This window comes from Xiphophorus maculatus, chromosome 10 (genome assembly GCF_002775205.1).
Source record: "Xiphophorus maculatus strain JP 163 A chromosome 10, X_maculatus-5.0-male, whole genome shotgun sequence".
Taxonomy (NCBI): domain Eukaryota; kingdom Metazoa; phylum Chordata; class Actinopteri; order Cyprinodontiformes; family Poeciliidae; genus Xiphophorus; species Xiphophorus maculatus.
In genome coordinates this window covers 19,377,346-19,485,828 of record NC_036452.1, presented here as the reverse complement: position 1 = coordinate 19,485,828, position 108,483 = coordinate 19,377,346, and the positions used below count along the sequence as shown (strand labels likewise).

The 108,483-nt window shown below is 40.7% G+C and overlaps 4 protein-coding genes and 1 long non-coding RNA gene across 10 annotated transcripts; 2 read left to right on the top strand and 3 right to left on the bottom strand.

The window, feature by feature from the left end:
* Nucleotides 1–1,982: 1,982 nt before the first annotated feature.
* Nucleotides 1,983–21,450, top strand: LOC102226854 (serine/threonine-protein kinase SBK1-like). The gene is made up of 5 exons (XM_005811173.2): nucleotides 1,983–2,287; nucleotides 14,855–15,109; nucleotides 15,187–15,389; nucleotides 15,981–16,172; nucleotides 16,253–21,450. Exons 2-5 carry the CDS (start codon nucleotides 14,938–14,940, stop codon nucleotides 17,006–17,008), a joined length of 1,323 nt encoding a protein of 440 aa, XP_005811230.1. The 5' UTR covers nucleotides 1,983–2,287; nucleotides 14,855–14,937; the 3' UTR covers nucleotides 17,009–21,450.
* Nucleotides 21,451–21,704: 254 nt separating this feature from the next.
* Nucleotides 21,705–33,333, bottom strand: LOC111609884 (transcription factor 20-like). 3 transcript variants are annotated; one of them, XR_002753396.1, is made up of 7 exons: nucleotides 32,506–32,904; nucleotides 28,644–31,183; nucleotides 27,000–27,093; nucleotides 25,833–25,882; nucleotides 25,663–25,737; nucleotides 24,553–24,718; nucleotides 21,705–22,703 (listed from the first exon to the last, which is right to left on the bottom strand). XR_002753396.1 is itself a non-coding variant. In XM_023340901.1 (7 exons), exons 3-6 carry the CDS (start codon nucleotides 31,176–31,178, stop codon nucleotides 25,690–25,692), a joined length of 2,727 nt encoding a protein of 908 aa, XP_023196669.1. In that variant the 5' UTR covers nucleotides 31,179–31,183; nucleotides 32,506–32,608; nucleotides 32,927–33,333; the 3' UTR covers nucleotides 21,709–24,718; nucleotides 25,663–25,689. The 3 variants fall into 3 exon arrangements, 2 of the variants coding, with proteins under 2 accessions (XP_023196670.1, XP_023196669.1); XM_023340901.1 differs by adding an exon at nucleotides 32,927–33,333 and having other exon boundaries at nucleotides 21,709–24,718; nucleotides 32,506–32,608; XM_023340902.1 differs by having other exon boundaries at nucleotides 21,705–24,718; nucleotides 25,667–25,737.
* A 1,190-nt stretch (nucleotides 33,334–34,523) lies between these two features.
* On the bottom strand, nucleotides 34,524–86,254 carry LOC102226592 (myosin phosphatase Rho-interacting protein-like). 4 transcript variants are annotated; one of them, XM_023340898.1, is made up of 25 exons: nucleotides 85,248–86,254; nucleotides 75,303–75,380; nucleotides 75,069–75,134; nucleotides 66,781–66,932; nucleotides 66,612–66,696; nucleotides 66,352–66,523; nucleotides 64,605–65,037; nucleotides 59,344–59,470; nucleotides 58,208–58,312; nucleotides 54,613–54,669; nucleotides 54,144–54,212; nucleotides 53,961–54,050; nucleotides 53,665–53,774; nucleotides 51,628–52,180; nucleotides 50,155–50,292; nucleotides 45,141–47,705; nucleotides 41,754–41,901; nucleotides 41,532–41,637; nucleotides 39,439–39,598; nucleotides 39,224–39,337; nucleotides 37,895–37,981; nucleotides 37,629–37,791; nucleotides 37,464–37,549; nucleotides 35,754–35,825; nucleotides 35,368–35,460 (listed from the first exon to the last, which is right to left on the bottom strand). In XM_023340898.1, exons 1-24 carry the CDS (start codon nucleotides 85,368–85,370, stop codon nucleotides 35,793–35,795), a joined length of 5,820 nt encoding a protein of 1,939 aa, XP_023196666.1. In that variant the 5' UTR covers nucleotides 85,371–86,254; the 3' UTR covers nucleotides 35,368–35,460; nucleotides 35,754–35,792. The 4 variants fall into 4 exon arrangements, with proteins under 4 accessions (XP_023196665.1, XP_023196667.1, XP_023196668.1 ...); XM_023340897.1 differs by lacking the exon at nucleotides 35,754–35,825 and having other exon boundaries at nucleotides 34,524–35,460; XM_023340899.1 differs by lacking the exon at nucleotides 35,754–35,825 and having other exon boundaries at nucleotides 34,524–35,460; nucleotides 47,646–47,705; nucleotides 85,248–86,245.
* Nucleotides 86,255–87,228: 974 nt separating this feature from the next.
* On the top strand, nucleotides 87,229–95,277 carry LOC102226336 (dehydrogenase/reductase SDR family member 7C-A-like). The gene is made up of 7 exons (XM_014473364.2): nucleotides 87,229–87,370; nucleotides 89,532–89,688; nucleotides 91,043–91,155; nucleotides 92,258–92,468; nucleotides 92,568–92,660; nucleotides 94,217–94,378; nucleotides 94,474–95,277. Exons 2-7 carry the CDS (start codon nucleotides 89,535–89,537, stop codon nucleotides 94,680–94,682), a joined length of 942 nt encoding a protein of 313 aa, XP_014328850.1. The 5' UTR covers nucleotides 87,229–87,370; nucleotides 89,532–89,534; the 3' UTR covers nucleotides 94,683–95,277.
* Nucleotides 95,278–104,621: 9,344 nt separating this feature from the next.
* On the bottom strand, nucleotides 104,622–105,783 carry LOC111609959. The gene is made up of 5 exons (XR_002753424.1): nucleotides 105,652–105,783; nucleotides 105,419–105,488; nucleotides 105,240–105,316; nucleotides 104,905–104,973; nucleotides 104,622–104,801 (listed from the first exon to the last, which is right to left on the bottom strand). It is a non-coding gene; the product is annotated as an uncharacterized LOC111609959 (long non-coding RNA).
* Nucleotides 105,784–108,483: the final 2,700 nt, after the last annotated feature.

The following is a 108,483-nucleotide window of genomic DNA, read 5'->3' as shown; positions in this document are numbered from 1 at the left end:
CCCTTGCTAACTGGCTAGCTCTGCGTCTATCACAGGTAAGTGCGGACGTTCGTCTTTGCCATTGGTTCATTTTTGTTGCCAACCCATACAGTGTTACGTGCAAAAGGTTAGGCACTACTACTATACCATATATGCAGTTTTACTTTGAACATTTCTGCCGTGGTACAGGTCTTAAATTTCATTCATAAGGGTCTTAAAAGACTTCACATTTGACTTGGTGAAACTTGTAAAACTGCTTCACGCCTTAAACACATTACATAATCTTAAAATGGAAAGAGTGTGGTACAACTGCAAACCTACCAAAACATTGCCATCCATCTGACTGGCATGCACAACATCCTGAACATGTCATCCATTTTGTCCTTTTCAAAAGGAAAAAGACAAGAAGAAAAAAGATGACATCTCCTATGGTGAAACATGTCGGTGGAAGCACTATGATGTGGAGATGTTTGTATAAAATATTGAAAATCACGTTTTCCTATAACAGACATAGAGATTTGTGAACACGAAGTACAGTGAATCCCTTCTGTTTATCCACCTGTCTACTGTAGGTGATTTTTGGTTTTCTGAACAGCATGGAGTAGCTGATACTGTAATGCAGGGGAGATCTTAGAAAACATCCTATGGGGAGAGACGCTTTCCACTAATAATCACCTCGCCATGCTATATGGAGCTGGTTCCTCCGATGGGTCGGTCGCTGGAGCCTGTACTAACTGAATCAATGGTAGGACATTTTGCATCAGTGCATGTCTGGACCTGCAGGAGCAGATCCTAACAGTCCAGGACAGTATCTCACATTCACTCGGCGCCACTGGATCACTAAAAAACGACTACTGCATTGTTTTCATTAAAGCTACGTTTAGATTAGAAGTGCATTTATTGCACTGCACAGCTGCCCTTTTGTTCTGGACCAGTGCTGCGTTTAAGTGAGGCTTGTACATTTGGCTTTCTGGTAGAAATAGCTTCCTAATCTCAAGCTTTTGGCCATTTTCGATTTCCCGTATTAGTTTTTATTCATGAATATTTTAACTACTAAGCAGCCTCACTGTCAGTGTGAATCTTTATCTTTTGACTTCTGAGGACATCTAGGATCTCAAAATATTCTGTTGTTATTTCTGATAATGTAGCTATCAGAAAATTTGTATGAATCATTATGAATAATTATTTATGTATTTTTATGATGTGAACATTGTTTAATAGTTATTTCGCCCCCCTTTCTATCTCTACTGCCACACATCCTCATTTTTTCTCTTCCTACTTCCATTTTGAATGTGTATCCTTTGCACGTATACTTAACGGTTATTCCTATTGCTCAACTTATCATGAATATTTTCGGATACAGCTTCTATAGAAATTTCTCATTTAGTTTATCTTTGTTGAAGAGGATGTTTATGACAGCTGGACAGCTGTTCTCATGGCCATGACATAACATTTATGTTCTAAAATACAGTTTTTAGTGGTCTTATGTCCTATATTTATTTTACGAGACAAAATTTAGAGTTTCGATTAGCTTTTGGTCATAATTATTAGAAACAATCGTGAAACTCTTGCATTGGCTTATATTATTAGTAATTAATTAATTGTTTTTTTTAACACTTTGATATTTTGTGGGGGCTTTTTTGTTTTTGTTTCTTGCCAAAAGTGATTTATTTATTTTTATTTTATTTATTTATCTATTTCTATTGTATTCTAACTCAACTGGTGTGGAACAAATCTATAAAATCTATACAAATTTACTTTTTTTAATTAATATTTTAACTGACAAGGACGCACCTGTAAGTGTACTTCTACTATTCATTTATTTGTTTATTTATTTATTTTTATTTAATTCGATTTTATTTTGTTGTATTTAGCGCGTTTGCGTGCACTGTTGATATTTCCGATGACCCACGAAGGCAGCATAGTCTGTACGGAGACAGCGAGCAGCGGCGGCTCCCGGCGGAGCAGCGCTGTGATTGGCCGGAGCCTCGAGGAGGGGGAGGGCTCTCCCCCTCCCCATTCCTTCCTCGCGCCGTCTTCATCTCGTCTCCTCTCCTCCCAACCTGGAGATCAGAGCGATGCGGAGACAATAGGACGCAGAGCCGCAGGGAGGGGGAGCAGGATGCTCGGATCCACATCCAGCAGCGACACACGGCTCTGCGGAGGCTTCCGGCTGGACGCGTCGGTCAGGCTCACCTCACTGTAGTATGCGCTCTCATCGATCTGCCTGTTTATTATTATTATTATTATTATGAGTCTGCGTGGACAGGGTGGACACTGCAGCCTCCAAATGGGAACCCACTGAAGGGTGAGTACTGGGAGAAATCTCCAGTGCCTCCTCACCTGCACCCCGACCTCCTCAGTGCAGACAGCAGCATCATGTCCTACTGTGCTTTTAACTCACCCATCACCTCTGAGCACACCAGCACTGATCCACGTTATAAACAATGCGCTCACCGCTGCTGAATGCTGATGAATTTGAGTCTTTAATATTTTTGAATGTTTTTATTGCTGCTTTCCGTTCTTGTGGTTTGTTCTGTGTCATTTTGGATAACGCATAGAGGGGGTTGGGGGGTTATCGTGTCTCTGCAGCGCCTTCTGCATGTGCGTTTGTTTCCTATTCTTTCAAGCGCCGTAAAGTGCTTCTGATTTTCCTCTAACTCTGAGCAGACTACGATGCAACACAACACTGGCTCCCAGAATACTGATGATGGCTGTGAAACGCCACCTGAACACCGTGTTTACATCTTGTGTGGCTGCAGCACAGCCCTCTGCTTCCAAGAGACGATGCAGATAATGGTCGATTTTGTAACAGAAAGAAAAGAAAATGATAACATTAAATATGTGTCTTTGTTTTAGAAATGCACCAATCAGGCTGTTAATCGGCTAATACCGATTTTAGTTTGTCTTTCAGGACTGAGCTTCTGCCTGTTTGAATATTGGCAGGTTTTATTTTTTCTCTAAAGGATGAGGAGTGTAGTGATAAACCTAATTCTGATACCAGGTACAAGAGAACAACTGGAGATTTTTGCAGAATTTGGGGGAAAACTAAGATTTAAGAATCTGTAGTCAGGGGTAAAATAAAACCCTTTAGTTTTTACTAGTCGCTCTATTGTGGGTTTTATGCTTTCACATTAATGCAAAAAAAAAAAAGATTTAAAATGCTGCTTCTTTTGTTTTAATGAAGAAATAAATTTATAAATCTTAAAACGTTGTTTTAAAAAAAATCTCTTTTCAGTGTAGAATAGTTCAGGTCTGACCAGTATTTTAGATTTTATTTAGTATTTTAGTGCCAGGGAGTCGACCTAAATTGTGGTGAATTATTCCAATATTTTCTCTTCTGTAGCCAAAATTCTGAAGCCACAAACAATTTAACAGTGATGTGGCATTTTTTGTGCTTTTGTTACCCAGTGTGCCTGAAGATGTTCTTACTACCCGACCCGAGGAACTGCTTCTTATCTTGCTACAAAACAAGAGCCTCAAATGCAATTTAAGGATAAAAACACTCGCCTCTTATTTCACCCGTTGACAGTAATTCCTAACAGCTGTGTTTTTATAATTACAATGAATATTAATTTTTAACTATCTATAAATCTCTTTTCATTGTAGACTTATTGAGTTTAGTCATTTGAGTTTAGAATTATAGTGAACGGTGAAAATATCCAGTCGGAGAAAAAAAACACGGATATAGCTCTACAGGTCCTTCTCAAAATATTAGCATATTGTGATAAAGTTCATTATTTTCCATAATGTAATGATAAAAATTGAACATTCATATATTTTAGATTCATTGCACACTACCTGAAATATTTCAGGTCTTTTATTGTCTTAATACGGATGATTTTGGCATACAGCTCATGAAAACCCAAAATTCCTATCTCACAAAATTAGCATATTTCATCCGACCAATCAAAGAAAAGTGTTTTTAATACAAATAAAAGTCAACCTTCAAATAATTATGTACAGTTATGCACTCAATACTTGGTCGGGAATCCTTTTGCAGAAATGACTGCTTGAATGCGGCGTCGCATGGAGGCAATCAGCCTGTGGCACTGCTGAGGTGTTATGGAGGCCCAGGATGCTTCGATAGCGGCCTTTAGCTCATCCAGAGTGTTGGGTCTTGCGTCTCTCAACTTTCTCTTCACAATATCCCACCGATTCTCTGTGGGGTTCAGGTCAGGAGAGTTGGCAGGCCAATTGAGCACAGTGATACCATGGTCAGTAAACCATTTACCAGTGGTTTTGGCACTGTGAGCAGGTGCCAGGTCATGCTGAAAAATGAAATCTTCATCTCCATAAAGCTAAAGGATGAAGTGCTCCAAAATTTCCTGATAGCTAGCTGCATTGACCCTGCCCTTGATAAAACACAGTGGACCAACACCAGCAGCTGACATGGCACCCCAGACCATCACTGACTGTGGGTACTTGACACTGGACTTCTGGCATTTCCTTCTCCCCAGTCTTCCTCCAGACTCTGGCACCTTGATTTCCGAATTACATGCAAAATTTGCTTTCATCCAAAAAAAGTACTTTGGACCACTGAGCAACAGTTCAGTGCTGCTTCTCTGTAGCCCAGGTCAGGCGCCTCTGCTGCTGTTTCTGGTTCAAAAGTGGCTTGACCTGGGGAATGCGGTACCTGTAGCCCATTTCCTGCACACACCTGTGCACGGTGGCTCTGGATGTTTCTACTCCAGACTCAGTCCACTGCTTCTGCAGGTCCCCCAAGGTCTGGAATCAGTCCTTCTCCACAATCTTCCTCAGTGTCCGGTCACTTCTTCTCGTTGTGCAGCGTTTTCTGCCACACTTTTTCCTTCCGACAGACTTCCCACTGAGGTGCCTTGATACAGCACTCTGGGAACAGCCTATTCGTTCAGAAATATCTTTCTGTGTCATACCCTCTTGCTTGAGGGTGTCAATGATGGCCTTCTGGACAGCAGTCAGGTTGACAGTCTTACCCAGGATTGGGGTTTTGAGTGATGAACCAGGCTGGGAGTTTTAAAGGCCTCAGGAATCTTTTGCAGGTGTTTAGAGTTAATTCGTTGTTTCAGATGATTAGGTTCATAGCTCGTTTAGAGACCCTTTTCATGATATGCTAATTTTGTGAGATAGGAATTTTGGGTTTTCATGAGCTGTATGCCAAAATCATCCGTATTAAGACAATAAAAGACCTGAAATATTTCAGGTAGTGTGCAATGAATCTAAAATATACGAATGTTCAATTTTTATCATTACATTATGGAAAATAATGAACTTTATCACAATATGCTAATATTTTGAGAAGGACCTGTATATAAAGCACTTCGTGGTTAACTTATTGTTTGGTAGTTCAAGTATGAAAAAAGTCAAATTTAATGAATTTTGGATCTATGCATGATTGGTAAATCTGAAAAAATAAATTTTTTCATAAATATCCAGGTAAATATCCTGCTGCAAACCAATTGGAGTAAGGTGCCTGGTTGTTTGCGTGCGTCTGCTGATCAGAGAAGGCCTGGTCCTTTATATCACGCTGAAGTCGACCCACTGCACATCTACAGACACTCCAGCATGATGAGTCATAGCTTCCAATGTGGGTTACATGAACAGTCTGGGGCTAAACATCGACTTTGCCAGTGAGAGTCCAGTTGTGGTGGGAGCTTTGCCTGTCATTTGTCCTCATCGGACCGATAACGTGGTAAATGTCTTCACAACCAGCTGACGAATCAGAACATGTCACAATCCAGGATTTAGAAGGAACACTATTAAACCTTTCGGGGCTTACTCAACACTACGACTCAGGTATTTATTGGGTAAACGTGTGTATGTATGTTTGCCTTTATGTAACCGTGGGGTCCAAAACCGTAAAGAAGCACCAACGTTTGAGGACTGCCTACATTTAAAAGATTAGATTTTGCTTTTGAGTTGAGGTAGAATTACATTGTTGCATGGTTTATGGTTGGGCATCCATTGATTAAGGCTTGCGGTGAGAGCAAGGACTCTGGGGAATTCAGTTGCAAATTTAATTCGGGTCCAATAGGTCGATAAATAGGCTCACTGAGAAGAGAGAAAAGTGGGTCTTCAGGAGATGTTTGCTGATTATGGATGTCCCTGTCCAATCTCAAGTATCACATTGTGCTTCTGATCAAGAAATGATCAAAATGATTGAAGACGTTGGCCAGTGTTCAATCTTGAGGTGGCGAAATATCAGAAAAACATTGTTCTGACAAAGGTGATCAAGTTAAACCCTCCATTTACCCCATTTTTTTGCTTATCACAATGGTCCATTACACAACTGGTAAACATATATATCAAGTGTCTGCACTGAGTTAAGTAAAAATATTATCCAACAAGCCAAAATATTATTAAAATGCAAATGTGAAGTTTCACACTTTGACATATAGTACATTTAAAATTCAACTATTGATACTTATTTTTACACTGTATAATATGATAAAGTCTGGAATATTTTAAATTAAAAAAAACAGACAAACCTTTACAAACAGCACTTTTAGAAAATGAAAATGTCGATATGTTCACAAGATGTAAAATTCCTCACTTATGTGCTTAAACTTGGCCAATAAAGCTGAATTTGACTGTAGATTTACTACGCAGTGACATCTTGTGACACAAACAGTAATTTACAATCAACTTAGTCGTGTGGCTGAGCTGAGGTGCAGAAGTTACGTTTCTTTTCAAAAACACTTTGTAAAAGTCCATGTTGCATCATTCCTTATTCCTCTTTACAGTAAATGCTGGACAACTTATTGCTATATGGAAATGCACTCTTTATTTCTTTGTTATTATTTTTGGCCACTTTTGAATTCCGTAGTCTTCTGTGACTAATGACTGGAATTGCTGGTATTATAATATACTATTGTGTGGAAAGTGTCCCATCGTTTGAAGGGGACTTTAGGCCTTGGAGGATTCCTAAATGTCTTCTCAACCCCCGACCAGTTGAGGCAGATGGCCACTCATGCTGAGTCTGCTTCTGCCACCGGGATTTCTCATCTCTACTGTGGCAGGCTGCAATGTTCACTGGATTTAAATTACATGCATATTTTTATATAGTTATGGCTTGTAATCTGCCTGGATTTGGTGATATATATCTGTAAATAAGATTCAGTTGAATTTATTTTTATTCTTTATTTTTCATTGAAAGACACCAGCAGCTGGAATCCAATAACTTGTGTTGGTTACGCACACACACACACACACACACACACGCACCCACACACACACACACACACACACCCACGCACATACACACACACACACACACACACACACATAATAACCCTTATTTCAATTAATAAAGGTTTCACAATTGACTTTAATTTCACATAAGAAGACTAACCCCAGCCCAGGTTTCTTTTCCATATGTCACATTCTTATGCTCCTCTAACTGGTGGCTATATTGTCAAGAAAACATAACACACTGAAAAAGCTCTTTTTTTGTGTTTTCATTCATCTCGAACTCCATTCAGTGTAGAACAATTGTTTTCAGGTATAATCAAAGTGTAGATTTGATTTTGAACTAGAGATAATAAAATCTAGCGGACTAATTTATAAGCTGTGAAATTAATCCTTAGGGTTATCTATACCAACGTGAACCTCCATTCCCCCAGTGGTCATATATCCCAGCACTTAAATTGAAAAAAATAAATAAAATCCACTGAGGAATGGAACGACTTCAAGGGACACGATCATCCATCCATCTTGTGTTTATGTGAGATCGGGTCCAGGGGGGAAACCCAGACACCTCTCAGTCCACTGGGACTTTCCAGCTCATTCTGGTGGATTCCAATGCAATCCCAGGCCAGAAGAGATAAATAGTCTCCTCTCAGTGGAATGTGGCCCAGAAAACCTCCAAAGAAAAAAGCACCAATGAATCCAGCTGCACCCAGGATCTCGTTTTTTGGTCGTAATCCGTATCTCATGACCATAGGTGAGGATGGGAGCATCGATGGACCGGTAAATCGAGTGCTTTGCTTTCTGCTTAAGCTCTTTCTTCATTGTGACAGACCGGAGCAGCACCTGCAACTGCATTTTTAATATGACCGCTGTGAGCAGGCACAACTGGGCCATTTAACTTGATTTGTGAGCTCTGGCAGAGTTGGGTGTTCTTTGCAGAAGACGTTATTGCAGCTTTTTTAATGCAAAAACCAACTGAGGCATAAAAAACAGGTAAAAAATATACAATAATATTAATAATATGGACTTGATGAATGTCTTTATTGCCATAAGGTTTTTTTTCAGTATAAAGGTGCAGAGCAAAATCTAAGTGGCTCTACCTTCAAAACTGAGGAGGTAGTTGGTCCAGTTGCACTGCCGATTAGTTGTTTGCTCTGAGTAAATGAATGAATTCCCATATTAAAAACATGTCTGCCCTGCATAGGATTTTCTGTGTAGAGAAAATGTTTTGGTCTTATCTGACCAGAGAATTGCATTCTACTTACTGGTTATGGGAATGTATTTATTTATTTTTTTAGTTTTTATGGATTGAATGGAGCGCTGAGATGTTAAAAGCTTGAGATTTCACTTTATAAGCTAACCCTGAATATACCCTCTCCACAACTTCATCCCTGAGCCATTTGTTGTGTCCCTTGAGCTTTATTGCTACTATTTGTTCACATAACCCTTCCTAAGAAATTTGAATGTGCTAAATACAAATTGCACACCACACTTAAACAGATTTTTATTTGTAGGCTCACAAGAACCAAACTGAAACTTGATACTCTTAGCTTTGAATGTTGCCATAAATCCCCTAGATCTGCTGTTGTGGTATCGTTGGCTGAAGGTGTTCTCGTTATCTCTTCTTCGCTGCTCAGTGGTCCTTGTCATAACGTCCCGCTGTCCCTGCCTCTCCTTTCTCATTATTTTCCCCTCATACTGTCTGGTGCCTGTCAGTGCCGAATTTCTTACTCTTACACCGAAAAGGAGTTTGATTCTCTGTGCGTGCGTGGTCAACAACTTCTTCTGACCATGCCAGCATTTTCATTCGGGAGACAAATGACTAAATCTCTGTCACTGTATAGGGAAGAGATGCGGACTTTATGCTCCACATGCATTAAAAGAGGATGAAGACGGCATTGCTGTAATTGTTGGACAGTGCGGCTGCATGAGCGGAGGCGGACGTGGCGGCAATCATCGCCTTGGCCAGCAGAATATGCTTGGCCAGTCAGCAGTGCCCGCTGGTTGCATAAGCAGTCTGGGATTTAGTCAGCTGTGGCCTGCAGTTCCTGCACTGTTTTCACACAGCCTTAAACCTGGTGGCACAGAGTGTCAGCGTGGAGCTCAGAGGACGGAGGAGGAGGAGGAGGAAGAGGAGGGAGGATTTGTGATCAGCTGAAAGGAACATGATGTATTTTGTTTCTGTTCCCAGGACATTGAATTTTGAGCCTTATAGGAGTAAACAATTCTGATGGTTTTAAAGTCACAAGTAAATATTTATTATAACCAGAGTTTGGAGGAAAAAAAACATGATTAATTTTTTTGGTCACTGTCAACAGTTGTCCTACTTTTAGTTCTGTTTTCATTCAATGGCCCTGGCTGGTAAGATTTGGTACATTAAAGCTCAGATGGATGATATTATGAGACTGGTAGTCTTGCACGTTTCGATTATTTATTTCAATAAAAAACTAAGCCACAATCTTTGTGAAAGGCTAAAAGAGTCCAAAAGAATGATAAATCGCATGTACTCCCACACAGTTTTAGTTTCATTCCTAAAGACTCTTATTTTTCACATCATGCTTCAACAGCGAGGCTGGAGACTCAAAATAAGATTTCATTAGCATCAGTGATGAATTCAGTGACTAAATCAGAGTGAGAACAGAGATATATCAATGTAAGCATGTTTTCTACACTATGCCAACACATGAATGAGGTTTATTCAGGTTTTGGAAGGCTGAACAGATGACACTGGAGTTCCTCTGACTTTCCCTTTGAGCATTCAGCTTGTATATGTTATTGGATATTCTGGATCTTGAAATATTTTTTAGACTTTTTGTAATTTCACAGTTACCTTTAGGGCCAAGATTCCTTAGAGAATTGCAACAGAAACTGTTGTTTCAGCAAACCTTGTTAGCATTACCATGCAAACATGTTACTGAACAAAATGGATTGAAACTGCTTCTGTTCCTAACATAAATGATCAGTGACCACAGGCGGACGCCTAAAAAACATTTTAAATGTTGTCCTTGTATCTAATTATGTTGTAGATATTCTAAAAGAGAAATTGTTATTGTATTTGTATTGGTCTCAAAATTCTGCGCAGAGCATTTCTGTCTGCAACTCAAGTGGTTATGCATTTAAGATAAATGAAGGACTGAGTAGGAGTAGAAAAACATGCTTAGACATAAGCAAACATAATTTTAAAAGAAATTATTAAATGAAATAGTCAACAATGGGGCTGTTATAGCCATTGTCCATTTTACTAGTATGGATTCAATCAACATTGTCATGAAAGAATGCTTTAGTCGTACCCAGTTTGCTGAATATCAGTGCAGCTTGCTCCTTAACAGTTGGTTCAGTCTTATTATGAAGGTAATTAGAAGGATTAAGGAACGTCTGATAAACTTTTGAGATCTAACATTATTGTCCCCATAAACCTGTTGGGCCCTGCGGACTTTAAGGCACTCTGATGCCATTTGCACAGAAAACAGAGACAAATTTATACACAGATGTGGGACTGCAGCCTCTCACACACATGATGATTAAATCCATTGTGAGTCAGATGGAAGTATACACACACACACACACACACACACACACACACACACACACACACACACACACACACCCAAACACATATTTGAATATCTATTGAGTCCAGTATCAGAAACCGGAAAACCTTATTTCACAGGGGTAGCAAAAACGTATGATTTGATTTAATGACTTCTTTTTAAAAATGGCTCACTTTATAGTTCCATAAAAGTGAACAATAAAACTTGTTCCCAAAAAAGTAAAAAAAAAAAAAAAATTTATGAAATGTTAATGAGACCAATAAATCATTAGGCAGTACTTTCCAGATGGCAATTAAAATTTAATTTGAATTCATTTGAAGTACGAAAGAATGAGGCGAAGATAAGATCTATCATTGCCGTCTCAGCTCCTTGGAGACAGAAATAACTTATACTAGTTAAAGTTTGTATTTGAGACCCTTACACTGAGCAGGTTTTTGTACATCCACGGAGGAGATGTGGAAAACTCTTTCTGCGCTGCAGCAGCAGCAGCAGATGGTGGTGGGATTTGTGGCTACCCTTTGTGTCTAAATTTTTACGAGGCAGTTGAGTTTGTCTCTGCTTTGTCTGCCGAGCAATGTGTAGAGAAATTTCCTAACCTTGAAATCCTAGGCAGGCACAGGAATTCGCCATCTTCATTGCTTCTGCCCAACAGCCAAGCTGAAGGAAAACCCAAAAGTTTTGAAAAAACTCACTGTGATATGACATTTCTAGTGAGTGAGAAAGTGAGTGAACTCAAGCTAGCTCATAGTTTCCCCCAGTGTATTATAAGCCTGGCGGGCCATGAGCCCCCGCCAGGCTACGCATTGCTTATTTATAAAATTTGTTTTTAAATGTTTGCATTTTTTTAGACTTTATAGTTGATGTTCAATATATTAATCTTCCAATAACGTAATTATCAAGTGATATTTTCCAATTTCCTGTCAACTCAAAAACACAACCACTGGATGAATGACTGCCCTGGTGCCCAACCACTGGACTTAGCAAGCTTACTGGGGGAAACCTTGTTTAATGGTTTAACCATTTTAATGCAAAGAAAGAAATTAAAGAGTTAACATTTTGAGCATCTTCTCTGTTTTATTAGCACAGTTTACATTACTAAAAGAACAAGCTTTTTCTGGAGAATATAGATTATTTTACTGAGTTTTTCAAAAGGCTCCTGATATTTCCAAATCAAACAAGTCCCACAAGGACATTACAGAGGGAGATTTTCCTCCCCTAAGCAACAAGGTTAATGTGACTTCATTGTTTTAATTTTGTGTACTTCTCTTTATGCTCCATGTACATGTTGATAACATTTATTGGGATTTAAGAGAAGCTACTCAAGATAATCTTAAGTTTCAGTACATGCACATATACACAAGCAGGACACACACATAAACTATATAGATAAAGTAAGCAGTTCTGATCCATGACAGAAACAAATAGCCTGGTGTGCCCACAACTCCCTGGCCTCGCTTTTAAATGTGTTTGTGTGTGTTTATCACATGTGTCAGGGACAAAGAGAGAGTGCAGGCCCTCTGTGCTGCCATGCATCACCCAAACTGACTCATCCCTCCTCACCTGCTGCCATCAGCCTCTCTCTCTCTGTCCGTATCACTCAAGGAGATCACACCCCCACTGAGAAACATCAAGGCCTGTGGTGGGAATGACGAGAGCCGGCTTCACATGACATGAGTTACGAAGGCTTGCAAGCTCTTTTTTTTTGGGGGGGGGGGGGACATCAGAAACTGGAAAGCATAAGAAAGTGTGATGTAAAATGGACTTCTGAGGAGATTGGCAAAGGACTGTGTCGAAGATAATGAAATGCTGTAAATACCAGAGCTATCCAACTCCTCTGAGCAGCTTATGTAATGGTTCTGTGTTTGGCTGCATGTGTGTTCCTGCGTTTCCTCCACATGTGCCTGGATCTATAGGCTGTAAGGTCAGGACTTGGCAGATCAGCCTCCTCAGAAAAGAGAGAGAGAAAAGAAAGAAAGCAATCGGTACGAATAATCACACTGCAGTAAGAAATGGATCTGCTGGAGCTGACTGTTGTTGGCTTGCTGTTTGGTGTGTATGTGTGACTCAGCTCCCAGCAGCCACCCATGGGGAGTAGCTTTTAGAATTACTTAGGCCTTCACTGCAGATAATTAGCATTTTCAGTGACGACCACACTGCAGATCTGACTGACAGACTGGGGGGGTTTAAACATCCGTCCTGCAGCACTCGCCCTGAAAACCACGTCACATATAACAGAAACAGCAGACTTTGCTTCTTAGGACACACAGTACCTTGCAAAATAGTTATTTTCTGATGTTGCATCCACAACCTTATGGGCATTTTATTAGACTTTATGTGATAGGCTGAGGGTCTGCAACCTTTACAGTTCTAAGAGCAATATTTGCCTTTAGGCTACCAAAATAAGACTTGTTTAGAGCCAAAACTGTAAAAAAATAAATAAATAAAAATACAACTTAAAAATTTTGATAAATAGATACTTCAGGAAATTTTTGTCATCTTTAAAGAACTTAATTATATTTCTGTTTTAAAGTTTCAGAATAAAGAATAACAGAAAATTGCAGAAAAGGAGACAAGTTTCCTGCTGTGAGATGTTTAAATTTGTGGAATTATTGAAGTTTCTCTCATAAATGGAGCAAATAAAGCAAATCTCCTGTAATATCTGGTTATTTTATCAGCATTTCTGCAAAACAAAAGTATATCACAGCCACAGTTGGGATGTTCTGATGGAATCCTGTCTTTAGATTCAGCAGTCCTTTACTAGATAGATAGCATTTATTGTCATTGAACAGAATTCAACGAAATTTCCATTGCAGCTCCCGTGCAAAAGGTCAAATATATACAGTATAAATAAGCAAACACACAATAATAATAATAACAATATATACTATACTATTACTATACAAAGCATCAAAATAAACCCAATCTTCCTTAACTCCACAGAAGCAAATGGTTTCGCACACTGTCCTCAAAATGTTTTGCATTTATACAAACCAGGCCCATCTCTACTCCATGGTAGCCGTGTCCAAATGTGTTTCTTCAGATTTTTTGAGCAGATTTTCAGTGGCAAAACTCTTTCTGCAGCAGCACAGAAAGAGTTTTCCACATCTCCTCTGTGAATGTTCCCCAAGGTACAAAACTCTGCTCTGTGTAGGGGTCTGAAATACAAACCTAATGACTTTGGAGTGCCAGCTGCTTTAATTGTGGTCCTGTATTTTTGGCATAAATCCGTAATGTGTTGGAACAACAAATCAACATGATTCCTTTAAGAAAAAAATCAGTAGCGTTCAGTGAGAAACCATGCTACAGTTAAAAGGGTGAAGCCTGGAACATGAGGAAAATTCACTGCGATGCTGCAGGTGATCCACTGAACAGAAGGACGGAACTGAAAAGACGTGATCATTTCAGCTATGACTACTTGCCAACAGGACGTTTCACAGATTTCTCAGCCATCTTCGGTGGAAATAAAGGTGTAAAAAGGAACTGCACAGGTTGCTGATGGTGGTGAGCCTCCAATATGTTGCTGTTGATTGTTTTCACAGCACAGATGTGTTGCAAGCTAACAGGCTTGGATAAAATTGTAGCACTAAAGACGTCTAAACTATGTTTGGGTTTGGTCGGTTCTTTTTGGATAAAGGAGTTTAGGTTCTGTTGGCTTCATGCTTAATATTATGGTATTAGAAACTGATTCACTACTAAATACAATTTGTCAAATCACCTGTTGTCTCATATTATTAAACTTAGTCCAATTTGTTTCATAGTTTAAGTTGAATTCATAACTGTAATTAAAATTTTACCTTACTTATATACATAAAAAAATTTTAACTCTTATTTCTATTTTTTTTTTTAATTAGTAAAAATGGAATCATAAACTGGAAATATGACTTATTTGCTGGTACAGAGTTGGATACCTTGTTTAATATATACATTTATATATTGTCTTTTTTATGTTTTCAGACCTGTCTTTATGACATTTAACTGTTTTTGTATTTACTTTTCGTTTTGATTTGTAAAATTAAATGCCAGAATCAGCAGACATTTTGTACGAAACGTTTCTCTAAGAAAGTTTTTAGTTTAGTTTTTGAAATTCTGAAAAAAAGCTGTGCTTCCCATCAATACATGAAACTAAAAATTGACGTTCCTGTCTGGTTTTTGTGCAGTGACCTCAGCTGCCAGCTGCTTCGCCTCTCCTCACTGACCAACACTTCTTCACCCCAGTCCATCGTTGGAAACAGCTGCCACCATGAGCTCCTCTCCGCTGGTTTCTCAAGCTAACGTGGACATCCTGGACGAGTTGCAGCTGATCGCTGCTCAGAACCTGGAGAGGCTGGAGGTCAACAAGTACTATGAAGTGATCAGGGAGCTGGGGAAGGGTACCTACGGCAAGGTGGACCTGGTGATCCACAAGATCAGAGGTGAGGGACTTGGTGTGTGCACACATTTTACGCTGCTTTTTTTGACAAGGGATTTACAATCTTTCTTTTCTCAATAGGTACAAAAATGGCGCTGAAGTTTCTGAAGAAGAAGACGACGAAGCTGAAATCATTCCTTCGGGAGTACAGCATCTCACTATACCTCTCCCCCTGCCCGTTCATCATCAACATGTACGGCATTGCCTTTGAGACGGACGAGTACTACGTCTTTGCCCAGGAGTATGCTTTGGCAGGAGACCTCTTCGACATCATTCCCCCACAGGTGCCGACTTATAGCCGCCATTGTGATTGTTTCTTAATTTACGACATTCACCAAAACGATCATTTAACCATGGAATACCATGTAAAATAGTATAACAGCAGAGCAGTTTCCCTTCAAAAACAATCCAGGTTCAATCATTCTCAGCTGACGCAATCGAGGGTCTTATGGTGTTATAGTCTTTGTTTCTACATAAACTGCTATCATTTTGACTCATCAGAAAAGACACTACATGACAAATGGACTGACTCTGTACATTCATATTGCAAGTGGTACCATCAGCATTAGTTTTCTCTTCAACACTGACTCTGTCATTCTCCATTATTTGTTGGTTTTGAAGCAATTGTCAGAACCAACTGGATAAAAATGCAAACTGTTGCTGCAGTTTCAAAAAGCGGTAAAGCCTTACAGGCATTTTGTCAACCCAAGAGTGTTGATGTCGCAACTCTTAATATTTCTGAATGGCATTGTCTGATGCTATATTTGACTGAGAACTTGAAGGGATCCTAACTCTTTTGTCTGCCCTCCTAAATGGCTGTAATTTGGAAAGTCCTAACTGTACGGCACATGTTCTTCTTCCATCTGGTCTTTCAGGTTGGTCTACCTGAGTCAGTGGCAAAGCGTTGTGTGCATCAAGTGGCCATCGCTCTGGATTATCTACATTGTAAGAAGCTCGTCCACAGGGACATCAAGCCTGAAAACATTCTCATTTTTGACAGAGAGTGTCGCAAAGTCAAGCTTTCAGACTTTGGCATGACCCGTCGGGCTGGCTCCCCTGTAAAAAGAGTAAGTCACCGTTGAATTTTCTTGGTCGCTATGGGCTCTTTTCCCTGACTTGGTCCTGACCTGTTGGCTTTTCTCCCCAGGTGAGTGGCACCATTCCCTACACGGCCCCAGAGCTTTGCGATGCCTCCCGCCAGGAGGGTTTCTGTGTGGACTACAGCACCGATGTCTGGGCCTTTGGTGTACTGCTCTTCTGCATGCTGACTGGCAATTTCCCTTGGGAGAAGGCGCTTCCAACCGATACGTTCTATCAAGAGTTCATCCACTGGCAGAGGAGGAGGACAAACACGGTGCCATCGCAGTGGAGGCGTTTCACCGAGCAGGCACTGCGAATGTTCCGCCGCCTGCTCTCGGTGGAGCAGGACCGCCGCTGCTCCGTTAAGGAGGTATTCGGGTATTTCAGCCACTCCTGGATGCTGGATGCAGAGCATGACAACAACGGCAATGCAGGGGGAAGTGGTAGCGCGGAGATGGTCGGCGGGAGCAACATAGTAGGAGGAGGAGGGAATGTGCGAGGAGATATAGAAGGCACCATCTCTACTTCCTCATCAGGGGAAGAAGATGAGGAGCTCCTGGTGGAAAGGATGAAGCAGCAGACTTTGTCGCCTCGTTCACCGCTCTCGCCCCTCTCTCCAATGTCTCCCATGGTGGTGGAAAGGGGCAGCGGTGGTGGCGGGGCCAAGGGAGCCATGATGGACCCGGGTGAAGGACATCATTTCGTGTCTGTCTCCACTAACAGCTCGGTGTCGTCCACTAACAGTTACGACCGAATGCCACGGGAAAACGGTTCCCCTGGCGGCCGCTTGCTAGTGGCTACACCCATTGAGATCTGCGTGTGAGCATGACGAACTCTGCGACTGACTCGACCCACACTTCCATACCTCTCAAACTGCAATAGTTGTGCATGCATCGAAACAAGACCAGACTAAAAGTACTAACGTGTATCCTGTTTTTTACATCTCGGGAAGAAAGACAACACGTTGAAGACTTAGGAGATCTTAATTGAAGGCACATACAAAAAGAGTTTTGATTGGATGTCATCAAGAGAGCCTTTGTTTACAATCCAGTGACATTTTGAGATGCATTTCATGAGAATATAAAGAAAAAGTGAGAAGCTCTGTGACTAAAACCATCAGAAAAAGAAAACCAAAATGTATTTTATAGAGCAATACTTGCAGCAAAAATAATTCAAGGGAAGACTTCACAAGCTGTGATGAAGCGACGAAGGACTTGTTTCTATGATGAGGACTAAAACAGAACTCGAAGAAACACCCTGGTTGACGGAGTGAGACGAGGTGTAACAAAAATGTGAACGTGTGTGTGGTTTGTGTGTATGAATCTAAAAAAGTGTATTTTGCTTTGAGATACAATTTATTTATTTAATCGTACAAGACTAAAATTGTTTTTTCTATTTTGTTTCTTTTTGTTGTTGTTTTTTTTATAATGTAGCTTTCCTTTTTTCCACTTTACTGAATACTGTAAAGTGACTTCCGACTCCTCTTCCCTGTGCAACACTTGCGGTCGGCTAATAAGTCGGGGTGTAACGATTTGTTCAGCTCATGAGACACCGTGATACATGACACTGAGGTCACCACAGAGATTGGATTCACAAAATAGTGCAAAGGATTCAAAAATCACAAACTGTGTTTTGAAAAAATGTCCATTTAGGGTGAGAGTTATTAATTTCGGATTTGTTAGGGTTTATGCTTCCCTTAATTCATGGTAGCCAAATTTCAAATTTCACAAGTTAAATCTAAACTAAAATTTTAGATTTCATCCAGTCTTTTGCAGATTTATAGCTAGAAATGATCAAATGTGCTTCTTTAAAATAATACTAAAAACATTTTTAGTTTAATGCCTATAGAAAATTTTGAGTCAGATGCCAGCTTCAGCATTGTTAGCTTCTGTTCTGTTTTTCCCTCATATGTGGTTTGTTTCCTTATAGCGTATCAAAATTACAGACCATCAAATGATTTAAGTCATGGTGTCAACTTCCAAAATGCTAATTTATCAGACTGTTATCATCCAGCCCAATTTGCAATCCTTGTGGTCGACTCAGTAAACGCAACACTACTATTTTTTTTTTCTTACTTTGGATAAAAAAAACTAGCAAAAAATGTCCAGATGTAGCTTAAACCACTTATTTTCATAGCAGGGACTCAAATCTGCTTCACCAGGTGATCCTGCCCCACATATTAGCTAGACAGGAATGTGTGTGTGACAGAAATGTCAACACATTTCAGTACTGCGAGATTTTGTACAACAAAATGTTGTTACACCCTAACTAATGAGCATACCGGTGTTAATGCTTGTACCAGAAAAATCTAACACTATTCGCCTAACTTTAGGTGAGAGAAAATGACTATGATGTCTCTGTCTATTTTTATATTTACTCCTGAAGTTCTTTTATCTTTGAAGCTTCACAGGAAAATCTGTCAGCGACGCTTTTTGTTTTCATTGTGTTTTATTTTTTACCGAACATGTGCGTTTCCTTAGATAGACGCTGCTATCTAAATACTGTGCGCAGACTAAAAAGAAACAACCTTAGCTCAATTTGGAAGAAAAAGAAACAGAAAAGAAAACAACACCAACTTTATAACTGCATGACTAGCTCACACTTACAGTAAAAAAAAAATACACTTGTTAAAGAAAAAGGTTTTGAAGAAATATGTGATTATTTTTGCAGTAGCACACCTTCTTGCATTGTATTCAAGACTGAATAGCAGTGTTATGATCTCTTGAGACATCCTGGTACTAAAAAAAAAGAAAATGGTAATTAGTTTTTACTCTGTGTGAAATATTTGTGTTATTGTGTGATCATCTCACCACTTTAAAGAACAGCTAAAAAAAAAAAAAAAAGATAAGCATGAGGGCACTGGAGCAAGAGGCTGTAATTAGAAACTTCTGTTTTATCTGAAGAGCTTTCTTCTAAATGGCCTTTGAGGAGGTAGTGAAGCTTTTCACTTTTTGTATTTTTTATCCGATTTAGAATGATGGCAACAAAAAAAAAGAAGCAAACCATTCCTTTTTTTTGAGAAAATAATTCAAGAAAAATGATATTTTCCAAGGCTTAAAATCATGTGTAGGAATGGCTACTGCTTTCCACACATTAACCTGCATGAACATGTATGTGCTAAAGAAGCTCTCTTGTGAAAACCTGCTCAGTGTTTCTCGAACCCCAAACCGTAGTAACCCGTAGATGTAGTGTAGCCGCTGCCGACGATATGTTTCTTTATCTTGTGAGTGTCAGTAGCCTCAGCATGGATACTCCCCGACTGAGGAACAGCTAGACCCAGCTAAAGCCCATCCATTGTGCATTTTCATCATCAGTGGGTATGTATGCTAAGTACAACATCTTGTGACATCCCTGACCTCATCAGCAGCCTTCTGATTCAGAACAAAGGACCGTCCTGATGCAGACACTGTAGCCCCGCTGTTTTCTCCAGCTGGCTGTGAGCTACACACTAAATTCACATGACCGCGTGAAACCTGTACATGAGCTCATCGAGCAATTAAAGCACCCGGTAGATATGGTTAATGGTGTCTTTGAGTTGTTGGGGTTTATTTTTGCAGAGTTTGAAAAGTCAGGGAATTCCTATTCCTATTCAGATACATGTGTGTTGTAATTATTGTATCTCTGTCTCATAGTAGGTTTTCCAATAAGAGGCATTTTAACTTTTTATTTTATTTTTTTTTAAGTAGACATGGGTCCATGACAAGTAGCCAGGTAGATAAAGCGGCTGCTCAAGTAAAACGGCGTGGAAAACGAAGGCGCGCCACCTACCGCTTGCTTTCAGGTAATGCAGTTTTAAAACAACCGTTAGAAAGCGACGAGCTGTATGCTAACACCAGCTAACATAACCTGAGCTAACAGGAGCTTTGCTATAAGAGTCGAATGATGAAAAACGTCGAATGTTCCGTTCAATAGGCAATTAAAAGCTTTAGCTATGCTAGATTTTCATCTAAAGTTCGACTCCAAATTGTTCTAATTGTAAATTGTAAAGTTATTTTGGCAGCAGACATTTCTGTATCCTGTGATAATATTCCAGAAATTCTGACCTGGAGGTTTTTGCTAAGTTTGAAATGTCCCAGCAACGATACAGTCAGTGCCTGCATTTGGACCACGAGAGAAAAAAATCGATTTTTCTGGACTAATTATCGACCTTAAATATGATATTAACTTGACAACCTCATAGTTTAGAATGGCCGCCTCCCTTTCTTCCGATGCTGGGTTCTGCTGAGATGTTAGCTTTGCGGTTGTCATGATTTGCCCGTTGTGTCAGCACAAAGTGTCCAAACATGTTTAGCACAGATAACTCCAGTGGTTCAGTGTTAAGCTAAAGAATGCAGCAATAAACAGAGAGAAACAGGAAGTTATTTCAAAAGTTCTGCTAGAAAATTGTTGCTGGTATTTTACTTATTTTTAAAATGATTAAAGCAGCTTCATGGACGTTTATCCCCTTTTTAAAATTGCTTCTAAAGTGCAAAATAATAGAATTTGGATTCTAAATTAAGACTTACCATTAACTAATGTGGCAATTGAGTATTATTAATTATTACCTTAGTTTGTATATTCATGAATGTGTTAAACTGAAGAAGACATTACTCGTAATTATTCAGTTTTAATATCCATTAATCATCCAAATCCCACCAGCAATACTGTGTATGTTAAATGTAGCGGGAAGTTTTACTCCGTATGTTTTTAACTGGATGCCCAAACTGGGCGTTTTTTTGTTCAAATGTGATTCACTGATGTCAAACTTTTCTGTTTGTTGATGTTTCATTTGAGAACGAACAGCTTTGTAATCTTGTTGGTGGTTTGGTAAGAAATTTAGTTAATTACAGGCATCTGACAATATATGAGCAAAACCAGAGTACGTAATTGGGTACTTATTTACTTTCACCCTCACTCGATTTCTTTGCTTCAAAAAACGTTTGTGCTTGAGCTGAAAGTGGCGATATATATTTTTATTGATTTTTTTTTTTGCGGTGAGCAAAAGTAGATTTCCGAGTTCCTGGAAGCCACTTGGCCCTTTTTGTTTCCTAGTGTCCGAGTCAGTGATTGCTGCTCCGTCCTCCCATCCATAATGTGATATGTGTGTGTAATAAACTCCCATTGTCTGTTTGGTGGCATATTTCCCATCATCATGATTTTAGCAGAGTTTAAATGAATAGATGACCACAGCACTAGAACTCCTACCCACTTTTGTCTTTGCAAAACATCCGTCTTCCTGTAAGCTGAGATTTAGTCAATAAAATGAGAATATGTGTTGGAGTGAAATTGGTCCTTTCTTTCTTTTTTTTAACTCCCATGACGTTTGTTGCTGAATTTTAAGGGGTTTGCTTTAGCAGTAGACCTGATTTCAACACTGCTTTCTCAATTTTTCTTTTTTTACCAAATGACTTATTTTAGATATAAGCTCACAACTGAAATCTGTGAAATCCCAGAGGACTAAATGGTTGAAGCGTCTTCATCAGCATGTCAAACAATTACACTTCAGATTACCTAACAAAATGAACTTGAGTAAACAAAAAGAGGTTTTGAAATGAGAATTTTATTCATTAAGGAGAAAAATAAATGTTGTCCAAACCAATCTGGTTCATGTGAATGAAGCAAACCTCTTGATTTCCTAAATTAGAACAACTTATCCTGAAGTAGGCGAGTAGTGGAGGAAAAACAAAATTGGAAATCACCATGAATGGCAGCAGCATCAGGAGTGCCATTTTCAGATATTGTTTTTTTTTTTTTTTATGGTATTACTACACATCACACAGAAAATCCAGAAGATCGAACAAAATATTTATTCTGACAATGACGAGACCTCCGATACTCCAGAGAGGTGAACGAGACGGTACAAAAAAAATCTTGCCATAAAAAAAAAAGAATCAGATGATGGCAACATTAAAACAACAAGTTGGCAGTCTTTTTTTGATGTTAAACTCAAAATCACCACAGCATTGAGGCAGACGGAGGAAAAGAAAAGGAGGTGGAATGTAACGTTTAGTGTGTACCGGGACAGGAAAGGCAGAAAACCTCCTCCTGCTCCATGTGTTACTGCGGTAACAGCATGACAAAAAATAAAATAAAATAAAAACAGGTAGAAAAAAGCAAACAAACCCAAAATCTTTACAATATCTGAGATTCAGCCCTGAGAGCAACATATCTATATATGTATATTTTTTTTATTTTTAAATGCAAACTTTTTTTTTTTAAACATATTCAGAAATGTATATTTGGTACAAATCACCGAAGCTTCCAGACAAACCTGCGGGAAGCTCACTGCTTTACTGCAATAAAACCACAAACTGGAAAAAATACTACAAACACAGAGATGGCACAAAACGATCAGCCAGGAAGTTTTTCTTTCTTTTTTTTTTTTTTTTTTTTTTTTAAAGGTGAGACTTGGATTCCTCTGAGATGCTTCATGCTGCTGGTGACCGAAAGCTGAGAGGAGAATCTGACAGTTACAATCAGGCAACTCCATGCTGCCCCCGGTGGTACGGAGAGGCGCCAGCACTGATCACACGGACTTCCTAAAAATAAAGTCATCAGAAAACAAAAATAAACAACAACAACAAAAAACAGAAAAAGTGCAAGCCAGGTGCCTTTACTCAGGAACTAATTTTCCACTGCACCCCAGATAAACTTTTGTCCCCCTCCGTAGATCAGAAAAGGCTTTTTAAGAAGGGTTGAGGTGCAGATTTTGCGTTTTAGGAGATAAAATGCCGTCACTACGACGTGCTTTAAGAGAAACCTGTCAGTGATTGACGGCGGAGCTGGAGTGAAGCTGAAACAAAAAGGACAAACACACACCACACTGGATTCTCGCTCCACTATTATGGGACTCGCAAGGAAGTCCGACTAATTTAAAAGGCAGCGCAGGCGAAAACCACACGGGCACGTTTTTGTTTTTTTTCCCCCCAACGATGCCAAAGTGGGGAGGCCAAAGTGCTTTGGAGTTGCACAAAAAAAAAATAAATAAATCAAACAAACAAAATCATCAGAAACAGTTTGATGATGAGGAGAAGGTGGCAAAAGAGCAATCAAAGAGCAATCACGAGAAAAGAGCTGAACAGTGCTGCGGGGCCCGGACTGGAGTGCTTCTTGTTAGCATACATTCAAACACACACTCACTCACACACACACACACTCACACACAATGATGGACTGCGTTGATAAAATCATCTGAGGTTACAACCGGTGCTGCATCATATAAAGCAAAGCCTGTAATACTATTACTGATGGTCCAATGTCCTGCTGCAGGCATGGGCAGATGCTGATCTAGCATCAAAAGTCCCTGCCCCTCCCCCATCTGTTGCTACAAGAGCATTTGACTAAATAACCAATCAAATAGAGATTTTGTCAGAACATTAGCCATAATGATTGAAAAAAATACAGCAAACAGATAATGCTACACGTTTCTAGAAAGTTTGAGAAATCTCTCAAAGCAGTGGAAGTTTAACAGTTTGAAATTTGGACACTTTATCATGCTGGTTGATATTTTAAAACCTACAACCTCACAGGAGTCACCATTAAACTTGTCACCATTTTCCCAGCCGTTTCTAACACATAGCTGCGCTCAAATTACGTTAGCGGATGTTTGCAGGCGTTTAGCGCCCGCTAACGTAGCGCCCTACGACATGGAGTCGTCTTGCTAGCTGTTAGCCTTCCATTGCTCTGAGGATTTCTTTATGTAAACACTGTAACGCAAGAAAGGGAATTACTACTGCAAACCGGAAGTGTCCCTTTAAAAGCAGCATGTTAGCTTAAAGCATAAGATGCTAGCAAGCAGTTAAGTGGCTATTTGTTGAGTTTGCTCAATTTTATGCATTTAAATTAAGATACCAGTCAATATGTGACATTTTGCAACCAGTTGGAACAATTGTTGCTTTTCTGCATTAAATTAGAGCATTTGATTCTATTTGTATTTAGTGTAAATACCAGGAAACAGTGATATTGTGGTTGTAATGCCCAGGCCTACTCAGATAGTTTGTTGTGTGAGCGCAGCAGCTTAACTCAGTCGCATTTATTTTTGTCCCATATTGGAATAAAACTAATCAGAAACTCCTTGACTTGTTGAAGAATATTAAAAACGCTAAACTGATAGCTTCCAAAAGGAAAGTAAAAATAAACACACACACCCCCACTCTCACCGACACACAAACATATTACAATTAAGCCTCTTTGACAAACAGCTGAAGAAGCCCGTAAGAGTTCAGGAATAAATAAACCAAAATATAATCAAATACTTAGAAAATCTTTTTAAAAAATTAAATATCTTTGATTATTATTATTCATATCAATCTGAGCAACAAAAAAAGCAAAAGAAACAGAACAATCCCATATAAATAACCAGACAAAACGAGAAATTCAGCATGTTACTCTGTAATTTCCTGCAGTCCACAGGTAGTTTGGGGGCTACAACAGTCACTCTGAAGAGCAGAGGGAGTCGGTAAGGTTTGTGGGTGCTAGCTGTCAGTCGTTGAGGGGTGGGGGGGTGAGGCCTGGTCCGCCGTTGTCATGGTTACCGGCGGATTCCTGCAGGATTCTGTAAAAATAAAGGAGTGACGGTGAAGATGCATTTCTGCATGTTTTAAAACTGAGCCTCCGAGGGGCCGACTGGGAGGAGAACGGTGTTACTGCCGCTATCAGCCGAACACACACACACACACGCACGCACACACACAGTGGTGATAAGCAGCCAACTAATGTGGGGTGGATTACTTTAGAAAACACTTTTTTTTTTAAAGACAAAAAATCTCTTTGCTATGCAAGAAAACTTGCTAAGCCTGGTGGTTGGGTTCTAGGTTCTCGTCTTTCGTCCAGCGGTTCGTTGTGTTTTTGAGTTAAAAAATGTTTAAAGTTGACAGGAAATTTGAAAACGTCTCTTGATAATTATGCGTTATTAAAAGACTGGAAGATTAATACCTGAACACCAACTAGAAAGTCTTAAAAAATGCAAACATTTTAAAGAGACTTAAAAAAATAAGCAATGCTAAAACTGGTGGGGTACAAGTAAAGCCTGGTGGCCCGCCAGGCTTACAATATACTGGGGGAAAACACTGAACAACTATCTTTAACAGTCCGTGAGTGGCTTTAAAAACGCTTTTGACATCTTTGACCTTTTACCTAGTTTTGGTCACAAACTAAACTGTATGTGATTGGGACTTTTATGCCATAGACCAACAAAAACAAGTGCATAATTGTGAATTTGAAGAAAAAGCATGCATGGCTTTAATTAATTTTATTACTATTATTATTGTTTCTCACCAATGTGTGAATGTGGTTTGATCGGAATTGTGTTCCTTGTATTTGACTTCTATTTGCCACAAACAGACAGAAGCTTTTGTCTGCTTGATGATGTAAATCATGGCAGCTGATGCTAACGCTTCTGAAACATCAGATCTCAACACTGTCCACCTTAGAATCGATCCCTTTCGGTTTCATTAATAAAGCATGCCAATAGTTTGATGTGTGTGCTACGACACTCACCTACCTCAGGAGGTTCCATCTCATCTGTCACCTGTCGTCCCATCGGCTCCCCGGAGGTGCTTTCAACGTTTTGTTCTGGTGAAAAAACCTCGACGTTAAACACTGAGTGTTTTATTTCAGTTTATTTTTTTCTTCTCGTGCTTGTAGCTTGCGGTTTCTTGGAAGCTCACCTTGTGCTTCTTACACTTCATGGAGAAATTGTCTTCGATGAGCACACAGTCTGCGGGAACAAGAGGAGAAGGTTTTTATAGAGATTTTATCCTGCCGATTCATCTGAACGGTTCAACCACCCACACGTGCCACTTCGGGCTTCGGCGGAAGTCATTGCAGCCAACACCGCCTCACAAAGCTGCTACTTCCACACACACTGCTTCACACACACACACACGCACGCACGCACACACACACACACACACACACACGCACACACACACACACACACACAGCTACAGTTTCTGGTGTTTGTGTGTCCAGATTTTCTCCAACTGGGTAGCAACTCGGAAAGCAAAACACACACACACACAGTGCTTTGCAAAATGGATTAATATTAGCTAAGCCTGTGGCAATAAGTAATTAGTAGCATGATAAATTAAAATGAGCTCAATTTCCTTCCTGATGATTCAATTTTTTTAAATTTTGTTTAAAGAGACTTGATACATTTTTATTCATGGTTTCAGTTCTGTGTGTTTGTTTCATTTTTATCTACTGCTTTTGGATGTTTTGTTTTATTTTGCATATTTAAAATGTCTTCCAGTTCCAGTGTTGAGTGTTCTGTACAAAATTAAAGTTTAGTAGTCTTTAAGAGGGCAAACTTGCATGTTATGCTACTATCATTATTATTATAATTATTATATTAGTTGAAAATGGTCTCAAAATGACAATTTTAGCATTATCGCGACAAATTTTGGGACAATTTATAGTCCAACAAAATTTGTTATCAAAACAAGCCTTATATTATCTGATGTCATGACCACAAACTTCAATGCGTTTCATTGTACGCATGTATTTTCTGTGATAGACCAACACAAAATAACTGAAATTAAAGGAATATGATGCAGGGTTAAATATAGAAACAGGACAAAAAAAAAATCAAAAATCTGAAAAGCTTTACATGAGGCTGTGAATGGCAAACACATTGTCTCAAAATTTGCAAAAAATAAAAAATAAAAGAACAAACTTCATTTCCTCCATCTTCAAAATTACGCACTATTTTGTGCAAGCCTATCGTACAAGACGCGAGTGAGGTTTGTGGTTTTAATGCGACTTAAGGTGAGAATATTTTTGCTAGGTGCTATGCAGTGGAGCTGCAACACAAAATGCAAACGACGAGCCCTCACCTGACTCCAGAGCACACCTGTAGTGGTATTTGTTAGGACAGCCTTTGAAGAAACAGCCCAGAGTTGCTCCTGGATTGTGGCACGCCGTACACACCTGGAAAGACACAGGTCCAAAGACAAGCAGGTGAGGCAGATAGGCTGGAGGTCCAGAAAGTAGGACAAAACTTTATTTGTTCTGATTTCTAAAGCCTCTGATTCGTCACTTTCATGAGGTTTACGACCCCCGACACTACAAATCTGACTAAATCTGCTATAGACTCACCAGCATCATTACTTTGATGATTACTCTTGCAGTAAGTTCATCACGTATTTGGTTGGTAAAAGCTAAAAAGCTGCGCAAAGCTAAAAACATTGCACTATGTTCACACAGCAGGCAAACGCGACACATATCTGACTCGTGTTTTTTAACCACGTAAACTGTTCACAAAGATGTCGGGTTTAATAATTAGGATGAATGAACATGGAAAAAAAAAATCTGATTTCAGATTTTTTTTTTCCCCTGCTTAATCTGGATTAAGCATCAAGACCTGCTGTGTGAACGCAGCCTAAGTGATGACAACCTCAAAGCATCCAGAAATATTTCTTAAGAGGTTTGGTTGCTCTGTTGGGGCAACAAAAGAAAAATAGAAATTTTGCAGATATATGGAATATAATAGTTGAATATTCTGACTGCACCACTAAAAAAAATAAGATTACTGTTACTAGTGGCACATTTTTTTCATATCAAGTAGAAGAAATAAAACAAAATCACTCAAAGTGGAGAAAGAACCGTGCATTAGAAAAAAAGAGTGTGGAGACGATAATGAGGTTGGCTAATAAACAAGAAACCCTTGCAACAAGTGAAAGGGTCTGAAAACTATTTCAAGAAGCTACATCAACAAAGAGTTTGGTTGTTCCCAGATAGCTGGGTCTGAAACATGGAGCAAAATGTCCTGGTTGTAACAGAGAAACTTCCAGGTGGACGTGAGGGAAGGCATGAATGAATCGGGACAGAAAACAAAGCAATCTTGGCTTGAAAACAGGAAGTGCACAAACAAAAACAACGAAGTAGAAAGCAGGCAGAAACAGGAGTAAAAGTTTGTGTGCAAACTGAAAGAGATCAGCTGAAAAGAGTGGGATTAACGTCAAGAGAGCCAAACTAGAACCACAGGAAAACAAAGTCGGCCAAACAGAAGCATTCACAGACTGAAGGGAGGGGGTATTGCTGATGATAAAGCCATTTCTTAGGACCATAATTCATCTCTTTGAACATCAAAGAGAGTTCAAACTTTCCTTCAGGAAGCTCCTAGATGAAAAAAAATGAATCTGACAAAACTGCTTTTACATCAGTGAAGAGTTGGAGCAAACTTTGATACTTTTCAATTCATTAAACCCTAATTTCTCCTCTACTAGCCCATTATCTACACCCTGTACAGGTCAAATTCAAAGGAGCTCTGTTTCCAACCCTCAGCGAGCCAAGTGTTACAAAAACAAGCAGTGACAACTGAACTGATGTTTTTATCAGCACCAATGTTTCTCCAGTGGTTTTTTTTTAAACTTGAAAGACCTGAATTATTCATGTTTCCTGTGGCTTACAACACATCTGAGGTATCAACCACAACTATGCCTACTGTATTGCCATTCCATTCAAAAGAGCAGCTTTACCGTCTCCTGGGCCACCTTGACGGCCTCCTCCAGCCCGTAAACTTTGCCCCTGACAAGGAACACGCCTGCAGACCAGATGCCGCAGTCCTCGTGGAGCCAATATTCGCATGGCTCCACAGGGAGAACGGGCGGGCTGTACCAGTCCTCCGCATCCGCAAGACCGCCTTCCGATCTTGCCTGCTTGGCTTCAGGGCTGCTGATCCTACCGCTGGACCACTTGCGGCTCCCCAGAAGGCCCTTCTGCTTTAGCGGAGCTGCCCAGCGTCTGGCTCTCGTAGTGCTGGAGGAAGAGTCGGAGTAGCTGGAGTCCTCCTCATCTTCTTTGAGACCCGACACGTTGGCCGGTGCTTTGATGTTCGGCCGGTACCCCTCGGGGTAATAGGGTCCGTGGAGATCCCCCAAGTCGATGGAGTTGGCCGAGCGGCCGCACAAGCAGCAGACGAGAGCACGCTGATGTTGGCCGTGCGTGGACAGTCGTCCCAGATACAGACAGGAAGTGGTGGGTACAATGGCTGAGACAAAGCGACTGGAGTGAGCTTGCTGCTGCTGTTTGGGTTCCGTCTTCACCTCCTCGGGGTAGTTCACTATTGTGCACAGAGCAGGGGATGACTGCTGTCGCTTGACACGAACAAACGGAGAGAAACTGTCCAACCTGACATCCTTCTTTTCTTCCTTGTAGGTGATGTACTTGAGCTTGATCTCAGGCTCCTTTGGGGAGAACATGGAGGAAGGTTGGCTGCACCTGGGTTTCTTTCGCCTCCGTTTTGGGGGTGCCTTTGTCTTCTTGGTGGGAGATGATGGCTTGTTTTTAGGGTCAACCTGGTTGTTCTTTGGAGACTTTGGTGGCGGACGAATGGGCAACACCTTTGATGCAGTAACTTCCACTGAGGGTTCGGGGACAGTGACCAACTCTGGCTTCTTCTTCGAGTTATTATGTGTGAGGAACTGGGCACTTGACTGAGAAGGGGGTTTCATCTTGGACTTCACAGGCCTACTCCGAGATGGCCGTGCTGGTTTTCTGCTTGGTCTCGCAAATCGAGGTCTTTTAGCAGGTGTGCCTGATGTTTCGGTCTTGTTGAGGGGTTCAGAAACAGAGGTAGAGTCATTGTAACTTTGAGCGTCGACGCTACTGGGTTTACTTTTTTTCACATTTACAGCTTTTCTTTTGACGGTCCTCAGCAAGAATGCAGTCTTTGCCTTGCCTTTCACTTTCCTCTTGGATCTGGGCAAGGCAGAAGTGTGTGTAACTGGCTGAGAGGCACTGGGTTTCTTATTGGCGAGTATGCTACTGGACACTTTATAGCGACCTGAATTTATATTCATGACTATTGCTTCCAGTCGAGTCCCTCTACCAGAACGCATGGGCAGTTTCCTTTCTTTTATCGTCCTCTCCAGCATATTTGCACTCCCATTAACGTGACGAATGGCACAACTGGTTTTGTTCTCCGGATTCAGACAAGAATCATCAGCCAAGTCAATCAAAGGCTCCAAAACAGCCTTCCGTTTATGGGATTTACTCTCATAACGTGACTCCAACCTCGTTGGGCCATCGTTGACCGCAGAGCTTGCCCGAGTGGTTTTGTCTGAACACAAGGTATCATACACAGCATCATCGGCAGCCTCTAAATAAAAGTAATCTGCGCTGGGTGAGCTGGAGGCCTGAGGAAGGAGGAACACATCCTCCACATCCTCTACTGAGGTAGAGGGTGGGGAGACTGGATCTTCCAAAGGGCTCTTGTATTCCCTACTCACTGAACACACATCTGTGGAACCGCTGCTTTTGGAGACCTCTTGGTCCTGTTTCTTAGCCCCAATGAAAAGCACATCGGATGTTCCTCTGTCCTCATCCTCATCCCAGAGAATTTCTGACCAACCATCATACCGACCGTTCTCTACACAATTTCTACTTTCAGAAAGAATGCTGTGTTTCTCTTCTGCCAATAGCTTTTTATCATATCCACTGCTGGAAATGACTTCTCCATTAGTCTTTGGAGGCTCTTTCACGTTGTATTCTCTAGCATTATCCTGTGGTCCTACTTGAGGTTGAGAAAGCGAGGGGAACAGTTCTGCATGTGTGACAAGGTTAACAGGCTCCTTGTCCTGCTCTAGGAAATGCTGGTTCAGTGCATAGCTGGTCTCCTCAAACCCAATGTCAGTGTTGCATTGAGGGTGGAAGGAAGACTTGCTGACAGGCGACACACTGTACAGAGGAGAGCTGTGAGTGGAGAAGACATGAGACCTGCTCACGTAGGACAGGGTGACTGTAGTGTGGGATAAGGCATTGTCTGGCTGAATTTGATCCCCCGGTTGAACTGTGACATCTGAGGAGCCAGTCTCTGACAACTGTAACCCGGGGATGGAAGATCCAGAGTTCGGGCCCCAGCCAGAGCCCTTGACCCTCCGCAAGGCATCCAGAGATGGTGATGTGAGGAGGTGTTCATCGTCTTTCCTGGTCAAGTCAATTACGCTGGAGCGAGCGGGGGAAGAGGCACCTTGATGCTGTAGCTCATCCAAGGTCCTGGGTGGTTGCTCCATAACAACTGTAATAGATGGAAAGTTCATTATATTTACTTAAATGAAGCATACAATTGTATCTGCATGGATGTCGTAGTAATGTTAGACTTTTCACTAGAGAGATTATATGACACAATTGACAGCTACTTCATTTTCCAAAACAAATAAAACTTTCACTGTCATATTTCAAATTTTCAGATGATGAATAAAAAGCAAACTGGTGCCTGCAACCCAACTAAAATAGTAGTTTAACTATAGCTGATATTTTAGATGTATATAAAAACGGGGAAACCATTCTCATTATGGGGAAAGACTACGACGAAAATTGAAAAACCCCTGAGTCAAATGACAATGAAACTCTTGAGTACATTTAAATTTCTAACCGCAACTGTGAGCAACACCTCTGACCTGCGCAGGAAATGTAGAATAAAAACAAAGTTATCTCTTTTAAGTCATCATTTCGTTAGGGTGCAACTACATATTTATCTTCACAACTATTTTAGGACAAAGGAAACGGTTTAACCGCTACCCATGAAGTCACACCGCTGTCATAAGCTGTAGGTAACTGACGTGTACGTGGCTTTAACTCCTGTAGTAAAAAACACACAAAAAAGGAACGACCGACAGTTTACCTTCTAGCTTCATTTTAGATTAGGTTAACATGTCAATGATTTTAAGAAGTTATTTTATGAGAAAAACGGGTCTAAAGGCAATCAGCGAACTTTTCCCCGACGACACTGACAGGTCGGGATGGCTAGTTAGCTTAGCAAGAGCTAGCGAGCTAGCCTGGCCCGGTGTAGCTGCGGTAATCTCCCCTCGTGTCAATTTCCATGGAATATTTAATAGCTTCTACGAAACACTGTAAAAAACCGCAATCTTAAACTTTAATACTTGCAATATACCCGTACATTTAACGACTACCCTCTGTCGTCATTTCGGCTATGTTTATTACCCCCATAATATAAATATTTCAATAAAATGTTAACTTATAGTTGAAAATATTGCTTCTTCCTCAAAGCTTCTATGACGACCACCAACTTCTTAACGAGGAAAAAAACGTCCAACGCAAATATAAAATCAAATTTCTTAGCACAAATAGCACCCCTTATAATGTTTAATTAATGCCGAATAGAAGAATACATGATTTTTATGCCAAGCTTATTAAACGTTTCTTCACAGGTGTCCGAGAATAAGCGACATTACACATTTTATTAAACTACCAAATACTTGCAATGGAGTTTGGCATGCCGTTTACTTTGAACGGTCCGGATAGGGGCAAGGCCCGGCTGGGTGAAACAAAGACAGGACGGAGGGTACGGGCTCTGCTGCGCTTCTGAACACAACTTACCCGCACGGGGAAAATCTCTGCGTTTTCAAACATTCAGTTAGGATTTCATCCCAGCCTGCGTCTCCATCAACAGCGCCTCCCTTTCACATGAACTCTGGCGGAGCTGGGAAAGTAAAAAAAAAAGCCCTTTATTAAATAAATACCCACTCACTTTCCAGGAACACACTACTCTGATAGCAGCGCTGTCATGTTGGAACCTAATCTCTGACTTCCGGATATGGCCTTCAAAATAAATCACGTTTCTACAACCGATCACAACAACTCGCAATTAATCGTTAAATTAGAATACGCAGCTTATTAAATCGTCCAGGTGTTAACTGCAGTCTGTCTACGTAGTAGAAATACCTTAAACGTCATGTATAACTGTTGGCCGATAAAGATTAAACTTTCTCCATGGTTTTCCATTCGACAAAAATCCTACCTTTGCATCCACTTGAGTGTCGGCCTGACCGAAAATAAACAAAGCAGCAAGTGAAACGGCCAACGCTCACCTGTGGAACCGAGATGCGTCGTGATCAGTTTCACGCCACTTACTGTCACTTTCAGTTAGACTTTATTTAATGCGTCAGCAGATTATTTTTGATCAATTCAAAGATGCTACGCTAGTTTAAAAATACTTCCTTCAAAACGGAAACATTTTCATGGTAGTTTTACACAAATTACTAAACCATCTTCATTTATTTAACTTCATTCTGTATGACCCGAAAAATTGGTTAAGCTGTTCAGGAGCTATTAAAGCACAACCCATTAACTGGAAACCACTAAAACACCAGTGTCCACAGTAAAAGCCCGTTTACATCAGCAAAGACTGCGAGGCTACTGGTCAAGGAAAACGCGTCTACTTCCAAGTTAATACCTTGAAACTTGACGGAAATGAGAAGCCAAAAGCCACCTAGAGAGAAAGTGTTATGGTCAAACAAAACACACTGAGCTGTTTGGCCACAAAGATAAGGAGCTATGAGTGGAAAGGTCAAAGGTTAGCTTGTACAAGCCATGAAGCATAATTGCAATAGTCATGTCTCTTTTGCTACCAACCAATTTAAATGAACTCATATTCTGTCAAGAAGATGACAAATATAGAGACAGAGGTTTTGTTGTGGGTGGCTGGTGTGTAATGTGCTTAGGGACATTATACCAGAGACAAATGTATAACTTTGACCTCGTATGGATTGAGCAAAGTCTACAAATTTAAGTTTTACTGTTTTGTATGCAACAAAGGTACAGTATAGAACTTTCCCATTCACCAACATGGATTACGTGTTTATTTTTGGCTTCCTGTATTATTATGGTTTGTTTCTTTGGGGTGACAAAGGGCGGTGGGTTAGGTTCAACATAGGATAACCTTTTGAAGATGCATGGAAGGTAATGGCTGCCTAATGAGCTGCATTACTGACATTTGGGTGTCCGAGGATTGGCAGTAGAGGCATTACCAGCATGTGACTGTGAGCTGATGTGCTGATGATAGTCCACTGGATTACAGCAAAATACCTTTTTATTTTTTTACCATCCTCCATAACCTCTTTGAACCCAAAAGTAAACAGAAGAACCCCAACCATTCATTGGGCAACAAGGTCACCACAAAGACTGTATACCTTTGAAGGTTAAATTGAATTTTCTACGTCCTTCAGACAAGGGGAATCTATTTTAGTTTCAATCACCATTTGTGTTGTGTTTTATTTTGTCATTTTTATTGCTGTGTATGCAGTTTTTATTAACTGTATTCTTTCAGTTTCCAACAAAGAGGAAGTGTACAAAACCTATAAGTAAAACTAAGTGGAAGAAAATGTACACAGGAAACTGATTGGAGACTATGCTTAGCAAGCTATGTGGCATAAAATATTAGGGGCTATTTTTCTTATTATTGATATTACTAATTTACATTCAAGTCTTATTTAGCAAAACTTTGCACTTTCAGATTTTCTTGTCAATCTTTTGCGAGATGCAACGTGAAAGATGGCCATACATCTCAATGCAAGACCTTGAGGAGGACTGCGCAAACGGCAAACGTCATAACCAGAAATGGTGCAAAATATTTATTGCTAATAAACCTGTAGTCAGTCGGTGTATATTTGCTTTATATTTACAATAATAGAGTACAGAGGAATGGGAATGTAAAAGAAAAATCCCAGCCATTTAAATAAATACAAAGACACTGCCACGGAACAAGACTACAAACATAAACCAACTGGAGAATCTCCTATACAGCTGGACCAAGGACTGCTGTGAGGGAAAACAAAAACAAAAAAACTATACCTTTTCATGTACGTACTTAAATTATAGTCAGTGAATCTGCCCATCAGAACACCGTTAGCTTTCCAGGAACATCAAGTTTGTGTGATGTGAATTTGGAAGACGGGCAACACGGATGAGCGCTCCCACTCCAAAGCTCGTTTACGACACGTTTGTGTGTGGAGAAGGTGCAGAGGAGTCACAACAGGCTGAACACTGGACTCATTCCTATTGCTTGTGTTATACAGGTGTTGCTTCTCAATATGCGCTTTTGTTTTAAGCCAGTCAACATTACAGCTAAACGTCTTTGGCTAGCAACAGTCTATAGCGTTAAAACAGTAGCTTACACAGTCATAGTTTAGTGTATGCACGGCAGATGCTCTTTTTAAAAAAACATTATTTACAATAAAGACATAGGAGGAAGGGGCTGGAGGGAGGAGAGAAATAACACAAAAACGTCACAGTTAACTGAAGTGCATGGAATGCAAACTCTAGACATGAAATTCAAACTTCATAGCGTGTCTTCTTTAATAACATATATGATCTGTGTTCAGTGACCAGTGTGTAGTGTTTCTAAATAAGTCATAGCAGAGCTAAAAAATATAGTGGGCTCCTAAACATGCGGCATGGCAGGCAGACGTGACGCGTTGCTTGTCAGAACTCCTTCGTGTCTTTGTTTTCGAACAGGTGGAGTCTCTGCTCGGCCGTCAGCCCTTCCTTCAGACTCTGGAGGGAAACAAACAAAAGAGATATTCGAGGTTAGGACACGTCTCACAGGGGAAAACCCCCCCCAAAAAACCTCACAGTTAGGCAAGGGATTTTCCTCTATTATTCAGTTGTGACCCAGTTATGATTAAATCTATCCAGGTATGATTCTTAGCTACTTAAGTGTTTTCTGGCTTTAAAAAAAAAACCAAAATGTGAGGAATTTAGCATAAACTAAAGATCGTTGTCAGATCTTGAGTGGGAGACAGCAGGGTGTGTTACACCGACCCGTGGGTGTGTCTGCTTTGGTTTACCTAAAGGAGAGGAAGAAGTAGGCCTACACACGTCTTCTGCTAACTGTCCCAGGGCATGTCTCGATTCACAGACTGAGGACAGAAGGGGAGGAAGAAACAAAACACACACACACCAGCAAAAAGTGTGTGTTAGACCGCTGTGGTGTTTGATTTGCAACAAAATCCCAAGATTGCAGTTCAGATGGAGTCACAACACAGAAGAAGTAGTCACACCCCTTCAACTTTTATTTATTTTTGTTCCCACAATGCAGCCACAAATGTGTATTTATAACAGGACAAGACCAACACAAATTAGAGCTTAACTGAATAAGAAACAAGAAAATATGTTTGTTTTGTTTTTTTTTCCATTTTATTTATTTTTTAACAAACAGAGAAACATCATGGCTTCAGTTATAGCTGAAAGTCTCTACCAGTTTTGTAGAGAATTCTTGAATTTCAGCTTTGATTTAGGTCTGGTCTTTGACTAAGCCATTTTGAACACATGAATATCTTTCAGCCTGCTGGAAGTTGAACGTCGGCGCTTTGATACGTTTTATCACCATATATTTACTTCCTTCCATCTTCCCATCAACTGATATAAATGTCCTGTTTCTGCTAGAGAAAAGCGACCCCCAGCATGTTGTTGCCATTAAAGTGTCTCACAGTGAGGGTCATGTGTTCAGGGTGGTGTGTGTTAAAGCTTCACCACACATGGCCTTGTGTATGTATGGATTCTATTACTTAGGTACTTTTGAGAGCTGGGCAAGACGGCTTAAAAATTAAATCTCAGATGTTTTCAAACCAGATCTGATTTTAACCGATTTTTTTCCCCTCGCTTTCTTTTCTAAAAAAAGAAATTACAAATGGCAGAAAATATAAAAAAAATCGGCTTTTGTTTCAATCATCTCTTTCGCGAGTTGTATGACAGAGCATTAGGGGGACAGGCTGTGTGAGGTTTGGTTTAATTATGAGAATATGGTCTTTATAGTAGAATAAAGATGGAAATTTACCTGGAAAACGTCTCGAAGTTGAGGAAAAAAGTTGACAAGAGAAAAGCTTTGATAAGTTATTGCGATCTGGTGTTAGCTGCTCAGTCTGAGGTTCTTCAAAATGGTTTGCATGATCATTTCAAAGTCCTACTGAATAATTTGATGCTGATGTGTTAAAAGATTTAATATTTCATTGTCTGTAAAACTTGTTAAAATTACACAGAATTTTTTTTCTTTTTTCTGTAGGGGTTATCATAAGATTATAACTTCATTCTTCTAATAAGATGACTTTTGACTCTTATCGTACGACTTTATTATACAGTATTGCTGTCGTATTTTGTTATAGAAATGGTATCCAGATTCAAAGTCCAAATAAATAGAAGCTTTGCCAAACAAGACGGCAAAGCTTCTAAAACAAGATTTAAAAATATTAAAAACCATAATTTTTCTTCCACTTCAATTATGCACTACTTTGTGTTGGTCTATCAAACAATATCCATTCAGTAAAGGCACTGTATATTGATAAAACACAGCTGAGGGCTTGCACTGTTGCATGCAACATTTCAGGTGACCTGCAGAGGGCAGCAAATAACTGTAATGTGCACCTCAGGCCTTAACGGATGGAAAACTGAACTGCTCTGTCTCTTGTCAAAGTGTTGCTGCCTCACATCACAGCCATGTGGTTTTGCAGCGGGAACTCTGCACAAGTGCTGCAAATACAAATCGTTTCTTTCTGACCCACCTTTGACCTCAGGGTTCGCTCCGAGCGCTTGGCTGCCGCCGCTGCCATCTTCAGGATGTCGGGATTGCTTTTGGACTTCATGATATCTGTCACGAGAACGGTCAGAAGCCGAATTAGATCGGCGGTCGGATGGCGGGCCGTTTCGAGGCGGCGTCGCCGGCGTACCGTATCCCCCTCGCTCCAAATCCTCGAGCGACGGCTCTCCGAGCGCCTCGTGCGCCAGCTGCAGCTGCTCCCGGAGCCTTCCGAGGTCCCGCTCTGCCTTGGCCTTCACGATGCTCAGCTCCGTGTAAATGTCCTTGTACTTATCCGTCGCGTATTTCTTGTCCTGCAAGCACAACATTTCGCTTAGACACACAGAGCGCTTTCGGCGGCGTCACCAGGAATCGTTGGCGGTCGCCGAGGCGAAGCCGCGAAGGACTCGGCGTTACTCTTTGAGCGGCCTGGAGTTCGTCTTTGAGGGAGTTGATTTCCTGCTTCAGGTACTGGACCTCGGACTCCTTCACCCGCAGCATCACCTGAGGAAACCATGGAGAAAGAACATGGACTGGATTCACAGGAAAATGTATAAATCTGTTAATAAAAGAGGGTTAGTAGTCATGCACTGCAGAATGTCTGATTACAATATTACAGACTCATATCTAGCTCATGGTCATATAACTTTGAATGAAATTTTGGGTCTTTGAATATGCTTTGTTAGAACTCCATCATTATCATCGTGTTTCGGGTTCTCTCTTTATCAGACACCGATCTGATATTAATATCTGTATCAGTTCTGGATTGGGTATCTAAACCCTGAATAATCATATATTCAAGTGCAATACACATTTTTATCAAACTGCTATAAGACGACATTTGTTTTGAATTGGTGCTACATAAATAAACTGCATTGAATTGATTGCTGAAATAATCATCAACTAATTTAGTGATCGATTAATCGTTAACTGTACAGACTCGAGAAAAAGCTATTTGCTGAATAAATAATTCAGAACAATAACTAGGCAAAAGCTGTACAATAAAAACACTTTTGTCTGTAAATATGGTTGACACAAAATTCCTTAAGTGGTCTAGTTTTAGCTTCACCCAGTTTAAATTCACAAAATAAATGCTATGTTGCTGGCAATAAAATGTTCATTTTCTTATTTAAAAAAAATGTACTGAACTGTTGGTGTATTTGACTCTTTTAATGCATTTCTTATATTGTATTAATAAAGGTTCAAGGGGTTAAATGAAAAATCTGTAGAAGGTACCCGTTTGTTTCATCTGATTAATCAACAGAATATTCAATAGAGTAACCATTTACAAAAATAATCATTATTATAGATAATTAATATTTTCTAAAGAGACATTTTCTTTACAGAGACTTCATAATCCAATTTTTTTCTGTTGTTGGTTGCGTTTCTTTGGGGGGGGTTATTCTTGTTTTATTATGTAGCGTTCTTTACTAAATTAAAGTGTATTGGTCTTAACAGGGTGAGCTTGCATTTTTGCACCATTATCAATAACACTACTTGAAAACAGATTCAGAACATCCATATCATCACAATAATAATAATAATTACTGGGACAATTTATCCACCAGCCAAACTCTGCTATCGTGACAGGGCCTACCTGTATTTTAACTGTGCGATATAAACTAAACTAGTCGCTCTCACGACTGCAATGGTTCCTGAGGGGAAACTGCTGCCGCCGCCAAACGTCACTGCTGCAAACTGGTTTTAGGATCCTATCTGTGTGATTTTATGTGCTGCAGTGATTACCTCCAACTCATACAGCTCCTTCCCCTGGATCGTGGTGTTTGGATCTCCGGCTCCGTCCTCAGACGTCATGGAGCGCATCTTGGTGATCTCTGCAGCCAGACGGTTGTTCAGCTCCTAACCGTGATCCGGAGAAGGAGATCAAGGAAGAGTCCAGCAGAAATCGTGAGGCTGTAGACTGAGTGTGTGTGTGTGTGTGTGTGTGTGTGTGTGTGCACCTGGTTGTGTGCATTGAGCTCCTGGTTCTCCCTCTGACACTGCCTGAGGGCCTGCCTCTCAGCCTCCAGAGCCTGGGCCAGGTGGGCGTTCTCCAGGCACTTCTGGGAATACTGCTCCGACAACACCTCGATCTCCCGCTGGAAGGAACACAGCTCCTCCCTGGAACACAACGCCAAACCTGATAACGTGTTCGCCGTCCGCGTCGCACGTTCACAAATGGCTTGAAACGCGATACCGGAGCCTGCGAGAAGTATTCGTACTCATTTAATGTTTTTAACAGTGTTGTCACCAGCTTCAGTGGATTTTACTGGGGTCTCGTGTGTTGGAGCAAATGGATTTTCATGTACTTCTTGTTAATAGTTGCAGTAATCCAGGAGTGTGTGATGGGAATCCATTGTTTCTAATTTTGCCGTTTTTAAAAACAAAAATTTTCTTCTAAAAACCTTCTGCGTGTTTACAGAAGTATGGAAGATGAATGTGGCTAAGAGGGTAAAAAGTGTCGCTGGATGACTTACTGTGAAATAAAAAAAGGCAAATTAAATAAACATTCCTTGTGTTTTGCTTGATATATCCCGTTTATAAAGACAGAAACTTGCCATGGAAAGCTCATGCTAAAACAATTACAAAAATGTCCATCTGCACCGGCTCCATGTGCTGGACGGCAAAATTTGTACCGTTTTAAAAGAATTCCAGGACCACAAATGGCCACCGAGTCACACTTTGGAGCAAAGCAAAACAAGAAAAATGAAAATCTGACATGTTTTCATTTATATTCATCCCATTTCAGTCTGACTCTCCAACACAAAAAAAATCTAGTGAAAACAACTGCCTTCAGTAAATAGAGTAAATAATTTAATCTCAGGTCAAAGCAAAAATACCGAGGTAAAATTCCAATAAAATCCATCGAGATTTGTGGCTGCAACATTAAAACGTTGAGGTGTGTGAACCCTTCTGGTTTCGATCCTCTGACCTTTTTATTCTGATAGCCTGTAAACTGTTCACAGTGGTGAAGGCAGGCAGGTGAAGCGAACACACAGAGCCTCCATGCATGTTCACACAAGTCATGAGTGAATAAATCAGCAGGTCTTAAAACCTGGAGAAGCATCAGAGATGACATCTGACTGGCGGTGTGTGTCAGCAGGGCTAAGCCTGACAGATCCTAGATCGCTTTATACACACAGCTGTGCTTTAAAATGGGCCGGTTTTTAATCACTTGATGTGTTGAAAGTGAATCCATTGTAGGAGAAATGAGGTAAAGATGCCTCAGGCCAAAAAGACTGAAGTATCAGCAGAATAAAAACAGTAAATTGAGGAAATTTGCATATATTTAGACAGTTGTAGCTTTGTAAAACGAACCCGTCCTATTTATATAGTTTATTTCTAGAGGCGCACTGATTGCAGTTCTCTGGTTGATAACTGATTTTTACGAGACCTGACCTGGAGATTCAGATTTTGTCTGAAAAGTTGCTCAATATACTGCCTCGAATCTGCGTAGAAAGATTCGAGGAAGAAAGAAAGAAGAAAACTACATTGAATATTTGGGTTATTTTAGTAATTGGTTATTCTGACCACTAAAATATTCAAAACACAGGAGATGCAAATAAACAATTTAATTTCTTTTTAAAAACAGAAAATAAACACTTAATTGCCTAAAATGCAACAGGATAGCATTCATTTAGTGAATTTGAACCAGGAGAAGCTAAAACTGACTCTTTAGTTTTGGGTAAAACATTTTTGTCTCGTGTAGTTTTTCTTAATTACTGCTCTGAATCTGTTGGGGGTTTGTTTAGCAAATGAGCTTTTTCTGAGTCTGTATACTTCAGTTGCCAATTAATCGATTACTGAATCGACGGTTATTTCATTAGTCGATTAATCATGATTAATCGTTTCAGCCCAATAGAATATACAAGATTAAATAATCCTGCCACAACAAAATTTAAGACCTGTGATTAATGAATTTAAGGCCAACTTTAAGGAATTTAAAACATTTCAAGGACTCAGAGAGATGAATATCAGACTTTTTAAGGATGCACGGACTCCCTGGTTTATCTTTCTGATGAATGTAATCCCAGCTCCGGAGCAGAGGACTCACTCGTGCTGTCTGCGGATCTCCTCCATGTCGGCATTCTCGGCGCTGCTGCTGGCCTTGCGTGCCTTCTCCAGCTCCTTCCGGTGAGCGTTTTTCATTGCTTCGATAGCTTAGATAACCGGCAGAAGCAAGAAGAAAAAACCTTCAGTGGCATTTCGTGGAAATTTCTCTGTGGAACTCCCATCAGACCTCATGAAAGGTAGTTTTTTATTTTTTTTCTTTTACCAGCGATTGTTGCGGCCGTTTCCTCATCCAACAGCCTCTCCTTCTCCTCCTTCAGGTTTTCCAGCTCTCTCTGGTGTTTCCTCTGGAGCTCTTCGATCACCTTCTGATGGGACTCTTCCATGGCGGCAAAACCTCTCTCACAGGTGGCCTGTAAGAAAACAAGGCTCGCAGTGAGCAACAGGTCATCTGCAGAGGAGCAGCAGATCGCTTTCGGCTGAGGAGGAGGGGGGTTTAAACCAGTAAACAATAATAACTTTAATCAATACGTTAGAGCCTTGCAACAGTGTGCAAGTGGAGTGTGTTTGAGGACAGAGCGGGTTAGGAGGAACGGCAGGAAGCACAATACGTAAAAGAAAGCCACAGACGGTCAGAGAGGAGGGCGAATGGATGAAGAGCTGCCACTTCCTGTTCCGTCAAATGTGAAAAAAAAATCCTAACTCCAGTCATCAAAGTCCTAAACTTTCTGACTGATTGGATCTTTGGCAGAATGTGGGGCTATAACTGTGTGGCCGACAAGATATCAGCAAGGCCAAAATTATACCGCTTGCGTGTAATTTTGAAAAATACAAACGGGAAGCAAACGTGAGCAATGGAGGTCTGCTGGATTTTCACAGGAGTAGCCTTCTCCCTGGGGGGACTAACACAGGGGCTGAGGGAGAAGTGAAAAAGTTCCCCACCAACACGGAGATAATGTAAACTTCCTGCTCCGACATCCGACCGAGCAGCAGCTTCAGAAGCCTGTGAGCTCATTCGTTTGGTGTTTAGAGAAGATCCAAATGTATTTTAATTACATTGTCCAGTGTTATTGAAATGAATGGGGCAAAGTCATACAAACGGTCCCTCCCCCACATGTTGCTACACACTGCAAGTGTACAACTACAATAAATTTATGTTTGTATACCATTTTAAAAATAAAAATGTAAAATGTGTGCTTGAAAATTTTTATAGCACGATAACATTTTAAAATTATAGAAATGAAGCATCAGCTGTGTTTGTCTAAAGCTGACTACCTGAGCAGATGGCCTGATTAACGCCCTAATAGTAGCTCTTCATACTTGTGTTACTTCATAAGGAACAGAAAGAACAAAAAGATACAGTATTATGTTTAAAACCGGACCAAATTCAGCTGTTTTCTATTGTAGATTCTTGTTTATCAAACTGGAAATAATGACACAGATAACACAATCGTAACTGTCATCCAAATGCCATATTATTTTAGCAGCAGATGGAATAAATGGTGCTCTTCTGTTGTTTATATATATATAACTAAGTATAAAAGCAGTTGGATCATCATTAGATCAACATTTGCAATTTAAATTTATGTGCAAATACTTTGGTAGATTGATCCAAGGCTACCGTTCCACGAGTATCTTAGCAGTACAAGGCTAGTTCTCCTGTTCATCTGCACATCATTTCCTAGCTTAAACGGGCTTGAAACTTATGTTTTTTATTAAATCAAGTACCATATTTTGGTATGAGCAAAGTTATTACTATTTCAAGTGAAACTCTAAAATTCTTTCCAAATTATCTGCTTTGCGAGTTTTCTTTTAAAGAAAAAAAGGCTAAGCTAATGTAGGAAAGGAGATGGATTTACTAGTTTTTTCAGTGTATAAATGTACAAGCATTCAGCTTTGAACTACCAAAGAAATTGTCTGCGGGTTTTTTTTTTCAGGGTATCGTTAACAGAACTTTACAATTCAGTAAATTATTAGCACTTCAGAATTCATCAATTGTAGTATGAGCTAAATTAATTTTAACATTTTAAAAGTTAGCAAAAGTGCTAAATCGCTAAGCAAAAAGTGAGCTCCACTATGTAGCCACCACTGGCTAGTTAAAATAACGTTTCACCAAGTTCAGCACATCCTCAATAGGGACTTGAAGGGTGTTTTTGTTATGAAATGCAAACTATGACCATAGGTGAGAACAGCTATTACTGTGAACCACCCAGTCCTCTGCTTCAATTTTTGTGAAAAAAGAATAAAACTGGGAAACTTATGTACCTGAGTGAGGCTATTGAAATAAATCGGTAACCCTCTGACGTTCTAATTAGACAGAGAGGTCTAGACTTTCTGTTGTGAAATAGATCGTTGGAGCGAGGGACATGTTGGGAGATGCCATCTTTGGGGTAAAAAGTGTCTTAAGTAAATTTTTTGCTCCATGTGCAAACCTTATTAAAAACAACATATCAGTTTTTTATAATAATTGAAAAGTAATTTCAAAAAAATAATTAATGGGATACAGTGACCCTCTAATGTAACATAAAAAGTACTGGCACCTTCCATTTGTACGCAGAAGTCGGAACTTCCAAGTTGATAAAAATGAAATTGAGCGCTCCCAAAAGTCCAACTTAGAAAGTCAAGCATTCCCTAATTAATCCTGACCTTAACATCTGTTTGGCAATAACCTCAATAAACAGTTGTCAGACAGTGCACTATTTGCACTTTTGAGAGATCATATCTCTTTAAATCAGTAGTATACATAGAAATGTACTTCTGAATGAGCCATTCTTAGTGGCTGGTGCTGCTAACAGTAACTCAAGCTTATCAATAAGCAGAAGAACTGAGCTTGTTGTTGATTTGCAATCTCAACACAACAGATTGGGTGTGACCAAGTTCCGACTTTAGAGTCAAATGAAATTCTCAAGTTGATTGGCAAAATAATCAGTCAACTTTCTAGCTGTCTCCATAGCTCCAATGGCAAATGGTCCCTAATATTTAGACCAATTATTTTTTTAACAAGGGAGAAAACAGTCCTACAAGAACATTGTACATTGTCCATAAATTGGACAATAATTATGAGAAATGAGCTGAATACCATCTAAAGACAGCTCTGAATGCACCAGAGTTCCAGAAAGAGCTAGCAAATAGACCGAGTTAAGATTACTTTGTCAAATACTTGAAACAGCATCTTTGTCACTGAGCAAAAGCGGCATATCAAGTTAAATTGTTAGTATGGAAAAGCAGAGGTATTCAACAACTGAACACAAATATTTCATTACAGCCAATATTCATCTATGAAAAAGCATTTTTTAAAACTGTTTGCAACTTTGTAAGTTTAAAAGAGTAACTTTGGATTGTGGAAACATAAATAATAAAACTCATGCAAAAAGATAAATGTGGGCTCATTTTTGTTGTTGTTTTTGGTTGCTAGACTACCAACTACTGGTAGCTCTACAGCTAAAGGTGAAGGAATAGTCACATGAACTCTACGGGAGGTTAGTTTTCATGCAACACAGAGGAAACGTGGTTTACGGCACAAAGAGCCAAAGAACAGTGATCGGGGTTAGGGAAGGGAGTTAGGATGGGGAAGGAATGGGATCTGGGAATGCCACAAAGGAGAACAAGGCATCACAGACAGGAGGACGGCAAGGACAAGGAGCGCTTCCACCTTAAGATTTTCCAGGTCTCTCTCGTATTTCAGCCGCAGGGTGCTTGTGTCACCCTGCTCATCCCGTCGCCTCATCTCTTCGGCCATGACTGAAACTTGGCTCATCAGCTCCTGGATGCGTTCCCGCAGGGTTGATGTTTGGGCAGAGGCTTCCTGCGATGGTGCGTGCTCGTCAGTTTCATTCTTCTCTTGGCTTGCTGGGCTCAGCATGCTCCTCAGCTCTTCCATTTCCCGTTCAAACCTGTTGAGGAGTCTGCTCTTTTCATCCTCATGCTTGTTTTTCAGGTTCTCCATGAAGTTCGTCAATGAGTCCATCTCTTTAATATTTTCCTCTGAATGAAGGCGGATTGTTTCATTGGCTTTTTCAACTTCCTGCCTTAGTTTCTCCAGCTCCTTCTCGTAGTTGTTTTTGATATCTCGTAACTCCTTTCTATGCCTCGCCACCAAGTCCTGAAGTTCAATGGCTTTATCCACAGAATCTATGGGCTCTCCTTCAATTTGGATCAAAGTTTGTGATGCTTCTGAAAGCTTCAGAGAGGCCAGAGATAGCTGATTCTGAAGATCTTCCAGTTTGGACTGGAGGTCACTAGCAGTTTCTTTCAGCTTAGGGCAATTTGGGCAATTCATGCTCCCCATCTGTACTACAGTCTGATTCTGTTGACTCTCTATTTCATGCTGTACTTTCAGCCTAACAATCAAATACGACAGGCAAGCATCCTTGAGAGAATCTAAAAGATATCTAGAAGACTGTGTCTGTCCAAGACCAAAGCTTGTTAGACCAAAAGAGAGAAGTTTCTGGTCTTTGTTCTGTTCCAGACTGGAAGCAACTTGCTTCAAATCACGGGACCTTCCCTCCAAAGTTTCTATTAACTGTCTAAGAATCATAGCGTATGTTTCATCATCAAGCCAGCTGTACATTTTTGTGAAATCCATTGGTATTTCAGTCTCTGCTTTCCCCAGCAGCTCTATGCTTTTCTCTGCCTTTATCTGCTGGAGCAGCTCAGACTCACTGATCCGTTTGCCTTCTTCAGGTTCTAACTTGGTATTGCTCAACACTTGGCTCCAGAACTCCCACTCCAGCACTGACCTCATCTCCTTTCCACCAATGCAAAGAGGTTCTTCCTTACAAGAACCAAATAAAGTGCTTCTTAAAAGACCAAGCATCTTTTCTACATCAGTATCTACCTTTGCTAACATCTCTACGACTTTATCTAATGCCTCAGACCTCATCTTCAACTCTGTTATCACTTGCTTGAATAGTCCACCATCAACCTGCTTGTCTTCTACATTTTCACCCTCACCAACATTCTCCCCAACTCTACGCATTGTTTCTAATCTCTCTCGCAGCATCCTCGCCTCATTTTCTGCTACTTCTAGCTTCTCTCTGCTAGCTTGCTCAATTTCCTGATTTAGTGCAACTAGTTCATTGTTTCTGGCTTCCAACTCTATGCAGCGTTGCTCTGTATTCCGGAGACTTCTCTCGGCCTCAAGCACCTTAGCTTGAGACGATTCAAGTAGGTCTCTGAGACGTTCCTCTTCTGGGTGTAATTCCTCATCCTCGTAGTCTGCCTGGAAGCCCAGACCTCTTAGTGTGGCCTCTTTCAGCTGGAGCTTCTTCTCTGTGTCTTTAAGAGTGTTGCCTAGTTCCTCCAAGGTAACCAACGCTTCATGGAGCCTCAAAGACTTCTCGTTAAGCTCTCTCTCGTAATACTCGCGGTCTATAGCGCTAGCTTGATTTTCAGCCAGTTCGGCCTTCAGTCTTTTCAGCTCCTCTACTACTAGATGGTGTTGTTTCCCGCCCTGCTGGCTAACAAGCTCAGCTTTTAGTCGGTCTATTTCTCTATCGGCTTCAGTTAGCTGGTTTACTATCTCTTGACATCGTTGTTTTAAGGCGCCGTTTTCCCCTGTTAGAAGTTCGACCCTCTGAGAGAGTGAAGCAATTGTCACATCACTCGTCTCTGAATGGTGGTCTAGTTTGGACAAAGAACCGTAGGGACCTTTGAGGTTTTCGAAATTGTGCTTCTGAACTTTCCCCATCATATCCTCCATGGTTAGAAGACGCTCTTCATATTCTCGTATGCTCTCTCCTGCTCTGGCCAAACTCTTCTTAAAAGTTTCGTTTTCAATCTCCTGCTGGCACTGCCAAGCCTCCAGGAGCTTCTGAAGATCGTGTTTCCCTCTGGTACTTTGAGCAAAGCTGTGGAGTTTCAACACTCGTCCGAGCTCCTTCAGAGTCAGAGGTTCATCGGTCAGGAGATCTTCGAGCTCCTGAATCACATCTGAACTGTCCTCGAGCAAGAAACTAACTCGTTTTTGGATGAGTTCAGTGGCAGCGCCTTCCGGCATTGGTGGCGCTTGATCAGAAAGGTTAGGCTCCTTGATGGAGGAGTGAGAAAGCGAAAGGCCAAGCTGTGCCTGCATGTTGCGCTTTTTCAGCTCTTGCAGCTTCAGGAGCTCTTTGGTCTCCTGGTACTTCTTTGTTAAACTCTGTGCTTGGGAACTAACCGGTTCGGGCCTCTTCGTCTGGGGCGTCACATCAGCCTCCAGACCCAAAGGGTGCTCCAGCTTGGAAAAGGGGACCAGACAGTTGGTTAACACACAGCAGGGGAGACAAAAAGCTTGCTAATAATTCTCAGCGTTATATCTACCAATCATTTTGCTGTCACTTTAAAAACAAATGTTATATTCCCATTTCCAGATATTCATACCAAATAAAAAGAAATTCCATTCTAATTCAAATTTCCTTTCAAATTAATTGTACAAACAAAATGCAAAATGGAAGGAAAATAAATGTCTGCGGTTAGTTAATCAAAACAAAGCATGCATGTTAAATGGTTATTTGTTACTTCATGTTGTAAGTAATGCAGTATTAGTTCCAGCTAGAAGGTTTACTCAAGAACAGAAGGCATACAAGGTCCTTTTGAGGTACATTCCTAAAACCGGTGCAATTCTTTTCTGACGAGGCAGCAAATTGGATCATCCAGCTAAATGATAATTCCTATGGTGTATTTTACAATAGATTACAAACACAAAAATAACACAAAGATGGCATTGGGGCTTCAGTCTTAAATATGGTAGAATCATTTAAAACAGTCCAAAATCATCTATACATCAACAAACAGAAATCCAACATCAGACATTTATCTCAATGTATAATGTAGCTTAACAGAAAAAAATGTTAACACAACAGAAAGATGATATATGCAGAAATTAATGGAAGATATTAATCTGACAACCATGCCAAGTATTAGAATACAAGACGTTATTTTCAGTCTGAATCAACATGTCAGTGATCTTTACAAAGGATATTTCACTCTAATTTGCTTGAAGACATTACTACTAAACAGAATGAACACTCAAGTACACAACAGCATTTAAAACAAACATATCTGAAATGTATATGGTAAAAAGAGAAAAGGTAAAAAAAAAAAAAGTGCTGAAGTCTATGCGACTGTACATGTGCAGTCACCACTTTATCGGGACAAAACCGAGAAAAATATATCAGAAGTAATAAAAGGGAGGAAGGGTTGTATACTTAAAACAAAGGGCAACATTTTCTTTATACTCATTTTGAGGATTTTTGTTTCTGTTTTCAAATTGAGATGCACCGATACATTGGCTGGTGACTGGAATTGGACGATTTTCCCCTAGACGGCTACCTACCTACCCGCCAACAGCTTCGACTAACAACAACGCACTTCGGTGGGGAAGTTCATGCTGACGGAAAAAGCCTCAGAGATGTGTAAAAATGAAATCAAAGGAAGCACAGAAAAAGGAAACTACCTTCTATAAAAAGGCCACATCAGCTTCAAACTGAGGTTCCTACTTCAGATCACTCATTTTGCTTCTTCACCGTTTTTCACTTTGGACATTCTTCTTGTTTCTTGACTTTTTGTGTTGCGTCTCATAGTAATTTGTAGCTGCTTTAGGAATGTCTAATCGAATTGGCAAAGAAGTGAGTTGACTTGGAGCCAAGTTTAGCAGGAAGGCTGAACGTAGGCCTTAAATTAAAAAATACTTTGTTTATCCCAAAGGGAAATTAAATGTTGTCATAACTCATATCATCCAAGTATCTTCAAACAGTGGAGGATGATGATGCTGTTGGGAGGACGGATCTCCGGTACCAGTCAGTTTTTCAACAACTCTAAGTCGGGCTCCGACTGAAGACAATGCTGCCGTATAATGATCCCATGTCATGACATGCTAACAGCGCAATGACAATGCCTTACAGTAGCGTGTCCAGATGACATCATTAGTTGCTGCTAATCCACCTCATTTGCTTTTGCCGCTCCTCATTAAATATCTGTCTGTTAAACTTTCGTCTGTGTTGAAACATGCCAGATTTGGAAACAATGGCAGCATTTTTAAAGGTTAAAGTTTAAGATCTGCTAAAAATACAGATGGAGACTACTGCTTTAGTTACCATATCAGGGATAACTGTGTGAACTTCCAATAGACGAGGCTATCGAGATCAACTCTGTCAAAAGACTCAAATTTACAAATTTGTTGGTAGTTTTTGCCTTTATAAGCATACTTAAAAACAGCTGGTTTTTCACACCTATGTGTATGAATCCTAAAGCTCTAGAAACCTGTGAAAGCAATTCAGGAAAGTTCATCGTCCCTGTGCTTCACATTAGAGTGAAATAATCCTCTGCAAGTCACATTAACAACTAGCACGCTACGGTCTTTTGGTCCATACTCGATGCATTTCTGAAATGAGTAGAATGAGTTCAAAAAACCAGGACAGACAGAACGCAGAGAGCAGATAATTATCTAGTAGAAAGCTGGCATAGAAACAGGATTTTACTGTTTGATACATGCAATGAACCCATGCAAGGCCTCATACCAGAAGAATCTGCAGTTTTAATGTCAGTTTGTTTGGTTTATATTACATTAACACGACATGCAAAGAATGTTACAATATGAAGTGGAAGTTACTGAACTCTTGAACCTGCCGCTGTGGCAGAGCTAACTAAATGTGATGAAGCCGCGTAGCGCAGGGCCGCTAACTCACCGGGGAGATGTAACCGGAGCGGATGTCCTGCTCTCGCTCCAGAGCAATTCTCAGCTGGAGCTCCAGCTCCTGCTTGTGCTTGTTTGAGTCAAGTAGCTGCTGGTGACAGCTCTCCAACTGGGCCTTCAGGTCCTCTATCTGCACCGGCAGGAGAGAGTAAAAAAACAGATGCACTGGTTATTCGGTTTGTCACAGGATTAGCTAGACATCAGTTGCACATCCTCAGCTCTTCTTTTGTTGTGGAAATTACACGATGACCTAACAGGACAGGGTGGTATACCAACGTTAATCTATTTTAATATCGGCTATAAAACCACACAATGCACGGCCCCACCCCGACTTTCCTCTGTTTTTGTCATAACCGAGGCTGAGCTTCAGACTTGTTTACAGCTTTTCCTTGTTGCCAGCTTTACTACTTTGTCCATGGTCTTAGATGGCTGAAGCCTTTAAATGAATGTGGAAGCATGTCAGACAAAGCTGTTCCTGTAATCAAAACAGTCAAAACCAGAAGACTTGCTTTGTCATCTAATGTTTACCTTGCACACCAAAGCCTCTGTTTGACTTGAACTAAGACATTTAAGCTCTTTCAAAATGTGCAAAACTAATTGGAAAGTTATCTCAGTTTTCCATTGGTGCCCATTTTTATGCTCAAGAAACCCAAAACTCAAAAGGAGATGGTTGCTAAAAAAGTTTCATAAAGACAATAAATATTGTCAAGCTTTTCTTACACGTTTTGTTATTTTGCAAACAAACTTCAAAGCAACTTACTGGGGCTGTATGAGTAGATCAACACAATGCAACATAATTGTTAGTTCATAGTTTTTAGTTTATTTACAAATAAAAATAGGAAAACTGTGCCATCTATTTGCATGTTTCTGCCAGCTTTAGACTGAAATTTTCTAACATTCGTTAGAATCCTGTCTTTTAGGGTTTGGATTCGTGCCGTACTCAGTTTCCAGATGATGGACTGAACAAAGCTCTGTGAAATGCTTAAATTTAACCCTATTGTTAAACTTCTCCCCAACTTTATTCCCGACCGGCTTACATTTTCCTCCAGAGAACAGTTTATGAGGACACCAAATTACACAATGATTATCTCTATCTGCTAATTTGGTGACATTTGAAGGCGGTTGCTAACAGTAAATTTTATTTTTTATGTAAAGCTGATGAAAATCAACTGCAAGCTACATTTTTCAGAATTTAATTTGTTTAAAAAGTTTGAAGATTACCAATTCTTTCCCTTCACGGTTATGAACAATGTTGTGCCACATGAAAAGGAAAGTATTAAATGAGTCAAAGTTTTAAGCTGCAATGCGATAAAATGTACAAAATACTTTTACTTTTACTTTGCAAAAGGCCTCAGAGGGCTACAACTGTAAGAAACGGATGCTGAGGATGAAACCAAACTAATCTGTCTGGTTGACTCTGCAGCTGATGTAGCCATGATAACAAAGCTAATCTAGCTAAACGTACCCCCTTCTTGTAACTGTCCAGTAGTTTCTCCAGCTCTGTGGTCTCCCCGGACTGCACCGAGGTGGGCAGCGGGACCCTCCGCTCCTCCCGGATGGGCGTCTTCTCCACCTGTCGCCAGTGCTCCTCGATCACCTCCTCCACCCGCTGCTGCTTCTCCAAACACGTGGCGCTGACCGAGTCCGTGTCCATGACTCCGTCCCCGCCCTCGCAGTCTATCCTCTCTCCGTCTGTGGCAGACGCGTGCTCGGGGCCGGCGCCGCACTCGTATCTCTTCCTCCTCTCCTCTCTCCGCATGCTGCGATCCGGGTCGACCTGGAGGCTCTCGGCCTCCTGCGCCCGCTGCTGAGCCAGAGCCTGCGCGATGGGCCTGAACTCTGCCCAGTCGAACGTCTTCGAGCGGCCCTCTCGCCTCCGTTCTCGTGCTCGGCTTTTGATGGCACCCGGAGCGGATTCTCTCTCCGCCGAGGACGCCTCAGAGGAGGGCGAGTCCTGAGTTACGTCTGGTCTGACGAGACCCTCCAACGCCGAGAAGGAGCTGTGATCTTCTGTTGAGCTGAGAAGCAGAAAAATGAAATGTTAACCCCACAGTGCTAACTTGGATTCAGGCTACCACCTCTGGTACAAACGCAGAAGACTAACTCAAACTAAGAAGTAAATTTCTCTTTTAAACCAGCTAAACAGATATGGCGAGGACTTCCTGTTTTCAGTTACATAGTGAGAGCAGGTCCAAGCAGCATTATTTCTAATCAGTATTGACTTTTTGATTTCAAGTTCTTCTAAAGCTTTGGCCAGAGGTGAGTACACTCCTACTAATCCGCTAACTACAAAGTTACTTTTTCGCCTAGCGCTTTTGCTAACTTTGAAAACGTTTAGCACATAAAGCTTCACCTAAATACATTTTTCTGGAAAAATTCTGAAGCACCAATTTACTTTGTTCGTAAAATTTTGGTCATGGATTATTTAAGTAGCTTGATGTTTATATTAGTGCTCTTATTTTGAAGTGGGTCAAGACTGTTCACGCTGCAGCTCCATTTCCTCTCCTCCTGTTCTCCACCTGTCATGAATGTGGCAAATGATATTTATTTTGTACGCAGAACGCATCGCTGTAGTTCCACAGTATCTACTCATGTTCAGTCAGCCCTACTGTCTGCAATTAGGTAAAATTAGCAACAGAGTTAGCAAAACACAAAGACTATAAAACTGAAACCATGAGTTAAATGTCTGTTCTTAATCACTTCCTGAAGCGCAACCACACACGTAGGGATGCAACAACAAATATGACCCTGTTGAGGGCGACATATGTCATATGTCATGGTGGGTATCAACATGGTTGAATTTAGCGCTTTTGCATTAGCTTTCACTATAAACTGTGATAGCTTTTTAGCATTAGCAAAACTAATGTTCATGATTAGTGGTTTAAGGCTGCCCACCACTAATACTGGTTTGATTTGACCTCGATTTCTCTGTGTTTGATTGGTTTCAGAAGTTTGACCTCAGATCTGAGAATGATGCAATTTCATGGTTGTGGTTGAGAGTCGGCCAAGCAGTGACTCTTGCTAATTGTTGTAGCTAGCTGCGATAATATACACACCAGCAACAATAAATAATGGAATACAAACTGTCTAATAAAGAGTTTATATCTGCAACATTCACTTCGTTGTACAGACATGTCAGCCATATTTGATACAAAAATGAGGCTGCTAATTTTCAAAGCTGGAATTCCATCTTCAGTGTGTTATAATCAGGAGCTCAAAACATTTTCTGGCCTTATATCTGCATGTTTGAAGATATATAATGTTATTCTAATGAAGACCGTTAGAATAACATTAGAATAAAATTTCCAACATTGCAGAATGAAACATAACGAATCACAGACAGAGGTCAAAACGGAGAAAACGCAGCAACTTTGCCTCACAAATGAACACTTGTATGTCTCCACAGCTTTTAGCACCAGGTTTTTGCTGTCCAGCTGATTTTGTAGAAGCCAACCAGGACCTCTACTCAGAAATATACCCAACTGGCCCAGCTGGTACTGACCTGGCCACATCCGGGGCGATGGAAGGTCTCACGTTCTTCATGACTGCCTGGATCCAGTTCCTGCGTATGCCTGCCGTCATGGCCGACAGAGTGTGAACTCCTTCCTGGGTCTGAACACGGATCACCAAAGGATCAGCAGAAATTCACAAACATTCAGGTAGTTTGTTCAACAAATCGGCTTTGTCCAGCTTAGTGGTCTGTGGTGTAACATTTGTAAAAACTTGAGATTTCTTTAGCACTGTTATTGATTTCAGCAGTGGATATCACAGAAGAACAAAGCCTTCAAAGCGTCTTACATGAATTTGAAAGCCGTAGTTGCGCTGAGCCTGGTATTCAGTTACATTGTAACAGGTGGACAGGTCAATTTCACCGTCCAAGTCAGAGGCCTGACGGGAGAAAATAAAAAGATTTACAAATCAATAATACAAAAAGAGAGCATTACAAATACAGTAGTGACAGCATGAATCAAATGAGCTCACCTCCTCTGCAATCGAGTCTTTATAGTATCTCAGGCTGTGATCCGTCAAGACGAACCAGTATTTCTTCCACTAAATTAAAGAAAACAGAAATGTTTTGCCACAAAGTCCACAGACAGACTTTGAAAAACGTAATTTATACAAAACTCTGGAAAACCCCAGCAGTCAATAAAACCTGCTCTACATGGCGGCGGCAGCAGTTTGCTTCTCTTTACATCATCTAGCGAAACATTTTAAAGCCACCGTGCTCCGCCCTCGTCTTTTAAGTCCATTGAAGGTGGAAGATGAAAGCGAGGCCGCAACTCTGTGAAGGCCATAGAAAGCCACGGACATCGGAGCGCTTTAGGAGCAGCGTTCGAATCCCGTTTGGACTAATTTTGTTTCCTACGAGCTTAAAATGCTGATTTCCCACAGAGTTTTAAAAAAATCCTTTTGTTATTCATTCAGCTGAGGTGATCGTGACTTTCAGTACCTGGCCTTGCTCGTCCAGCTTCACCATCCAGCCTTTCTTGAAGTTAAGCAAATCCGGCTAAACAAGCAGCACAGAGAGAAAAAAATTAACAACAAAGAACATTCAATCTGACCAAGGCTAACTGAAGGACAGCGCTAAAGCATTAATTTACTGCTACTTACCCTCTAAAATTGATTGAAATGACACAGTTTTTCACTAAGGTATTCACACCCATTAAACTTTTACATTTCGTCAGAGAACAACCACAAAATTATATGTTTTTTATGAAGATTTTATATGATAGAGCATCACAAAGCTCGTAATCTATTTCAGTCAACTGCAACCTGTGTCTCGGCTCCGAAGACGGAAGTGGCTCTTTGGACCTTCTACAATTGTTCTTAACTGCAGAAGGTCCAATTAACAACAACTGGACCTTCTACAATTCTGCAATAAATTAGTAGAATTGGTAAATTACCAACATTAGTTGGTAAATGTTGGTAATTTACCAGGTAAATTGGTAAATTACCAACATTTACCGACTAATGTTCTGAAATACAGATATAAAAACAAATGGAGGTTTTCAGTACTACTTCCTCTTTCGTCATGGAATAATTCCATTGAATTTTCACAACGGAAGAACTATTTTTTTTGTCTAGGTTTTTAAAACAGATTTTTAAAATATTTTCCACAAATACCAACATCCACCAGAAGATAATGTGACCCTTCTTTAAAAGGTTTCACATTTTTCTTCATTTCAAAACCTAAAACCTGAAATAAACAAAATTCCCATAGCAGATATTTAGCTTTTCTTTTCCAAAACGTCAAGTAACATTCGAGGCTCTAAAGTTTTCTCTCTCTTTAGACTCTGAATTGTAAAGGTTGCAGACTAAAATCTAACTAAGACGACTTTAAATGTGTTGTTCACAGATGTTTTCCATTAACTGAACTTGACTCAATGTGACATTTTGTGCCGGTCTGCGACTCGAAGCAAAACACAGAAATTTGTGGCATCAACATGACATAAAAAAAAAAGATAAAAGGGTGTGAATACTTTTACAAAGCACCATAAACGACACACAACACACTCCCAGTCGGTAAGCTGTGTGGGGAAACTGACCCCACATCAGTGGGACGGACAGCTTCGCTGCCCAGATTGCTGAAATGTTGCCCACTGAACAGGGACAGCTTCCGCCATGAGAGTGGCTCAGTGCTCGGGCCTGTAGTGGTGCGCTACGAGTCCAAACCGTGGGAACAACAACACACACATCCATTTAACTGGTGACCACAGGAAGCAGTGCCAAGATGTGATATTGTCTTCACACACTCCTTTTTTTTGTTTTTCTTTTCTCCACAAACACAGGCAGCGGAGTGAAACGGTCGCATGCATCTTTGAAAACCGCCACACATGGATTATAAATAGCGGTGTAACCTGAAGAGGAGAGGGTACAGAATGGGTTGCGCTGCGCCCTGCAGAGGGGAGGCGTGGCCAACAACAACCCCACCCTGGTACTAAGACACACAGGTTAGGGGGGAACATCAGAAATGACTCCGTTACCTAAACTTTACTGGGTAAAAAGAAACCAGAGGTTAATACCCGTCGAGATATTTCTCAAGGTTTGATTCTCGTTTCCTAACCAGATCCAGCCCAAACAACAACAACCACCCAGCAACCTCTCTCCGCTCTGCTGAGGCCTTGGCACTGCTGCTGACCCCGGATCCTGCAGCTTAGCAGGACACAGCAGAACAGGGGAGGCTTTGTCTCGGACAGAGCACAGACGCACGGGAACCAGAGTCCTGCTTGTGGTTCTTAATCAGAACAAATCCAAACCTGCTCATTTATTAGTCGCTAGGCATTAAACGGAAAATAAAAATCTGTATATTGCAAGAAATGCTTGGAAACAAGCAGTTTCCAGCTGTCAACAACGTAATGTACTAAAAAAAAAAAAAAAAAAAGCGTCCCATGAAAAGTCACTCATGGCCTTGCAGGACTTTGAAGCTTCTTTCAGTAGAACAGTGGCAGGGAGCAGCTTTTTGCTGCCTCTGCAGTGTCACATGTCAGACAGACAAACTGATGAAGACTGATGTACTGCAAACAAGCTCGAGAACTGGGAATCTTTTCCCAGGAGGAGATGGAAATCAACCCAGAAGCAAGAGAGAATCCAGAAGATCGAGTTATTTCAGTTTTACACTATTTACATAAATAGCTAAAGGTTAGGTCGGGTCAAACGAGACGTCGCTATCGAGGGTTTTGTCCCCCATACCAATCAAAGTTACTAAAGAACATCGACTGACTCAATTCTCTGCCCTAAAACGTAACTTTAAAGTACCGTATAATAAAATATGGTCGTATGTTCAATCAGTATTAGATCAGTGGACCCGAGCCTATCCAGAGAATCTGCTGTGGAATGTAACTAAATCATTTGCAGAGAATTTGCCTATTTGTAGATTTTGTTCATGGAGCTTATCAAAAATATTCAAACCAAAACACAGCTTGTGAAGCCACAATGCTACTAGAAAAAGGTTTTGGCTGGCATTTGCAAATCAGCCAATCCAGGAGTTACATTAATTGTCCTTGGTGCTGATTGGCTGGGATCTAAAGAGCAGAGGGGAGGAAAAACACGGAAGCAAGCTTCCACGGTGTGCATTAGCGTATAACGAGGCCTTTTTGGTGTTTGAACTATTAAAATGGGAGGTTATAAGCATTTTTAGATTTCAGACATACATTTTAAACATTTTTTGAAACTGCTCTCTTTTCCTGACAGCGACAAAGTTTCTGCTAGTCAACCTCGATATGCTCCTCTAACCCAGGCTAGCTCACTGAAAAAGCTACCATCACTTTCTGACAAGTATAGCTTGAAAACCTGTTTTAACACCAACAACACACGACCTTCAAAACAATCACATGTTGCTACAGTGGGCAACTTTTTAATGGGGAGCGTTTCACTAACATGCTAGGTTAATGCTAGCATGTTTAATTTCCGTTTTGATGTAAATTGTTGATAATTTGACTCGTTTTACATTTCAATTCAGTTGCGGTTAATTGTACAATTAGCAGCTGCAGCTAATACAGTCTCTCATAACGCAAATGTAATTATAGCAGTGTCAAATTCAAGAGTTTTTAAGACCGTCTCAACTTTATGATGTAGGACATTAGGAAAAACAACTTAAGCTAATGAATTAGTCAAAAATGTATAACTTACTTGAATAAACTAAATATAATTGTCATCATTGCAGGTCAAACCTCTAAGAAAACAGGTAAAGGGCATCAAGCTGGTCAGCACAACAACATGTAATGTAGTTAGGTTTCATCAGGGATTATTTAAAAACTGGGATTATATTGGGACAACCTAAGTACACAATAAACAAACACCAGTGTTTAATTGTGGTCTAGCCACATAAGAGAGACATTACCTAAAACATACCTATATATAATATGCTAATAAAATGAATAAACAACGAAGGAAGTGGATTTCCCCCATGAGTCCCGGCTTTCAGCGAGTCAACTTGTTTATATTGTGGGAAAGTTTAAATAATGACTGACTCACACAGCTGCAAACGACACAACAGAGCTAAATGAGACTGTTTTAGAAACTCCAGAGCTCAGTGGGAGCCTCACCGTCATGACGGACTCTGTGGTCCTTCGATCCAAAGACTTGGCTCTCCTCAGAGGTGGCAGGGTGGAGGGAAAGTCCAGGCCTTCGTCATTGTCCTGCCTCAGCTCCTAAACAGCAAACAGATAACGGAGCTTGTTTTACAGCGCTGTAATTCAACAATTAACGCCAAGTAAACAGCAGCTGCATTTCCATTCGTGATACGGATAGAGCAATTTGACATTTTGAAAACACGTCAACTTCAAAAAACAACTCTTTTATATAAAAACTTTTCGTTTATTTCGCAAAACTGCATGGAAACACTTTATTCGCATCACACAAGTCACACGATCAAAAAGGGGATGTTACTACTTGTGGAAAAGACGAAAAAGATCACAGGAAGCGACTGGGGATGTTTTCAATGACTTATTGTGTAAAATTTAATCACACATGATTGTATTTAATGGAAACATCATGAATGTGAAATTCCATTTGTAATGGAGACACAGCTACTGTTATGAGTCTCAAATATTTTCTTAAATATTTCTAGACTTAACACTATTAATCAATCCACATGTGGAAGGGCCAAGCTCCACCCACTGAGCTAAAGACCCGCCTCCAGAACGTGTTAATCACTGCTGTCACAATCACTGCCCTCAGTGTGTAGAAACCAGAAACAAAATCACAGATGCATGGTGGGAGTAAAAACAACCAAGTCAGCTCATCTGGATCCCTGTGAGAACTCTAAGAATTACTTGTGTGCATTTGTCAGCAACGCCAGCAGTCCACACAGCTTTATCTGTGTTTGTTTGTTTGTGCCGTTTTCATTGGTTCGTGACTAACAGAGATCCGGGGCCAAGACAATCAGCATTACTGTGCTGGATCTCTGCGCTGCTTGAGTCAGCTTTCTAAGTCGGCACAGAGGTCCGGGATGGGAAAAGGGAAACGTCATCACCGGGGGAGATCTCAAAGAAGAATGGAAACTCGAAATAAATACAGCGCTAGCTGCTGACCTCTCATCTGAGAGCAAAACAATGAGCGATGGAAAGTAGAAGCAAAGAGGAAAAGCAGAGTAGTAGTAGTCCGGGAAAGAAGCTCTTTAACCTCTCAGTTTGCATCGTAAACCTCGGCCCAGTATCGGTTCTGGTGGATCTGCCGTTACCTCTCTGAAGAGCCGTCTGCGCTCGCTGCGGCCCTGTCTCGTTCGACTTCTCTCCGTCTCCTCCACCTCCATTTTCTCGGGATTCTCCAGCTCCAAGGCCTCCAGCTTCTCAATAACACCGGAGCGACTGAAAACACATAAGCACACACACTTCAGTTAAACATAAAAACTACAACCGGATCAGGTCCAGTTTTCATACAGCTGCCACTGTGAAAGCAAAGAACACAGGTTAAGTTTATGGTTTATTTTCGTTGACACCATAAAAAAAAATCTATTAACTCCACTTGTAAGTTTTGATGGGTAATATGGACTTAAAGTTTTAGCACAATCACAATATTTTGTGGTACTATTGTCATGAATATATTTATTACTTCTGTTTTAGCAGCAATCATAGCGCCACAAAAACTAATACAGCTCTTGGAAAACATTCCCATTTCTAACACTCTATTTGTTAACACAAAGAAATGTGATTTATATCACTAAGCTCCATACAGTAACTGCATTTAATCCTATTTTTAAATTTATTCATACGTACATTGAACAAGGTGGAGAAAATATAGCAATTCAGACAACATGGATCATTTTGGTGGGTTTTATTGTGAAAACAATAAATTGAAATTATAAATAAATTCATCGTGATAAATGATAAACGATACGATAAACGCCCACACCAGGAAAATATGGGTTTATCGTCTTCAATATCATGATTGTAATACTCAACAATATAATGTGCAGCCTTAGTAAAAGAAAGAAAAAAACAATCTAACAGATTGTTAAAACAATGACAATTAGAGATGCTTTATGACAATGCGGCCAAGTCCCAGAACCAACACCGCTCTTAAGTGAAAAAAAACTGTCCCTGTTGTTAAATTGTCAATTAACTGGGGATAATTAGCCATAATCAATTTCAGTAGTCACACACAGGTCTGATTACTATATGACTGGCGGAATCAAGAAATCACTCAAACAGAAACTTGTCTAACAGCATGAAGGAGGCCAAAAGATCTCAAAGGGCAACACATTCTGTCCAACGCTAAAGAAAATCGACGCCAACGGTTGAGAAATCAAATCTTTGGCGCTCTGAGCCGTTTGTCTCTAATTAACCACATCGACAGCCATAATTTACAAACAAAACATGAAGGTTTCCCTATGGAGGTTGTGAACCCTCATAGGAGTGGCCGGCCGACGAAGATCAAATTGACGAAACTGTTACTGGTCACGGGAAAACCAAGAACGACATTTAAAAACACGGCAGGTCTCATTTGCCTCAGTTGTTCATGTTTCTACAGTAAGCAAGAGACTTGGTAAAAGTGGTATCCATGGGGAGGCTTGAAAGGTCAGAAACTCTACTGACCGTTTACTCAAAGGTGTACAACGACAGGTCTGAACTACTAACATTATAAGAAGGTCCATATTACTCTAAAAGTCATATAAACCAAAGATCTTAATATTAAATCTACACAAACACAGTTCACCTCCAGTCGAAGGAGAAAAGAAATGCGGCCGTTGACGAGGCCGTGCCAGTGAGATTAAACCTGCATGCAGAGGGACGAGATATTTGTAAATCTGTGGGCTGGAGTTTCAGCAGCCGGTTGCTTAGAACCTTGGCTGAGGTAGAGAAGTTAAACAAAACAAACCATTGTTAAGCTGCACCACAACATATTGTGTAAAAGCCCAGGTCTGTTTGTGAGTATTGAGTGCCACATACTTCCACAGTCTTTAGTAAAGCAATAAAACAAATGTAGCGCGCGCGCGTCAAAACAAAAAGACCGAAGAGAAACGAGGAACACTTCGTTCCTGGTCCCGCTTGTTTAAATAAACATGGGACTTCCTAGTTACTGACATGATTCCAAAGATCCAGCAGTGGAACTGATCGAAGGCTTTAAAAGGCAGATATGATAGAAAAAGTCAAATTCCTACACTTTTAAAGTAACTTGTCTTGCTGTTAACAGCTTCTACTGGCTGTTAAACGGTAAATACTATTACTGACTCCCAATATGGGATCAGCCTCTGGTCACACCGAAACAGGCCTTTTGGCGAAGGGCCGCGGTGCCGATCCATCTCACAGGAACAATCAGAGCGGATCTAAGAACAGCCCACTCTCACATCTGCAATCGTCCTCAATCTGCAACACAGTGCGCTTAATGTTCGGACACTCGCCCACACAGGCCTTTTGTTCAGTGACAGCGATCTACATTTCAGAGAGGAAGGCGGTTAAAGCCGGTGGGAAATGCTGTAAAAATCTAGCCTACATGTTGCCCTTATTTGGGGGGCAGGGTCTTCGAAGGCTAGAGCTGTTGTCCTTAAATGGGAATAAATGAGAGGGGAACAGAGTGAGGCCTAACGCCCACCAATTGACTTCCTTTTGTTTTGTTTTGTTTTTTTTAGCATCAACCACAAGACGGAAAAATGAAAATCTCAACCACATTGAAGTTGATTGATCGTGCAAGTATGTAAGAGTCCAGAAGGATGGGTTTGATTCTGACAGGAAAAATATGGGAATTTAAAAGGGTAAAGTGAAGTTTTCATGTCGAATCTACAGCTCCATGGCTTCAAGGAGACAAAGCGTTTCCTTTGTCACACTTCTGTGCTTCTTCTGAGCGCATTTAAAAGGACCGCATCGAAACTGAAAACAGCAAACTCGATATTCATCCCTCAGTGACGGATTCAATGCGGACCTTGCAGCACTTGGTATGGAAAAAACAGGCTTTTAGTTTCCGACCGACTCAACATTCTTAGCTATAATAATGTTATCTACACTAGTTATATATTGTTTGATTCTGACAAGATTTATGCACAAATGTGACATGAAGAACCACTAAAGTCTAACATGCTAACGTTCGGAAAGATGCTGAGTGGTTTTGCTAAAAATTTCCACACCATTACTCTCTTTGTTTTCCAGACTAAAATATAACAGTAGAGCAGAATTTGGCTATGTTGCTTTGATGCTTTTCTTGGTGTTTGGATTCAGGAGGATTTTTTTGCAGTCATTTAGTGAAGAATTGTAAAAATAGTACGTAATTTCTCACAGTGTTACAGAAATGTTCCGTATTTATGTCGCTTGCGGATGCAAAAACCAGACAGTGGAAGCGGACTAGGTGAAGCAAACTATCAACTTTGCTGACCGAGCGCATTTCTGCATAAAACATGGCAATAAACTCCTGACCAATAACAGTGTACAGTGTGGCTCAAACGTAGCTTGGCTCTGTTCATTTCCCTCTTCATTTTGCCAACCGTGCACACTGTGAAGCGCATGTCAAGCTCAGTTTTCCCGGGAATTCGCCAAAGAACGTCCAAACGTTTGCCTTTAATGAAGATGGAGTTTGTCAAATCTCTCTCTCTTTCATTTTTGTAGTTTCTTTCTTTATTTTGGTGCTTCGCGCATGTGTAAATGCTAGGACTAGCCGGCAACATCGGAACGCTCCGAGTTACAAAATGAACTCCGACAGACAGCGGATTTGATTTATTTTTTAAAAATTGATTATGAGACATTTTAACATCAATTTTAAAACTGCAAATTAGAATCCCGATACTTATGTAAATCAATTTGCTGGCATAACCCTAATCTGCATGTTTGTTGCTGCAGATCGTCTGGTTTGTTTTTCTTTCTTTTTGCAGGTATAGAAGCAGACTTCTACGGTTTTGTATTCTCTTTAAGCTTCTTATCTCATCTCCCTTTAGACCTTTCCCCTCACCGTTCTCCTTTTCTTTTCTGTCTCAGTGTCCTTGGCATTTGAAATAAACCCAAATCAATTTCTAACAAAATTTTAAAGATGTGTGACGTGAAGCTTCGCTTGTGAAAGTAAAGCTGTCAGACAACAATTCTGAGCCACATTACCAGATATGCCATGTTTAATAAATTTAAATTTAAAATTTAAACCTCAGGGAAGAGAGACCCCCTTCTTGTCACGCCGCCCTCTTGTTATTGCCTCTTGCTCTTGGATTTGCTAGAAATGTTCTACTCTCTGGTGTGTGGGGAACCAAGATGCAGATCACTGAACGCCCAGTGAGAAACTCGGGTGTTTATTCAGAAGCAATGGAACGAAGGAAAGTGATACGGAGAGATCAATCTTTTAAGTCCATGTGTCTTAATTTGATGAAATGCAGCCTTTTCGCTCGTCTCCCATTAAAACCACATCAAATCGTTGAGTGTGTCGGAAAACATCAAAGCCTTGTGTATGTCTGCTCTGCGTACAGACATGCCTTTATAAGGAAAAGCCAGTAGCTCAAGTATTTTCAGACCGGCGTCAGCAGAACAGAGCCAAGATTCTGAGAAAGCCGTCCGCTAACCCGGTTCAACGGTTTAAACTGGAGACAGATTAGAGGCTTCACCTGACGGCACGGAGACCGGTATCTTACATCACCTCTGAGAATCACCTGCCTGCTCGTTTAGGTCTTTCATTCATTAATTCTCCCTGCAAGGATACAACTTTGGTAAAAAAAAAAAAAAAAAGAGGCTTTGGGACTTAACAAAACTAACTGCTGATCAGAAGAAAATGGTGGTATCAGACAGTTTCTATTGGATCCCAGTTCTGATCAAAGTCATTTTGTTTTATGTTCAGCCAGTTAGAGCTGAATCACCTCATTCAATCAGCTGTTTCTAAGTCATATTGACTGAAACGTCATTGTATAAATTAAAGGGGTAGTATTATGTAAAATCAACTACATTGCTTCTTTCATGCATGTTTGAGAAATCCTTTAATCTCCCGTGGCAACCATTCAGCTGTGCAAAACGTCTGGAGGGACCTAGCTCCGCCTTCCAGACACAGGTCCTCCTCAACTCCCCTCAGTTCCTTCAGACTAGCCAGCAGCAATTAGCAAACACCCGGTGGAACATGTGCTGAGCTCATTATACGAGCCACTTCTCAAAACATTGTACAAGCTACTTCTCAAAACATCAATGGTAAAAATTTTGTTAAAGCGTTAACAAAGAAGCGATGTTGTGAGACTTCCTGGAGGCGGAGTTTCAGAAAGAGCAGGCGTTTTTAAAGAGACAGAAGCCCAATTTGAAAGCGATAAATTACAAAGTCAAATTTTTTTTCAAGTCATACCTGAAATACACAGCATTTTTATAACAACTGAAGGCAACATAGTTACTTGATTGTAATATAAAATGGTACTATTCCCTTAAAGACAAATTAATCAAGGAAACCCAATTACCACAAAGGACTGCCAGATCACCAGAAAGACATCAAAATAATAATAAAACAGAATTGAATAAAATATAGAAAATTAGATCTTTAAATGAAAGAGTGACGGACCTTCTCTCGGGACTGAGGACGGCCTCTCTCTCCTGCCTGTCGGGGCTCCTGAATCGGCTCCTCTTCTCTGCTTTTCTGGCCTCGGCTTCCAGCCGCCGGGAGCGCGACGCGTCGTGGTGGCAGCCCCTGTGACCCGCCGTGTGGCTGTCGGTGCTGGTGACCGTGCTGCCGCTGGCATCCGAGTCCAGGGAGCTAACCGAGCCGCTGATGTGGGAGCCATTTGAGAGCAGGGAGCTGCCGGAGGGGAAAGGGTCGCTGGGCGCCGGAGACTGGCAACGCGGGACGCCTCCCAAGCTGGAGCAGGAGCCCGTCGGAGAGAGGGGGCCAACGGAGGGACGGGGGGCCGAGCCGCGCAGCGGCAGGCCGCTACGGTCCACTTCATCACCGTTCACCGACCCGGCGTCAGAGCCCTGACCCATAGGCACACAGTCACCTGGTGATGAAGGAGAGCAGAGACTGAGAAAGGCTATGATGAAGAGTTCACAGTGCCAACATGAGACATGTGTTTCAATGAAAACTCAAATTTCCAAAGTTGTTTGGTCCTTTCTAGACCATTTTAAAGTTAAAATACAAACGTTTAGGTTTTAATGTACTGCTGATATTTCAGATGTACATGATTAAACAGTCATATGAAAAGGTGATGAACAGTTACAACCTTTAGTCAGTGGAACAGAAAATAAAATCTGAAAACACAAATTTTCTATCCTCTAATTTCTCTCAAACGTAGAAACTGGGACAATTCCAGAATTTCACAGATTGTTCTGAGACTTCAAAATTGCTCTGGTTTATAAAACTGATTCTAATTCAGTTAACTAAATATCAATTTATATTTAAATTTATATATATATTTATATATATCTCAGTGACGTGCAGTGAGGTTCATGGCTGGTGAGGCACTGACTTAATCAAAATTATAAGACCCCCTGCATGTTATTGTTTACATATAGAAATTTCGCGCATGCGGACAACATTGAAGGGCAAAATGACTACGTATACTTTCACATGCCATCCATAGACGCGCTGCCATGGTAGAATAATTCCGTTAACCCAATGAAACTTGTAAATATAGATATTATTAATTTAGTGCTGTGCTGCACAGCAAAGGGAAATCCGTTGAAGTACAACTCAAACCCCCTTTTTCTCGCTCTCTGTATCGGCCAAGCTACACGTAGAGTCGTTGCATGTAGCTTCACTTATTTACTTTATGGCTAGCTTGTTGCTACTCTGCAGTTGTGGAGTCACAATGTCTGGGATCATGAGCGCCCCCTGCCATGAGGCAAGAGAACTGCCTGCCTCACCTCTAATCTGTTCTCTGCCGTTTCTGATCGCTCCTCAGCACACGAATCACGTTATACACACAGTTGGTGACAACAAACACTGTACATTATATACATAAGCTAAATTATGGAAAATCTGTTTATAAATTAAATTATTTTTAACCATTTTATTGGCGACATACAGACAGGAGGAACATGTTTCCATAGAATGGCAGCCATAGCAGTTAGCGAGAGGTTGATCAATCCCAGGTGAGGCTCAGCTTGAGTATTTGAATGGGAAAATGCGAAAATTTAGCGATTTTGAAGAAAAAAATAATCATTATTTACATAAAAGTTACATAAGAAATAAGTCTTGACATAAAATTAAAAAAAATATTTTAAAAAGTCTCGACATAAAAAGAATACACAAATAAAAATAAAAAAAAAGCTTTGTTGACATAAAATTTTAATAACAGAAAACCCTAGATCACCTGCAGAGGGCAGCGGCGAGCCCAACGGCTGGTCGGCGCCTGCCCAGGCCGCTGCGCTCTCGGCCTCCCGCTGGTTCAGCTCTTCCTGCCAGATGATGGAGCTCGAGTCGGGAGACTTGTCAGCTTCGGGGATTCCTGAACCGGTCACGGCTACCTTGGCTGGACCCGGCTCCTGGACGACAACAAGCGCAGGGAAAAACAGTTTAAACCAGGAAACAGACTGTGACTCACTAACTGGTCACATTGTGTGAAAACTCTACCTGGGAGGTGGTGGGCTCTACTTTTCGTTTCTTTTTCTGGTTCTGTTTGTTAGTTCGGGGATAGACGATCAACTGTTCACTCCACCTACAGGAAATCAAAGCGAAGTCACCAGATGCTTCCCGGTTACCATCCCAACAACTAAATGAGAAACCCAGCAGGAGACAATACCCGTTGATGATCTCTTTATTCTCCCCTCTGATGAAGTACTCCTGCTCAGGTGTGATGATGCACAGAGAGTTCTTCTGGCCCGTCTTGGGCTCTGCGTCGATGACGTCCGTGCAGAGGTTCATGTTCACTGTGCCCTGAGGCAGCGTGCTGGGCTGGAGGAGACACAGCATGACACAGACGCCTTTAGAGACGCGTACAACAACATGGACGTCAGACGTAACGAGAGAAAGAGAAACAGATAAATGTGGGAACAATTTGAAAAGGGATGGTTCTGGTTTGTTTTCAAATGTCCATATTTGGATGATGGCCGGACGAGAGCATGACTAAACACGGATATCTCTGCCGTCTTATTCCAAATTGTTTTAAACTGTTCGACATCTCTGCTGTAGAACATGTTCAGAGAAAATGGGGGAAAAGACTCGATAAATTCTGCTAGACGATAAATTGGACCAGAAATGATTGCGATAAACAATAATACTGTCATTTTGTGACCATAATAATAATAAATGAATATACATAAATGCAAGTACACCCTTTCAAAGATAACTAAATTTGAATATCTAAAGAACATTTAACAGTGGACCTGGAAAACATTTTAAATATCCAAAATAAATTAGCAAAATAACCAAAGCTATAGTAATTTACATGAATTATGAAATCTGTTACCAAAGTTGTGTTTCAAAAATAACCATTCAGCTTTGACATAAAAAAAACAGGCAAAAGTGCAAAAAAAAGAAAGAAAAAATACAAATGAACTACTTTGTACTGGGTGTCAAATGTTTGTAGCATTTTTCAAAATTCCAGCTTTTCAACAATATTAAAGGGGAGCATATCTTTAACAATAATTATCATTCTAATTAATAAAGTGACTAATTGATTTATTGCTTATTGTGACAGGCTTACTCAGGATTCCAGAGTAAAGCTGTTCTGTGTGTGAGAAGCATCAAAGCATTTACAGATAAAACGTTTAGCATCCGCTCAGATTCTCGCTGCTCTTTTATCAGTCTGATGTTAGACAGGTGCTGCTTCCAGCTCCTTTTAAGGCCACAGAGCAAAGATCCAGCTTTATTAAGATCAGAGCACAAACCCCCAAGAGCTGCCAAATAAGGAAATCACAAAATGTCACGGTAAAAAGTGTTCAGACGCTGTGGAAGAATTTCCTCTATTAGAAAAGACTCCAGAGCGCGACCCACATAGACAAAAATCCAAAAGAATAAACAAACTGGTGCAGCTTCTGACATCCAGAGACTATTCAAGGATAAAACAATCACATATTTAGGACAATCTGGTGCCGATTTATGAGGATAAATAAGAGACAGTTAGTGTTGTGTGTGGCTCCTTGCAGAACATAAAGAGCTACTTTAAACTGACCCTTTATGGAAAAACAATAGCTAAATTTATTAGCTGAAAGTTTAGACCAATCACAGGACGTTTTTCAGTCTCTAATTTGAGCCATTTCCAGTTTCTCTTTAAGAACCAAAGTTTGAAATGTATTTTTGTAGACTTCCTGCCATGAGCGGTTATTATTTTCTTAGATGAAGCGCTGAGACGACGTCACACTGTGTGCTGTGAAGGAAAGGTTGCTGTAAAAAGTATGTGTCTGTTTGTACTTGTATATAATACACTTCACACGTTATTAATTGGAATTTATCGGGGCAACGATTAATCAGAATTGTGTGAAATTTACCACGATAAATGATACAATAAATCCCCATTGCTCCCTTGGACTGATAGAAGTACATTGTGTGCATCTGTATCAACAAATGACTAAAAAGGAACCCATAAATTATTTCAAATTGGCCTTCTAGCAGAAACTAACAATAAATTTCATCTGAAAAGTTGTGATATGAAGTATCTGCTGGTTTTTTCCTTCTTCAACCTATTAAGGAAATTTATTGTATATTTATTGTATTATTATTGTAGCAGCAGTGGTGTCTCTGCTCAAGGTTGTACTGTATATATCCTTGCCTAATCCTGACGGCAAAATGATCTCCAAAAGTTTGCAGTCTGCAGCAAGGCCTCAAATTAAAACATTTCAAGGATTTCCTGTATTTAATGGAGACAAATTGGATGAAGCAAGCGCTGGGCTTCAGAAATGTCAACCGCCTGAGACGAAGCAGACTTTGCAATCTTAGTTGTTGCTGTGAGGTGGAGCCTGAATTCCTGCAGTCCATCTGATCCCGGCTGACTGTCAGTTCAGGAGAAAATCGTTGCTTGGAAACAGCTCTCCGCTACTGGCACCAAAACAAAGGGAGACGCGTCGGCCAAGACGAGCACTCAAACGCTAAATCGTTCGTCCTGGTTCTCATTTTCTCCGCAACTGGGCCAGTTCTATATCTTCCTGTTGTGTCTGCCATCCACAAGGGGGCTATTTATAACTCTGCAAGGAGATAATATCGAAGGAAAGAGCGTCCTCGCGGAGATCTCCGGGCCTTCCATTAGAGGCTTCGCTAAATACAAATAACCACTAAAAAGACAGGAGACGACTAAATAATAAAGTTATTGAAGGAACAGTAAAACTCTTGTGGACAAAAAAAAGAGTTTGAAACTAAGTGGAGTCCACCCACTCCATAAATGATATAAATCCTCCAGGAGGCTTTTACAGGCTGAGCTATAAGGGTGAAGTTTACCTCAGCAGGCTGTGGAGAGGAAACTGCTGTTTTCTAAGCAGCAGGATCCTCAAAACAGCTTCACCCATCAAAACAAAGGAGACAGAATCCAGCTGTGTGGATGACCAAGAGCCTTAAGAAAAAACAGCATCCGATGAGAATTATTCTCACTAGAGGCTGGTTGGCAGAACGGATGTTTCATTTTTAAGCTAAAATGTCCAAAAATAACACGATTTCATGATAAAAGAGAAAGGCAATAAATCACAGGGTTTCCCCTCCGTGTATTATCAGCCTGGCGGGCCACCAGGCTTTACTTGTGCCCCCACCAGGCTAAGCATTGCTTATTTATTTAAGTCTTTTAAAAATGTTTTCATTTTTTAAGACTTTATAGTTGGCGTTCAGGTATTAATCTTCTAATCTTTCAGTAATACATAACTATCAAGTGATATTTTCAAATTTCCTGTCAACTTTAAACATTTTTTAACTGAAAAACACGGCGGGCCGCTGGATGAAAGACTGCCCTGGCGCCCCAACCACTGGGCTTAGCAAGTTTTCTGAGGAAAACCTTGAATCGTTCAAATGGAAATTATTGAGATCATTTTTAATTTATTATGCAATTCATTTATTGCTTATTTTGACTTTACATATCACGCTGTTGCACTTCAGTTACAATGATTCAGGTGTGGAATAATAGCTGGGAGGACTTAAAATTGTGTTTTTCAATCTTTAAATAAAAAAAACTTTTAAAGATAATTAGCTAAACAAGTACTATAACGTTAGATCATGATTGGGTTTTTCTACGAGTGTTTACAGACTTTGCTGGAATTCCTTGGAGATATGTTAAAGGAAAATATACAGGAACAAATATGCTGTTTTGATATTGATGACGTTGTTATACATTAAAAAGTGAAAGTGTTTCTAGCTACACTGTTTTCGGTCTACACTTTAAGTCCTGGCATTGACAGGAATTAAAATATTTACTTCTGGGCCATTTTTGTCTTTTGCTTTTTTCATTTTGTTTTTGTTTTCAGCATTGTCAGTTTTCTTTTCCTTTATCGACTTGTGAATGGAAAGGTTAAAATGACCAAAAAACAAACAACAGAAAAAAACCTGCTGTAGATTAAAGACTTTCTCCTTTAGCCCGTCCTCAATGTCATTGACCGTTCCAGCCTAAAGCTTCAGGCCGGTCTCCGACGGCCGTCATTTCATTCAGAAGCGAAGAGCTCGCTAAACCTCTGCTTTTGTGATATCAGGAGCGCTGTGGATCGCCATCTGCTCTGGCGGGCCGTTCGTGAGGAATGTCTGGGTCTGGGGCACAGCTGACGTTTCCTCTGTGGGTTTCAGGGGCTAACGTTCCCTTTCCCCGCCGCTCTCTGGTGCCGGGGCTGCGAGCGCGCTGCTGTTCACCAAATAAGGGCATAGCAGGAGGAATGCTGCTTTAGATGGAAGAGCATCTTTCCCTCTTTTTGTGGTGAAAATACTTTAGTTATGTGGGGCAAGAGTTCCAAATAGACCGCTATTTTTTGCCTAATCGAGACGTCATTGCTCCATGGGTTCGGAGGGTTAAAGCATCAGTAGAGGACCGATTGATCCTTTCAAATACAATGAAGCTAATTCTGCTAATAATAAGGTGAAATATCTTATCAGTTATACCTGAAACATCCAAGAGATGATTTCCTTTAAAGAAAATAAAACCGCTGAACAACATGGTAGCTTCCATGTTTCTTCCAGCAACAAGATGGAAATAAATGGTGCTTGTTAATATTGGCTGCAACAGAATAGCGACCTGTCCAGGGTGACCCCGCCTCTCGCCCAGGAAGTCAGCTGGAGATAGGCACCAGCACGTCCCGACCCCACTAGGGACAAGGGTGTTAGAAAATGAATGGATGGATGGATGGATGTTAATATCAGCCCAGTTTCACTTATATGATACTGACAGGTGATACTGATATTGATGCCAATATACCCAATGGAAAGCAATACTGTATTTATCAATGCTAGATTAAAACCAGCAGCAGAAGAACAATGTTTGCATTTCTAATTTAAATCAAAGTAATTGAATCACCCTGAAATGTTTCTGTGTAGGTATTGTAACACCGCTCCACTTTAAATATTGCAATATTGATGGTTTGAAAATGGTTTCTATTGGGGAAGCACCGATATGAAAATTTGGGCCATTATCGGTACCTGATATTTAATCAATATTGCTGCCATAGCCGATAACTGACATTTACCAATATTATATTTAGTTCACGACCTGTTTGACACCTGTATCTCATGACAGGGGGCGCTGTAGAACAGTTTGGCCACCCACATTTTTGAGTCCATTAAAGATGTTTAATTTCACACGGGGGACAATTTTGGGTAAAGTTTTGTGAGTCTTTGAATACGTTTAGGATCCCAAATTTGCAATTTTAGGCAAAAAAGAAAGAATAAGAAATTCTTTGAATACAACTGGCCTTCACAGAGCTCAGCTGCTTGGGCCTAATAAGACGGAAATAAATATCGGTTTTATTTATTGGACCAATACCGATATGTTAAAAAATTACTAATATTGGCTGTTACTGATGTTGGTGACAATATATCATGAATCCCTGGTTCCCATTTATCAGAACACTTTCTAGAGGTTGTTTTTAGCTTCTCAGCTGCTTTCAATTCTACATAGGAGCTTTGAAAAGTCAACCTGATGTGTTCTGAGTAACAAAAAGATCCAGTCTGTCTGGATATGGCTTCTGTGGGACACTTCCATCTCAACCACACCTTTTGTACCCTCCCCTAATAACTCGAGGTCGTTGGGTAAACATCAATGAGATCAGGAGCGTGAACAGGTTGGGGATCGACGCTTCAGTAAGGTTTAATCCTTGGGGTCTGGAGCACAAAGAGGCCATTTCCCTGACCCACATTTCCTGCCTTGGGGAGCAGATGAAAAGACCAACGGACAATGTGTTGGACAGTTTTGGAAATCGTCGTTACAATGAGAGGAAAACACAACTGCACACCAGCCTGGGTGTCACTGGAAACACATTACACAGTGGAAACGCGCACACGGTATTTTCCGAAGTTTCCTCCCATTGTCACCGTCATCTTTTGCAACAGCGAGAGAGAGTTGCAATACTAACTTTAAAGCAAAAATGATATGAGGCTACTGTCCCTTACAGACACAAATACGAAGCTAATGGCAGGCACACGGTATCTGTGTGTTTCTGGCAGGCTAGCTGGTAGTGTGTGGCCCCATGCAAGCAGACCTAATCTCCAGTCAGATCGGCCGGTATGGGTTTGGTCACCCATGTCGCATTCCTTCGGCGACACACACTAGCACTGCAAACAGAAGCTGACTTTCCTCTCAGAGTGTGTTCCTGCCGTCGCCAGCGCTGCAGTGATTACAGGCCTTGACCTCAGCTACTGCTCTCACCAACATGTTTAACAAGTTTGAGGTGAAATTATTCCTATTCTGCAGCACCACTGAGGTTAACAAGCAGTTTCCACTGAGCTCGCACATTTCAAGCCCCTGCTGATGTGGCGGTATGTTTCTCTAAACTTTCTACGGTGGAGAGGCGCGGTTGTGTCGCCGCGCCGCCAGCCGAAATATCAGCTTTATCCGAGTGATTGGAAACGAGACAGCTGAGTTGGGTAAGAGTCTCATTAAGCCTACGGTGCTTCCAGCAGCCGCGCTGTGTTTTGTCCAGGGCACAAACACATACCAATCAGCTACATGCATCTTCCACAGAGTCGACCAAACACATCTTCTGCTAAAAACAAAACAAAAAAGGGAATAAGAACTGAAGGCAAACAACTGTGAATGGAGCTGGAAAGCATTGTTATGAGTCCAAAAATTCCCCACACTGTTTATTTAAAGCGGGCCACCCTGGTACTCCGTCAGCCACCCAAATATACTTGGCAAGATGTTCTCACATTCATCTCGTAATCTTTTTAACAATTCTAAACAGAGGAATCTATTATACTGCTGCCAAGGAGAACCGGACACTTTTTCACAACCTTTTTTGCGTGCTGCATTTGTTTTGCTGCTCTGGTTTCTCTCAGAAACGATGCTAAAGACTTTCTTTTGCAAGGTTAAAAACAGTTAATATCCTCCAAGCAGTAGATAAGTCTCGAGGGACTTTCATTTGGGCCGAATCTATATGAGGCAACAGATAGTAAGACAGGAGCCAAACTCAAAATGATCAGTGTAAAACAACAGCAAAAAGAGTCGGGACTTTAACATGTTAATTTTTATGAATTATTTACATAGATTTTTTAGCTGTGTTAAAAATTTTGACAACATTTTTTACATACAAAGGTTCTGGGCGAACACTTAGTGCTCGCGTGTTTCTGGTACATCTGTAAATCTGCCGCACAAGTGAGAACTGCAAACGACAGCGTTGGATGACAAAACCGCTTTTCTTGGTACACTGCTGCTTAATTTTTGTTTCAACAAACAATCTAATCTGGCAAAGACTATTGCTGTTCAAGTTATGCTGAAAGGAGTTAGTCTATCAACGAAGCAAATCTAGCTTAAAATAACATCTCAGTGCTAAACATGTCACAGCAGCACAGATGTCCACAAGTTATTTAATAATTTAACAACAAAAAAGCTTTTTGACTGAAAATTTTGCTTATTTAGTCGGCATAGTTTGATCAAATTATATTTAGACTACAAATAACTCGATTAAAAATTCCCACCGCTAATTTTAACACTCTGCTCTAACAGTGTAACAAGCTATTATTAAATGCTTAATTATCCTAACTACTTCGGTAACAGATGTGTTGTTCATTGTTCCACTACTAGAGCTTTAAAACCGCACTACGTTCAAGAGTAATGAGATGTGATCCTTTAATTTCCACACTCTGACTGTAAGTGGTTTATGCAGCTTCATATAGTAAAAAAAGGAAAGAAAAAGAGACATTTCTTCTATTTGAAAGAAAGGTGGAAAAATTTGCTTTCAGCTAACTAGCCGTGTAAGTAACAAGTGGGGGAGGGTCAGTCTTCCACTTTGTCTTTATTTGTTTGAAACGTGAAAATGTAAACGTGTGAGCAAAAAACTAAGCAAATAATGAAACAAAAATCCTTTAAATAATCAACCAGTGGTTACAGAAGTTTTTTTTTGTTGTTGCCCATTTTTAAAAACACAGAGTCCAAGTTGTAGAATGGTTTTAAAATGTTTGTCAGTACGGTATGAAGAAACTGACATACAGGTTAAAACTATAAGAATCACAAAAGGACAGAAATTAGACAATTTATAAAGAAAAATAGATGTAAATATATTTTTACTGGGCAAGTAGTTGAATGTGCTGTATGTCTGCTGTGCTCAAACAATGTAAAATCAAAGAATAATTTATTAAAAAAAGTAAAATAAAAAATGTCTCTCAGTATGATGGTGTTTGGAAAACTGATTCAAATTATATAAAAAACGTTTAAGCCCAAGCATCTACAACAGTCATGAGATATACTGTATATTCAATGTATTAAATAAATACTTGCAATCGATTAGTCAAAGACAGAAAAACATTCAACGATCTTTAGGATTCAGCATTTCTATTTTTTCTGTCTTGAAATATGAGTTTAAAAAAAAAAACTTCATTCAGTCCACTTTGAGATCATCACAGTAGAGAATCAACAACCCAAAGCTTGAGCCAGCTTGATGCTTTAACAAACCCAAAGTGGGAGGAGTTTTCACTCACCGACTCGTCCAAGGCGAAGCGCAGGCAGCCATGTTCGTACAGCACGAAGAATCTCCGCTGCCATTTCTGAAAGCACAACACACATTTTTTCAGAGACCCATTGTTCTCCGTCCATGAAGCAAAAGAAAACAATATCCTAAAGCATTTGCTCTCATTTCTTAATTTCAGATTGTGAGGAACTCCACCACAGAGCTGAAGAAACGTCTGCAGAGGAGTGTGTGCAAGCGTACTCACCCGGGATCTCTGCATCGGATTGTCGAAGTCCGTTCCCTCGGGAGCCAAGCACAGCCATCCAGCATAAATAGGCTTTGCCTGTTTAAAAAAAAACAGGGAAAGAAGGAAAGAACAGTAATTTAGATAATTATTAAAGCTGAGGCAGAGTGTGAGCTTTGGGGAGGCAGAGTAAGAAAGACTGGTTGAATTTAATTGAAGGGAAGCCTTTAGGATCCAGATGTTCCTCTGTTGCTATGGTGCATGCCTTCGCACACAACCAGTTTCAAAACATCTGGTGAAATGAAAAAACTTTTTAAAAAAGCTGAAAACTCTGTGATTATGTAGAACGTAGACTGTTATCAATTAATCACATTTTTTAATATTTATTTTTTGGAAAATCTGGATTTTGTTTTCCACCAATGCACTCCATGGTTTTCCATAGTTCAGAGTGATGTCATGTTCGGGGCAGCCATCTTGTTTGACAAGAGTGTTTTGTAGCTTCTATTTATTTGGTCTTTGAATTCAAGTCGTCTCCACGACAAAATATAAACAGTCAGCCAATGACTTCATTTTCAAACAATTAAAGTCGTTACAAGAATGCAGTCGACGTAATACGACAATAAATGAAGGGAGGATTGAAATAAAAGACACTTTTTGGAAATGTTTTCTGTCATTTGTAATTTATTCTTCAGAAAAAAAAGAAATCAATCAAAATCAATTAAAACAGGAAATCAGATCTGGTATGAAACAATTGGCTGTACCACCCGGCCCTAGTGGTTTTCCTGTCCCATTTTTCCCTGATACTCCTAAATAAATAAATTTGTGTGCAATATAGTTTCAACAGCGTTTACTCTAAACCCCCCAAAATTAACAAAAACAATAATGGGGGTCATGCACGGCTGACGTGAGAGAATCCGTTGACATGACGGCCATTACTCCTCAAACTTAGATTTATCAAAGGGTGGCAAGAAGAAAGCAAGAGTGAACCGTTAGAGCGACATAGAAACGCTGCGGGTGGTGGAAAACTAACACCCCATCCCCACAGTGAAGCAGGCTTGTGTTAGCATCATGCTGCGTGGATACTTTTCTTCAACAAGCACAGGGAAGCGGATCAGAGATGATGGGAAGACGGATGGAGCTAAACGCAAGACTAATTCTAGATCAAAACCTGTCAGAGGTTCACTTCCTGGTGAGAACATTGAACTTATAAGGTTTGTTTAGTCCAGTGGTACTCAAAGATTTTTTTCTGTCCCCCCCCATGGATTACAACAAACCCCCCGCCAAAAAAGAGAAAAAAAACAACTGGGCACACACATCGTTCAACCAGACATAAACATATACACATATTTTGTTTTCAAACTGCACTGAAGTTTATTTCACACTTCAAGTTGCAACAAAACAAACTACAAACCATCTTTACAGTGAAACACTTTTGTGTAACTGTTGTTTTTTTTCATTCATCCATACCACTTCCCGCACCCCCCCTGCAATGGCCCTGCCACTGAGCTGTGGTGCAGCAGAGGCACATCTAAAAGTTGCAGGACTCCGGCCTGGAGGACTGGAGTTTGACACCCCTGAACTAGGTAATGTTGTTGATGTGAGTGATGTGAGCTAGCCTCACAGCCAGCTAACCTTTCCTTAGCTGGCTGTGAGAGGTTGAACAGATAAAGTCTTTCCACTGCCTACATCACCCAGAATTCTGTGCGGTTCTGAATCAAAGTCCAGTGAAATTAGTTAATCATTTGTCCTATCTATTGATATTGATTGTGTGTCTATCGTGATGTATTTTGTTATTGACTCATTTTCCACATACTCATGTGTTTTAATGGCCTAGTCAAAGCCTATAGACTTAAAGTCAACTGAGAATCTATAGCAAGACTTAAACTGACGTCCACTACGTCAAATCTGAGCTACATTTGCAAATAAAATGTTTGCAGCTACAAAGTAGATGAACACACACAAAAAAAATCCATCTGTTTTCTTCCTTTTCACATTTGTGCAATGCTTTGTGTTGGTCTATCACATAAAATCCCAATAAAAACACACAGAATTACAGACAGACTCAAACGCATGTTTTCTCCCATAGTGGGGGTTTACCAGCTAACCATTAGCAGGCTTGCTCTCATGTTAGTGCTAACTCGCTACAAGCCCAACCCAGATGAATCAGCTGGAAGGCAACAGGACGCAATTTGAAGTCTGGGATTTCTGCTGCTGGCCGCTTTGTTGATCCGTGTCACTGCATGCCTGCAGTAAATCCATACGTACCAGGTTCAACTTGTAGCAGCGTGTCTATTAAGGAACGCTTAATGAGCTAACTCATTTAAAACAAAAAGAAGAAGAAGAAGAAGAAGAGGGTATTTTGGAGAGACGGCATGCTGTGAAGCTCATAAATCAAATGAGCTTGGGAGCACTACAAAGCATGATAAACTATCTCAACCTTTCCCTGATGTCATGAAGCCTGAGGAGATTATTTGGAGGTGTGTGTGTGTTTGTCGGGGGGGGGAGTAAGCAGCTGGCTCCAGAAAGAAGGAGGATTCAGCAGTGAACACTAAGGCGGTGTTTCTCTTGTGGTTCAAACCAGATCCACTCCATTTCGATCACCTGACCCCTCCGGGACGCCGAGTGTGTGCGCGGCGTAAACAGGAAGCAGAGGCTTGGTAACGTTATCATGAGATAAACACTAGATAGGGTGTCAAATGCCATAGAGCTGAACAATAAGATATAATCAGTCCGCGAACATAGTTGAGGCATTTGCTGTCCAAAAGCTGAAATGGGCCCTATGAGGGACATCCTCACCGAGAGACACTTACAGCTACAGCCTTGAAATAAAAACACAACTCATGTCTGCCTCTTATCCATGATGTTTCTGATGCAAAATTATTTATTTGAAGGTAAAAAAAAGAAGATAGAAGTAGGTATGAGTGGGCTAATTGCCCCAAAGCAATCACTGATAGTAGACCACACAACAGGTATCAGAAGCAGCGTCTCATCGTGGACTCAGACACGGCTGGGAGAACTTCCTTCCACCAACAAATATACTAGAATCAGTAACACTGGAATAATCACATGTATTCAATTTTCTTTTTTAAACAGCGCTTCTAAAATCCCAATGTGTTCTCATCAACATTTTTGGTATTTTGGTGCATCATTCACACCAGCCCTGTTTAGTCCGCTTTAATTAAACTCTAGTTTGTTTGCCTAGAAAGTCCGATTCATTTGAGGAGGTGTGAATGATCAATCGAACTCTAGTCCACCTACAAACCTAAGCCTAGATTCAGTTGGAGTGAACTCTGGTGCGGTTTAAATGCATGTGTGAAATCCAAGCATGAAACGGACTATTGCACAGGGCATTCTGGGTAAGTACAACCAAAACAATTGTGCACATTTAGCGCTAACAGAAGAAATGGCTCTTGGTCTTTTACTAAAGATAAAAGACAAATCCTACAATGGCTAAAATCTGATGCTACTCCATTTTTGCTTACATTTTGAGAAGAAGGAATTTCCGTTCATGTCTTTTTCTGAGGTTTAGTGTTGTTTCTTTCAGTGGTTCGTGGTTCAGCGCCACAACAGGTGAGGGGGTAAACATATTTTTAAAAGGTTTTGGTTCTTTTGACAGTGCAGTGTGGAAACGAGCCACACCAGCTGGAAATGGAACAAATGTTTCACCTTAGGTCCCCGGATCATCAGGTATATAAATAAATTTTAAAAACTCCCTCAATTTATTTCTTAGGAGAACTTCAAGAACCCCGACTTCTATATTTTGTAATCACCAAAAACACGCAGGACAGTAGGTCCTACAGAGGATTGAAAACCTCTCATTAAGATAATGACACAGGAAATAAAGTCTGGAAATCCAAACTTTTCTTTTTCATACTTATCTAGACTTAGGAAACACTTCAATCTAATCCCATACTTTTCCAGATTGCATAGGAGCCCTGGTAAGAGCTCACCCTGCATTTGGTTTCTACAAAAACTCCATTGGCGAGGAAGCGGAGCATCACAAGAAGTATGTTGCAGAAACATGAAATGTGAAACAATCCTTTGTGAATTTATGTAATAATTTGTAAATGCGTTTTATTTCTGCATCAGCTGGATGCCAAAAATGGTTGCCAGTAAGCACATTCCCAGACTTTCAGTAATAAACGAGAAAGAACAGAACACATTCAGTTGTTGACAAACTCTTTCAGCTGTTGGATGACTACTACATAACTACTGTCTTTTTAAAACACCAAAAGTATTTCCAGAGGAGACCTTCAATCACTGTAATAACTATGGAGGAGCTATGCCAGTCTGAACATACTCCCACTTCAGTCTGCACAGGGGAATGTGACGGCTCTTACTGATGAAAGAGAAATCACAGAGACGAGCGCAGCAAATGCTTAACGTGGTTGCCAGGTTTGCATGCGTTTCAGTTGAGAGGCTGAGTGCCTGCTGAGGAACTCACCGAATGCACAAATGGACACAGCAGTTCTTTATGTGGCCAAAAGAACTACAACAGTCTTTAACTCACTTATGAAATATGATTAGTCAACAATGCAATAGATCAGAAGTAGTGGTGGACACACTTCTGCTAATTCGCTAACAGCAGAGCCAATTTTCTTTCAGTGCTCTAGTTAACTTTAAAAACATTTAGTGCACTTAGCTAAATTCTAAAGCGCTAACTTAGGCTGCGTGTACACTGCAGCCTGAAGTGACCCAATTCTGATTTTTTAATTTTTTTTATTTTTTTTTTTTACATACTGCGACTTGTATATGATATTTTCATGATAGTCTGAACAACACAGGTCGGATTCTTTGCGAATGCGACACAGGCCACTTGGGTATCCGATTCAAATGTGACTTAACATCGAGGTCGCATTATCCGAACTGAACGTCACCGATACTCGACAAACCTCACTGTTCTGCATCCCGATAAGAGCAAGCAGGAAGAAAATCAACAACCATGGTGGACTATAATGAGGATTAAGTTGTTAATATGCTGGCTCCGGTCGGACAACTTCAAATATGTAAGCTATGCTCCACCGTTAGCCTCCATGTTTACTTCAGTAAATCCAGAAAATCTTTGAGAACCACTAGATTAGATTATGTGAATATATACAGCTCTACCAAAGTAACTTTTAAATTAATGCAACAGATAATGACATAACTGGTTATTTATTTCCAAGATTAAAGCAACAAAGAATCACTCATTCAGTCCTGTGTTGAGTGTTGTCTAGCAGTTAATGCCATTATGGATATAATATGTATCTTAACAAAAACATAATAGGTTTTGTTTTGCAAAAACTATGTATATTTATGCAAAAATAATATTTTTAGGAATCTTTTTTATAAATTTACATTTCAAATGTCTTTCTTGAGAGTAAAGAACAACCAAAGTCAACTTCCTTGTTTGTGTGCACAAATTTGACCAATAAGGCTGATTCTGATGAGAAGCTAAGAAGTTACTTCTGTCCAACAAAAACAGCAAGGACAGACTGAATGTCTTTGGGAAAAGACCGCAGGAGACTGGTGCAAAGTTATTTTCTCTAATGAATCCTCCTCCTCTCCATTTCTTTTCTCTGGACAGGAAATTGTGAGAGCTAGCACTAGCTCTGATTAAACTGCCCCCATTTCTGGATTTCTAAGGTTTGTGCTGAAGTGCTTGAAAATGTGTATTCCCAAGGTGAACCTCAATAATCTGGATTACGCTGATTTTATGAAAGAACCATTACCTAAAAGAAGTGCTCTGTGCAAAAATCACCCCACAGAAACTGAATACACTTCATTCCATTTCCTAATACGAGGAGTCACATTAGATGTTCTCACCATGACTTAATGTCTGAATCTCGAGGAAGAAAAACGGCCGGTTAATGAGCCACAAATTAAAGAGCAGCTGCCCAATTTTATCTCTACTTCTGAGGAGAAGGAGAACAGACAAGCAGACGCAACGTTCATATGGGCTTGTTAATTGATACAGCTGTGGAGAACCTTTTGTTGTGGAGCTGCTGAACTGTCTTCATGAGAAATGACTCATCTCTTTCACTTCCTCCGGGTTTGTATTGTGATCGTTGCTGCCTAAAAGGACCGATTTCGCGGCACCGTTTTCCAAGAGTTTCACACTTTCTTTAGCTTATTTGTGCCGCAATATGGTCTTACAAAAAAGTTGATATTCTTGCACATAACCTTCCCATTACTTCTCTTTTTCTCATTAAGTTGAAGACCCTGCATCATCGTCCTGCTTCTGGCCTTTGGTTTATGTCTCCTTCATGACTATTTGCTCTTACTACTGTGACAATAAAGATTTTTATTATTATTATTATGTGGAAAGCAACTGTGAGCACAACTTCTGTACAAGAACTTAAGAGGATTGGGTTTATTCCTGGCATTAGTTAACTAGCAGGGGATGTAAAATGATCAACTTGCTGTTTCACAAATTGAAACAGGAAGTTAAATTTAAAGGAGGCTGACGGTCTTGGTCAAAATTCAGCCGAGTTGCTGTGACATGAAGGTGTTTGGTTGGCTTTATGGAAAAGTTGTGATAATTTGCAAATGATGACTGAATCTGCCTTGATAGCTGCGATCAGAGCTTCCTGGAGGGATTGCCCTTTCATCATAAGTAAGCAATCTAAAGCTGGTGATCTTGGTTGACTGTGGTGTGGATCCGAGAGAAGAAAGTTGATTCACACAAAGGGAACCCAAGCTTACCCATGATCCAAGAACCTCCATCATGATCACACTGATCCTTAAAAAACAAAAAGCTCCCTCACTTGCAAACTTCACCTGTTCCTGAATACAAGTTGTTTTTAGGCTTTTACGAAAAGTCAACATATTCCAGACAATTCCTCTTGGTTTTGGAAAGTGAAACTGGTTTTATTTTTTCAGAATGCAGAGGATTCCTGCGTTATTTAATTGGATTGGTGAGAACAACTCAACTGCCTACTAAGAATAAAAACCCCCTTTAAACCATCTGTCTAATAGAGCATTGGATCCAGTTTGGCTTGGAGGCGTGAACTCTGCTTGACCCTTGAAGGTGCGCCATGGTATCTGGCACTAAGATGCCAGTGCTTACATTACCCCATTTGCCCTGCTTCTAACCCATACAGAACATCCTGCCCACTGATAGGTGCCAAGATAAAAAAAATGTTTAATTTTGCACGTTTCCAGTAAGGAGTCATAATAATGCCTGATTAGTATAAGCGATTTTAAAGCTTCTAAAAACACGTAGGAATGAACAAACTGTGTAAGATTATTGGCATAAATGAAACAGAAAGCGTCATTTCCACTCAACCGTTTATATGATTACGGGGAAGTGAACTGGAACGGTGGGATTAAGCAGCCGATGGAAAACGATCCTGCTTTCCCCCCCGACCACACACTTCCCGTCTCTCCTGCTCCCACTCGTCCATCCCCATCGTTTCTCCGTTTCTCCCACGTCTGCGTTAACCTCGGCCTTCCGGCGTTCTCCAACACTGTCCTTCCTCCGGTCTTCTCTGCCGGACGGACGGTGGGATTTACCCCCCACACGTCCCCCTCATCCCCCAACGGACCCGATCTCCCAACACAGTGGGAACAAACGATTTGTGAGAAAACCCGTGGCAACAGACGGAGAGGGGTGTGGAGGGGGATAAAACTCCTTGTGGAGCACACTGTCTGTAATAAAGGAAATTCTGTCAGGCAGCAGGAGCCGCCCCTCCCCCTCCTCTTCCTCAACCCACCTTTTATTCTCCTGCCGAACAGAGAAAGGCTGTTTCTGCCGGTCACTGTCCTCCTCTTTTGCGCAACTTTCCTCTCCGTTTCAAAGCAAACTCTGTGGCTCTGATTCACTCACATTTAATTTAGGACTCAAATTCACTTAGCTAAATCACCTATTCATGATGCCTTAACTGCATTAGGGAGATCTAGAGGAGCTTTCTTTCACCGGGGGTTGTCGGGTTCATCTCTTCTGAACACTGGGGATGTTTTTTTTTTTGTTTGTTTCTTTACAAATCCCCTACGCCTCACCTTCGATCGGTTCAGCAAGGCTCTGAAGCCTCATCCTGCTTACACGGTGTTACGTAACCGGGTCTGTTGCCGCTAACTGGTTTGAAGTTTGTCCAGATGGAAGGCACACAGAAACTTCCTTGTGCGGCGGCGGCGGCTCCCCGCAGACTGCTGGGATTGGTGGCAATCTGGGAGCGTTTTCAGAAAAATCCTGGCACCGTCGATGGAGGGAGGGACAAGCTCCTTCGCAGGAGATGCCGTTGTCCAGGGTCGAAGGGGGATTAGAGGAAGTGATGCAACTGTAAGCCCCTCCGTCCGGACTGCGGCGTTCGAGGGGTTAAGGGATGTGCAAGTTCCAATAGCAGGATGCTGACGCTGGCGTTTGATTTTTTTTTTTAAACGCCGTGTTCAGGGGCCCATCTGGGATCGATTACAGGATATATCACAGAGTAAACCAATGATCCGAGAGAGGAACACACATCACAGATGAACAGTCTTACCTCCCAACAAACCAAACAGCTTCAGGTCGCACAATCTATCAAGGAAAGCTGATTGGTTGCAGTGAACAAGGGGGGGAAAAGTTGTTTTTTTTTTTTAAAAACTTTTGCCTAAATAAACACTTACCCCAAACACTAGCCTCATTACCACACAGAGAACACTCTGAAGCACGCTGATTGCATCACACACACAAAGTCGATTGCCTGTAATGACATCCTGTTGATGAATTCAACCTTCACATCCAGCCGATCAACACTTCTTCTGTTTACCTTTTCTTAAAGTTACAAGGGTGTAGCTGTCCAGTCCATTTTACTTCTTAAAACCTCTGGACTGCTCACACAACATGGACAACTGGAGCTTGAGTAAAAACTGTATTCTAGGGACTTTAAGGAATAAAAACATCACATCTAGTTCAGAAGTCTAACATTTCCATAGGGAAACATATAGAGATTGAAAGGGAAAACGACTACGCAAACCCACACACTCGCATTCAAGGAGAATTTAGAGAGAACAACTAACCTAACCGTGACGTTTTCAGGCTGTGCGAGAAAGCTGGAGTATGCAGAGAGATCTAAAATGTTAGATATCAAATCTGGTTTGCATTATTTTTTTAAACAAAACTTGTGATTTGTGAAACATTTGGTTTGTTCTGATGAAAAAAGGAACAGTAACACTGCCAAGAGATGCACAGCTAAAACTGAAAATTGGTTGGTTGCTGGATTTGTCTGTTATCATTGGTTGTAAACTAAAAAATCCAAGCCTTTTTTCCAGTCAGTCAATGCATCACTCAATGCCCAAGCACTATCACGTTTTTTTGCAGACATAACACTCTTCAGTGTAGTAGTGATAACAATGTGAAGAAGACTCGGTTATCCACTAATATTATATATATATATTTATATATATAATTGTAAATTTCTAACAAGTAAAAAGTTTTTTCCCATTTGGTAACAAAAACGAGGCATGACTGCTCAATCTCTCACAAAGTGTGACTCCATCTTCACTCAACATAATGAAGGATTACTCATGTCAGAAATGATTCAGAAAAATATTTTGAGTGGGGTTCTTTTATCTTTTTATAGAACGGTTCTTCAAAAATCAGGAAATCTAAAGCTTAGCTAAAACAAATACGGATGCGCTTCAAAAAAAAAGTTCCCTTTGTGTTTTTTTTCCATTAATCATAGTTTCATGTGAACTCTGTAATTATTGTAAAAAAAAAAAAAAAGAAAAAGAAAACACTCCAGTTCAGGTTTGTCTTGTCAAACACCTGGGATTCCAAGCATATCTGCCCCGATGTAAAAAGTGGCGAAAATACCGAAAAGCACTAAAATCGCATTTTTTGTGCGTTTTCGCGAATAGCTGCGTTTTTAAAATATTCTTTACTGACTGTAGAGTAACTCAGTCGAGGTTTTTTTTTTTCCTTTTGGGATTTTATACCTTGAACTAGTAACTCCATAAAAATAAAAATAAAAAACTCTAAAATGCTGAATTGGGTTTTGACTGGCTTACCTGGGTCAGGTCCTGGTCGGTCAGCAGATGCAGCTCCCTCGGTTTGAAGCAGTTCTGACATTTACTTTTATTGAAGAAGTTCGCTTGGAATTTCCTACAGCTGTTTTCCTTCGCGGTAGACATTATATTTTAACACTTATCGAGAAAAATAAAATAAAATAAAAAAAAAACGAACTGGGGTTAGCTTAATTTCCCAAAGACCTTGAAGTTGTGATCCCGCTGTTGTCCCACTCCCCCCTATCCCGAGTTGGAATAAGCTCCAGCGCTCCGGCGCATTTTCAGGTAACAAACGCAGTTTCTGGACTTCAGCATCCGCAACAAACGTTTCCTTTTCGCCGCTTAAACTGCATCCAGTTGCTGCTTTCCGCAAAAATAAACAGCTGCCATCAAGCCAGCTTTCCCAGCAACCCAGCTCAGCGATGAACGCTTTCCAGTCCCCGGCCTGCAACCACAAAGAGAAGAGGGGAGAAGGAGGCTAATATCCTGTTAGCTTCCCAGTGGATCTCGAGCTTAATAGCGGGATGGCGAAAACCACAATAGCGGGCATTTGCGCAACTGCTGCCCGTGAAACTGCAGGCGGGCAGAGTCCATTCAGCAAACCGGCGTTCCGTGAGCTCCAACCCCAAAGGACGGCTTATAGTCAGGCAGAAAACTCCAAACCCATCCGCAGCAGTCGCTCCATGCGAAGTTCATCCAGTGCTCCTTAGCCCCCGGTTAGCGGCGGAGGCTAGCAAGCTGATACAACGCTATTGAAATACTCTCCGGGTTCGCTTCTTCTTCAACTTTACTTTTTTTTTAATAACGCCGAGGGTTTGAAGGTCCAAATGTTAAAATGTTTTCCTCTCGGGTAAAAACACTGCAGGCGGACAAACCACTTCTTAGCCAGGCATAATGGAGAAAAACGAGTATTTAAAGGTTCGGTTCCATAACTAGCCTCCTTGTAGCAGCAGCGGGTTTATTTTCTTCTTTCCCAGTGGAGCGAGGAGGAGAGGAGAGGTGAACGCAACACACGCTCCGGGAATTCGAAGGGATCTCGCGATAACTGCTCACTTCTGCCACCTACAGCCGGAGCAATGTCACTGAAATATTTCGATATGTGCTTTAATCAAATTATTCCCATTATTTCCATAAATGTGTATTTTATTTGGATTTGATGTGATAAAGTTGAACACATTTATGGATTTCAGGAAAATTTAAACCTTTCATATCTGAACAAAATGAGCAGCCATAAGCTATGAAATAACTATGTTAAAAATTTGTTTCTTTGCTTATATATTTTAGGACAAACTTGAGGCAGTCTTAAGCAAACTTTCTTTGCTTTTACAATGCTTGATTAGTTACATACTTGTATTCTCAATTTTGTCAATGAGAAGAAAAAAGTTAATATGTGGTTTCAGCTGTGTATGGTTACTAAGGGGGTATTTAAAAACCAAGTTGCTGTTTAAATATTATTTGGGTTTGCTTTTTTTTAACAGTGTTTCATCAGTATTTGACGTGTGTATGTTCACTGTTATCAATTAACTCCTTAGTCATAATAACTAGTAATAATTGAGTGAGTCTATTAATCACATTTTAAGAATTTGCTGTAATCATTAACCTCAAACCAAAATGACTCAGCAGGGAAAAAATAAATGTAATTTATTTAAAGAAATATTTCAAATGATTAAAAAGAAAAGATGCATTGTGTCTTAATTTACTGAAATATAACGGTTTAAATATAAACATGTGCATTTAGATCTAAGGAAAAATTGAGGATTTTATTGATTTATTTTGATTTTGAATCCAAGAGTCTTTAGTTTTATTTTAACCAGCTTCTTAATACCCCAAGCAAAGAGGGGAGCTGACACCCAAACTTGTGCTTCCTCTCTTCAAGCCGGCACCAAGTGAGCATACTTCAGATACTGTACACTGCATGTGTGTGTAGTATTGCCTGACTCAAGGGGAGGCTATTATAAGCCGGGGGACGGGGGGAGTTCCAGTGTAGAGCACTTAATCAGACACAGAGAGGAGCGGTGCCGTGTGAATGGGCGAGGGGGAAGAGAAGGGCCTCATTTACCCGACTCAATCCATAAAAGAACAACAGCCAGCCAGTCCTGCTGAAGGATTAGCTCCCTGTCCATGCTGTAAGTGAACCAATAATAACACAGATTACAGGTGTTTGTATCTATCGGTTGGTTGCTATAGTTGTGCACGCACAAGCCGACTAACCTTAATCATGTGTCAGTCCAAACAGGGAGCTAAGCAGGGAACTGGATCTCTGGAGCGATCAGGAGATTTTAGTGTGGATTAACCTTTATCTTAACCTGTTTCCACTTGTTAGATTGGACGGGAAAGGTTGGACATTTAAATGTGAATCTCTCCGGTTGCGGCCTTTAGGGTGTCCTATGACAGTGTTCCAAAGATGACAGTCTGTGGAGCCTCCAAGTCCAGAATGTATTTAGCCATTCACCTCATTTTACATGGAAAGTATATTAAAAGTAGATTAGCGAGAAGTCCAAATACAAACCCTCATGTAAGTTGAACACGTTTGTTGCAAGAGAAGATGCAAATACATTCACCCAATGCATTATAACCTAGTTCAAAATCACCCAGTTAGAAAACAAATATGTTAAATTTGGTTTTTTTTAAAAACCAAGCTTTTTAAATACCAGCAGAAGAGTCATGTATGTTGTCGTGACGATGCCGTCTTCTGCTTCCTGAAGTGACCAATAGCTGCTTTGAAATGCAAATGTGTCAGTTCCCTAAACTGGGAGATGACCTAAATATCCTACCCTTTATAGCCCTGAGCCGACACACATGAGCTGTTTTATAGCCTCAGTTTCCCTGTTTGCTATTGTGAGAATATCAGAAGTAAGGTTACGTTGTGAGCAAAAGTATTCTTGGTCGAACATGAACATTTTTCACACTTTGTCCCACTGCTTTACATTCATGTACTTTATTAGATGTGATAGACAAACACAAAATAGTGCAAAACTGTGAGATGGATGGAAAACAGTGCATGGTTTTGAAAAGTATGTACACTAAGGACTATTTACTTTGTTATCCATATATAAAATCAAGTGCAACAAATTGCATTCAGAGGTCAGCGAATTGGTAATCTCAGCCTGTTAACACTTTTGCAAGTTCCTGTAGGTACAACATAAAGACCTATTGACTGTTTTCTCTCAAATGAATTTATGAAGTAAATAATAATACAAAAAATACCGAGTTAAACAAACCAGGCTCACTCACTGAGCCTGTTGACCTAGTGTCAAGTTAACAGGCACTTTTGTACCACCACTACAATTATAAATCACCAAAAAGAGATGTTGCTGACCACCTTTATCATGTTGACCAGTTTTCAAAACCATAAATTTTTATTGGACTCTCACAGAGAAAAGTAATAACAAACAGAAACAAGAGATTACAAGTACATTATTGTGGAACGTTTGAACAAGTGAAAATAAAGTTGAAGTGCACAGTTACCTCCTGAATTTTCCCAAGAGACAATAAAGAATATTTCCACCCATCTACTATTCTTAGGGAGAATGAAATACGTGAGTTTAAGTAGAGACTAAACATTGTCGCCAATGAAAGTATTGGGGATTGCTTGAAGAATGCGATCATAGTGCCCAAAAGTGTACCCAGGACCTATGACCTATAGGGGGAGGTTCAAACTGTAAGACCAGCAAAAGTTTATTCCATTGATGTGAGTTTCAAGTGACTACTCAAAGAAAGGTTACCAGGCAGACGCTATAAGGACAGGTAGTCACTCAGCAGGGAGGCAAAGGGAGAAAAAGGTAAACTTCCAACACATAAAGAGATAGAAATCTAAGTTTCATGAGTGTACTTCCTTAGATACTGCGACCAGAGTCAAACAATCTGGCAAGGAACTATCCCACACACTGGTCTTCCTAAAACAGGGATTTTGATGGACACATGAGATACAAGTGAGTCAGTTACAGCAATGGAGTCCAGCTTATCTCCAGACAGTGTGTCAGTGCATGGATTGCACAATGCCTCAAATGCATTTCAAAGGTCTGCTGATTTGATGCAATGCATGACGACTCAAACTAATTTACAACAGCAAACAAAGAGTCTCCATTACCGTATCCATGTGCTTTCTCTGACTCACAAGGGTTCATGAAGTTTAAGTTAAAGAGCAACCTTTAATGATTGGGTTGTCCCAGTAGCAGTTGAATTCAGACTTGCTTTTTGTGTCGATAACTGACAATGTGTTTGACTTGACCAACAAATTGGAGTCTCCTTCCCCCTCACTGACTCCTGTTCTTTTCTTCTCTGCAGAACATGGGCCTCCCCTCGGTGATGGTGTTGCCCCTGCTAATAGTCGTCGCAGCAGGGGTGTACTACATCTACAATGAGGTCTTACAGTTCATGTCCAAGAGCTTAGTGCGCAACAAAGTCGTGGTGATCACCGATGCCGTCTCAGGAGCGGGCGCTGGTACTGTTCAAAACATTTGTCCTCACTTGAGTCCTACGAAAATGTATCTCTGCCAGTTGCAAAACGCACTGTCACGTAAATCCAGATTCATTGAATTGATATCAGAGACAGGACATTTAGTCATGGAATTATGAATGGAGCAATCGTGTTGCCAGGCTCGGCACACATCAAAACAGAAAGGGAGGTAACCACTTGTAAAGGATTGTATCGTAGTCGTGTCAGTTACCGTTTCCAGGACTTGACTGTGTTTGAGAGCAGTTGCTTCACAAGTTTGGGTGAAGCTGTCTGGTTGCCCAGACTGAGAAGTGAACTCTTTACAACACAATTTGGCCTGCCAGGGCGTGTAGTTGCCTTAAAACACCGGTTGTTTTCAACATTGAGCCAATGTCACATTTTCATAAAATGTCTATTCCGTCTAATCCTGATTTTAATCTAATCCTTATTCCGGAATCCTTAGTCTCTCCTGACCTTCAGTTGCTGTTCTTATTGACTTCAGATGCTCTGGCAACTACCCGATAACACTTTCTTTCCAGTCATAAGGCCTCCACTTATTCCTTTCCTGTTCTCGTTTTAGATGTGCCAGCTCCTTGTAAACCGAATCACTTGCACAACCAGAGCTGGCCTGCATGTGTACCAAATTATGTCTTTTTGGAGGCCAGACTTGGTGCTTAAGGGGTTTTTCTTGATAGAGGAAGGAGAAAAAAACTAAATCATTTCTCCTTTTTTTTCCAGTTTTATGCTAAGGGCTGCATGGTGCAGCACTTGGTATCACTGTTGCCTTACAAAAAGAAGGCTCTGGGTTTGAATCCTGAGTTTTTAGTGCTTGAAATGTCCATCTTCTCCCCAAACATTCGTGGGTTCTCCCAGGGCACTCCAGCTTCCCCAAACCCCCAACAGTCCAAAATCATAACTATTAGATCAATTGGTCTGTCTAAAGTAAATCATATAGACAATGGATACTCTTATGCTAAGCTTTGATTAGCATTCAATTGATTCAAAATAAAAAATGGATCCTTAGATTAGCACAGACGGAAATGTTACATTTTGTCATAGGGGTAAATGTTCAAACAATTTAGTATGTAACTACCTGGACGCTGCGCTATGCTGATTTCCCGGCTAATTCTTTTCTGTTTTGTTTTCTTTCAGTAGGAATAATAAATATCTACATTTTGAAAAGGAATGTTTATTTCAGTTTCACAGAGAACACAGACATTTGTTTTCATGATTGGTTTTTAGACGCTCCGTTGGATATATTCCTTGCTGAAATGTCATCAAGTTTAGCTAAGGCAGTCAGCAATTGTTCATTTTTGCATATATATTTGTCTAAATAGCATGTTTATGTTGTCTTCTTCAGAATGTGCCCATCTCTTCCATAAGGCCGGTGCCAGACTCATTCTGTGTGGAACTACCTGGGATAAGCTGGAATCCCTGTACGACTCTCTGACTACTGACTCTGATCCAAGAGAGGTGAGGAAATGAAACAAGGACCATTGGTACATGCCAGAAAGTGTGTCACTTCAGGTTCTTAAGGTGAATCATGCTCCTTTTTAACTGTACTGAGCCATTTGATTGGCACAAACCATATGGGAAGCTTCCCAGGGCAGCATGTGCACCAGATCTGTGTGCTGCAATGTGACGAACTCGCAACCCGTCCAGGGTGTACTCCGCTTCTCGCCCGGTGACGACTGGAGATAGGCACCAGTCTACCCACCACTTCACGCCCGCACTTGCAGGAACAAATGGGTATGCAATGGGTGGATGGATAAATGTGACTTAATTGAATTAGCAACCACAAACCTCAAAAGATTTTGTTGAGTCTTAATGTGGTAAACCAACACAAAGCAAAAGGAAAATGAGACATTGTTTTTCAAGTCTTACCACAATTTTTCAATTAAATCTAGATCTGAACTTTATGTGGGCACTTCTAATCCATAGATATGCTTTGACTTGATATGCTTTAAGTCAAGTTAAAGCATATCTTAACTTGACTTAAGATATGCTGAATGTCTTAAGTCTGAATGTTTTGGGCCGTTGGGTCTACCTTTTGCAACCTCCAGCAGACCCCGGTCTACTGCTGGCTTTTTGTGAGGTGTGTGCCAGCTCCGCGAATGGCCCATGGATATCAGAATCCGTTCTTGTTTTGATCAGAAACCCCTCCCAGATAAACACTTCCTCTGCTCAGCACAATGGAAGGATATCCTGTCTGACAGCACGCTGTCCTCATGTGTCTCTTCGCTTACACACTCCACTGCACATGGAGCATATGGCCAGAGCAAGTTTAGATAGCTGTGCGAGCGACACAGAGCCAATCAGCATCGGTTTATCATAAAGGATGTTTTCTTTTCTGATAGCTCGGTTATCCTTTCCTGTCCTTCTGTCCAAGCAATCCAAGTTTTATTCTGTATTCGTGGAGGACTGGAATAAATCATTTATTCTCTGAACATATGCGTTATCTATTACAAAATATTTTTGCGGGGTATTTGTTTTTCATTAATTACACAGCATTTTTATCTTTTAGTCTCGCAATCAATTATCCACACCTTACAAAGTGCCACTTGTTTTCACTTAGACATTTGCCCCAAAGCTGGTGATCCTGGATTTCAGTGACGTGGACAGCATGGAGGATGTGGTGGCTGAGGTCATGGAGTGCTACGGCTACGTGGATGTGCTGATCTGCAACAGCAGCATGAAGCTGAAAGCCCCCGTCCAGAGCGTCTCTCTGGAGCAGGACAGAAACATAATGGACATCAACTACTTTGGTCCGAGCAGCCTCGCCAAAGGTGAGGGGGAGGCTGTGACAAATCCGGCTTCAGGTTTGGTTTAATCAGTTTTTACTGTGGCTTGTAGACCGGCTTTATCTAAACAGTGAATTGTGGCAGGTATTCTTCCGGCGATGATGTCAAGAAGATCAGGACACGTTATACTGGTCAACAGCATCCAGGGCCGACTGGCGATCCCATTCAGAAGCTCGTGTAAGTTGCCAGCTAAAGTTTTAGACTCCAGACAGTGAAATAAGTCAGAGTTTACATCTGAGGCCAAACATTGTAGCTACCTGTGACACAAAGGTTGGGAGACATCTCACTCAGATTAGATGAGACCAAGCTTTAAACCTTTTTGGAATACTTGGAAAATACTATTTGTAGACACAAAAGGAACAATGTGCATTACCCTACAGACATTGGAACATGGCGATTGCAGCATCATCCTGAGCTGGGATGTTACTGTGGGAAAGTCTGTGGCAAGATCTGAATAATTTCCATTCTGACAGTAGCTGTGCCAAAATGCGAAATCAAAGAAGAAAAAAAAAATCTATATTTGGATTTGCAAAGCTTGTAGACCATTCCACACATTGATTTACAAGGTATTAAAGTCTTTATCTATCTATCTATCTATCTAGATAGATAGATAGATAGATAGATAGATAGATAGATAGATAGATAGATAGATAGATAGATAGATAGATAGATATAGATAGATAGATAGATAGATAGACAGATAGATAGATAGATAGGGATGCTAGCTGTGCAGAACTAGCTCTGCATTGCTAGCTAGCTATGTGGTGGCTTTTTACATGATGGTATACCAAAGTTTTAAACTTATTTTAAAAGGATCACTTATATGGCCATTAAATTTTTTTCCTGACTACAAGGACAAATTTGGAACAGCCTTGGAGTTTAGTAAGACAACACTGCTTTTTATAAGTTATTTAGCTAATTCGGTCAAGCAGATGGCTGCATACTCTAGCTTAGCACGTAGCCTGACTAATAAACCGTCTGCCACCATCGTATTAGATTGTGTTTTTCTTGAGAGACTGGAACAGGTTGGATAAGCACTTTTAAACCACCACTACATTTAGCCTCTATATTTTTCCTCTACAATTTTGCATTAAAACTTTGTGAAAATACCATAAAACATCATAGCTTGACTCAACGTTGCCACAAGATTTGCACATCATGCCTATTTCCAGAGTCCTCTGAAGTCACTCACCCTTCAGGAAATGTTTCTCAGTCTGTTCCGCTGCCTCTAGACTGTGACGACAACTCTGATGCTAATAAAACGTTAATTGTTTTTATGCCTTTCCTTCAGGCGGGTAAATAATGTAGGTTAATTGTTACATTACAGATTGTAAGAATGCATGAAAAAGATAATAAAGGCCAGGACCTTTCGTTACTTTCTACAGCCAAAACTATTCTTTGTTCTGTGTTTAGTTTCTTTTCATTGCTGTAAACAAATCAGAATACTTCAGAATAACAATAAAATAATCTTTTGCTCAATAAAAGTTTAATTTGTTGACTCCTAAAAATCTCCAGTTTGCTCTCAGTCCAACCAGAGTCGATTAGATTTGAAGTGCCGTCACTTCCTCATTCGTAGCATTTAGTTTCTCTGTGTCTTGTAACCAGAGCGCTAGACCTGAGGGCTTCCGCCGATGAGGCAGAAAACAATTACACAAAGAATGCTGTGTGTATTGAATGGAATGAGACTCTGCAGACAAGCTTGGGTCGCTACATGTGTTACGTCTTGCTGACAGATGCGGCCTCCAAGCACGCAGCGCAGGCCTTCTTCGACTGCCTCAGGGCCGAAGTGGAGGAGTATGGGATTGTTGTCAGTACCGTCAGCCACACCTTCATCAACGCCTCTGAGCCGCCGCCCGCCGTGGAGTCAGCTCCAAAGCAAAACATCCTAACCGATTGTGAGTATGACGCAAACCAAAAGACACGATGCAGATGTTTACGTTACGTTTACATTACTCTTGGGATGAGTCTCAATTGGTCTGTTCCTCCAAAGACATCGCCAGCCAGCTCAACCACGGCGTGCGGCCTTCGGTCCTGGCCAATGAGATTCTGGAGACGGTGAACAGGAAGAGGAAGGAGGTTGTGCTGGCCCACCCCATCCCCAGGGTGGCCCTCTACCTCCGTTCCCTCTTTCCTCCCTTTCTCTTCGCTGTGCTGGCGGCCGGAGTGAAGGACTCCGTGTTGGCAGAGCCGATGCAGTAGAAGAAGACGGGAGTAGATGTGAAATCAAGCAAAAATATTGTCGGTCTCGAAGGTTTCACACTGTTTTCTCTTGCTGCCTAACGCTTTCAGAATTATGGATTGATTTTGACAGACAACAATTGAGTGAATGCATTAAAAACTGCTGGGTTAAAAAAAACACAAATGAATTTGGATTCATTTTATATTACTTTGCGATGCTCACTGAATGATCCAAACCTTGGGTTTGACTCAGCATGGTGGACTACTCATTAAAAATTGATAAAAGAGACCAGTATCTCCTTCTATGGTAACCAAAGAGTTGTTTGAACCTAATGACTTTTATGACTGAGCAAGCAATCTTTATGTTAAACTGTATGATTGTCATTTTTAATATAAGTCTGCAATGGCAATGATCAGATTAAAAAAAAAGACAATGACAACATTATAAGATCTTACAAGATCTTTGTTGACAAACAATTGAAGTTTCTTGGAACTTAACAGAAAAGAACCTGTGGGACGTCATGGCAGCAAGGAACGTATACAACTGAAAATGTTTTGCTTACGACAGTGAGGAAACTTAACTTAAATATACGAATAAAGTTTGTTGCTTTCAGTCTTACAATTTTCTTATTTCCTCTGAGAATGTGATGCATCCAGAACCATTATCCACTGGTGAGATTTACTGACTTACTTGAACAATTAAGAACACGTAAAGCAGCCTGAATAGGCAATCCTCTGATCTTGCAAGATGTGAGACCTTCAAAACCAGGGCTGTGCAGAGACCTTTGGAGGGGCAGGGGCTCAAAGTTAAAAAAGGGCACATTGAACAAGATCTTAAAACATTGTACAACAACATAGCAACAACTCATATTAATCAAGACTTTTATTGGATCCTACTGTATCATTGCCATCACATGGGGACGATGCAAAGCAATTATATTTTCCCCAAAACGTATAAAGTTGCTGTTTCTGCTGCTGACAGTCACTCAGGGCTGAGCTGATCTGAGACTGTAGCTGCTAAACAGACCAGAGGAGAGAAAGTTGCTGGTTATGAAGTTATGAAATAATAAAATTTGCTGCCATTTTACTAATTAAGCCCTAATAATATCTATTTAACCTCTAGAACAGGGGTCTCAAACTCCAGTCCTCGAGGGCCGCAGACCTACAGTTTTTAGATGTGCCACAGGTTCAAAACACTGGAATGAAATGGCTTAATTTCCTCCTCCTTGTGTAGATCAGTTTTCCAGAGCCTTAATGACCTAATTATTTTATTCAGGTGTGGTGCCTTTACAGGTATTTAAGTTATTGAGGAGCTCATTACTTTTTTCTGAATGTGCGATAAGAAATGGTCCGTTTTGTGATATATATATATATATACTCAAAATGGCTGGAGCAGAATCATCTGTATTGGACAAACCTTAACATCAGAAATTCTGCAGGCCACAGGACAAGACGTACGAGCGTTTTCCTTTGATTTTATAATCAGATTGGTTAAATTGCAAATAGGAATTCTGTTGGAAAGTTAAATATTTCATTTTCTTCATGTATTAACTTAAAATTGGACTATTATTATTCCTACTTTCAGAAAATGATTGTAATTCACAGACATGTCCACTAGATGGCAGCAGCACTTATGACAGTTCTGCATGGTGGCAGGTTTTCCTCTTCTTCCTCTTCCTTGTGCTGAAGTGTTTCTTTTTATCCTACACTGGGAAATGTTTAAATAAAACTGAATAAATATTTCTGATTGTTTTAATTACTATTGTCATCTATTCCCCCCCCCAAGATCTGCATCAAAAATAAACACATTCCCTGTAAAAACACGTCCGATCTCTAAAGCTGACGCATGTCACAAACCTTGGCCAGCTTTAAATGTAAAGTAAATTCAGCAGGTCCAATCAGGGAGTTTTCTGCTGCTCATGTATGTGAGTTTGGGGCTGTGGGAGTGGGGGGTTGGTATCTAGTCCAGCTGGTAAGCGCGAGTGTGTCCTCCAGGTCACTCTCCTCAGGGGAGCACCTCTTTTGTCCCCGGGGTCCTCGGGACAGGAATGCTCCTCTAATGTCCACATGAATAAATGCAGCTCTGTGACATTTCCATGTGTCAAACAGGAATTTTTTTTATTTTAAAAAGAACTCTGCCGGATTCTCCAAATTGGCATTTTGATCGGACACATTTCCATATGTCACCATCACCATTCGCCGCGCGTGAGATGATGGGGCTCCGGTCTGCCCCCCCACGTATGACTTAGTGTTTAACAGGACTACGCTGATGGTTTCATGGCACGCCCGTACCGTGCGAGCCATGAAACCATCAGATTTATTTTTGCTCGAAGGTAAATCAAACAGAAAAGCACTGAGGTGTGCAGCCGTTTTAGCGAATGATCTAAGCCTAATAGTTTCTCTCAATCATCTGTCTGCGCTCTTTTGTGAGTAATATGTAGATAAAGCCCAAACATCAGGAAGATGATAGTCCTGAAGCGATACCCAGGGTTGATGCTTACTAAATGCAAGACATGACTTATAAATGGGAACGTCTTATCAATTTTTAAAGGCCAGGTTATTGACACTAACCTGACTTATTGAGGTTATGGAGAGGCCATGGTAATGATTCCCTAAGCTTTCAGTTACAACACCAGAGGGGCCGGCTCTTGCTTTAAAATATTGGACGGAGGCAGGCTTTACTGCTCCAATGAGCATTAGTATAATGTCTCCTTTGTCAATCCCTTCTTATTGCTTTGGATATTAGTATCCCAGCTTGCAACGTATAAATAAAAACACGTTCTCTTCTGTTTTATTTAGCCTGCACTCTCTGGACGTTTAAATCATTTTGGTCATTTTAACCTTTTCCTAACATCGAAAGGCTAATCGTTTATTAGTCCACCCACATTCTCAAGATGTCCGTTTACCTCCCTAAATTTTTTTGGAGTACTTTTAATGGAAATGATGTCAGGTGGTGGATTTACAGATCTTTTTACCTCCCTAAATTTTTTTTGGAGTACTTTTAATGGAAATGATGTCAGGTGGTGGATTTACAGATCTTTGTGGACAGTTATCTAGACAATGGGCAGGTTGGAAAGCCCATAATGGTACAAAGTTGGATATGGGTGGGGCAAAGAAGTCTGATAGGTGTAATACGCTGATCTGAGCAGGATTGTTGGGTTCAGATGGTAAAGTCTAACAAAACTTGCGATTACTTATCTTAATGGCTAGAGGAGCTACAGATTTGGAGTAATGCCTATAAGCAGACACATCGGGACCATGGTGGTAGGAGTTCGTCTCATAATCAGTGGGTTGCCCACCGTCTGTCTTAGTCGATGTGTCCTTGGGCAAGACACTTCACCCACCTTGCCTCCTGGTGGTGGCCAGAGGGCCCGGTGTGAAGCACTTTGACTTCCTCTGGACTTGATAAAGCTCTAAACAAGTACAAACCATTTACCATTTCTGAGAATTTAGTGCAACACTTCTACATCCATGTCTTGGAGGATCGCCTCTTCTTAGTCGACGTCTGTTTTCTGGCCAAAGTCAAAGTTTGTGTATCTTGGTGTCTTGTTCACAAGCAATGGGAGATGGATAAGTGGTTTTATAGTAAACTGGGAGGTGATGCCAGGGTGAAGGAAAAGGCTGACTCTCTCATTTTACTGTTCCGTCTGCGTTCCCGGCTCTCGTCTAAGGTAGTGACATATGGATTGTGACAGAAAGAACGTGATCTAAAATACAAAATGACATTCTTGTGAAGAGTTCCAGAGTCCGTGGGGAGCCTGGAGAATCTAAAGGAGTCTGTTCAGATGGTTTTAGGTATCTGATCAAGATACTTCCCAGGTAGCTGCTCCGGGGCTTTTTAGGGTGCTTACTCCCTCTGATCAGATATGCTTAAAAGCAATAGAAAACCTGTTCAGGAAAGAACTGATAGATGCATTTTATTCTTCCATCCGGTGCTCATGCCACCCTAGGAATCTGCCCATGTGACCTATATCAAATACTGTCTTCATATTTACACATCTACTTACAGACTGAGTTTAGTGTTTTGACAAAGGACATGGAAGCTGGAATTAAACCAACAACCTTCCGAACGGGCAGAAAGCTACTTGTCTTTCCTAAGACATGGAGGCAGTTAATTGCTTGCTATGGAGGAAAGAAAAGATAAATAATTAACGTATGTTTAAGTAACAGTAAGAGATGGAGGAATCTGGTTTCAAACTATATGATTTGTTAGGGAATATTTCTGTTATGCAGAGATTCTGGCAGAGTTTAACAAAGAAACTAAAAGGACAACTTACAGGGAATCACATGGCAAAATGATCAGCAGAGTAACGGACAGAAACTATGAACAATGAAGCCAGAGAACTACATGTGCATAATTAGCACAAAGAAGCTGAACTGAGACTCAAAACAAATGAAGGAGTGAAGTAATAACACTCATCTAAGAAAGCGAAATCCAAATGTACAAAGAACAGGAATAGATACAGGAACTACAACACAAAAGGAGTGAACAAACAGGGCAACACACTTCCATCCAACAGCTGAATCACCTTCTAAGTGCAGTCAAGTTCTCCAGAGTCCTGCTAATGACCTGATTATTTGATTCAGGTGTGTGGAAGTAGAGCTACATCTAAAAGTTGCAGGAGACCGGCCCTCGAGGCCTGGAGTTGCCCACCCCTGGTTTAGACGGACCAGAGTTCACTTTTTTGGCCCGCATCAGAGTTCAATTGCACATTCACACCTCTCCATACAAACCGGACTTTCTAGGCAAATGAAGTAGAGTTAGATCAGAGGTGCCCAAAGTGGGTCCTGGAGGGCCCGGCATCCTGCGTGTTTTAGTTCTCTCCCTAGTTTAACGCACCTGGATCCAATGATGGCTTATTAGAAGGTCTAAGAAGAACATTGACCTGCTGAAAAGGTTGCTACTACCACCAGGGAGAGAACTAAAACTTGCAGGATGCCGGCCCTCCAGGACCCACTTTGGGCATCACTGAGTTAGATTAATGCGAACTGGCATTAATGCACCCTTAATGTCCTTCAAGGCCCGACAAGGCCCTGGGTCTCCCTAGGAGCAGCTTTCTGAAGGGAAAAATGTGGGTCTCTTCCACAACTCAAATTATACATCCATAAGGTTTATGAAGTTGGTACCAAACACAGCTCTTCTTCCTGACTATCCCAGCATTTACTGTGTAAACACGAGCAAATTCTTACCAAAAATGTGCTTGTAAGGGCAAACACTTTCGACAAAAACCATATTTGCCTTCTAAGCTATTCTTAAACAAAGTATGAGTTCCTTCATCGTATGAAATCCTTCAGATACTCTGCACACAGCAAACTAAAGTAAAAAAAGTTGACAAAGTTAACATCCTAGACTCTGTACGGGATTAAGAGGTTCTGTCAAGGAATAATCGCAGCATCACATGTCATCGTGATTTCTTTTTTCTTTTTTTGTTGTTGTTGCAGAAGTCTTCCTAATCCCTAAATCTGCTGTAAAGATTACACATATTCAATCTTAAAGGAAACTTTTCCTTAATCTCTCACAAATCCCCGCAAATCACGGATCCGGCGTGTCTCACGTTCCTTTACTTAAAAATATCTCCCTTTACCACAGTAAACGCATTTGGGAGAATAAAACTGCAGCGCCCGCTGGATTTTATAAGCTTTCATGTTCAATCCTTCGGTTTTATTTCTTTTGGAGACAAAACACACTAATGTTTCTAATGACCTTAAGATAGAGGGGGTTCCTGACCACGCACTTATGTAACTAGAGATTTTTAAATCAGCCTTGACAGTTAAATTAGTAAGCAAAAAAGAAAATATAAAAAATATATACTTATATGAAAATAAGCTCAAATGCTGAACTTCTGTACCAAAAGAAATGGAATAGGATTAATTTGAGTGCAGCGCTTAGAGTACTTTTTTCTTTTTTTAGACTTAATGACTTTTACTAACGAATCTGTCTTGGAGTGTAAAAAAAATGTTCGCTGCCCTGTAGGAGATGTTAATAATGTTTGAGGCTCTCCATTGATTGCCTGTCGATACAGTGGTGCTAACGTCAATGTCCAATGTCAGACACTTGGTCAATGTGTTGCCTTATTGCTTTTCTTATAGACCAGTCTGAGTTTTAACCACTGAAACGGAAAGAACTCAATCATTTCTTGGTTGTTGCAAAAGAATCTCGTTATCAGGACCAATTAGTATGGTGGCATATCGCATGGGAGCTGAAACTCTACAGAAAAAGGATTTTCAAAACAGATTTTTTTTAAAAGATGGGTTCTGTCAAGAAGTTATGTGTTGCCAGTGTCTTATCTACAGCAGATAGGATCTTATTTCTGCATGAATACAGATAGATTGTTAGATAGTACACGGATCGCTAAAGCAAACATGGAGTTTTATCTTTACCTACAGTCACAGAAATGTTAATTTGGTTCATGAAAACACAAATGAATCAACCTGTGAGATGCTCTTATGAAAACAAGGTTATTTGCCCACTTACAATTTCTTTCCTTTTTTGTTTTTGTGTCATTTTCTTGTTTCAGATCATCAAAGAAATGTTAAAAAAAAACTAAATAAACACAGACAATCTGACCAAATACAAAAAGCAGCTATAAAGCAAATAACGTCAACATTATTTCTTTATTAAGAGATACAAAGCTTCACCAAGCTACGTGAAGAACCATTTCTCTCTTAAAATCAAATTTTCTTCTTTGCTGAAGAAGAAACGATGGAGGGTTTCCTCCCATGTTTAACGTCATGCCACATCATCTCATGTGGATATAACTCAAGACTTTGACTAGACTCTAAAACTTTCCTTCTGTTTTTCTTTTTTAGCCATTAAAAGGTGAGCTTGGTGTGTATATGTGTCTGGATCGTCGTCCTGCTGCATAATTCCGAACTATCATCCGTCCTAAACGATCACGGTAAAGTGACTGTACAAAAACTTCCGTTCGTGTGTCAGAAATGGGCTAAACGTGTCCCACATAACTACATACAGTATATTTTATTCTTCTGGCTGCTGCCTCCATCACAAAAGAAATCATCAAAACAACAACAAAATGTGAAAATCACAAACGACTGTGAAACCTGAAGCATGTTGACACAGTGCAATGCGATATCGGTGCTGGTGAGCCACGGCCACCTTGCTGGAGCTTCAAGGTATTGAGTTCTGATGAGCCATCTCCTCCCTGTGCATATTATATGAGAGCTGTGGGAATCCAAATGCAACAATATTGACACTGTGCAATTAGGGTGGGGTCATTAGGTCTGGGGCTTTTATGCAGGAGCTGCATGACAGGAATGCCGCCTTTCCGGGAAGCAGGGGAGCGTCTACATTTTTTTTTCTTCTTTTGTTTTGGACGGGGGTACATGGGCGGAACGCTAAAATTACAATTTCAACTGAATGCAGTGCAGTTTTAAATTACAATAAAAAAAAAATGGGTCAAAACTTGAATGACAAACTATTTATTTAACCAAACAAAACACATGGATCTGCTTAGTAAGTGGAAACTATGCAGTAGATTTGTTTGTTTCAGTGGCTTAGGGAGCTAAACGATTAGCTTATTTAGCTTAGCATAGCTTAACTGTTTACAACTCTATTTTTTTGCTAACGCTATGCAGCTAATCCACTCAAAAACCAAACTTATTGAATCGTTATAGATTACAAATTGCAAACAACTGTTTAAATACCCCTCTTGCCACTTCATGAAGGGATTTTTTGCCCAGTAATCTGAGGCTGTTTTTCCCTATCATTACTAAATATCATATACATCCACCGGCCGTCAACGTAGAGATGGAAATTAGCCACTTGGCTATAATCTCATGTATTTACATGTAAATGTAAGTTAATATGTGATGTCCCATTTATTTTTTATTTAAATAATCAACAGTGGTCGTTGCTAAAGAACAAAAGGAGCATTTCCTTCATCGACCATCAGTGTGGACAAAACGCTAATCTACGTCTGATATGAGTATTTTAAACACGACTGAGACCTTCGTGATGACAATTTACTGACTTTTTAATCCGTCAGATTTTTTTTTTTGTTTCCTCCTTTACTGGTGGGGGCGGTCAATCAGATTTCAGGGGTACCCGGCGACCCGCGCCCTCGTTCCCCGCCCCCAACGTGAGGCTCACACCCTCTCCTGAACCTGATCTTAATTAGAGAACAGGAGGAGGGCTGGCTAATGAAACAGATGGGGCACCCGGGCAAAAAGAGGCCTCTGAAGCCTGCAGTCGCCGGGTGCCCTGACCCCGGATCAGGTCCTCATCCTCTCTGCAACTCCCAGGCCACCGAAACCACAACCAGCAGAGGCTTGAAAAGTGGCGGAAGCTTTTCAAATGACTTGATTGGATTTTTCTCAGAAAATAAGTGATTCTTCATAGAGAGTCGCCGCACAATGCAGAATTAGCTTGTGTGTGCGGAGCGTGGCAGCCGTCGTCACGAGGGGCCACGCCTGAGAGGCCGATTGCTCGTCTAGAATGACCGCACATCTGCTTCCAGGCCAGCTGAGATTAGCTCTGGACTTTGATTGGGTCATTCTATTGGGTGCTGGGCTGCCTCCATAAAAAAACGTTTTGTTGTCTACCTAAACTTTTATTTCACACCAATTGGTTCTTTTTTTAGTTAACTACATACTCTCCAAAAAGTATGTTTGGAGACGTTAAAAAGGAAAACTTCCTGCTTTGACATGTTTTATTTACACATTGTGCTCACCTTGCACATAAATCCAAGTACGTCTCACTGCAGCAAACAGAAAGGGCCGGGGACGGACCGCTACTAAAACTGGCAGCTCTACATGTTTTCTGAGGTGGTTTCAGGTCTTCACAGATTTCAGCTAATCATGTGGTCCCTAACTTTTGTGAATACTGAGAGTCCGCCGTCCTCAAACCTGGACTGAATCATGGTTTGATTACAAATTCTTTGAAAAAAAAAAAAGCAAAAACAAAAACACTTTATGATTTGTGAAACCGTAATTCCGTTCATGTGAGCAGAAAAGTGGGGATTTCTAATTTTCTCCAAATTTAGCTAATTTCCCGCCTTGCTCTTACCAACCCACGATCATGTCTCATCTTGTCTCATGAGTCGAATGTATTTTAACATCTTAGTTTGAAAGAATCCACATAAAGTTATGTAACAATGCAATGACTTAAGGGATGGTAGCTTCTGTCTTGGTTCGTTGTTGACCACAGTGTAGCTTTATCATCATTAAGTCTGGTTGTTTTTTCTTTATTTTTCCATATTTCTCAGTCATTGCAAAGATATTTCAGCCAAACTCTTATTGTAATAAATTATTTTGTCAGTAATGTCCGTCTCATGTCTTCATGCCGGGCAACTGGAAGGTGTTGCTGGTGAAAACCGTCCTGACTGGCGCCGTCTCTCTCTGCTCACGTTTCCTGTTTGTCACTCTGGTTAACAGCAACTGAAGAAGCAGCAGGCCGTGAAAAAAAATTCTCCACAGTCTCGGCTCAAACTGGAGGAAAGGTTTTCAGAAGTAAGTCAGAGCTGTGAAGCTTAAAAGGCGATCGGTTTTTCCTCCTTGGAGTTGACCGACATGATCCACCAACTGGTTCAGCTTCCAGTTCTTCCAGTTTGTTTCATGGGTTATGACTCCACGAAGGAAAAAGAGCGTTCTCTGGGTAACATTTCTACCCAACCTTTCAGTGAATCAGTTGAAGCTAAGGGTCGAAGGTCAACATCAGGATACTTCTTCAGTGTGACTGGCTTGTGTTAGTTTTTAAGATGTGAATTTTGTATTGATGTAACTACAAATTAATTAACACTTACTAAAACAAATACATTTCTTTTAATCCTGTTCTCCAGTTTGTGCTTTGATCAGTCATGAAGTTCTATTAAAAATGTGGGCGTTCCTTTAATATATAATGTTTCCACAAATGATTATGGTAAAAAAAAAAAAAAGACTTCAGAAATAACAGATTGAAAGAAGAACATTTTATTAAAGTCAAGAGTTACAGCAGCGATACATTTTGTGTCGTGGAGCATTAATAATAAAAACAACAACAAATAGAAAACAAATCTGCCTTCTAACTATTTATTCTGACATTTTGTTTTGGCTCTTGAATAATCAGAATCTCGTCTCCAGCCAGGCACCAGAAATCTCGCTGTCCGCTTCTCGAGTCATTGATGTTTTGACAGCAGAGTCGAGCTAAGGAAACAGAAGAACAAACTTGAGAAACGCAAAGTCCAACGCACGTTATGAAATGCTGAAACTTTTCTGAGATGTCTCAGCAGCTTCAGTTTCTGCTCACCTTCCTGTTACATCCAGAGTAATGGTGCCAGGTGAGGTCCATCTCCCCAGCGGTCGGTCTGCCTCAAACCTGTCACAACGGGGGGGAATTTAATGAGAATTGTTTACTGCACTGTATGTATAAAAGTGTTGTAGCGTTGCTCACAGTAAATAAACTTTTTGCACATTAAAATTTGTTTCTTTTATTTGCTTATATGATCTAACAGGAAGGAAAACCAAGGTTTCAATTCTTGAATAATTAAGAAAATAATCTCAACTATAGAAAAGTTAAGGTTGTAAAAAATGTATTTAGTACCAACAGATGGTGTGTAAACCTGGGGCCACTGGATCGTCTACCTTTTTTGGCAGGCAGAGTATTTTCGTTTCAGTCCTCAGTCCTCTCTGTCTTCTCTCGCCTGATTGGTCCAGTGATGCTGGGGAATCATCACATGATCAGACACACATTCCTTAATCTCTGTCTAAATGACAGATTATTGAAAGAGATTTTCTGATCAAAGTCATCATCATGTCCTCACCTTTCCCACAAGCTGTTACAACCAGTAGATCAGCAGGTGGAGCAGGTCTTCTGCTTTAATTGTTGGTCAACTCCAGTCATCACATGAGTTCACAGAGAAATGAAATAAAGAGAGAAGATAAAGTGAAGGAGGAAAATATGCATGGACAGCAGACAGTTTCTAACTTTCAGTTCAGCTCTCCGCAGCTATATTTGAAATGATTAATCATGTTGTGTAGATATAAATGTTCTTACTTTTTTTAGTCAACTGGGTTCTCTTATCTTCCTCCACCTGACTGGTGGTGTTGAAGGAGGAGGATTACAGGCGGAGCTGGTCTTCTGCTTTAATTGTTGGTCAACTCATGTCATGTGACATGAGTTGATGTAGAAATGAAATCCAGAGAAAAGACAACAGGGTTAACAAATAGAATATACGTGGACAGAAGGAAGAACAATTTTGAAATTTGACCTCAATTTCTTCCATATTTAAAATGAAAATAAGTTTCTTACTTTTTTTGTCAACTGGGTTCTCTTATCTTCCTCCACCTGACTGGTGGTGCTGAAGGTGGAGGATTACAGGCGGAGGAGATCCAACCTGGGACGACCAGAGAATCAGAGATCTGAGAAGTCTGAACCCGAACCAGAGACTAGTTTGGTATTTTTTTAATGTCTATTCATCTTCTGTGATGTTGCTGTGTTGCAACACATGAACATGCTGTTAGCCATATAAACTATTTGTTTCATGAGATTAATAGTTTATCTACATAAAACTTTACTCCACATGCTCTCCATTTCCTTTCCTCCGATCCTGTTCTCTAGTGTCTCTCTGAATAAAAACTTTTAATTAAATCCTTCAATCATAAATTCTGTCTATGTTCTCCTTTGTCTTCTAATTTCTTATTGTCCTGATGCTTTAATTTGGTTTCTAATACAACATGTTGTCAGGCAAGCATTCCTTACTTAATGTAAACTTTAACTCTACATGGTTGAACAGTTTCTAAATTACTAATAGTGAATTTCTATTTCTACTTTTATTTAGTAAAGCTGATGGTCCCCACCACCAGCAGGAGGCAAGCAGTATCATGTGAATGTGGAAAAACGTACGAGCAGCGTGAAAAACAAGGGGTCCAGAAGGACAGGAACCACATGGATGACGACGAAAGGATCCAGCGATGAGCAGCTAAAACCTGAAAGATTAAAAACTTGGAGACTGGATTAGTGGAGGAACAGGATAGAACAATTTACTATATCGGAGAGCACAGCGTGGGGAAGAACCGCTATTTCACCCTGAAACATGGGGGAGTTGAGAAGAAATCGCAAAGATGAAGAAAACTCCGGTGCAAGGCGCTACCTAAGGCTTCCTCAGACCTGCCAGGATCCTCACCATCTAAAATGCTACATCTAGCAGCGGGATAAAGAACAGCCCCGGTGCAAGGCGCTACGTAAGGCTTCCACAGGCTTGCTAGAAACCCATTGGCTTTAATTTTAAAAAACCCAAAAAAACAGAGAAATGATGATGTCCTAATGTGACTTCCCAAATAGGTCTTCAGTTTTTACGGATCCCAATCTAATCAGAGTCACTTAAAACGTAGCGAGGTCTAAACCACACGTGTCTGGAACTCGCTCTTGCTGTCGTTCCACCAGATGTTGAAGGTGTTGGTTCCTCTTCTTTGTCCTTTTCAGTCTCCATCCGGAAACGGAAGTCAGGGGATGACAAAGTTGGATTTTCACGGTGTGTTGATGGTGAAGGACTGACGTCAGGGGATGAGAGAAAAGGATCCTCTTGCATCGTCCCTCGTAAGGGACTGTGGATAGGGGATAACAAAACAGGAAGTTTACGCACCATTCTATATGAGGGACTGAGGACAGGGGATGACAGACCAGGATCCTCACACGCTGTCCTTGGTGAGGGACTGTGGATAGGGGATAACAAAACAGGAAGTTTACGCGCCATTCTATACGAGGGACTGAGGACGGGGGATGACAGACCAGGATCCCCACACGACGTCCTTGGTGAGGGACTGCGGATAGGGGATAACAAAACAGGAAGTTTACGCGCCATTCTATATGAGGGACTGAGGACAGGGGATGACAGACCAGGATCCTCACACGCTGTCCTTGGTGAGGGACTGCGGATAGGGGATAACAAAACAGGAAGTTTACGCGCCATTCTATATGAGGGACTGAGGACAGGGGATGACAGACCAGGATCCTCACACGCTGTCCTTGGTGAGGGACTGCGGATAGGGGATAACAAAACAGGAAGTTTACGCGCCATTCTATATGAGGGACTGAGGACAGGGGATGACAGACCAGGATCCCCACACGACGTCCTTGGTGAGGGACTGAGGACAGGGGATGACAGACCAGGATCCTCACACGCTGTCCTTGGGGAGGGACTGAGGACAGGGGATAACAGAATAGGATCTTCATGGTCTGTCTTTCGGTATGGAATGAACAGAGGGGTTGACGGAATGGGCTCGTCCTCCCATTCTTTACCATATCTCCATGCCATCCTTCTGCCGATACTTTGAAGGACCTCGTCCCAAATGGGATCTTCATTATACCACTGTGCCGTCTTGGCTGGGAGCTCCTCTTTAGCAACAGTGTCTCTAGTCCTCTTGGCTGGGGGCTCCTCTTCAGCAACACTGTCCCTGGTCCTCTTGGAGGGGAGCACATATTCAGTTGGATTCTCCCTGATCCTCTTGGCAGAGGGCTCCTGTCTAGCATCATCACTATTCCTGGTCCTCTTGGCTGGGAGTTTCACTTCAGTAACGCTGTCCCTGGTCTTCTTGGCAGAGGGCTCCTGTCTAGCATCATCACTATTCCTGGTCCTCTTGGCTGGGAGTTTCACTTCAGTAACACTGTCCCTGGTCTTCTTGGGAGGGAGCTCCTTTTCAGCAAGAGTGTCCTTACTCCTCTTGGCTGGGGGCTCCTCTTTAGCAACAGTGTCCCTGGTCCTCTTTCCGTTTATGCCAGTCACAGATGTCGCATGAGTCACGTCCTCTTTCGAACCTACCTGATCACTAGGCTTTGATGGTGTGTCATCCTTCTTCGCACCATCCACCTTCTTTGGAATTCTAATGG

What these genes read in the sequence shown, in the direction of transcription:
- LOC102226854 (XM_005811173.2), top strand. Translation starts at nt 14,938, where the DNA reads ATGAGCTCCTCTCCGCTGGTTTCTCAAGCTAACGTGGACATCCTGGAC. An exon ending in TCGACATCATTCCCCCACAG is followed by an intron (nt 15,390 to 15,980) that starts GTGCCGACTTAT and finishes CTGGTCTTTCAG; the next exon opens with GTTGGTCTACCTGAGTCAGT. An exon ending in CTGGCTCCCCTGTAAAAAGA is followed by an intron (nt 16,173 to 16,252) that starts GTAAGTCACCGT and finishes TTTTCTCCCCAG; the next exon opens with GTGAGTGGCACCATTCCCTA.
- LOC111609884 (XM_023340901.1), bottom strand. Translation starts at nt 31,178, where the DNA reads ATGGAGCAACCACCCAGGACCTTGGATGAGCTACAGCATCAAGGTGCC. An exon ending in TCAAGGTGGCCCAGGAGACG is followed by an intron (nt 27,094 to 28,643) that starts GTAAAGCTGCTC and finishes GTGTCTTTCCAG; the next exon opens with GTGTGTACGGCGTGCCACAA. An exon ending in TGAAGTGTAAGAAGCACAAG is followed by an intron (nt 25,738 to 25,832) that starts GTGAGCTTCCAA and finishes TTTTTTCACCAG; the next exon opens with AACAAAACGTTGAAAGCACC.
- LOC102226592 (XM_023340897.1), bottom strand. Translation starts at nt 85,370, where the DNA reads ATGTCTACCGCGAAGGAAAACAGCTGTAGGAAATTCCAAGCGAACTTC. An exon ending in CTCGCCGCTGCCCTCTGCAG is followed by an intron (nt 65,038 to 66,351) that starts GTGATCTAGGGT and finishes CTTCATCACCAG; the next exon opens with GTGACTGTGTGCCTATGGGT. An exon ending in AGCGAACCCTGAGGTCAAAG is followed by an intron (nt 35,461 to 37,463) that starts GTGGGTCAGAAA and finishes GTTTCCCTCCAG; the next exon opens with AGTCTGAAGGAAGGGCTGAC.
- LOC102226336 (XM_014473364.2), top strand. Translation starts at nt 89,535, where the DNA reads ATGGGCCTCCCCTCGGTGATGGTGTTGCCCCTGCTAATAGTCGTCGCA. An exon ending in CGTCTCAGGAGCGGGCGCTG is followed by an intron (nt 89,689 to 91,042) that starts GTACTGTTCAAA and finishes TGTCTTCTTCAG; the next exon opens with AATGTGCCCATCTCTTCCAT. An exon ending in TCCGAGCAGCCTCGCCAAAG is followed by an intron (nt 92,469 to 92,567) that starts GTGAGGGGGAGG and finishes GAATTGTGGCAG; the next exon opens with GTATTCTTCCGGCGATGATG.